At 35.7% G+C, this 121,422-nt stretch overlaps 6 protein-coding genes and 2 long non-coding RNA genes across 21 annotated transcripts; 5 read left to right on the forward strand and 3 right to left on the reverse strand.

The window, feature by feature from the left end:
- Window positions 1–508: 508 nt before the first annotated feature.
- gry (trafficking protein particle complex subunit 11 gry) lies at window positions 509–14,358 on the reverse strand. The gene is made up of 31 exons (XM_090163621.1): window positions 14,332–14,358; window positions 13,695–13,779; window positions 13,419–13,633; window positions 13,103–13,272; window positions 12,554–12,624; window positions 12,353–12,467; window positions 12,185–12,284; window positions 11,840–11,913; window positions 10,966–11,062; window positions 10,729–10,862; window positions 10,439–10,671; window positions 10,283–10,362; window positions 10,121–10,199; window positions 8,182–8,236; window positions 6,696–6,841; window positions 6,547–6,608; window positions 5,526–5,664; window positions 5,335–5,407; window positions 5,145–5,202; window positions 4,934–5,080; window positions 4,677–4,858; window positions 4,416–4,594; window positions 4,255–4,346; window positions 2,841–2,900; window positions 2,616–2,741; window positions 2,429–2,536; window positions 2,305–2,353; window positions 2,121–2,226; window positions 1,526–1,751; window positions 1,274–1,450; window positions 509–621 (listed from the first exon to the last, which is right to left on the reverse strand). Exons 3-31 carry the CDS (start codon window positions 13,623–13,625, stop codon window positions 580–582), a joined length of 3,387 nt encoding a protein of 1,128 aa, XP_090019747.1. The 5' UTR covers window positions 13,626–13,633; window positions 13,695–13,779; window positions 14,332–14,358; the 3' UTR covers window positions 509–579.
- A 10,893-nt stretch (window positions 14,359–25,251) lies between these two features.
- On the forward strand, window positions 25,252–26,003 carry LOC149921879 (uncharacterized). Its single transcript, XM_090162178.1, has 2 exons — window positions 25,252–25,690; window positions 25,819–26,003. The coding sequence occupies exons 1-2, from the start codon at window positions 25,252–25,254 to the stop codon at window positions 26,001–26,003; spliced, it is 624 nt and encodes a 207-aa protein (XP_090018304.1).
- A 2,459-nt stretch (window positions 26,004–28,462) lies between these two features.
- LOC149921880 (uncharacterized) lies at window positions 28,463–28,861 on the forward strand. The gene has a single exon (XM_090162179.1). The coding sequence runs from the start codon at window positions 28,463–28,465 to the stop codon at window positions 28,859–28,861; it is 399 nt and encodes a 132-aa protein (XP_090018305.1).
- A 32,847-nt stretch (window positions 28,862–61,708) lies between these two features.
- RpS17 (ribosomal protein S17) lies at window positions 61,709–63,994 on the forward strand. Its single transcript, XM_090162872.1, has 4 exons — window positions 61,709–61,789; window positions 61,996–62,147; window positions 63,646–63,817; window positions 63,880–63,994. The coding sequence occupies exons 1-4, from the start codon at window positions 61,787–61,789 to the stop codon at window positions 63,949–63,951; spliced, it is 399 nt and encodes a 132-aa protein (XP_090018998.1). The 5' UTR covers window positions 61,709–61,786; the 3' UTR covers window positions 63,952–63,994.
- A 6,690-nt stretch (window positions 63,995–70,684) lies between these two features.
- abo (de-etiolated protein 1 abo) lies at window positions 70,685–72,957 on the forward strand. 2 transcript variants are annotated; one of them, XM_090163346.1, is made up of 3 exons: window positions 70,685–70,887; window positions 71,013–72,488; window positions 72,710–72,957. In XM_090163346.1, the coding sequence occupies exons 1-3, from the start codon at window positions 70,853–70,855 to the stop codon at window positions 72,897–72,899; spliced, it is 1,701 nt and encodes a 566-aa protein (XP_090019472.1). In that variant the 5' UTR covers window positions 70,685–70,852; the 3' UTR covers window positions 72,900–72,957. The 2 variants fall into 2 exon arrangements, with proteins under 2 accessions (XP_090019472.1, XP_090019471.1); XM_090163345.1 differs by having other exon boundaries at window positions 70,820–72,488.
- Window positions 72,958–75,320: 2,363 nt separating this feature from the next.
- On the reverse strand, window positions 75,321–86,771 carry EndoA (SH3 domain containing GRB2 like, endophilin-A). 9 transcript variants are annotated; one of them, XM_090164288.1, is made up of 15 exons: window positions 86,734–86,771; window positions 86,614–86,666; window positions 84,199–84,278; window positions 84,068–84,136; window positions 83,926–83,998; window positions 83,720–83,863; window positions 82,835–82,968; window positions 82,700–82,766; window positions 82,509–82,529; window positions 82,020–82,120; window positions 81,002–81,105; window positions 80,793–80,941; window positions 78,152–78,268; window positions 76,735–76,974; window positions 75,321–76,217 (listed from the first exon to the last, which is right to left on the reverse strand). In XM_090164288.1, exons 3-14 carry the CDS (start codon window positions 84,241–84,243, stop codon window positions 76,739–76,741), a joined length of 1,260 nt encoding a protein of 419 aa, XP_090020414.1. In that variant the 5' UTR covers window positions 84,244–84,278; window positions 86,614–86,666; window positions 86,734–86,771; the 3' UTR covers window positions 75,321–76,217; window positions 76,735–76,738. The 9 variants fall into 9 exon arrangements, with proteins under 9 accessions (XP_090020414.1, XP_090020415.1, XP_090020413.1 ...); XM_090164289.1 differs by having other exon boundaries at window positions 86,614–86,660; window positions 86,734–86,763; XM_090164287.1 differs by having other exon boundaries at window positions 84,199–84,347; window positions 86,614–86,771.
- Window positions 86,772–88,236: 1,465 nt separating this feature from the next.
- On the reverse strand, window positions 88,237–90,270 carry LOC149921884 (uncharacterized). The gene is made up of 3 exons (XR_016477371.1): window positions 90,033–90,270; window positions 88,454–88,543; window positions 88,237–88,357 (listed from the first exon to the last, which is right to left on the reverse strand). It is a non-coding gene; the product is annotated as an uncharacterized LOC149921884 (long non-coding RNA).
- Window positions 90,271–100,908: 10,638 nt separating this feature from the next.
- Window positions 100,909–104,562, forward strand: LOC149921885 (uncharacterized). Of its 5 annotated transcripts, XR_016477221.1 has the most exons (7): window positions 100,909–101,077; window positions 101,146–101,422; window positions 101,483–101,585; window positions 102,644–102,752; window positions 102,824–102,897; window positions 103,510–103,675; window positions 103,745–104,562. It is a non-coding gene; the product is annotated as an uncharacterized LOC149921885 (long non-coding RNA). The 5 variants fall into 5 exon arrangements; XR_016477220.1 differs by having other exon boundaries at window positions 103,510–104,562; XR_016477223.1 differs by having other exon boundaries at window positions 103,515–104,562.
- Window positions 104,563–121,422: the final 16,860 nt, after the last annotated feature.

The following is a 121,422-nucleotide window of genomic DNA, read 5'->3' on the forward strand; positions in this document are numbered from 1 at the left end:
TAATCTTATGTACTATGGCTTATTGAAGTTATTTTTGCTTCTGGCACAATCAAGCTTCTCTGAGAAATCTAGCATGACTTGTCTTGTCAAGAAATACCATTACCAACATACACACTAGTAGTACTAGCTTCCTCTTCAATTTATTTCAGGTAAAGAGAACTGAACCTTCACTTTAAGGATCTGATAAGCTAAATTAACAACAGCACTCAGCCACAATTTTCTTAAGGAACAATGAAAATTTTAAGAACCCCCAATTTTTTAACTTGGTTTCAACTAGCTTTTTTTCCCTGAAGGTATTTTTTGAGCCCTTCCCTGTTTAAAAATATATACGATGGCACTGTGTATATAGATTTCCACATGGAAGAACGCTACTAAGTGGCATCTGCGGGATATCCTAAAACACTCCCCTTGTCCTTACTTTACTTTTGCTCGTATGATTTTGGAGTTAAGTAAAAAATTTGAACTACTAATGGAAAATTAATAATTTATACATTTAGTACACGACATCAAAAGGTGTAAAGAAAATTTTTATTATAACATTTATAAGCTAATATTTAAATTATATTACATCCATTACAATCAAGCTGACCTACCAATTTCTATGGATGTTTTTTCCTGGGGCTATAAAAGAAAATGAACTGAAGGTTAATTGTATTATTAATTAAAAACAAAATGATATAGAAGATTGTACTTTCAATAAACACGAACCAACATTTTAGAAGAATATTATTGGCCAGCATAGTGCTAATGAAAAAAATTTCAAGCTTCGAAGAATGGCCATTTTTATGATCAAGGCTTACCTCCTTATATTTAAATTTGAACATTTTAATATAAATTCTCTTGATTGAACACAGCTAAATTTCATATATTAATCTTACCCACCCTTATTAACATTAATTGAGCGGTTTTCTTAGCTGGTTAACTCTCAAAACCTCAGCAACTTATCATGTTGGCATGTGTGAATAGAACTTAGTAAAATTGTGATACTCTGAATGAGCTGCTGAGGATAAAAATATTAACGAAACAAAATCTTACAAAGTTCTGAAGTAAATTTTCTGCCAAATTCCCAAGATTTCCTTAATGAAAGTAGACTTTAAAATAAGTAAAAACACAACTTATTGCGCAAATAAAAATTTGTTCAAATATTAAGTTGCTTACAAAAACGCATGTGGTTCGAACTATGAATTTTTACATAAATGAAAGTTAAATTCTTTATCATTTTCTTATTCATTCCTGAAGAAATTACGCCATCGAAGTAGTAAAGATTTAGTACCATTATGAACATATGAGATGGAAGCATTGACTGAAGCAAATCATCCAGAGAAATTGCAGTAGATTTCCCAGGATTCAGAAGCAACTTTAATTTTGGTAATTGAACGCAGCCTGATATCAGTGGATACAAGTTATAAACCAATTTGAAATTATTTCTAGGTAGTATCCAAAAATGAAGCTGTATTAAGAAAATTTAAATAGGTAATCAATTCAGTTTCTTCACACTGACCTAAATCACTAACACAAAATGTACCTGTTTATTGCCAGCATACATGAAGGCATCGCTTCCATCTACAACTAAAGACAGTTCTTGGACAGTATTTGAACGATTGTGTAGGGTGTAAGAAATTGTCATAGGAGTCCGGACACATCCATGAGAAGGAGCTTCTAGTTCTGCATACAATGGAACCTTTACAATATTTATTTTTGGTAGTCTAAACTCTTGTTTGACCCATGGAATAGTAGAAGTTGAAGACTTTCTGCAAAAATTGGAATAAACCTTATAATTATAAGTAGTTCCAAGTAGAAAGGTAGTTTTCCCTATAGGCCGTAAAATGTAACAAACTACATAAAAATTTCAAATGTTGGGCAGAAGTCTATAACACTGTTACAATATTTCCTATTCTTCATATGCAAAACTTTTACTGACAGCTTTCCCAACACATACTCTATAACAGGACTCTTATGTAGACAGTACCTTGCAAGAGGGCTATTCTTCCTGGGAGTACATCAGAGTGGATAACTCTGAGTAAAATATTTAACTTAAAGACATACTTATGGAACAATACTATAAACTTATGGATAGGGTTCATTTCGGATGTTGCAGATAAATTAAAACGTATGTTCACCTTTTCCATGTTAATGAGTAAGTTCCTAACAACACCAATTCTTGTGAATCGGAATTTGTTAGTAAACAAAAACAGTCACTTGCAATTTCATCTTTATTTAGTTCCACTAAATAACAAAGTTAAAATATTCAATTGATATACGTCTCAGTAAAAGTAAACAATATATTTTAAAGATAACACTTACATCCTGCTACTTGCGAACTTTCTTCATCTGACATTACAAAATGCTTTGTCTAGAGACAAAGTATACGTATACGAAAATATTCAATTTCAACAAACCTAATGATAATAGTTTAAGAATGTCTTACCAATGCTAGGCTACTGTCTTTTAATTCAATGACCAAATCAGAACACGAAGTGATATCCAAACGAAGTAACAACTGTTCTTCAGCTCTGGCATATTGAACAGGCTGAAACTGTTGAAAATCATATAAATACAATTGGTTTTTAATGTAATAAATCTGATAATTTGTCACGCAATGAGGTCATTCATACTTTTAAATTAAGTAACAGAGGTGTGAAATGAAATGGCTCTTTTACGTTGTAAGTATAACGTTCTTCTTTAACGCACTGACATGACAAAGTTTGTTCATCAATATCCACTTCAGTCATATAACTAAGCTAAAGTAAATTAATGTAATATTAGTCTAATATTAGAAAATGGCTTGCATGGTCAAAAAATAAATAAAGAAAAAAAAGTTTTTCAGTTCATAAGCTCACCTTAAAAACTACATTTCGGGGATGTACGCTTAAAGCTTTCATGTAAAAACACTTTTCAACCTATCAGAAGGTTAGATAATTAATTTATGAGAAATAGAAATTTGCTTAGTTATTAAAAAAAAGCGTCAAGCTTTGGTCATTCATTTAATTTTCTTAAATATTAAGAGATTAATTTGTAAATATAGTTTGCCTCAGAGGTGTAGCCAAAGGGGCACATGACCCCCAGAAACATAAGTTTGTATGTTCAATTTTTTGTTTATAAAAATGTATAACTTTTTTTATAATTCTGCTGCTAAGTACATTTCTTTAAAGCTTAAAAGTAACCAGTTTTGTACTCTAAAATTGAAAAATATCTAAAATTTTATTTGCCACAGAAGCACTTTTAATTTTAACTAACTTCAGTAATTGATAGCAAAGGGCAAAGTTGTCTTCTGTAAATTAGAATATTAGTTTCCACAATCAACACATGTTAGGGTTAATTAGTTAAAATAATTGGTTACTTATAAAATACACTGTGTGTAAAAATATCCTGCCATTAGGTGAAAACTATTCGCAGTCTGGAACTGTTCAATGAGTTTCTGCGCAAAAGTATTCGCTGAAAAAATTTTAAACCGTTCTAACGCCAACTATTTGCTCAACGGAACCAATTCCCTTTTGAAACTGTTTAAGCAGTACCTGCTCGAGAGCAGGTACCATCACGAGCCCAAGGCTGAGCTCTCATAAATTCGTATGCAATAGTTTTTACAGTGTTTTCTATTGAAAGCACTCTGAAACTGACCCAATTTTTTCTCCTGTCATCTCTCTAGATAAGATGTGCTTGAAGGACCAATCTAAATTGCTCCCAATTAAATAATTTTTTAGAGAGCAGCTTATAGTTTACTATCTTCCGAACGTTGAGCAGAAGTGTATGAAGTTCATATTCCATTGGCGATCCAAGTGATATGAAAATTGAACTCAGTCTCGAGAGTATTTCCCCAATGGAAACACGTTATTAGACTAGTGAATGTGTCCAGGACGTTTCACCTTTGTTTGGGGAAAAAGTAGCATCCGCATACAAAAACGTCAAATTATAGCTCATGCTGAGTTATGAAAAACGTAAAAGCACATGTGTTAGGAGGAAAGTAGTTTCTGCATGGAATTCCATTTTTGTTTTAGGTATAATTACAATTACCAATAAACTGTACATATTTTGAAGAAATTTCCTATAGTAATATTTTGAAATATGTTTTTTCTAATAGAAGGTAAATTAATTATTTACTTCTTTAAAATTGTATGCTTTAAACGCATTTTATTTGCATTTGTATTGCTCAACTTTTGAAAATTAAAAAGGTGATAACTGGGAAAGTTTGATGCTTCTTTTAGGGTTTAGGTTCTTATAGACACAAAATTTATGACTTAGTAGATTCTCTATTACCATAGCTCCTGGGGCAAGTTGTTGTAAATCAATACCTATTAATTCTCTACATTTGGGTGTGTTGATATCTGGTAAGTTTTCGTAAAATTCGGCTGAAATGAAATATATTATACCAAAAATTTAAATTTTAAAGAATTTAAAATTATAGATTAAAATTATACTTAAGTCATTTAGATTAGTATTTTCACTTTCTTCATCCAAATGAATGGAAACATTTAATTTATAAACGGAGTTTCTTTCTTCACACATTACAGACAATTGAAGAGGAAATATTTCATCTTTCAATACTGTAATTTCATGTGAAATTTGAATCTGAAGCCTTGGCTCACGTGGAAGAATCCTACAATAATTTAAAATCGGTTATCAAGCAATCATCCATTTTTTCGTCTGACTTTAATATATTTTTGGGCATTGACACTTACAAAGTAGATTTGTCTTCAGTGAGTTCATTGAAATTTAGGTCATCCATACAACAAACATTAATTAACGGGAATTCTTTCCTAATTTCTTCAGATGTAACTACCTGTTCGTGACTAATATCAGGCCACACTAGTATAGCACAAATATATTTTTCAGAACCCAGCTGAAGAGCAATTTGAGTAATCTAATATTAACAAGGACAATCAAAATTTGGAGATAAGCAGATTGGTACATATCTAATGTGACATTAAAAAAATACCTGAATATTACGATTAACATCAGATGAATTAGGTAAAAATTCAAATGTGAATAGCCTTGTCTTATTTGGCAAAAGACTTAAATTGCCGTTTTCTCCAAGCATTTGCTTTTCATTTGGAATTTCGCAAAACATGGGTTTGTTGTACACCTAGTATGATTAAGACATGATTATAGATGGTCTTAATAATAGATCCCGAGGGGAAAATTCTTACAGTATTTCCAAACATAACACTGAGTTTGGTAAATTTCACTACTTGCGGGCAGTTGGTTCTGAATAAAAAAAAGTCTATATTATAACATCATGTCTCATATTAGTAATAATCAATAGTACAGAAATACAAGGGTTGTTAAGTAAGTTTTCTTTTCAAAGATCACTGAAAAATAATTCTTAAAAATACATACCTAAGGTACACTTTCAGAGATATTTTCTCATCTGCATGGAATTGTTTATTTGTAAACATAGCTTTACATTCCACTGAAAGATTTACAAATTTTCGAAAATATATAGTTGTTAATTTCACATCTGTTACAAAAATGCTAATGCCTCATAGAAACTATCTTATAGTTTGGAATAAAATTTATTCGAAACTTACCAAATTGAGTAACATTTGGCATAGGTATGGTGAAAATCAATGGTTGGGATTTTAGAGTGGCCAGGTTTTCAATCCACAGTGCCTCAGAGGAGGAAATTTCTTCTTGAGATAAATTACCCATGGGGAATGGAAGGTTACCCTTAAAAATAGCACCAACATTAAGTCAGATAAATTAATGGGAACTTATTTTCACATACTTAAATATTCAAAAGTCTAACATATTATTTACAAAATTGATGTAGTTACAAAATAAGACTCTGAGAAGGCTTATAGCAAATTCTTTAATTCATATACTTTTCAATGAATTTTTACTACAGTCTTGACCTAAACTTGTTTTTTTTAAGAATTGATTTTAAATAAAATTTTCATATAAAGTTGATGATGCAAATCAAGTTACGAAATTTGCTAATGATAATTAAATAATTCAATTCTACCATTTAGATATTTAAATTTAAAAATATTCAGACTATTAGACCAGTTATTCGACGAATATTCGATAAGGTAGTATTTACATGAAGACTAACTATTTAGTATTTGGTTTGAAAACTACTATTTGTCTCGGTATTCTTTTAGAAAATTTTTAGACATTCAATATTCGTCTCTATAGGCTAAAAGTGCTATTCACCCAGCCTTACATGTTACAATGTTAGCAAAATCAGAGACCTAAAACTGGATCACATGTGTTTTATTTACTTAAATAAAACTACAATTAATTTTGGAGGAATTTTGTTCAGTAGAGATATTCTTCTTATGAGTGCATGCTTTTGGAGTAATTTTGTTCATGATGAATAGATTGTTCTTGAGTACTTTTATATGAATTTTGTTCATTAGAGTGGTATGAATACTTTTGGGGTAATTTTGTGCATTATCAAATAGATTTTGTCTCACAAGTACTTTTGAGAGTACATAAGAGAGTAGATTGGTTCTTATGAGTGCTTTTGAGGGAATTTTGCTTTATAAGGACCTTGGGATAATTTTTTTAATTTTTCTTTTACAGTATGATGAATTAAATATATCTTACCATTATTATATTATGAATATTTGACTGATAATGAATTTTTTCTTCTGCAGTACACAGTATCCCTGTAATATGGGGCTAAGGAAAACTTTCATCAAAATTTGATTCCAACAAAGTTTAGGCAAAATAACAGAAAACCAACAAAAGGATACAATTGCTTATGGCTTCAAGACCCAAGGAAACATATTCCTGTACATTGGCTGATAAGAAAGCACATTTTAGGGCTGTAAGCAAAATGTTTGAAACCAAAGGGCACCATTTTTCAATTCTATAGTGCCATAATACGTGACTAAGTAGCCTGAAAAAGAAAAATGTATGATTTTATTGTAGACTGCCTATGGCAATTTTATGGCCAAACCTTCCCTTACCAAAAAATAAGTGGTCTAAGAACTATTTAAGTTGGTTTTAAGTTTGTATTTGAGACAAATACCAACTAAAAACCTACTTAAAAACAACTTAAAACCAACTTAAAACTTACTTAAAATGTTACTTAATAAAGACCACTTAAAGCCAACTTAAAACTTACTTAAAATGTTACTTAATAAAGACCACTTCAAGCCAACTTAAAACTTACTTAAAATGTTACTTAATAAAGACCACTTAAAGCCAACTTAAAAAATAATATGTAATTTTCTGACCACTAAAAACCAACTAAATACCAACTTAAAGAAAAAGGCATTTTCCCACCAACTTAAAACCAACTTATTACCAACTTAACTAGTTTACTGAAATATGCTCACCACTTAAAACCAACTTCATATCAACTTAAATGTTAATACCAACTAAAAACCAACTTATTTTTTGGTAAGGGTTGGATTAATAATAAAAGCTAACGCTTACTGGATATTTCACTCTCGGTTTTCAGCGTCCACCAAACTTTGGGATTGCTTTCAGCGCCATCTGTCTATTTTTCGCGTTTTGGTGGGACAAGCTTTTTAAGGAGGGCGCACCTGTTTCTCCACGTGGTGGATTATTACCCTATGTTATTCTCTCTTGTATAGAAATTATTATTGTTTTTAGTTTTTAAGTAAGTACCGCATATTATGGTTATTATTATTTACGTAAGTATTAATTATTTATTGTTTAATTAGATATGAGTTTCAGTGGCCGGAATCAACTTTCTGTGACATTGTGAAAACAATGAAAATTTTGGGTATAAACAATGTTTGACTCTTAACATTTTATAACATTATTGTACTGTATTATACCGTTGAATTAATAAGTAATAACAATAGCTTACAATGATTCCACACAAAGCCGAAAACAGGACTCGAATTTCAATCTGACGTTATTTTACTTATTTTTGAAATCTCGTGCACGCGCCGCGAAGCTTGTCCCACTAAATTGTCCCCCCCCCTCGCTACCCACCGTCTTCTCCAAAGTTTGAGAGACGCCCGCGAATGCGTTGACAAAGGTACGTGTGAAATATCCAGTAAGCGTTAGCTTTTATTATTCATCCAAGGTCAAACTGTGCATCCCAAAAAAGTTAATAACTTGTCTTACAAATAAAAATATAACTTTTCTTTTCAATGTTTAACCCTTTATCAATCAGAATATTTTGGATTAAACCTCATGTTTGTTCAAGCAAAACTTAAGTATGCAAGCGAAGAAACGAAATGGAAATTGAAAACAACTTACGCCAAAGCTTTAGAATTTTCTTTACTACAATGATACTCTTGGCCCATTTGTACCACTATGAAATATTACATTGAGTTCAAACTTTGACATACATACATTTTCAACTCAAACACTTGCACAAGATAAAAAATATTAAAATAGGCTAAGGAAAAAATAGTTTCACAGCTTTTTCAATACAAAATTTACACCTCTCTTTTCAATATTTTTTGAGCAGCAAAATTTTTGCTCCTCTCATTTCGCTCTTTTTTGAGCAGTGAAATCTTCGTGGTTTTTTCAGCAGTAAAATTCGTGATCCACTCTTTTATGAGCAGTGAAATTTGTGCTCCTCTCATTTTTGTTTCCCGCTTTTTTAAAACAATATTTTACTACTCAAATTCCCTCAAAATTAATACTGAATTTGATAAGCCTAGTCTGAATAGTATATAACAGTAACTTAGTTTAAATATTACCACAGAATCATTTAAATAACTCTGGAAAAATTTTAGATAGCTCCTTAATTCTCTTCCGTCCATGTGACTCATGCACACCTTCCTGCTTGTCAAAACACTCAAATATGTAGCTTGACCCTCAAAATTCAAATTGTACTTTTAGTACAGGTAAAAGACGCCCAAAAAGGGCTCTCCAACGGCAAAATTCGTCCCTACTTGCAATGTGGCCTAAAAATTCCATTTTGGTGTTTACTTTGAGTAACCAATGAGTCCCCAGCAATGTGGGGTGGACAACATAGTTTTTTGGGGGGGCAAGAGGGGGCTGTGGCCCCCAAAAATGTGTGTTGAATGAATTCGACAGTGTTTGATGTTTTTCAAACATCTTTTCATGTTGCAAACATTTAACAATACTGTAAAAAATAAATTGAAAAATAAGAAAAAAACATTTTCCGACACTGTTGGAGGATTAAATGTAAATTTTCTTATGTAAATTCCGTTATAGCTCGGAAACGATTCAACCTACGGACTTGAGGTTGGTCTCATTCGATTCTGCACTTAATAATACGTACGATCTGAAAGTATGGTCGGTCTTGGCCAAAATCGTGATATAACCTTTCAATATTTCAATATTCGACTCAGCGTGAAAACTACCATTGGGAACAACACAAAACACGCTACGGACTCATCGGATACTCAAAGTAGACACCAAAATGGAATTTTTAGGCCACATTACAAGTTGGGAGGAATTTTGCCGCTGAGCTACCCTCTTATTGAAGCGGCGAAAATTGTGCTTCTCTCTTTTTGCTCTTTTATAAGCGATTAATATTACTCTTCTAATTTGAATTTATCTTTAAATGACAAGAGCCGCTCAAAACGAGAGAAGCATGCCCATCACTAGTTTACTTGAGTACTAAAAAACTTCCTAATTAAGGTAAGCAAAATAGAGTTTCCATTAGGTCTCACTCCTATCGAGAAAAAATTTAATATATTTTGAAGAGTAGATTGAGAGAGATATCGATCAGTTGATCTATTAAAATTGGCAGATAGGTTTTGCGTGATCTCAGAGCACTCAAGAGCAATAAATGAAACACTGGAATAGATCTGAGCGCACAAAGGGAACATCGTAAGTTGATCAAATGGAAAACACTATAAATAATCAACTACTCGACACCTTTTTAAGCTAAGGCTGTAAAATTTTAAAACTTCAAAGACTGCCATTTTGGTCACTCTAAAAAAATACTTGCATTAAGTGACAGCCATTGGCCGACAAATATCTGTTTATCACACAAACAGCTTCTAATACTAAAAAATAATACGGCTGAACTGAGGGGATAATCACTGGTAAAAATTTGATCCTGACTGATGATAACAAATTCAGTGATTTCCATTGATTCCTCACATGAACATTAATTATCTTTAAATAGTAATTTAGATGCAAGTGCTTGATTTTTACTAATGGAAAACACATAAGCATTAAATAATAATACAATATTAGTATAAAGCTATTATACTTAGTTGTCTTTTGAGTCTAGGGCATTTGTACTTCTTAAATTGTGCAACTGCATTCCTTAGATGATTAATTATTAAGTTCTGTCAATATAATATAAACACCATCATTAAATAATCAATCAAATTCATTTGGTTCTATTTTGGAATATACTAAAGCTACATACCGAGTGGTGAACTTGAGTTTCTTTAAATTGAAGAGCAAGATATCCTAGCTTCTCCAAATTTAAATCAGGCGGTTCAATGCCTAAAGCATGGCAAATGTTTTAAAAGCTATGCACATTTTCGCCCTTGTGTACCCAACTTAACTCTTTAACTCTTACTTTGAACACCAGGCCTCCAAGGTCTCTGACCATAAAATTCCATAGATTTTATATTCTCTAAGGGGTCTGGATTTGGATAGCTCACAGATTCTTTGCAGAGTTTCTGGCACTGATGTTTTTGGTTAGCTGCGCAAGCAGCAGCTTGCTGATAGTAAAAACCGGGATGTTGAGTTTGAATGGCAGTTAACCCTTGGTTTACAGCCTCTTCAAAAAGATCACCAAAGTAAGAATATCTAAAATTATGGCAAAATTTAATTGCCATAAGTAAAGAGGCAATCAAAAAACCTCACTGTTTGGCCATCCAGGCACTATGTTCGAATGCAACTTCTTGAGGACCTATTTTACTTCTAAATATATCTACATGTTTGCGAAATTGAGATATCGAATCCAAGGGTTTATTTAACAGGAATGATAAGGCGCATATCTGGAAAAAATTTAGCTTGATTCAACAAACAAATATAGAAATATTGAAACTATACATACCGCATATTCCTTTAAGGGTTTCAATAATGTAATATGTAACTCACCTTATAATTAATGAAACCACCAACGGTTTTAACTTCTAACATGTTTGTATCCGATGCTCTAACTTCCATTAAATAGGCATATGCCTGCTTGTAATTTCTGAAAATAAATTCAAATTGTATTCCTTTCAACTTTGGTACTATGTCAGCTAGTGTTCGTACGGGGACCCCATCCCGAAACTTTCCCCGAAAATCCCCGGCCAAACAATCAAAAATTAAGTCTGGGACGGTGATTTTTAGGGATTAATTTTTGGACTTTGGACAGAATTATTTTGTTTGTTCCGAATAACAACTCAACGTAGTAACAAATGAGCCGACTGTAGACCTCTGACCTATCAAAAATAATAGGTTCCCTCCCTCCTCTCTTAGAAATGAATAACCCTAATAGAATAAGAGTTTTCTTGAACGCATGGGGGAACCCTTCATGCTGAACAACTAAGGCTCTGCTTCTTCCTTAAGCCAAGGTGTAAGGTTTCGTGCTGATGGCTGAATGGTACCGGAGAAGAAAAAATATGGTATCACTAACGATCCCCTCGGGGAACCAGGCGAAACCCTGTTTTAACTAACCTTCCACTCGGGTGGAGCAGGCCTGTAACCAGCCATTAAAACTTGGGGGCATTCAAACTATTTTGCGAGGCACCAATGCCTTGATGCTAAAAATCGTAATTTTTAACTCCCACTCCTGAAATTAGTAAATATGGCAAAATCAGCTTTATTTTGTTATTTTTAAATTATGAATTTCAACACAATGCACGCCGTAAGGCTTGCTAAGAAGGAGGTTCAGTCACCCAACTTTATTTTATCCCCGTACGAACACTAATGTCAGCAAGTATATTTAACTTTTCATGCCTGAAAATAAAGATGTAATTTTACTTACTTTACCGCCTGAAGTAAATCTTGTTTCAACTCATTGAAAAAGGCAATTTTGAACTGATAGCGCACAAAGAGCAGCTACGTTAAATTAAAATATTTTGTAGTAACAACCTTAAGTATAAAAACTAAAATAAAATAAAATACACGACGGATACTTCATGGTTTATACATATTTATTTTATTATTGCGGTTTTTTCAAAGTTTTAAATAAATATGTATAAACCATGAAGTATCCGTCGTGTATTTTATTTTATTTTAGTTTATATACCTTGAACATGCTTAAAAAATTTAATTTGTATAATTGTATAACCTTAAGTATATTTCTCAAATATATCAATAAAATATTTACTTGTTGGGTAGTTTTGTTAAGCATGTCTCTATTGTTTTTAATTCTTTTGGATTCTTGTTGGTAATAATTCTGAGCTAGTTCATAGAATGCACCTTCCATTCTAATAAATTAAAACATTTTTGGTGGCTTGACAAAAAAAGATGACAATTAACAGTTTTAAGCGCATACCTCATAGTGTATCCATGCAAATGATCAGAGTAAGGCAAAGCAAAAAGTGATTTCACAGAAAGTTCGCATATACTACACAACTCTGCTGCCTTTTCAGTAGCTTCTGCATTTTCGCCTTTAGAATAAACACCCATCAACTTGAGTAACTAACTAAATACGTCTTTACAAATTTAATATACAAATTACTCATAAAACACTTACTTCCTGGTAAAGGAATAGTCTTTTGAATTAAAACCATAGCAATCTTTGAATTCCTATCTTTTAAGCTCTCGCTACAAATTTAAAATGCGGTTTTAGACACGTTACTAATAACAAGTAGTAAGTTATTGCAAATTATAAAAGTGCCCAGATTTCCAAATATTTAAAACTATGGGCCTCGTACTAGACACGAATTTATCGTAATCAATTACCAAATTACGTATATACCTGTAATATTCAAACATCTGGGTCATAGCGTTTTCCATTCACATCATCTCGATCTGCATTTTTATATTACATTTTGCCTGCTCAGGTGAGCTACGAGCAATCCATATTAGATGGATCTTTTTTGTATGTTCATTTTTAGTTGTTAGGATCAAGAGAAATTAATGGCATTGGGAAAATAGATTCGTTGCCAATCTCAAGCAGTCCAATGGAAAACGCTATTAGATAATTTTTGTACAAGGTCAATAATAATTTTGATACTTTGTTGTTTTTGCTAGGGCATGTCCCTATAAAATAATAAAATAACCATAGTTAAATTCTACTGACCGAAGTGATGTAATTTTAGTGACAACATCTATAAGTTTGTCTGCCCATGCAGCATCATCCCAATCAAGATCGTAAAATAGAACAGCTACCGCAGGCAGTTGGTACAAATGTTTTGAAAGCCAGTTTGTTTTCAGGATACCTTTAGGCACATGCCATTCAAACGATGACTTCTAAGAAATAAAGAAATTAATAAGCTACCCTTAGCACCACACTAGGCCTAAGTCAACGAGCGACTTTAAATGCCATTATTTTAGGTGGTTGGGTTTTCATAACAGTAACACTAGTAATCCAAATTTAAAACAAAGATTTACCGAACCTTAGGTTTTTTCAAAGGAAAAGAATGATTCTTGTTCATTAATTTCATTAAAAGTGGAGATTTATCAGTTCTCCTTGATGAACTAAAAGAGTCCCAAATGGCATTATGCACAGCATTTGAAGTTACATCCAAGCCAAGGAATCCAATATATGATTGTGGGTGGCCAAGTAACTCAGGCGTTATGTCTCCAACGTCTAGTTTCGCCATTACAATTACTTAAAAACCAACAATTTAATTACTTCATTAGCCGTGGTTTATGGAGTTGCCTACACTTACCAAGAACAAAGAAATTATTTATTGGGAGTAGCCAAACAATCTCAATTTATAAATAATTACTCTCCCAAAAAAATCGGTGCTGTTGCTAAATTTAATCTTCAAAGCACTTATAGAATTGGTGAAATTTTGAACTTCAAAGTGCTTTGAAATCAAGTTAAGAATTGTAAAACACACAATGAAGTAATTTTATTTAAAAACGTCTGTGACATCAACCACATTAATAGCTCTAACAGAATATCATATAGACAATTTAATGAATCTAAACTTTTATTTTACTCGTTTATTTTTATTCATGCTTCTTTATATTTTAAAAGAAAGGGATTCAAGCAATTTTGCATGAGTTTCCAATAAAAAAATTTGTATGCACTCTTTTCATTAACAGTTTATTTTATAGAAACCTCAACCTCTGGCAAAGTTGAGTGCTAGTAAATTTTAAGCTATGCCGCCATCACCACCGTTGAAAAACACATCCTCAACTGGTTACATCAGAGTTATACTGGAACCATAACTAAGAAGTTCATTGATCAAACCACACTTTGCTAAATTGCTTGATAAAGGTAACATATGTGTTTGTTTAGCTTTCACTAGCCACGGTTATGCAACAATGGGCAAAAGTTTAAAAAAAAAGAAAGGATACTTGTTCCTTGTTATTGTCATCTGGGAAAAAATCTTGTATTTTAAAAAAAGCACTACTGTTTTCTGCTTCAATAACACAATTTTTTCCGACAAAACCTCCTTGAAATTGTATAGAAAGCCTCTTTGGTGTAACTGGACGTTGAAATCTCAACACAATAAACTGTGGACTGCCCTAAAAATAGAAATATCTCTTATTAGCAAGTAGGGGTTCTTAACGTATTTGGTAATTTGAAAAGGAATTTTTTTAATTTGAAAATGGATATTGTTAATTGAAAAGTGATTTTATAATTTGAAAACGGATTTTGTAATTTGAAAGCGGATTTTGTAATTTGAAAGCGGATTTTGTAATTTGACAACGGATTTTGTAATTTGAAAAACAGATTTGGTAATTTTAAAAACAGATTTGGTAATTTGAAAAACGGATTTGGTAATTTGAAAAACGGATTTGGTAATTTGAAAAATGGATTTGGTAATTTGAAAACTGGATTTGTTAATTTGAAAACAGATTTGGTAATTTGAAAACAGATTTGGTAATTTGAAAACAGATTTGTTAATTTGAAAACAGATTTGGTAATTTGAAAACAGATTTGGTAATTTGAAAACAGATTTGGTAATTTGAAAACAGATTTGGTAATTTGAAAACAGATTTGGTAATTTGAAAACAGATTTGGTAATTGGAAAACAGATTTGGTAATTGGAAAACAGATTTGGTAATTGGAAAACAGATTTGGTAATTGGAAAACAGATTTGGTAATTGGAAAAAAGATTTGGTAATTGGAAAACGGATTTTGTAATTTGAAAATGGATTTTGTAATTTGAAAATGGATTTTGTAATTTGAAAAAGTTATTCTAAATTATTGCATGTACGTAAGTTATGCTAGTATTTTATTAACAGTAACCTGATTTCAACACATTTTCTTTCGAATTTTTTTGAAATGGAATACTCTCAACTTAAAAATTTTAATTTATTTTAATAGTGCTTTTTATTAGGGAGTCCATTCTATGGCAGGGTGGAAAAGTGCTTAGTACTTTCGCATTGCAGCAAGAGGAGCCCGGGTTCAATCCCAGCTTGTGGCATTGGGTGAAAACCTCAGAACAACTCCTTCTGGATTGAGTTTGCAAGTTCTCTCCCTGTCCATTTAAGTGGTTTTCCTCTGAGTTTCCTCTATCCATAAAAACTTGCAGAGGTTTCAAAGCAATAGTTAGTGTTAATCTATGGCAGGGCTAGCCACAACCCTCCCACGCAGTTTAAATTCCCCTGCATCACTGTGAAAAGGGCCTCAGGCCTGTTGCAATTGGCTAACATAGCATAGGTTAACGGTAATAGTTAGTGTAGGGAGCTGTTGGCTCGCGTGGCATGAAGGACTTGCCACCACCCTCCTTTGTTCTTTAAGAATTTAAAAGAAACGGATTTGTACAGACCTACAGATTTAAATTTATATTATTATAATCCTTTTAATGATAGAATTTGCCTGGCCTTTTATATATTCAACTTTTATCAGGCGTAATTAAATTTACTTCAGTTAATATTTTAGTAGAAACTTTAGATCACCTCATTAATCTTTCATTTTAAATTCCCTGAATTTTTACAAATCCTTGCAATTCCCTGACTCATGGCAACCCTTTATAAGGGATAATAGTACAATAATGTGATTCCAGAAATACATGAAACGAAATTATCAACATCCTATTCCTCTAACACGGGAGGCAAGTTCCCATTCCCCCCTTCTTTTTAGTAAGGAGGAGAAAACCCCCCTCGAAATTCCGCCTCTCCCAATTTCACCAAGGCTACTTGAGTACGCCACCTGGCTATTGATCTTTCCTCTCACTAGATGTCGGAGTAATCTACCCGTGATGCACTAGAATTTTTCCTCTTCCGCGGGCGGGCTGAAATCAGTTCGGTTTTTATTGCCTCCCTCTCCTTGTACTATGGGAAAATGCCCCCCAATAAAAAGGAGGTCGTTGATAATTTCGGTTAATGAATTTCTGGTGATTCTAATATAAAATATTTTAAAATAAAGTGAAATTATTTATTATAGCTCCAAAAGATAAAGTTGGGACCCAATTTTGCCAGAACAATACTAAAATTTAAAAAAAAAATTGGGTTACGGGATGATAGACAAACCAAAAAAAATAGAATAAATGGAATATATACGAAAAAGTTTAGAATTTTCGGATATTTTATCATTATTTTTAAGATAAAACAATACCGGTGATTCTAATGTATAATATTTTACATTATATTATAGTCATATATACTTGATTTTAACGTGGGGTGGCGGAGTGGTTAGCACTTTTGCCTTACGGCAAGAGGAGCCGGGTTCTATACCAGCTTGTGGCACTGAGTAAAAACTAGGAACTACTCGACCCTTCTGTGTGGAGTTTGCAAGTTCTCTCTTCACTGGATGAAGGGGGTTTCCCCCCCCCTCCAGCCGAGTCCTTCGGTTTCCCCTTCCCATAAAAACTTGTAGAGGTTAACGGTAATAGTTAAATTCTATTTTAAAGTTTACAAATGTCATGATTAATTGAATTCCAATTAACCGGCGTTTGGAAAAATTCAACAGGGATTTACCACATGGTAGCAGATACGACCAAACATATTCTGGAAATAAGTGCGGGAAAATGGTTAAATTCAAACGCCAGTGTGTCCCTTTAAAAGTAATGTAACATTTGGGATTTAAGCAGTGTTTAAAAAAGGGGGTTCCTGTCTGTTTGCAAAGGGTGTAAAAGTGTTCTACTTATGGGCAGTAGAAAAGACGAATATACCCTTATAATACTAAAATATTTAATTTTTAATAATTTAATTATTTTCCGCAGTAAGTAATACCATACAATATTCCTATGCCTTTTTTTTTCTAACAAAAAATTGCAGGAGCTATGGTTAAATTTAGCCAAAATGATTATATCTTGCTCCTTCCGTATGGCAAAGCAAGTCTACCTTATCTCCACGCATACTCCACTTTTAACATTTTTAAGATCCTATCCTAAGATTTACAAATAACAAAAAACCTGATCAGAGTTCCAACAGGTATCTTCAAGACCATCAAACATAAATTTGTATCCAAATTGTTTTGTATCTTTTGAGAGAACCGAGCTGACTCTGAAAAAATAGGGTCAATGTCAATATCTTTCAGTCCAACAGTGTATTTCTGAATGGATTCATTCGTTCAGGATTCGTTGAAATGGATAATTTTGGTTAGCTATAGGCAAACAATTTCGGTAAAATTTCAGTCTCAGTAAGTCCCTAGTATACAATTGCCAAATAACTTTCCACTAGAAATGATGTTCATGTTCCAATACATATAATGATATATCTGGCTTATTAAAGCTTACCTGCAAGAAAAATCACATTTTAACAAATCTTCTGACATTTGACCGTAACACAGCCTCACAAATATCGATAAAGCAGAATACTTGGGCTACGCAGCCATAGATATAGGAAACGTATATAAAGGTCTAGATAAAATATTTCAAAGGGAGTGAATGCGAAGGTGACAGCTAGCAGAAACGCGTAATTTTTGCAGGTTATCCTTATAAGGCGCTATCTATCGGTAAGAAAGCTCGTGCTATCGTCGCGAGAGCCATTAGGTGAAAGCTATTCGTGAGTTCTGAACCGTTCAACCAGTCCCCATGCGCACTATTCGGCAAAAAAAATTCTAGAACTGCCCAAATGCAAACTATTCGCAGACAAGAACCTCTTGTTGAACCGTTCGGAACCGTTCTAACGGTACCTGCCCAAGAGCAAGTACTGGCCGGAACTCAAGGTTGAAATCTCTAAAATTCGTCTGCACATCGTCAAATCGTACGATCTTAAATTGAATCACAACTATTCGTACAAAAGTTCTGAACTATCCTGAACTTTTTTTATGACGTTACAGCTCAGTCCTGGGCCGTTCTCTTAACGGTTCAGAACTCACGAATAGTTTTCAGCTATTGTCTCCTGCTTAAAAATTATACTAAAAGTCACCAACAGATGGTGTCTAAAGACTACGGCCTGCGGAAAGGTCAAGTACTTAGTACTAACAAAGATAATCTAGACTACGGGTACTAAAATGCTAAGAGAGCTCGCGCTCTTGGTCACGTGCCTTCCTCGGTTTCTGCTAGGTGTCAATTCCATATTTTATGTTAGGCTAAGACGCCCCGAAATTTATCTAGACCTTAATATACAAATTCTTATATCTATGTACGTACAAAGATAATTTAAACTCGTACCCTAGATTCGAATACTGAGAGCTTTCCCATTGACGGTTTTGTTACGAAGCGTTTACCCTTTTCCGGCACGTGGCCTCAGAAAAATCGGGCTCCATCGGTTGTGTCACGGCTGACTTCGATCACGTTTTGCCGCGGTATATAGCGTGTGATCGAAGTTGGCTGTGGTTGCGGTAAGGCGCAAACCATGGAGCGAATTTTTTCTGAGTTCCGGCGGGAAGTGGGTAAACGCTAACGGCAACGCGCGAGAGAGGGATTTCGAATCTAGGGTACGAGTTTAAATTATCTTTGGCTCAACAGACTCAACGATTGAAAGAGAAGGTTTCTTCATTGTTAAACGGAATCATGACGTCACAGCACACGGGAAGGCTAGCTGCGGACGGAACAGCAGACGATGGTTTATAAAAATTACAACAATCCTAAAAAAGCGTTCAGCAAAAGTCTCAACGGAATTAGGTGAAAAATATTCGCCAGTCCAGAACCGTTCGGACTGTCCCGACGCAGACTATTCACCGGATATAGAATTCTCGAGAAGTTTTGGCGCAGACTATTCGCTCTCGAGAACAGGCTTTCGGATCGTTCGGGACTGTCCGAGCAGTACTTACTAAAAACAAAGATAATTTAAACTCGTACCCTAGATTCGAAATCACTCTCTCGCGCTTTGCCGATAGCGTTTACCCACTTCCTGCTGGAACTGAGAAAAAATTCGCTCCATGGTTTGCACCTTACCGCAACCGATGGACCCCGATTTTTCTGAGGTCACGTTCCGGAAAAGGGTAAACGCTTCGTAACAAAACCGTCAATGGAAAAGCTCTCAGTATTCGAATCTAGGGTACGAGTTTAAATTATCTTTGCTCAAAAGCAGGTATTGGCGAGAACCCAATGGATGCTTCAATAAAAGATACTCCGTTTTTACTCCCCTCTCCTAATTCATCTGGGAAGGAACTATTTCCGGCGGTCGGTTAAACGGTTAGAATGGTTAGCCAAAAAGTCATATTTAAGCCAATTGGAGACGTGTTTTTGCCCTCATGAGAATTTTGCGTCAGATAAGAAATGCGTCGACTTATGTTAATTTTCGATAATATATTTTAAGGTAAAATATATAATGTTACTAAAACTAAATATAAGAAGATAATATTATTATTATTATCATCCTCTTATGGTATAAATAATTCATATGTAACATAATTACTCATAAGTATGCCTCTGTATAACATTTCCATTGGAAAAAATCAATGAGACCTTGTTTCACGCGGAACATACATTAAGCGGACCCTAAAATGCAAAATTGCTTATAATACTTGCGCTATTGAAAAGGTTACCATGGAAATGAAATCATGTGATCGCGAGGTACGAGCTAAACTTGACAAGGGCAAAGCCAGAAAAGCGCGAGGAATTCTCACTAACTTCCGTTTCCAATCAGTAAAGTCAAGGCACAGCCTTGGTAAAGTTGATGACGCTTATTTCGTCACGGAATTGTAAGTGACGTCATTAACGTCATATCCCGTGAACAAGGTTTCATTATCGAAAATGCTTTTATGGCATACTTATGAGTGATTATGTTACATATGATAATTAAAATTATACGGAATATTTTTATATTACCGGGCAATTTTAAGGCTTCTCATGGAGGCAGAGTTAATTAATTTCGTATAAAATTATCTTTCGGAAAAACTAATTCCTTTAGAACTAAACGTATTACTTTTGCAGTACGGTATGCAACAAGTGTTTCCTTTTAACCAGGTAACTTTTTTGGCATGTTAAGGCTTAGCAAAAAACCCATGTTATGTTCATAGAAATTTAAATTAGACTAGAAGCACGATTGGATTGGGCGGGGACGTACCAGCTAGAAGGCTGCCATCAGAGTGGAATCGCGATAGTCGCGCCATCTCATAGAAACAATTTAAACTAAATAAGTAAATATGGTCACGTGGAATAACATAAAACAGATCATAGGCAACGTATTAAAAACTTTTTTTTATTTATCTGACATTATATTAAGTTATTTAAACAGCTTTAGGAAAATCATAAAAATCTCAAGAATCTACTATATCTACCGTGTCACCCTTAAAGTCATACGTTAACTTTGCGCAATCATTGTAAGTCTGAAATACCACAAATCATCACAGTTTAACTAAATTTTAATTATTTCAGTGTGGTTTAAAATATATCTACATGAGATTCCAAAATCTTGGTTTCAGTGTCTTTTAAACTATCATCAGTATTAGTCAAGTCAAATTGAGTGGTTTCCGGTAGTTCACTTTTTCCGTAAGTTTTCTGTAATAACCTCTGAAAAAAAGGGAAACTAAATAACAATTACTAAAATCAATAAATTGGCATACTCTAGAAGATGTAAATATGCTTTGTTCTGGAATAGATATTTTTAGGAGCTCTTTCAAATTCTTGTTTTAATAAAGAAAATATTCATATTTCAGTTAGTTTTTTATTTCAGAATGTATAGGGTAATTTTACTTGTGTAGGTACAGCATTTGCTTTCAAATGGTGCCTTTTATTTTGAAAGTAAATTTCATCCGGCAGAAAATGTTTACTACACACAAAGTCATATGAAGTAATTGAAGATGGAGTCCAATTTTCGCAATTTACGGCTAAAACATATTTTCCTAGTAATTCAGCATTTCTCAGAGGAAATCTTAGTGTAAAAAAATCTCTTATTCCGAGATTATTATAAAATATTTACTATAATATTACATACTTATGAAATGAGAAATTTATTTCTTTCCCAGATCTCTCTTTACAATGTGAACAAGTTGGCAAGCCAAAATATACCTCTCCTCGGAAGTATGGTCCCTAGTGGTATTAATTTCTCGATACGACCCCCAAAGATATCTCCGCAATTCAGAGTTATTTACGAAAAACGTATTCTCGGTTCAAATCCTGCCCGGTATAAATTTTTAATTTTAATTTAAATAATTGAGACGAAACAATCGAGTTTAATTTATTCAGAATATTATAAATTAAGTAGTTACAACAGCGAGTTAGATTCACTAAAACAATGCACAATTGAATTTAACCCTTTTTACAGTACATGTTTATCAGTTGAATATAATACTAAGCAAATTTTTATGAAAGATACATCTACAGATGGTATTTGTATTTTTCTCGCTTACGAAATACTTGCCGCATCTTTAACGCTCATTTTATTTCAACTTCCAGTTGACGTTGTGACACATACCGCATGAAAAAGACCAATGCCGTCCAATTTCCAATATCATATAATGACTCGCACACCCAAGAAATCATTGACTGCGTTAGAAATCGTAGATATCCAAATATCCACACCAAATATATTTACAAGAAGCAAAAACCTTACCATCAACAAAGCACAGAGAGCCACTTGACTAACCGCAAGCTCTTAAAGCAATAAACGTTAAATTATCAACTTTGAATTAACACAACTATATATAGGTCGTTAATAATACCCGTAAATAAATAACAAAAAAAACTAACAAAGTGGACCACCCACAGGGTCTACCCTTTAACCCTCTAATCTCGGCTGACTGCGCTAAAACAAGATTTAACCTTTAAAAAAAACCAGATTAGGCCTTCATAAATTCATTAATAAAAAAGACTTTATTACCTATTATGCTTACGATGCCTGTCTTAATTTCAGTGAATCTAAGCAGCTATCGGTGGTTCTGTGGTAGAGCGCTCGACTGCCAAGCCGAATGGTCTGGGTTCGAAACCTGGGTGGCGCATTTGTTTTTAATCAATAGAGAAACGCTAAATTAGAATTTCTTCGATGCAATAATTTCAATTTCAATTCTATTTCAATTAAACCAAAATTTCGTACTCTATTAAATACGCTTCCGATAAAGCTGAAGGTCTAATTTTCAATAAGGCGTAACAAGTGTCGGTGGTTCTGTGGTAGAACGTCCGCCTGTCAATCAGGAGGTCTCGGGTTCAAATCCCGCCCGATGCGATCGCAAGTTGATACTAAGACGAATACCGTGTACAATTGGTGGAAACCCTGCCATTGGACGTTGAGAGGTAGCATTACACTCAGCACTCGGTCCGTCCCAAAGTCATTAAGAAGAAGCTGGAGAGAAAACGCCCATATAAACACAACAGACTCAACATGCGCCACCATCAGAACACAAACACAACAAATTCAACACTCACAACCTACGCATAAACATTACAAAAACGTAATACACCAAACCGTCACGACGGTGAGCGAAAAAACACCATCCAAACCAAACCGCAAATGCATCCGTTAACGATTACCGTCACACGGTGGTTTTCCAAACGCTTTGAGAAACTGCGTACGCAATGATTACACTTTGCACCGAAAATGCGAATGCGTTCGCAGGCCTGACACACCCACAGAACCACAAACCCACTGACAGACACGCAGGTTGTATAACCCCTCCTAGGGGACTTTGTCCCCTCGGAGAGGTAAAAAGTGCAGTTTTTAACCATATTTTCGGATATGCTTTTAGACGCAAAAATTTAAACACGAAAAAACAACCGCTGCGCACGACGTGATGCGCAGTGGATCGCCTTTTTTTCCCTCTTCGAAATTCGATTCGTAGCCATGGCGACAATGTTTAATGCGTTTGTCAGATGGCGCGTACATCGCGATTCCACCCTTCTATCTCGCCTGCTTCCCTTGGGATTTGGCGGAAAGGGCAGTGCTTCTAGTCTAATTTATATTTCTATGGTTATGTTCGAGAAAAGTTTCCAGCATTCTAATATTTCAACAAGCACTATATAAATAGTAACATAGTAACTCATGAGTTATGGCTGTCGGAAATATTACTTCTTGGCAATTTCTGGGAAGATGTTTTATTTAAGTGCCTATTACAAATGACTGAAAATTCGTCTGCATATTCACGGCCAACTTTGATCACGCGCTGTTCGCGCTACAGCGGCCAACACATTCGTCGAAACTCCGCGAGCAAGGATTTTCCCCCTATAAACTGTACTATAATGTGTAGGAGGTCAGCGCCACGCTCGGTTGTTATATTGACTTCAATGTAAAAACTATACTAAAAATAATAATCCGCTAGGGGCGCTGACGTCATACACATCTTTTGCTCATAGGTTAACACAGAAACTCCAACGAATGAGATGGCCGCTGTAGCGCGAGACATCAAAGTTGGCCGTGGCATATTGCTCTGCGTAGAATCTAGTCTCAGCTAACACTTGTCGCTATGGAAGTTATTTGATGTTATTTAGTATTTTCATACATTGTGGGGACGCCCATTGGGTTTCCTTAGGCCGCGGTAAATATTATTCAATAGTTTTTTACCTCTCCGAGGGGACAAAGTCCCCTAGGAGGGGTTATACAATGACTGTGTCTGTCTGTCTGTGTGTCTGTCCTGCGACCGCGTTCGCATTATTCGTGCAAAGGTTAATCATTGCGTGCGCAGTTTCTCGAAGGGTTGGCAAAACCACCGTGTGACGGTGAGCGTTAATGGATTCATTTGCGGTTTGATTTGGATGGTGTTTTTCGCTCACCGTCGTGACGGTTTGGTGTATTACGTTTTTGTAATGTTTATGCGTAGTTTATAAATGTTGAGTTCGTGTTATGACGGTTGTGAGTGTTGAGTTTGTCGTGTTTGTGTTTTGATGGTTGTGCATGTTGAGTTCGTGTTATGATGTTGAGTCTGTTGTGGGCGTTTTCTCTCCAACTTCTTCTAACTGACTTTGGGACGGACCGAGTGCTGAGTGTAATGCTACCTCTCAACGTCCAATGGCAGGGTTTCCACCAATTGTTCACGGTATCCGTCTTAGTTTTAATTTGCGAATTATTGGCGCCGGCCGGGAATCGAACCCGGGTCTGCCTCGTGCAAGAGATTTACTCTAACCACTCAGCCACCAACGCTTGTTAAGTTACGGTGTTTTTCAAAGTTATAACGTTAGGTACTATAATTTATTCTACATCATTTTAAATATTTATAAATTATATTAATCTTATATTTAATGAAATATTTATAAAATATATTAAGCTTATATTTAATTAAATATTTATAAATTACATTAATCTTATTTTTAATTAAATATTTATAAATTATATTAATATTATATATAATTATACATCTGAGTTAAATGTAAATAAGATATTCTTTTTTATTATTGCTAATCTTGTTTACTATTTTTTAACCTCATATCATCCGCTCAACAGCGTTTATTGTGTCATTATATTCTGTCATTCCATCTTGTACAGTATTCATTATTAATATGTTTTAATTAATAAACGTTTGTTATTTTAATATATTATGACTTCTTACTAGTTCGTCCGTGTAGTGTAGTGTAGGCTTTGCTGTTATCATTGGTATTTAAAAAACTCCAATATGATATGGGCCCAGCACGCTTCCACTGCGCAACAACAAAACTAAAGGACTAGTCTACTGCCTGCTGTAACCGGTATCCTGATCCCAGCTACCATCACCGTATTCAGTGTCCTGGTCAACAGTTCCCGAAAGAAACCATGGATAGTCTACTTCGCCAAGACGATGAAAACCTATCTGGTCCGGAGAATTGGAGGAGTTCGAAATGACAAATAGTCGACATCCTCACCGTACGAGACGTTTACGAGATACTGACTGGGGAATGGGTTGAACCCACGGGGCCGTTATTATCAGCAGCAGAGAAGACAGAGTATGCAACTGTCAAGAAAAAATACCGATTGACATTCAGTACAGTCCGGGGTATCATCTGGTCAGCCTTGTCTAAGAAGGTCCAAAACATGTTTACAAATTGCGAGATACCAAAGGAGATGTGGGATAAGTGGCAGAAGTCGTCCAACCGTCTGCGTAAGCTTCTGGCGCAACTTATGCGAACTACGAAGTCACCAGACGTCGACATGGCCACCCACATTGCCCAGATGTGTTCTCTCTGGACAGACATCTTGTCAACGGCACAGACAGAGAAAAACGTAATATTCGACGACTGCATCCTCATTGCCTGCATCTTCGAGTCTCTACCTCAGGATGAGTATCGAGAATTCGGTATGCTCTGGGACACGCTGCCAACAGAAAACCAGACGGTCGCAGAGTTGGAACGTCTGTTGATTGGCCGTGCAACTCGAGAAGGTAACGCTTTCCAAGATTCCTCTGGTCTGATGGCGAAACGCACTACCGGAAGTCATCACGGTCACTCAACAAACGAGATGAAAGGCATGAGACGTAAGCGAAAATGCACCAATTTCCAAAAGTTCGGTCACGTTGCAGAAGACTGTCGAGGACAAAAAGAGCTCCTAGAAAGACGAGCGTTGACGAAAGTAATCGCACCAGCATTGGGGGTCTGATTGCAGCAAACGGTCTCGTTGCTTGCTCATCATCTGAAGCAGCATGGTATTTTGACTCGGGTGCTACACAGCATATCACGAACGACGCCACAACGTTCCTAAATTGCAGCAAGTTCGCTACTCCAGCGACTCTTCAGATTGGAAACAAGACGCAGATGACAGCGGATGGTGAAGGAGACATAAGGATTTAGTTCCGGATCGGAAAGAAACTCTATCAAGAGGTAGTCCACTATGTCTGGCACATCCGTGACTTTGCCTACAATGTTTTCTCGCTGAAAAGCGCAATGAAGAGAAACAAGAATCTGGAGTTCAAGGTCATAGCAAATTCTTGCGGTCTCTATGAAGTTGTCGGAGGCAAAAGGAACCTTTGTGTACCTGGCAAGGTCGAGAGTCTGTATCGTCTGGATATCAAAGTAGAGCAGCCATCATGCTCCGCTCACATCGCAGCAGATCCGAGGAATGACCGGAAAGCAGATCTCCAAGTCTGGCATGAACGCATGGGTCATCAGGATAAACGGCATGTAGCAGCGACGTTACGGAGGCTCGGATACGAAGTTCTAAACCAGACGTCTGACAAGCTCTGTGAAGGGTGCATCTACGGCAAGATGACTAGGCACAATTTCGGCACTCATTTGGAGAAGGCTACGAAACCAGGTGAAAGGATCCATTCAGCTCTCTGGGGACCATCACCGACACCGTCCATGAAGGGGAAGAAATACTACCTCCTATTCAAAGACGAGTATTCCAGTGTTCGAGCCGTATATTTCCTAACGAAGAAATCCGAAGTCGTCAACTGTTTCAAAGATTTCCTTGCCTTTTGCCGAACCCGCAATCACACAGTACAAGAGCTGGTCACGGACAATGGAACTGAATATGTCAACGAAGAATTCCGTGAATGGACTTCTCAAGAAGCTCTACATCACCGCAAGTCCATGCCATACACGCCCGAACAGAACGGTGTCGCTGAACGAGAAAATCGTACGATCATGGAGTCTGTAAGGGCCATGTTGCATTCCAGATCGGACCTACCACCGAAACTCTGGGCTGAAGCGGTGAACACGGCCGTCTATATCCTGAACTGAACAGCACCTATATGCATTGCTGGGAAGACACCATTCGAATTGTGGACAGGGAAGACAAATCCATCGATCCAGCATCTGCGAGTCTTTGGCACTGAGTGCTTTGTCCACATACCAAAAGAGAAGCGAAAGAAGCTGTCTCGGAAGCGTATAAAGGTTTCCAGGTTGGCTATGAAGACAATGCAGACGGATATCGAGTTTTTGTTCCAGAGCTGAACGATGTCCTAAGATTTCGAGATGTTAAATTCAATCCCGAGACGTGCGTTCCTGATTCCTGGATTCCTGTCTCTGAGGAGTTGCCCAGCCAGGGCGAGCAATTGACCAACGATTTGGTTTGCGAAAACCGGCCAACCAGAGCCACCAACTCATCAAAAGACGGACCGACCAGAGCCACTAATGCACCATCAGGCATGCCAACCAGAGCTGCCGACTACTCAAACGACGAGACAACCAAATCCGTCGGAAGACTTGGCTACCGGACACAATGAGGCAACAGTCTGTGACGAAATGTCAGACAACCGCTCTGAGAAGAGTGGTCCGGTACTCAGAGATCGTTCAACGCTCAAGAGAGTTCAGCTATGCCATACCTGTCATCCAGGAAATAAAGCTTTTGTGATGTGTGGTACCTTACCACAGACTGCAAGAGAAGCACGTTCAAGCAGCGAATCAATAGAAGGGCAGAAGGCAATGTCAGATGAGCTTTCAGCAATGAAGAAACACGATGTCTACGAGATGGTCGATCCTCCGCCAGGTCGGAAAATCGTTAGATTTTTCGTATGAAGAATGATGAAGATGGTACTGTCATCAAATATAAAGCCCGGCTCGTAGCAAAAGGCTACACGCAACGAGAAGGTATCGACTACGACGAGACTTTCGCACCAGTTGCTCGCTTCGAAACGCTAAGAATTTTTCTCAGTCTGGTTGCTAAGGAAAATCTTATTCTAAGACAATTGGACGTAAAGACTGCATTTCTTCATCGAAAATTATTCGAAGAAATCTACCTGCGCCAACCCGAAGGTTTCGACGACGGTAGCGGACGAGTCTTGAAGTTACGGAAAAGTCTTTACGGTCTCAAGCAATCTCCACGATGCTGGAACGAGCGAATCGACAAGTTCCTACGTAACCATGGATTCAAAAGCGCTGATGGAGATCGATGCCTATATATCCTGTCAACCAACGACGCTTTCTTGGTCCTCATCCTCTACGTTGATGATGGTCTGATCGCTGGAAGTACAATCGAAGCGGTAGACGAGTTCCACCTAAATTTCATTGAAGTATTCGAAATCCTCACAGGAAGAGCATCAACCTACCTTGGCCTGAAAATCGATACGTTGGAAGACTGATCCATATTTCTACACCAGAGCGCCTATGTCGAAAATGTCTTAGAGAGGTTCAACATGCAAGACTGCAAACCAGTAAAAACTCCCACCCGCAGTCCAGACACGACCGATCAGAGTCAAGAGAGTTTCGAGTCAACGACCATGTACGCCTCAGCCATTGGAAGTCTCAGATACGCAGCCACAGGAACATGACCTGACATAGAATACGCTGTCAATCGAGCATCTCAAGCCATGGCCAATCCCACAGTCGCTGACTGGAACTGGGTTAAAAGAATCTTTCGATATCTCAGAGGGACCACAACACTTGGTCTCCTATTCAAGGCAGGCGACTCCATGACGACAAACCCTTACAGCGACGCTGACTATGCTGGCTGCGAAAAGACGAGACGTCTGGAGCGTACAACTCCAGTCATTTGGGCGAGCAGGAAGCAACAATCCGTTGCCCTATCAACCACAGAGGCCAAGCTGGTAGCTGCCACCGAAGCAGTGAAGGATGTCGTCTGGATTGAACGGGTTAAGTCATTCCTGGGTGTCGTAGACGATAATGTCCCGACATTACGAGTCGACAACGTCGGAGCCATCAAACTAATAAAAAAATCCAGAGTTTCACCGTCGAACGAAACACATTAGTATTCGCCAATACTACGTTCGTGAACTGGTTGAAGAGGGCATCATCAACGTCATGTATGTCCCAAGTGAAGAACAACTAGCGGACATATTCACCAAGTCTCTGTCCGCAGAAGTCTTCATTCGTATTCGTCAAAAACCCAACCTACGTTACCTTGAAAAAGTCTTCATCGAGGGTGAGTGTTGAAGATAAGAAACGATATCGGCTTTTTCCGGTTCGTTTTTTTTAACAGGTTAAAATGTTAAATGTAAATAAGATATTCTTTTTTAATTATTGCTAATCTTGTTTACTATTTTTAACCTAATATATATATATATATCCGCTCAACAGCGTTTATTGTGTCATTATATTCTGTCATTCCATCTTGTACAGTATTAATTATTAATATGTTTTAATTAATAAACGTTTGTTATTTTAATAAATATATTATGACTTCTTACTAGTTCGTCAGTTTAGTGTAGTGTAGGCTTTGCTGTTATCATTGGTATTTAAAAAACTACAATAACACTCCTACAAGTTTTCTACAGCTGGCTTAACTAGTCTATGTATATCTACTGCAACAAGCATTGTGATATTAATACGTGCCAAAAATTCAATATTTGTTCTAAATTAGACAAGTATATCCTCCAAACAAGGTTTTGAATTTTTAGTTATTGCCTTCAGAAATCCCAACGAAGGTTTGGGAACAATTAGAACATCCCCCTACATGTTTTCTACAACTGGATAAACCCGTGTCTTGTAAATAAGGCAAATAAGTAAGCAACTATGAGGGAATTAAAATGTAAACAAGTTGGCAAGCTTGCCAAAATATACCTCTCCTCGGAAGAATTGTCCCTAGTGGTATTGATTTCTTGAGATGATCGTTAAAGATATATCTCCGCAATTCAGAGCTATTTACTAAAAACGTAATCCCGATTCCATCCCGCCCGGTATAAAATTTTAATTATAATTAAAATAAATGAGACGAAACAACCGATTTTAATTTATTCAAAATATTATAAATTAAGTAGTTACAACAGTGAGTTAGACGTACTAAAACAATGCACAATTGAATTTAACCCTTTTTACAGTACAAGTTTATCAGTTGAATATAATACGAAGCAAATTTTAATGAAAGAAATATCTACCGATCGTATTTGTATTTTTCTCGCTTACGAAATACTTGCCGCATCTTTAACGCTCATTTTATTTCAACACTCGTTGACTTCCAGTTGACGTTGTGACAAATACCGCATGAAAAAGACCAAAACCATCCAATTTCCAATATCATTAATGACTCGCACACCCAGGAAATCATTGACTGCGTTAGAAATCGTAGATATCCAAATATCCACACCAAATGTATTTACAAGAAGCAAAAACCTTACCATCAACAAAGCACAGAAAGCCACTAGACTAACTGACAGCTCTCAAAGTAATAAACGTTAAATTGTCGCCTTTGCATTAACACAACTATATATAGGTCGATAATAAAACCCGTAAATAAATAACAAAAACCTAACAAAGTGAACCACCCACAGGGTCTACCCTTTAACCCTCTTATCTCGGCTGACTGCGCTAAAACAAGATTTGACCTTTAAAATTGCATACGTAAACAAGTTGGCAAGCCAAAATATACCTCTCCTCGGAAGAATTGTCCCTAGTGGTATTAATTTCTCGAGATAACCCTTAAAGATATATCTCCGCAATTTAGAGTTATTTGTTAAAAATATTAACCCATTTCTATCCCGCCCGGTATAAAATTTTTATTATAATTAAAATAATTGAGACGAAACGACCAATTTTAATTTATTCAGAATAATAATCAGCTAGGCTAATACCCAAGGCACCACCTTAGGCCTAAGTCATCGAGCGACTTTTAAAGCCTTTAATTCAGGTAGCCGGGTTACAATGCGTAGGAGGGTGGTGGCAAGCCCTGCATGCCACGCGTTCGAGCCAACAGCTCCCTACACTAACTATTACCGTTAACCTCAACAAGTTTTTGTTTAAGGGGAAACCGAAGAACTCGGGGGAAAACCCCTTAAACCAGTGGGGAGAGAACTTGCAAACTCTACGCATAAGTTAAGTAGTTACAACAGTAAGTTAGACGTACTATAACAATGCACAATTGAATTAAACCCTTTTACAGAACAAGTTTATCAGTTAAATATAATACGAAGCAAATTTTAATGAAATATCTACTGAGGCTTTTTGGAATTACTCGCTTACGAAATACTTGCCGCATCTTTAACGCTCATTTTATTTCAACACTCGCCCTTGATGAAGATACCGTAGATATCTGGTAGTGGACGACTCGTTCACTTCCTGTTGACGTTGTGACGCATACCACATGAAAAAGACCAATGCCGTCCAATTTCCAATATCATATAATGACTCGCACACCCAAGAAATCATTGACTGCGTTAGAAATCGTAGATATCCAAATATCCACACCAAATGTATTTACAAGAAGCAAAAACCTTACCATCAACAAAGCACAGAGAGCCACTTGACTAACCGCCAGCTTTTAAAGCAATTAACGTTAAATTATCTCCTTTGAATTAACAGAACTATATATAGGTCGTTAAGAAAGTGGACCACCCACAGGGTCTACCCTTTAACCCTCTAATCTCGGCTGACTGCGCTAAAACAAGATTTAACCTTTAAAAAATACCAGATTAGGCCTTCATAAATTCATTAATAAAAAAAGACTTTATTACCTATTATGCTTACGATGCCTGTCTTAATTTCAGTGAATCTGAGCAGCTATCGGTGGTTCTGTGGTAGAGCGCTCGACTGCCAAGCCGAATGGTCTGGGTTCGAAACCTGGGTGGCGCATTTGTTTTTAATCAATAGAGAAACGCTAAATTAGAATTTCTTCGATGCAATAATTTCAATTTCAATTCTATTTCAATTAAACCAAAATTTCGTACTCTATTAAATACGCTTCCGATAAAGCTGAAGGTCTAATTTTCAATAAAGTCCCATTTTCATGCTCGCTGGTAGCGGATAAAAATCGTCAAAATTCGCTTCCGCCACTCGCAAGCGTGAAAACAAAGCTAAGATATCTGTTTGAAACAGATCGACGCGGAAAGTAAAAAAGTGTGTAGCTGAAGCGGATTTTGACGATTTTGACCCGCTACCAGCGAGCATGAAAATGGGGCTTGAGGCGTAACAAGTGTCGGTGGTTCTGTGGTAGAACGTCCGCCTGTCAATCAGGAGGTCTCGGGTTCAAATCCCGCCCGATGCGATCGCAAATTGATACTAAGACGAATACCGTGTACAACTGGTGGAAACCCTGCCATTGGACGTTGAGAGGTAGCATTACACTCAGCACTCGGTCCGTCCCAAAGTCATTAAGAAGACGTTGGAGAGAAAACGCCCATATAAACACAACAGACTCAACATGCACATCCATCAGAACACAAACACAACAAATTCAACACTCACAACCTACGCATAAACATTACAAAAACGTAATACACCAAACCGTCACGACGGTGAGCGAAAAAACACCATCCAAACCAAACCGCAAATGCATCCGTTAACGCTCACCGTCACACGGTGGTTTTGCCAACCCTTTGAGAAACTGCGTACGCATTGATTACACTTTGCACCGAAAATGCGAACGCGTTCGCAGTCCTGACAGACAGACACACCCACAGACACACCCACAGACCCACCCACAGACCCACCCACAGACCCACAGACAGACACGGTCGTTGTATAACCCCTCCTAGGGGACTTTGTCCCCTCGGAGAGGTAAAAATGTAGACTTTAACAAGTTGGCAAGCCAAAATATACCTCTCCTCGGAAGAATTGTCCCTAGTGGTATTAATTTCTCGAGATAACCCTTAAAGATATATCTCCACAATTTAGAGTTATTTGTTAAAAATATTAACCCATTTCTATCCCGCCCGGTATAAAATTTTTATTATAATTAAAATAATTGAGACGAAACGACCAATTTTAATTTATTCAGAATATCATAAGTTAAGTAGTTACAACAGTAAGTTAGACGTACTATAACAATGCACAATTGAATTAAACCCTTTTACAGAACAAGTTTATCAGTTAAATATAATACGAAGCAAATTTTAATGAAAGAAATATCTACAGAGGCTTTTTGGAATTACTCGCTTACGAAATACTTGCCGCATCTTTAACGCTCATTTTATTTCAACACTCGCCCTTGATGAAGATACCGTAGATATCTGGTAGTGGACGACTCGTTCACTTCCTGTTGACGTTGTGACGCATACCACATGAAAAAGACCAATGCCGTCCAATTTCCAATATCATATAATGACTCGCACACCCAAGAAATCATTGACTGCGTTAGAAATCGTAGATATCCAAATATCCACACCAAATGTATTTACAAGAAGCAAAAACCTTACCATCAACAAAGCACAGAGAGCCACTTGACTAACCGCCAGCTCTTAAAGCAATTAACGTTAAATTATCTCCTTTGAATTAACAGAACTATATATAGGTCGTTAAGAAAGTGGACCACCCACAGGGTCTACCCTTTAACCCTCTAATCTCGGCTGACTGCGCTAAAACAAGATTTAACCTTTAAAAAATACCAGATTAGGCCTTCATAAATTCATTAATAAAAAAAGACTTTATTACCTATTATGCTTACGATGCCTGTCTTAATTTCAGTGAATCTAAGCAGCTATCGGTGGTTCTGTGGTAGAGCGCTCGACTGCCAAGCCGAATGGTCTGGGTTCGAAACCTGGGTGGCACATTTGTTTTTAATCAATAGAGAAACGCTAAATTAGAATTTCTTCGATGCAATAATTTCAATTTCAATTCTATTTCAATTAAACCAAAATTTCGTACTCTATTAAATACGCTTCCGATAAAGCTGAAGGTCTAATTTTCAATAAGGCGTAACAAGTGTCGGTGGTTCTGTGGTAGAACGTCCGCCTGTCAATCAGGAGGTCTCGGGTTCAAATCCCGCCCGATGCGATCGCAAATTGATACTAAGACGAATACCGTGTACAACTGGTGGAAACCCTGCCATTGTACGTTGAGAGGTAGCATTACACTCAGCACTCGGTCCGTCCCAAAGTCATTAAGAAGAAGTTGGAGAGAAAACGCCCATATAAACACAACAGACTCAACATGCACAACCATCAGAACACAAACACAACAAATTCAACACTCACAACCTACGCATAAACATTACAAAAACGTAATACACCAAACCGTCACGACGGTGAGCGAAAAAACACCATCCAAACCAAACCGCAAATGCATCCGTTAACGCTCACCGTCACACGGTGGTTTTGCCAACCCTTTGAGAAACTGCGTACGCAGTGATTACACTTTGCACCGAAAATGCGAACGCGTTCGCAGTCCTGACAGACAGACAGACCCACCCACAGACCCACAGACAGACACGGTCGTTGTATAACCCCTCCTAGGGGACTTTGTCCCCTCGGAGAGGTAAAAACCATTAATATACCCTTCCGCTAAGCTGAGTTTATAATTTTCAAAGAAGCGTAAAATCTATCGGTGGTTCTGTGGTAGAACATTCGCCTGTCGTGCAGAAGGGCTCGGATTCGAAACCTGGGCGGCGCTTTCTTTTTTAATCAACAGAGAATCAGGCCCGTACATGGGGGGGGCGCCAGGGGATGCTCAGCGCCCCCAAATGAGTACTGAGCATCCCCAATCCGCCCGACCCAAAAAAAATCGATTGCTCAATTACCGAAAGATATGATCTAAAATATTTGTATATTAATCAAAAAGGAAAATTACTTTTACTAACGAGCTAGTATCAGTAGATATTTGAAACCATTTTACTAAAGTTTTTGAAAATTGCTTTCGCGCGTCTCACAGCACCAGAAAAACTTTTCAATTGTAGAAATATTGAACCAGCTTATCAAAAATGTTTTGACGGATATTTTAGGGCTACAACCAGGTACACGAAAAAGAGAAAAGTGATTAGACTCAAGGCATTGGCACCCCCAAAATGAATTTGAGCGCCCTCGAGTTTTGGCAGCTGTGTACGCGCCTGCAGAGAATACGCTTAGAGGTCGGTGACGGTTAATCATTATCCATGATTAAATTGATTTTTTCGGGGAAAAAATGTAAACAAAGAAATTTACCGGTTAATATTTCGGAAAATGATTAAAAAACATGTATTATTCGTAAAATTTGAGCTTTTTATCGAAAAAAACGTCGTTTTTCCGTTTAATTTTACAAATTTATCAAAAAATTCATCGGATAATACAGAAATATAAATTACTTGATCAAAACGTTTTACGAATAATTTTGAGAGCTTTATCTATTGAATAAAAGTTAACCATCCCCGACCTCTACGCTACAGTAGAATTACTTCGATGCAATAATTTAAATGGAACATGAAATTTCGTTCTATTTAATAACAACCAAAATTTAATACTCTGTTAATTTGTAATAAACATGTTCGTGGTGATCTGGACAATTGCTGTAAATCGCAACACATTCAAATCATGATTTAATTTGTAATGATAACTTTTTAGAACGGGATATACAAATTGTAAATGGCAAAAGGTGGTGTTTGATGCTCATGTTGGAATCGATCTTCATCATTAAGAAAGTTATTAATTTATATTGCAAGCTCAGACTCCATAAATTAGCGAAGGACAAAAATCTAGAAATGAAGGGTCAAGCCATCAGACTTAAATTGTCAAAGCTAATTTTATTTCAAGGACAATAGCTACATACCTTTAGTAGAATCATTATTAATCCAAGGTAGAATCATCCTTTTCAACAAAATTCCATTTACTTTTGTTTACAATTTAGAATCTCAGAATATTCCCATAACAAGCCATAACCACAACAAACCGGATAGTTACTTAAGCCTTTGACAAAATATCATTTCGCAATTAGAATTTTTTGTTTTTAATTATAAGATCATCTGCTGCTTTTTATTTGGGTTTTGAAAGAATTAATTGACTTATTTAAAAATTATAATAAAAATTTACCTTATTTTAAATTCTCACATCCAAAATATTCGCGAATCACGTCAGAGTACCTAAAAGATTACAAACACGAACATGTGTGACGTGTCACGTGATGTTTTTGTATTTTCTCGCCTAATCGACAGGCGTCGCTTAAACGTGGTACCACAGGAATACGGAACAAATACCGGTTGTCTGCTAGTCGTCGCCTCCGTATTTACCCCCTGTAGAATCTTGGGTCTATTTCTTTATTATGTCTATGGTGGAAACCCTGCCATTTGGACGTTGAGACGTTTATCGTAACCGTCAGCACTCGGTCCGTTCCAAAAGTCAATAACAAGAAGTTAGAGAGAAAACGCCCATACATACAAAATGCAAACACAACACACTGAACACCCACAAGTTGTGGGTGACAAACTCAACATTCCCACATTACGCATAAACATAACAATAACATAATTTCCAATGAAACTGAGTTGAAACCGTCACGACGGTGAGCGTTAACGAAAAAACAACCATACCAAACCGCACCAACCGCAATTTAATAAAACGAATTTACGGTTATACTAGTTTTATTGTTTTTCCTTTGCTCAAGGTTTGTTTTAAAATATAACCTTGACCATCTTGTTGATATGTTGCCTCCCCGCTTCAGCTGTGGATCCGTTTTCTTTCCCACTAAAGAGTTTATGAACTCATTTTTAGGGATTGGCTGAACTATTCCAGGGCAACATTTCAACAAGTTGGGCAAGCGTAAAGACATTTTATAAAATCAACTATTAGAGTAAAGAGTTCACTAAAATCCCCTGAAATTTTAACATTTATCAATAGAGCAGTGTTGCCCATCTGTGGGATAAATTCCTATTTTTCGAGATTTTTTAGGCTGCGTGGGATAAAAGAATTTTTAAGCGAAAATCATTGATTTTGTGGGATTTTTGACCTTAAAAGTTTTCTTAATTTTTTTTGAAAAACCGCTATTTCCGAAAACATTATCTAGCTTATCTTTTTGTGAATTAAATTGAATTAAAAAATGTGTATATTTTATTTGTTTTTTTAATTAAATTTTTTCCCCGTGCTAGTCTACGAAACCATAAAAATATTTGGCATGTTTTCTGCTGAGTTTTGGGAGGGGGCATGGCAAAAAACGTTTTCGGGGTTTGGCTGAAAATTTTGTAACTTGACTGTGGGGTTTTCGCTCCTCAAACATTGGCAACATTGCAATAGAGGGGTCTGCATCAATATTTATAGGTCTCAAATATATTTGTATTTCTTATTTAAATAGTAAACATAACCCAAGATATTAGGTAAATCTGATATCTGTTCAAACCGTCCCTTTAAGCCTTCTTTATCTTCTGGCTAACAAATTATACGTCAATGCAGACCTATTATCAGAAAATGTATTGAGTCTTTTTAAATGATGTTATGTTGAATCTGTCTGAAGTTTCATGGAATGATACACTCCAATGTCCAACAAACCAGAGGAATACTAATAGATGTTTATCTGGTGACAACACTAGTCTTCCACTCCCTATAATTATGTTATAATTTTAAATAAACCATTACAATATTAAGTCATTAAATGTTTAGAGGCATCCCTGTAAAAAGTTCAGACTGATGCTCTGAGCTACCAAATTTCCTGACTTAGCTCTTCCTAAATGATAGGCCTAACTCTAAACATTGATTAACAATTAAACTATCATAATTCATTATACCATATGTAACATAATTACTCATAAGTATGCCACTGTACCTTTATTCCATTCAAAAATCTTCACTAACTGTTTGTTTCACCACGAACCAGTAAAAAGGTGGACTACGTTAGATTTTAACCTTTTTATTCATCCTAGTAATTTTGGGAGTCACACTATTGGCTACTAACATATGTATTTAAGCCAATGGAAAACCTCTAAATTGAGAAATAATTTTTTGCGTCGGAATTTTAGTCAGCCCCAAGGTTCATAAATCAAAGATAATATAACTACGTACCCTAGATTGGAAATCAAGCTCCTTGAACGTAACGCAGGCTCTTACTGAGTTCCCGGCGGAAGTCGGAAAAAATGGCCTCCATGGAGCTGGCTGGGCTACCGACATATAGTTAAATCGTAGAGTTTTAGTGAAAATTACGCCGTCGTTTTTGACTCGTGGTTTTCAAGATACCAGATATTTTGGCATTATATGGTTTTAAAACAATAATGGATCATGCCTGTAGCTCTAAAAATGTTTCTAAACGAAAGAAAACTAAAGGTGAGTAATATAATCTTGGGTTATCTCTTGAAATTCCTTATTTCCCACCCTGCTATGGAGCCCGATTTTTCCGAACTTCCGGCGCGAACTCAGTAAGAGCCTCAACAGAAAACGCGCTATCGAGAAACGCCGTGATTTCGAATCTAGGGTACGTAGTTATATATTATCTTTGGCCCAATGTAGCTATATTGAATTTTATAAACTCGCTCGGTTTGTGCGGATGTAGTTAAATTATAATTAATTTAGAAAAATAAAAGGTTGGGGAAAATGACCAATAAGTGATAGCTTTCCGAAAATGGAACAAGTCCTCGAAGTGGGATATTCCAATTTCCACCAGCGTTATTAAAACCCATATTAAGCTTAGAAGAGTTAGGCCTAGCCTAGGCTCAAAAGAATCTGCAAAGTCTCCAACTTTATACTTGGAGGAATAAAACAAGTATACAGGAGTTGCGGAGAGCTGCGAAATCGGTTTCGTCAGTGACCGTGAACACGCGCGAGACGGAGGGGTTCAAACGCGACTAGCGCCAACTGCATTCGGAATTTTGCAACTATTCTCATTTTATAGCATTGTTTTCGCGTCGTCTGGTTTGTTTTATTCCTCCAAACAAATATGAGTCATTTTGGAAAAAGGCGCAAAGAATTTAGAAATGTTTCAAAACAAATCAGACGACGCGAAAACAATGATATAAAATGTGAAGAGTTGCAAAATTCCGAATGCAGTTGGCGCTAGTCGCGTTTGAACCCCTCCGTCTCGCGCGAGTTCACGGTCACTGACGAAACCGATTTCGCAGCTCTCCGCAACTCCTGTATACTTGTTTTATTCCTCCAAGCTTTATAGATGTGCCAGAAAAGCTCAACCTGAATTTCATCTATTTTTTCCAATAAACCTGCTTCTTTTATTTGACAATGCAAATTTTTTTTAGAACGTAAGTCTCCGAGAACTTCATTAATTTGCAAATTAATTATATTAACAGAACTTAACACTATATTGTAGTTCATTTTAGCTACTAAGCCTTGGTTGTTCAAACCGGTTTGTTTCCAAAAAAAATAGCCGTCGGTTTATCAGACGTAGAGCTAATTGTTCGACGGCGTAATCGGCATTTGAGATTCGATGATGTCAAATATGACATCAAATATTACGTAGGGTACAGATGACGCAATATCTGTGAAACAAACCGTTAGTGAAGAAATAGAGCTAGTGGCATACTTATGAGTAATTATGTTACATATGATTATACTCATTCGGAAATTTTGTGCCGTACTTTTTTTTGAGATAAGCAATAATGGCATCAGGTCACTGGAGACCCATAGATGCCCGTTATACTATAGTAGGGCCAGAACTTACGAGACGTTCAGTTAAGGAGAAGGTTAAGCAGTTTGAACGAATAAACAGCCAGCACCCGCCAGAGTGGCAGACGCTGTCGGGGGGGAGAGCCATATACGCCAGGGAATAGCTAGCCGGGGGAAGCCGTCGTAATAAAGCCCACTGGGGACAGTGGAACATATAGTGAGAAAGATCTCCCAGGACGGTACACGTCCTACATAGAGGGGTAGAGGACCGCCGGAGTGGGGAAACGATCAACGTAGGCGCAGGCTCCAGAGGGCCGGATAGCAAGGGGTAGGACGAACGGAATATAGGAAACGACCCGCCAAGAGCGAATCCCAGTGGGGCTTCCAAGACGAAAGAAGGGCAGTAGCAAGTATCCTTCACCACTGAAGGCCGTCAGCGAGGGAGAAAACATAGGGAACCATTGGAGAAACCACCGCGGCACGGGCAGCACGATCCGCCAACTCATTCCCGGGTATAACGGGTATCCCGATATGCGCCGGTACCCACAGGAAAGTGAAAATAGCCTGGGGGAAAGCACGCAGTCGACCCAACAGAGGATATAACAGTGGGTTGGATTGATCTGGGTGACTGAGTAACGCTAAAGCCGACCGGGAATCAGAGCAAATTACAGCTTCCAGGATCTGATGATCTAGAAGCCAAAGAAGGGCCTGCACAATGGTCAACTTCGCCAGATACAATAGTTCCTCTATTTCTTTTCTATCTCTATGGGTTAGACTATTGGTGATCTAGTCCCGAACTCTCCGGGAAATTTTGCTGACGTCAGAGCTCAGTCCTGAACAGTTCTTTGAGCATTCCCGGACTGGCGAATAGTTTTCACCTAATAACGCAAACGTGAGACCGTTAAGCTTCACCGAAGATAATTTAAACTCGTACCCTAGATTCGAATACTGAGAGCTTTCCCATTGACGGTTTTGTTAAGAAGCGTTTACCCTTTTCCGGCACGTGATCTCAGAAAAATCGGGCTCCATCGGTTGCGGTAAGGCGCAAACCATGGAGCGAATTTTTTTCTGAGTTCCAGCGGGAAGTGGGTAAACGCTATCGGCAACACGCGAGAGAGTGATTTCGAATCTAGACTAGGGTACGAGTTTAATTTATCTTTGGCTTCACTGAACGTCTGAACGTAAGCAGACACCTAATAAACTCACCGACGTCAGCGTTGCCAGACGTACCATAATTATTGTCCGCGTTCAGTAACAGCAAACGGTTGGACCATTGAATGCGCATTCGCTACTGTACGACTTTTTTCACTTCCGGGATTGACGTCAAGTTTACAAACGGAGAGTCAACGAAATAAGCGCCTGGAAGAGCCGGTTATCTTGTTGATAAACGCAATCGTGACGTCACAGCACGCGGGAAGGCTAGTTGCAGTAAAATTCAATAATTCTAGCTACGAATTTTGGTCGTAACATAATTTTACCTGTGTGCCATATAGTACGCCTTTTGGCAATAATTTTAACAGGCCATACCATATTTCCATAATTCGGATAGGACACATCTTTTTTTTTCAATAATTTTCAAAAACACTAACATTTTTATCTCATATGTAACGCGCAAAAAAAATCTTGATGTTGATAACGACGTTTTTTGGTCCACTGCAAACTTTGATCACGCGCTGTTCGCGCCCAGCGGCCAACCCATTAATTGAGGTTTCTATGTTAACCTATGAGCAAAAGATACGTGTATGGTTTCAGCGCTCCTAGCGGCATATTAGTTTTCGAATAGTTTCTGCATTGAAGCCAATATAAAAACATAGAAATAGAAATGAGACTAGAACCACGATCGGATTGGGGGATATGTACCTGCTAGAACGACGCCATTAGAGTGGAATAGCGCACATCCACGCCATCTAATAAACAAATTGAAACTAAATATGATCGATCGGTTTTCGACTTATCCATGCCACGGCCCCCTGCACGCGCTCACGCTGCTCGCGACGATAGCGGCCCCGGCAAAGAATTTCCTCCCCATGTATTTTCGCGACAGCGATTTTCCGTCGCTTGGAACGCTGGTGTAACAACCGGAATCTATCAAAGAGGCGGGAAGTTTAACATACGTTTCAATGGCGATGAATTTGCATTAGTGAAGTTTTTTTCCAACTGTTTTATTGAATTTGGAGAAATTTGTAACAAACAATTAGTAATTACACTTTTTAAGTATGTAAGTTTTCATTTCAAAAAATTTTTTTTAATAAATATTTCAATATTTTGAGTGGTAACATTTTATTGCTAAGCCTAACCATAAATGGTTTAAGTTTTGTATTGGCAATGAGTTTTCAAGTTATTAAAAACTGTATTTTGTAGTTATTTAAGACTATAATTATGATAACTGCTCATAATTTTTGTCATATTCACCAAACTTTGTTCTTTATAATTTGCATAAGATAAAACATTAATATTTTCTCAAATCCCATTACCCTGGCTGCGTTACATCCTGTTTTTTTAATAAGTGAAAATTACCGCGAGGGGCAGGTCACTTCCATTTTGGGTGCGTCTTAATCATAGTAAAATTATTAAATCAAGGTAATCGTGATTAAATCAGCGTAATTAAAATTAAAAAAATTGTTGAAGTTTTCAACAGCAACACTGCAACGGGTCGGCCGACACCGACAGATGTCGCCCGCCTCGTTGCAGTCTCTCTCCTTTCATATTTTTTACGACACGAAAAACAAACGTACCTTGGTCACGTGTGACAAATTAGTTTTTTACTTTTGTTTTTCAATATAAAAACCTGAGTCCGGCCAATCTAAAGAGAGAGAGGACAATTTTTCCCTGCCTTTGAGAATGATAAAAAGTGAACAATTAGAAGTAGATGGCCTGGACTACATTGTAAGTTTTCTCTCTGTTTAAATTTTTGTTAATTGCCACGAATAAAAATAATTATTCCATTCAATCCATTGTCATTGCTTGCGGTATGCCTAACAATAGATTTTAAGGGTCTAAACTATAACTGTAACCGTTGGCTTCGTTTATCCGTTTAAATATTTGTAAATAAAGGGTAGAAGCCGGTTACAACACGGAGCAGAGCGCAGATACCGAAATAAATCCAGTGACATCAGCTACAAGTAATGAACGGTTTATTTTCGACTTGGTTAAAATATGTATAACATAGCAATTAATGAAACGATGGTAGTACAACAGAAAACTGACTAGTAAGAACGGACTAGTACTGTTGAATGACTTTGTTACAAAATATCTTCATTGTTTTTTATTTCTTCAACAAAAATTAATCAAGATTAGAAAATCTAACCACGTTTTAAACGAGATTTAATCATTCTAATCAGGATCTAATCTTTTTAATCAGGATTTAATCATTTTAATCAGATTTAAACATTTTAATTAGATTTAATCATTTTAATCACGATTTAAACATTTTAATCACGATTTAAACTTAATCATGATTTAAACATTTTAATCACGATTTAATCAATATAATCGGTCGAATCGAGATTTTATCGAGCGCGGTAAATACGAAATAATAATTCTAATCACTTATTAAATTATTCTAATAAGCTCGATAAAATCACGCACAATTATAATCATTCCAATCACCAATATAATCATTCTGATTCTTGTTCTAATTTCTAATCGCGATTTAATCATACTAATCACGATTTAATCGTTTCAATCAGATTTAATTGTTTCAATCAGATTTAATTGTTTCAATCAGATTTAATCATTTATATCAGATTTAATCATTTATATCAGATTTAATCATTTATATCAGATTTAATCATTTAATCATGATTAAATAGATTTAAAGATTATATTAATTAATTAAACATGATTTAATCAACATAATCGTGATTAAATTGAATTTAATCAAAATAATAACGATTTAATCTTTTGAGAGGTGCGTCGTTAATCAAGGAAGTGACCTGCCCCTCCAAATTACCCATTTAAAAAATACCAGCATATTTCTGTTCCATTGTGTTCATCTACTTTTAAGAAGACCAAAGTGTCATTTCATCAGTTACCCGCTGATGAAAATTTATGCAAACTGTGGATTAAGAGCATCTCTAGGAATGATTTTGTAGTCAACGAAGCATACACTTCACATGGAAGATTGGTTTGTGGTTTGCATTTTAAGGAACTTCAGTTAATGATAGTCTGTTGTGAGGCTAATGCGTAATCGTAGGATTTGGAACCAGATGTACGTCACTACCTATTACTTAATTGGTGGCATTACATATGAGCCAATATACGATTAGGTCTCAAATTCGAATATAACTACCATCAGAAACGAAAAGAATGTTTATCCACATCATCCAGCATATTTCAACCTCATCCAGCATATTCCTACATCATCCAGCATGTTCCTACATCATCCAGCATGTTCCTACATCATCCAGCATGTTCCTACATCATCCAGCATGTTCCTACATCATCCAGTAATTTTAATTGAATCTTGATGAATTTTACTTGAAAAAAGCTGATTACTTTAATGTGAGCGTGGGACTACTAAGTTATCGAGATTCTTAAAAGCAATTAACAAAAACCAATTTTAACTTAAATTATGGTAAAAAAAATGGGAATCTCTACATTTAGACCTAAACCATATTGTGAACTGTGAGTGAGACTAGTGAGTCTGTGATTTAGAATGCTTACATGTCTCATACATAGATTTTCAGCAATCTTCAACATTGTCTGACTTTGTTAACTGTAAAAATAATATTCTAGTTTTATAATCTGCATTACATTTACTACTTATTTACTTAAATTGAAGTTAACTTTGTAAATATTAAAACAACTTACTATCAAAGAACTGTAAGAATAAAATCGAAAAACAACAGCTGATAAGCGGACACATGACTAGTTCTTTTGTTTACATTATTAACGTCGACAGCGTCTTCTTTGTCTGGTTTTCTCGGCGCGTATTTTGATTTAAAAAATATCCAAACGTATTTTACTTATTTATTAATAAGTAATTTAAAGATTACGGAAAGAAATTATAACCCTAAAATTACACAATTAGTAATAATTAATGAAACTCTAAAAATTGGAACGTTTTCGCCATATACTCCAGCCATTTCTTAGTTGTTACGTCAGCGCCAAAGGTCGATGTAGGAAAAAAGTTAACTAATTTCACTTTCGCAATTTTCAGTCGATCGCCGGGGCCGCTATCGTCGCGAGCAGCGTGAGCGCGTGCAGGGGGCCGTGTCCATGCAAAGATATTCGTATTGAATTACCATTTAGTTCATATTTACATTACTTGTAAAAATTAATTATTTTATTTTAAATTATATTATTATTATAATTTATTACACTCCAATCTAATTTAATTTATAAACTTCCTTGTTAGAGTTCTTCTGTTACTGACCAAGTCTTCCTGTTCATCTAAGACTTGGATTCCCTTACAATTTCTCGTGATTTTTTTAATTATTAAAAATATTGGAGTTTTTATTATTGAAATATTGTAATTAGTAATTTTTTTGTACTTACATTTCTAATGATATCCACGATTTTTTTTTAAAGAATTCAAAATAACAATTGAAGAAAAAGTTATTGCAGCTGTTTTGTTTTTATTTATAATTGATTTTATTCCGTGGCGCCATCGAACGTCTAAGACTAACATAAAGGATCGTCTGCTTCTTCTAGGCGCTCGCGCTTCAAAAACGTACGACAAAATTTTAACATTGCAGGAATAGGAAGAGGCGCCTCTCTATAGCGAAGCGACTTTACCCTCTCTGATATATTCTTCCAAATGGCTCCAAATGTTCCTTATTTATACATATTTTAAAAAAATAATAAACTTGGTATATTTCCCGTTATAATCGACCATATTCCTATTTACGCCAAGCGGTGAAACGGGGGAAGCTCATCGGGGGACAATGGAGTTTTTGTGCGGGCCGGGAGTAGTGGCTCACTCCTGTAATCCCAGGCGTCCGGGAGGCAGAGTTTGTGGATGGCCGTGTGAGGACGACCACTAATCCCCCAACGGGTGGTTGTCATACTTCCGCCACGGGTGTACCAACCCTATCCCCTTGTTTACCCCCGTTGGCGTGGCCGTAACACATATCTCGCACCTGATAAATCAAATGGACGAGCGGATTGTATTGTCCCACCCGTCACAATGGCTCATAACGAGCTTCTAAAAAAAAAAGTTTTTGTGCGGGCCTAATAGGTTCAGAGGGCTCTGACCGATTATTGAGTAGTGCGGAGCCTACGTTATTAACAAGGCCTGTGCACGCGTAGTAGCGAGAGGGTGACACAAGCCAGCGGATTACGCGATATAGACCGATAGGTGGCGCTCTTCCTTGTTGATTATTTTTGAATTATTTCGAATTTTCGCGCGCTTGAGAGTTTCATGTTTTATTTCCCGACACTTTTTAAACCGAGAAAAATAGCTTTCAACACAAGTTATAAGATAAATTTTGAATTAACAAATAAATTAATGAAGAAAAATAGGTACTAAAATAATTTTTATTAAAAAATGAGATCTTAATATCACAGTCTAGAAGGTTTGGGCACAGTTTGGACTGTTTGGTTATTTAAAGCACTGGACATTTAAATATTTAACTTCACTTTAAGGTTATTATGAGCAAAATAAAATTACTTAAACTTTAGGATTTATGAGCAGATAAAAATTATTTAACTTCTTTTACTATCACAGTTAAATTAGTAAGAATTTAGGATATTACTATCACAGTTAAATTAGTGAAATTGCAGGCTACTACTATCACAGTTAAATTAGTGAAATTGCAATGATATTACTATCACAGTTAAATTAGTGAACTTAAGACCATTACTATCACAGTTAAATTAGTGAACTTTAAGAACATTACTATCACAGTTAAATTAGTGAACTTTAAGAACATTACTATCACAGTTAAACTTTTAAAACCTTTCTTGACAAAGGTTTGATACTAATTTTTTTTCTAACTTCATTTCTATCGGAGGCATCAATAGCGTTATTACACAATATTGGTCGTAGAAATTTTTTCTAGCAAGATTTTAGGGAGACAATTTTCTCCACAATCACACGCTAGAGGTTTTGAAAAATATGGTAAAATTTCCATAACATATGATTCTAGAACCTGATTTCTTGGGCACAAATGGAGGGATGATTTAACAAAGTCAAGAACCAAACTGAGTAAGCAAATTAAGAACCGGCTTGGGAATTTTAACCCTCCATTGTCCTGCTCTGCTATGAGAGCATGTAGTGGTGCTTGCGATTGCGGCACAGACAATTTCTCAAGACAACGGGTGCAATTTGTTCTCTCTTCAGCCACTCTAACTAAATAACCTCCCACCATCGCTATGCTGCAGTTTTTAATAGAGGTATGGCAGTTGTCTAAATAGAAAATCTTAGTATTAGAAAATTAGTTTTGGTTTTTTCAAAAATTAAAAATTGTACCATTTATAGTAAGTTTTTCCATTTCATTAAGTAGTGTTTGTAGGAATGGGGTTAATTTAATAGTCTTTGGCGGTTGATTCTCAGGTTTCGTGACTGGTGTCCATTTCTGTAGCTGTTTATTGCCATTATCTGAAAGCTCTAAAAAATATAATGCATCTTTAGAACACCTCTACCAACAAAAAAATTATCAGCATCTTACTAATAACTTCCGACTTATTTCCCCTATTTGCATTGGAATCTCCCGAGGCTTTCATGATGCCTACTTTTAAGGTGTGTTCAATACTCAGGGTACAAGACCGTACATCTAACGTGTCATTATACCCAGATGATCCCCTTAAATGAGAAAACGCCTCTTCCACAGCGTCGCTTGATAACTTTCTAGTTAAGACGAAGTGATATCCATTTCCCAGCAAGTCCTTTACCACAGCAAGTGTAGATTTAGTTGTTATATTAATGGCTTCGAAAGTTTCATCAGTTAATTTTTCAATTGGACTAGTTGCATTTCCTTGAATAACTTCCAGGAAGGGTAAAAATTCTTCTAGAAGCCAATCTAGTCGAGCATCATTTATATCATAGAATGGTATTTTGTTTTCATTTCGTGTATAAAAACCATTTGTAGTATTGCATATGTCATGGATTTCCCACCACGTACGCACCATTTCCATAAAATAAATCGAGCATTCCAAATTGTCCCTTTCATCAGGATCACACATATTCAGTCTTAGCATAGTTCTTAGAGCTGCGGTGACTGGTTGGGAAAATAATGTGACAGCACGTAGCACATTCATTTTTTCGAAGTTGGTAGGAAAGAGAACTTTTCTCGTCAAATTCCTCACTGGCTTGATAAGGCAGTGTTTTTGCAAATTATATAATTTGGTTATAAAAACAGAATCTATACGAAGGCCAATGTAAATAAGGAATCGAGCTAGGAAGATATTTCTCAAATTCTTAATTAGGTGACTTTGGTCAAATGCGATGTGTAGTATGCGATCTGAATCTAAAGGATGAGGGATTTGGTGTCTTAATGTACCATCTCCTAATTTCCTGAAGGCTGCCGTGTTGGTTTTAGCGTTGTCTGAAACAATTCTTACCACTTTAAACCCGCATTCCTCAACAGCTTTCATTACCTCTAGCATAATTTTGTGAAGTTGGTCTGAATCAAGTTTTGAGGTCTAAAAATAAGCAACAGGCAAACGAAAGTTAGTTGAGAGTCCTTGAAAGACGAAGCATAGCAAATGTGTTGCTAATTTTTCCCCAATTGTATGATTTGTTTCCCTAGCAGAAAGAGTGGTATCACCGAAAAATCTGTTCATATTACGGTCATACTCAAGCCTGGCTCTGATTGCCATTTCGTCTGGAATTAAAGAACCAAGTTTCTGATGATTACTCGTTAGCTTGGTAGCTTCGGAAATAAGTCTTTGCCTAACTAAAGCTGTCACCCCGTCCTCTCCAGATGCTCCTCCTAGGTATCGTTTGAGTGTGGTCCTGTGAGGCAAATGTAGAATTTCCATCTCTTGCATGAAACAATATGCGCTTGGAGACTTCTTAAATATCATACAACATAATTTAAGAGTTGCCTCTTGATAAGGAGGACTTTTTTTTCCCAAACGCCATAACTTGCTCTATAAGGAAATTGGCCTTGGTATCAGAGGTTGCACAGGCATCAATCACTCTATTTAATTGAATAACTTCTTTTCTCTTTGCTTCCATTTTGTATATCCTTAGCGAAGCTTTTTGACAACTAATTTTCATTTGAAGTACTTCAATTTTCTTTCTCAACTTGTAATTGTTTTTTCGTAATTTACGAGTCGTTGCATAGCTATTTAGAGAAGTTATTTTCCTTACGCAAGGAGTAGCCTGGGTTGAAGCATCTCTGGTTGTTGTATTTTGTGAACTGTGACCCAAAGTTGGTTCTTGTGGTTTTAGAGTTGATGTGCACATAGGTTCTTCTCGGGGTTTTGGAGTTGATATGTATATATGTTCAGTTGATGATGCATTTTGAATAAAACTAATACTGTTAGTTGACTCTGAGACAGTATCGGTGTCAAATAAGTTCTTCTAATAACTTTTGATGAATCCATTTTTTTCCCATAGGCTGATATTTATTATCAAAAGAGATTTTAGTAGGTGTATCAGCCATAATAGCCTTATTTGAAAGTACAGGTAATACAGGACCTTTAAGTGACTGGATTTCTCTGACTAGCGATCGAGTTGAGGCTATTGTTCAAGTTTTGCCGAGCGTTATTTAACAGTGTGTTAGTTATTGGAGATAATGAATCTCTTAATGGTGATTTTAAGGAATCTCTTGTTTTTGATTTCTTATTGGGATTAGAGATTACGTTCTCACTGTTGTCTTCTTCGGGTACAAATGGTACTGCGTTGGGCAGTAAACGCTTAACATTTTGGCATGAAATACTGAAATCTTCAGCTCTAAAATGTTTACTGCAAACTTTAGGCTCACTTTTAGCATTCACTAAACTGTCTACATCACTAATGTCTTCTTTAATATCTCTCCTATATATTGCACAAATCCATATTCTTCTTGTAGAACTTTCTCTAGGAACTGCATGGAAAGAGAGGCATTCTTGCCCTTCACTTGTGTCCCTTTTCTTACCTTTTCGCACTCTGTTGCTTTCATTACAGGATGGAACAAGGCAGACTACCATTTTGTAACCTAAAATTAAAAATTAAAATTTAAGACCAATTTAAAACGATTTACTGAAAAAATATATATAAACATAGGACTTGGCTGAATTTTATAAAAATTCCTTTTGGAAGTTCATAGGTTTATAAAACAATGATATATTTAAAACTAATTAAAGAATAGTAAAATTTCTTACACGGTAAATATTTTAAATAATATCTTACCTTTTATAAAAATTAACAACACCACTAATCCATCCACACACTGAGGCGCCCGGCTAGCCTGTTGACTAATGCTAAAATCAACCTGCAACGTTGGCTTGCCCGCCAAAACACCCGCGAAATTCCGAGAGTTCAAATCCCGTGACAACGAAGAGCACCTCTAGTGGTAAATACTGGCGAACTAAAAACGTCGAAAATAAAAATAGGAAACGACGCGTGCACAGGCCTTGTTAATAACGTAGGCTCCGAGTAGTGAATAGTCTCTGATCGTAGATTGTTAAAATGGCGGCGTAGTTACACTCAACGTTTGTTTTGACAGTTTTTTCGACTGTTTCCATTACAAATTTTTGTCGTACGATAAAGATAAGTTATTTATTTTATTCTTTTATACTTGAACTTTACTTGGAAAAAATTCTAGAGTCAAATTTGATTTCTATCGTTTTTTCTCCGAGATATTTCCCCTAAGCCTTGGCGTATAATGCATGAAATAGAATTATTAAAGCCACTATAAAACCCTTTTCGTTTTATTCAAAATCGCACATTAAGTTTTTTTTAAACTTTGGGCTTAAGATCTTTGAAATATTTAAATCTTAAGATATTTTGCTGAATAGTTAAAGTATGCTGTGTAACAAAATTATTAAATTTATTTCAGTTTCTAAGTGATGATGATGTTAGGATGAAATCGGCAAAAGCTGTTAAAAAACAGTCTTATGATATAAAGAAAAATATATATAAAAACCATAAAGTGGACCTCTAAGGCCCTTACCGACAACATGAAAAATGATAAACCCCCTCAATCACCCCAGAGCTGCTCAGCGTTGCCAGAAGCATTAAAATGAATTATCGTACAAACTTTGTAAAAATATCGTACAAAATGAAAAATTATCGTACACTAGGTATATCGCGTAGCTCGCAACCGAAACGGTTCAAGGTGGCGCTGCGGCGCTCAAGGTTTCATATCACATCTTGGGTGTGTAGCGTCTGCTAGAATGGAAAATGCGTATATCGGGTAGTCAATGCTTTTCTTTATTGTATTGTAATAATAAAGTAAGTAATTTCAACGGATAAAAATATATTTTCATATATTTCCGCGAAAGTTTTAAAACTTTGATTATCAGTAACGTCCAAGGGCGTTTGGGGGTTGAACCCCCCCCCCCTTCCCCGAAATGCTGATGACTGGGGGCGTGGTGCCTAATAAAAATCAGTGAAACCTCCGTCAGCACCCCCCACCCCTTGAAATTTTTCCCTCAAAACTCCCCCCCTGAAATAAAATCCTGGATACGCCCTTGGTAACGTCTGCTTATATGCTACCTCTTACTGTAGCTAAAAGAGGGCGTATGCGTAGTAAAATCGTGCAGGCCAGGGTGAGAAATATCGATTTTTTTAAAACTGGACCTGTGGCCAGTTACCCTAGGTAGTTTAATTAAAAAACTGGCCACTTACCACTTTTAACCTTGCAAAATCAGGCTTTCATAATTTATGGTCAAATTACCTATTCTTGACAATATGTGCTACAGACCCGACCCGAACAAGCCTACTGAGAGATAGACTGTTTATATTTCTTTTTGCTAACTGCTAAATTCGCTTCTTCTATAATGTAGAGGAGACAGACTCCCCTAGTCACCCACCCATACACACAATTGACACAAGGCCAAGCACACCGCATAGAAGCAAAGACCAAACAATTTTAGGGATTGATATAACATTTTTTTAATGAACTAAAATCTTGAAGGGAAAAAACTTTGAATTAATTTAGTGGTCACCAGGGCGATTGGCCTGTGATAGTGCCTTATTTCTCACACTGGTGCAGGCACCCACCGGTGTTTGAAAAATTCACCCAGAAAATCAGGTAGCAGACGAAGTGTCAAAGCTTCCCTATGTCCGTAATTCGCGAGAAACTGACGAAATTCAAACGCCGGTGGAGCCCTTTAAGCTTGGCCTATTCGAAAGAGTCCCAATTAATTTTATAGTGTGAACTGGGCTTTAAATTAACCTATAATATGTGGTCGACGTTCAACATTGTTAAAAGGAAAGGCACCATCAGGAGTTTCAATTGGTGCTCTAAGTGCTCAAAGAGGCTGGCCACGTTGACGCCACTCCATAGGTTTGCCCATGCAGGACCATCATGACTGTATTCTTTTTCATTAAGAAAAAGTAATCGCTACGTTCTCTGACGACCTCATGCCAAGTAAAAATTACGGAAAAATTTTATAAGAGGTTCTCTCTCGAAAATTAGATTTAATAGAACTGGAGTTTCGATTCCCTCTAGACCAGATTTGTATGAAAGTTTCAAACTCACGACCAGTGAAATTATACGAAAAAAAATTGAAAATAAGTAGGTGCGAAATTTTTGGTGCGACATTTGGGGTGAAATTTTTAAATTTTTCATTCGCCCAACTAATCGGATCGTGTAAAAACGGTACAATTGTTCATAGCTTAAAATGTCTATAGAAACAGACAAAGGGAAGTTACCATAGACATAATAAAGAAATAGACCCAAGATTCTACGGAGGGTTAATACGGGAGCGATAGCTAGCAGACAACCGGTATTTGTTCCGTATTCCTGTGGTACCACGTTTAAGCGACGCCTGTCGATTAGGCGAGAAAATAAAAAATCATCACGTGACACGTCACACATGTTCGTGTTTGTAATCTTTTAGGTACTCTGACGTGATTCGCGAATATTTTGGCTGTGAGAATTTAAAATAAGGTAAATGTTTATTATAATTTTTAAATAAGTCAATTAATTCTTTCAAAACCCAAAAAAAAGCAGCAGATGACCTTATAATTAAAAACAAAAAATTCTAATTGCGAAATGATATTTTGTCAAAGGCTTAAGTAACTCCTGTATCAGGCTTGTTGTGGTTATGGCTTATGGGAATATTCTGAGATTCTAAATTGTAAACAAAAGTAAATGGAATTTTGATGAAATGGATGATTCTACCTTGGATTAATAATGATTCTACTAAAGGTATGTAGCTATTGTCCTTGAAATAAAATAAGTTTTGACAATTTAAGTCTGATGGCTTGACCCTTCATTTCTAGATTTTTTTCCCTCGCTAATTTGTGGAGTCAGAGCTTGCAATATAGATTAATAACTTTCTTAATGATGATGTTCGATTCCAACTTCAGCATCAAACATGTTCGTGGTGATCTGGTAAGAGGTCCATGCCAATAATATTTCGTAATACAGTTCTAGTTCTTAGACTACATTTCTTTTATAGAGAGAGGAATATCTCTTCATAACAATTAAACAAAATTGGCTAAAAACCAAGGAGATCTTACTCAAATTATAATAACATAATTAAACCTACATGAAATGATCCTTGTTCAAAATTGAAAGGTGAGAAGTTAGCATCACCGGTTTTTTCTATTTCACTTTCAACTGGATGTAATTTCTTTAAATTAAATAAAAAAATTATTTTGACTATTTTTACTTGTTTTAATTTTATGGAAACCAAACCAGAGTTGGAATGGCTTTTGGTGTGACCCACCTTTTTCCATTTACAATTTGTATATCCTGTTCTAAAAAGTGATCATTACAAATTAAATCATGATTTGAATGTGTCGCGATTTACAGCAATTGTCCATTGAGAAAGTATTGTAGGTTTCGTTATAAAAAGATTTTAAATAAGAATGGATATTCATCGAAATAATATGATAATTTAATCCTACATATGGAATGAAACCTTTTCCGGTATTGTTTTACTTGTTATTGCAATGCGTAAAAACACTAAAATTAACCTTTTTTTACCAAATAAAAACAAGATTTTTAGTAGAAAACACTTTTTCTATAACAAACGAATTATGAAACATGTTAGCTAACATAAAAGTACTACCCGTTTATCAAATTCACCACTAAAGTTTTTGCGTCTGATTTTTAACCGGATAAATATTCCTATGCGTTAGGCACTACATGGCCTAGGCCAAGCGCTCACTGATCCTCGTAACGTCTCTGTCCTGGCTTCCACAAGCCTTTGCTTCGTAACGGAGACAATGCCTTGTGGAAGCCAGGGCGGATACGAAACGGAGAGCCAGTGGGCGCCTAGTCTAAAGCGCCACTTAAATTTAGTGGCGCTTTATAAGTAGGATTAAATTATCATATTATTTCGATGAATATTCATTCTTATTTAATCTTTTTATAACTATAGGTTTCTTTTATCTAAACCTACAATACTTTCTCAATGGACAATTGCTGTAAATCGCGACACATTCAAATCATGATTTAATTTGTAATGATCACTTTTTAGAACAGGATATACAAATTGTAAATGGAAAAAGGTGGGTCACACCAAAAGCCATTCCAACTCTGGTTTGGTTTCCATAAAATTAAAACAAGTAAAAATAGTCAAAATAATTTTTTTATTTAATTTAAAGAAATTACATCCAGTTGAAAGTGAAATAGAAAAAACCGGTGATGCTAACTTCTCACCTTTAAATTTTGAACAAGGATCATTTCATGTAGGTTTAATTATGTTATTATAATTTGAGTAAGATCTCCTTGGTTTTTAGCCAATTTTGTTTAATTGTTATGAAGAGATATTCCTCTCTCTATAAAAGAAATGTAGTCTAAGAACTAGAACTGTATTACGAAATATTATTGGCATGGACCTCTTACCAGATCACCACGAACATGTTTGATGCTGAAGTTGGAATCGAACATCATCATTAAGAAAGTTATTAATCTATATTGCAAGCTCTGACTCCACAAATTAGCGAGGGAAAAAAATCTAGAAATGAAGGGTCAAGCCATCAGACTTAAATTGTCAAAACTTATTTTATTTCAAGGACAATAGCTACATACCTTTAGTAGAATCATTATTAATCCAAGGTAGAATCATCCATTTCATCAAAATTCCATTTACTTTTGTTTACAATTTAGAATCTCAGAATATTCCCATAAGCCATAACCACAACAAGCCTGATACAGGAGTTACTTAAGCCTTTGACAAAATATCATTTCGCAATTAGAATTTTTTGTTTTTAATTATAAGGTCATCTGCTGCTTTTTTTTGGGTTTTGAAAGAATTAATTGACTTATTTAAAAATTATAATAAACATTTACCTTATTTTAAATTCTCACAGCCAAAATATTCGCGAATCACGTCAGAGTACCTAAAAGATTACAAACACGAACATGTGTGACGTGTCACGTGATGATTTTTTATTTTCTTGCCTAATCGACAGGCGTCGCTTAAACGTGGTACCACAGGAATACGGAACAAATACCGGTTGTCTGCTAGCTATCGCTCCCGTATATTTTTGGCAAATCAAACTCCGCGTAAGGTGTCTATTTCTTTATTATGTCTATGGAAGTTACACGCTTTTAGACATTTCAAATAAATAATTAATGTGTCCGTGGTTCTGTGGTAGAATGCTCACCTGACGTGCAGGAGGCTCGGGTTCGAATCCCGCCCGGTGCTAACGCAACTTGAAAAATATTTATAATACACCCAATGACAAGTTGGCAAGCCAAAATATACCTCTCCTCGGAAGAGTTTTTAATTTTCAATGATGCGTAACTGTATCCGTGGTTCCGCGGTAGAACACTCACCTGTCGTGCAAAAGGGCTCGGGTTCGAATCCCGGCCGATTAAAAAATTATATTACACCCAATGACAAAAAGAGGGCGCTTTTGGAAAAACCTTTTCCCTGATTCTAAGAAACTGCGTACGCAGTGATTACCCTTTGCCCCGAAAATGCGAACGCGTTCGCAGGCCTGACAGACAGACCCACAGACAGACACGGTGGTTGTATAACCCCTCCTAGGGTACAAAGTCCCCTCGGAGAGGTAAAAACATTACACCAAAAATTCTACATGTGACTTTGAAGGGGCGGTTTGGAAAGCTATTTTTTACAAGTTATATTGAGTAAAAACAAGTACAACATAAATTTAAAAAACATTGTATATAATGTTTTATTTTTGGTGTGATAAAATACACTGTATTTTATCACACAAAAAATAAAACTTTCTAGTTTCTACCTCTCAAGGTAACTTGCATGTGGCCTAGCGAAAAGTAAAGCCGGCACTAGAAGCCTCCTAAGTTCTAACGTTGCATTGCAAGTGTATATTTTAATGTTATTGTTGAAATAACTAATAATATACCGTTTATCTTATTGGTATAATTATCTAAATAAATGTTTTACTTCTTAAACGGCTTCTATGAACTTATATATGATTAATGTAAAATTGGTCCTTACCGTTGCTCAAATAAAATAGTCCGGGTAAAGATCCAAGTACGGAAGTGGGGAAATTTGGCGGGGCGATGTGTAAGCCAAAACATTACCCATAAGCCTTTGGTAGCCGGTAGGCGCGTGTAAGTGGCGCCACGTTTCGGAAATATCCGTACATTACCGTTTCATAGGGGTCAGCTAAAGCGCTAGATATTCTGGGAGTTCTTCGGAAGTCGGCTTCTAGATGGGGGAAAGAGCCTCCGTAAAGAGTTCACTATAGAGGTATGGAATTTTCCCCTCCAGGCTCCATCCTTCACTGCGCGCGTAGAAAATAACGGCAACGGCAGAAGAAACACGATTAACTGCCCAAGCCTTTTCTAGTCCTATTTTTATTATATGTGGTGTTGTAACAGTCTAAAAATAATTTGGAAAATATAGACAAAATTATCGTACTTTCGCGTACGATAATACATTTTACATCGTACATCGTGCCTGAAACGAAATTCGCGTACGTGTACGATAATTATCGTACGTCTGGCATCACTGGAGCTGCTTCCCCCATTCGGGGAGAAGAGGATGGGATGGTAGTTCGCCGCCGCGGAGGGTTAAATTCGCGCATTTTTACACAAGGTACATGCGTTAGTTGGCAAAATTTAAATAGTTCCAAAAAATCTCAAACGTTTTCGTTGTGAAATTTCCAAAGTGATAGATTCAAATTGATTTTTTAAACATGAGTGAAAATATTAACGGAAAACCATTAGATTTAGTGGCGTTAATAGAAAATTACGAAAATGAAGACTTTTTTATCATTGATAAATCCGGAACCTTAAAAAGACTCTGGAATGTTTTAAAAGGCAACTGCTCTTCTGTTCTTTTCCGTGGCATTTCAAATGCAAAAGAAAAATATCCCTAAATTGAAATGAATTAGATGATTACATTGATGAAATTTGATTTTATAACCTAATTGAAAATTAAATAAATAAAATTCAAAACAAACCTAGAAAACGATGTAGCTTATCGGGCCTTTGCATCAAAGGAAAATAAAGTATTTCCACGGGATCCCATAATCCGTAAATCTAGAAACCGTGGTATTTCCAAAGCAGACGGTGCAGACGGTTTTTTTATATTTGTTCCCAGCAGAGCTGCTAGTATCGCGATTCTCGTGAAACTATTTTCCGACATCGCGTGACGTAGAACGATGACGTATAGTAGCTCTAAGGCGATTGGTTTTGGAATAAAGAGGGAGAATGACACCCCCAGTCGTTTCTCATTTTACAAGGCTATTGTAGTGGAAGGTAGCGAAGGGCCGTAGAGGTCCACTTTATGGTTTTTATATATATTTTTGATATAAAGAGCTACGAAATAGTTTGTTTGATACATTTTGAAGAAAACTCGTGTTTGAGATCATTTGGTGTTATAAAGATACCCATTCTGAAACCCTATGCTACACTACCGATAATTCCCTGGTCAACTGAAAATACTGAAACTGAGCAACATTCAGACCACTATATTTTACAAACAGGCAGTAGTGATGATCAGGAAACATTTCTATCAAGGACTTGTAGTATTGGATCTGACTATAGTACTATATCACTGGCAACTTAAAGTACCAATTTGTTTTTCAAACTGAAGCGAAAAGGGGAAATTGACTTAAAATAAATTTCTATGCAGCGATAAAACAATTACATTTTATACTGGATATCCATCCTATGAACAATTTTGTGCTTTCTACCAATTTTGTTACCCGAGGCAGCCTCCGTATCATACATTGGCCAGGAGGGTAAAACTAAAGAAGTGCTTGATGAGCTAGCGAATGTTAAACGTGGTCCAACAAGATAACTCCTATGGAGGAATTTTTCATTGTAATAGTGCACCTCTGTAAAGTTATTATTAAAGTAAATATACATTTGGAAAACTAAATATTTTATTTTGCTTCATTTTGTACATGTTGTTGTATGGCTACATTATCACGCTTCTGCCCATTTCATTCTAACATCTTCATTAGTTGGAAACTGAAAGAAATAATGATTTCGTGGACTGGTCGCTATGACATCCTACCACACAGCATAATTTAACCATTCTGCAACATTGCAAAATACCTTAGACTTAAATATTAAAAGATCTTAAGCCAAAAACAGTTAAGTTTTAAAAAAATCTAAGTTTGCAATTTTTAATAAGACAAAAATGGTTTTATAATAATAGTAGTCCTATTATTAATCCAAGCTTAAATAACCCTATAGTTCTAAGTTCATGCAATATTTGCCTAGGCTTAAGGAAAATACCTTGGGGGGGGGAAACCGATAGAAATCGAATTTCACCCTAGAATCTTATTCCAAGTAAAGTGCAAGTATAAAAGAATAAAATAAATAACTTATCTTTATCGTACGACAAAAATTTGTAATGGAAACAGTCGAAAAAAACTGTCAAAACAAACGTCGAGTGTAACTACGCCGCCATTTTAACAATCTACGATAGCTGAAAACTATTCGTGAGTTCTGAACCGTTCAACCAGTCCCCATGTGCACTATTCGGCAAAAAAAATTCTAGAACTACCCAAATGCAAACTATTCGCAGACAAGAACCTCTTGTTGAACCGTTCGGAACCGTTCTAAATGGTACCTGCTCAAGAGCAAGTACTGGCCGGAACTCAAGGTTGAAATCTCTAAAATTCGTCTGCACATCGGGCTGCGTACGTCAAATCGTACGAATCAAAACTATTCGTCCAAACGTTCTGAACTATCCAGAACTTTTGCGTGACGTCACAGCTTAGTCCTAAGCCGTTCTCTTAACGGTTCAGAACTCACGAATAGTTTTCAGCTGATGTAATACCCATTGAGTTGGGAATATTAATCTAGAAATCCAATCAAATCTGCTCCCCGCGAAACAAGTTTTTGAAAAATACGAATGTGCCGTCTGCTCTAAAATGACGAGCAAACGTTATCATATGACCCGTGGCGCCATCCATTATTTTGAAGAAAAAAAATATTTTTGCTTGAATGACCATTGAGAGATAGACGGCGCCACGGGTAGAATGATAACGTTTTCTCGTTATTTGGGACGCCGATGGGAGCAGACGACAGTATTCTTATTTTTAAAAACTTGTTTCGCGAAATACTGAAATCCGACGTTTTGATTGGACCTCTAGATTAATATTCCCAACTCAATGGTAATACCAGAGATCCTGGCAGTTATAGAGATGCGAAACTCCCTATACCCTAAGCAAACCAGTTTTTTTCAAATTTTTGCCGATCGCAGCGACGCCTGTACCTAAGGAGTAATCGCAGAGATCCTAGGATTGTTACCGTTATTTACAATTTTTGAAACCGGCGCTTCCTTCCGGCCGAAGGGCGGCGCTGATGCTTGCATTTTTTGGTCAGGTTTTCGACGGAGTTTCGCATCTCTATAACTGCCAGGATCTCTGATTTAATACTGCATTTAACCCTGTGATATTAAGATTTGTATTGTAATATAGCAGGTATCTGTAGTAGTGCATTTTAATCCTGTGATTTAGCGTTTAATTTGGATGCACTTCAGTATTTTACTAGTTTCTAGTCTCGATACCCCCTTACCTATAACTATTGCATTGTATTTCACTTCATTACTATTGTATTCCGTTGTTATATTTCATTATTATACTTCACTCTTATACTTGAGTATTACTTGCATTATTTTTAACTAGTACATAACTTTGCTAATATAAGGTCTGTCTGTTTTTTACCAAATTTGTATTTTACCAAATCTGTTTTAAATGATACTATTCCATGTATTTTAAATTTGTTTTGCTGGGCTCTTTGTGAGCCGCCCTGTTACAAAAGGGTGTCGAAGACGGCAACAATAAAACCTTAAAACCTTAACGATCAGAGACTGCTCAATAATCGGTCAGAGCCCTCTGAACCTATTAGGCCCGCACAAAAACTCCATTGTCCCCCGATGAGCTTCCCCCTTTTCACCGCTTGGCGTAAATAGGAATATGGTCGATTGCGTTATTTTCCAAAATGATTATGATCTCAAAATCAAAAAAACCCAGCATAATCCTATGGGAATTTCCCGAGCTTGGCTATCAAAAGCATCGTCTGCAGCTTTCATATTTTTCCACCGAGATATGACGCGTCGGGCGTAGCGTAATCACTCTATCGCTACTCATTGGCTGAATGACCCCTGGTGAACAGGTGACAGGCTCAGCCATAGCAGGCAGCATTCAAGATACCTATGAGATTTCTATGTACACTAAATAATTTAGAACGAAATATGCATGGCAGAACCATAGAAATCTCATAGGTAACTAGAATGCTGCCGTGTAACTGGCAAATGGACCAAACGCCGTGGCAGACGATAGCCAGATCTCAGCCAATCAGAGCTCAAAGAGTGGTTCTGCCAAGAATTTAATGTCACCAGCGAGAATGACGTCACCCATCTCCCACTATAGTAGCAGAATCAAGAAGGATTATTATCCTCCTTGGCGGAACCACTCTACGGCCTCTCATTGGCTGAAGGTTCAAAATGAACTGGCGTCAAGCTCGGCCGTAGGCGGCAGCATTCTAGTTACCTATGAGATTTCTATGGGCAGAACTGTTAAAATATACTGGTACCAGCTATGGTACCAGCAAGAGATATAGATGAAAAAGAGTCTGGCAGTCTGCCTCGACGCTGCCTCCGTGTGCCATCTGCCATGAAGATTTTCAACTTCTCCGTCATGTTCTTTCCAACCTTGCGCATGATAATATTTGACGGACGTAGCAATTTGAAAATGCGGTATTCGTGAGTTCACATGAATTCTTACTAGTGTTGGGGATACTACTTAAAAAATATTTTAATTTGAGCAATATGATTGGCTTGCTGGTAAGAGGTAGAAGCTAGGGGAGGGCTATCGAGGTAGACTCTTTTTATTCTATGTCTCTTGGTACAAGAAATAACATTATCGCTGGCTACACGAAGCTTTGTTGTCATGAGTCTGATACAAGACCATGGACCAAAAATCTAAGAGGACTTCCTGTTCAAGCTTTAAAAAGCTCGGCAAAATTATTTTACTGGACATTTTTGTACTATTATACATGGCAAAAATATAATTTGTACATAGTTAAATAAATAAATACTGGTTAATTTTTCGTATTTAACTGTGAATTTTAGAATTTTATTATGAATTATTAATACAAATGATATTTTTGTCATTGTCGTGAAATCGTGTAAAAATAATATTTATTGTCAAAGGCTTAGTTTACAATGTTCGTGGCATTATCGTAAGCCGCTATCTTTAGAAGAATCTTTTTACATTTGGCGCATTTTAGTGAGTTCTCACGCGGAGAAAAATTATCACGTAGAACTCTTCTCAAGTGAAGAATTCCTTCTCAGAATTTTGACGCGCCCCTGAACGCTCAGAGAAGCTAGCGCCCTAAGACTATATATACGCTTCACTTACTAGACAGGCGTCATCATACAAAAAACCTGTTAACACTTTCGAAACACGGGAGAAGCCTTTGACCAGCTGTTAGAGGCGCCACTAGTAGCACTGCTGAAGCACGGAAAAATTTTGACCAGCGTCTGCTGTCGTGTGCAATTTGAGCCATTGAACACGCCAGTCTATTTAGAGACGCACATATATAGTCTTTGCTAGCGCCGCTACACCACCTCGTATCCGTGGCGAATAGCTGAGCGAATAGCTATTACAATTATCGCTAAAATAAAACCAAAAAAAAGAGAACGGGCCCGTTTATCGTGCGTTTTCCTTTTTGGAAAAATACCAAGAAACATGTTTAGGTTTTATGTTTGAAAAAATTTTGAAAATATACTTCGCAGGATGAGCGCACTATTTGGTCCTACGCCTTCTTAATAAATAAATAAATGAAATATTATGTTATGTCGAAAGCTGTATTTTGATTGCTATCTAAGGATATTTCCCAAAGACTATACGATATTTCGAAGTTCGGAACCAATTCTTTGATTGGGCATTCTTTAGTTCGTGGTCTTCCCAAACGAATTTGGACGTGTGAGACATCGTTTTAAGCACTCGACATGGTATGTATCAATCCATTATAATCGAATTTTTAATATAGTAATAATATTTATTTGTTAATTTGATCCCTCTTTTTAAACTTTAATTGCATTTTTAACATTAAAATTTGCATCTTTTATAATTGTGGACGACCCTTAAACAGTATCAATTGTTTTCGGTTATAACCAAGGCTTACTTTCAATTCACAATGTAAATGGTTTTGTTACAGGGTCGTGTTAGAACGAAAACTGTCAAGAAAGCGTCTAGAGTTATTATTGAAAAATATTACACCAGGTTAACGTTGGATTTTCACACCAATAAAAGAATATGCGAAGAAATAGCCGTAATTCCAAGCAAAAAGCTTAGGAACAAAATTGCTGGGTAAGTCCACCGCCCACCTTAAAGCTACCAGCATAAGTGTAATATTGTTTCAGTTCACATCTTGGATATTTACTAGCGAAATATTATTATTTGGCAAAATTTCAGGTTTACTATTCACATTGATGAATTGAATCTTTATTAATATTCTAGAATACCAAATGATGAATTTGATTGAGTATTCTATTTTTTAATTTTGACTATTTGATATTGTCAAATTTGAAACAAATTTACTTGACTATTTGGTCAAGAGAGGATGCTTAGTTGTTAAAATGCGCTAAACGTTTCTAACTAAGAATGAAGTATAAAAAGGACAAACTAACTTTAAATATAAGTAATAACATGTTGTGGAAGAGTACCATTTCTCTATAGAGTAATGGCAGTGCTAGGTCACCCGACGTCACCCATGCTTTTTCCTATTCATAAAAAATTCGCGCCCACAATGGCGGCCATGGCCAAAGCTACAGAGTGCTACTACTCTATAGTAATTTTGTGACATAAATTTTCATAGTTTTTCGTATATCTAAAAACTATTCTTGGGTCAGTGACTTAGTACAGAAGTTAATTTGTGATATATGGTGAGAAGTTAATAATGAATATCTTATTATTAGCCAATCTTAAGTTTTCAAATATGTTTTTTGATTGATACATTTAATAATTTTTACACCTATATTAAGTAGAAAACACGTTTTCTTAATTGATAGAATCTCCATCACATAAAATCTTGATATTTGGTAGAATTTACAGAAATTTCTATTTAATTATAATTTTTGAACCTCGTGGTATTTGGTCATTTAAAATTCCATTTGACTGTTGGTTTTCAAATTCTTGAATTTTATATTTTGCAATTACCTATAAAAATGTTTCGCCCAGCCCTAATTTTTATTAAGAATTATTCCCCACACACTTCAGGTACTTCATGGTACCTGGAAAAGTCAGCAATTTTGAAGACGAGTAATAGCGTTTTCCATTTGATTTCTCGAGATTCACTCCGAATCTGTCTCTGACGTCATAGATCTCGCCCCAATCAACTAGAGCAAAACCGCAAATGGAAAATAACATTAACATATTCCCGTGCTGTGTTGTTTTTCATCTGCTAGTAATATTAATTTTCGCGTCTTGGTCTGTCATTTTCCCAACAAAACTAAAAGGAACACGCAAAAATTTTCTCCTTTCTCGATCTCGATCCGTTGATCTGTGAAAATCGGCAGATCAGTTTTGGGCGATCTTGGAGCACCCGAGAGCGGGAAATGGAACACGCGAAACTTGATCGGAGCAGATCCGAGCACGCAAATGGAACATAAAATGTTAATCAGATCGATCTAGAGCGCTCGAGAGCAGTCAAATGTAAAACGCTATGAAAGTTTGGGATTTTTTACCTTAGTGCGCTAGAGGGAGATTTTATTCTTATAATGATGTCATAGTAAATTATTTTACAATGACACTTACTTATGGAGCAGTATTATAGATTAATGACTTTAAATTTCATTAAAACATTAAGGTTCGTTACTCACTTAATGAAACGCATCCAACGAGGTCCCGTTCGTGGCATTTCCATCAAGCTACAAGAAGAGGAAAGAGAAAGGAGGGATAACTACGTTCCTGATGTCTCTGCAATTGATATGGATGTTATTGAGGTGGACCCTGATACCTCAGAAATGTTGAAACTCATGGTATACTTACTGTTGTAATTATTTTAATTTTGAATAATCAAATTTGTTTAATTTTTATTTAGGATATGGCGAGTATTCCAGTTCAAGTTGCACCTTTGATGCCATACCGAGGTGGTGGACCACGAATGAACTAATCTTGTATTAAATAAAATAACTGAAGCTTTCCTGCCTCTAAAACTTAATACTTATTTTAAGTTCATAAAAAATACAATTAAGATAACTATATATGACATTTCTAAATGTAATATTTCCTAAATTGAAAATTCTCAGCTGTCACTCACTTAGCATTGTTGTTAACTTAATTTAGGAAGTCTTTTGGAGATTGCTAACTTGAAATGAGGTCTGGAGCACCTGGCTTTTCAACATACCTATGAACTCATTGCTTAAATGCACACAATTTCAAAAACTTGATTATCAATATTTATTTAATTTATTACCAGGAGTTTAATGCCTAATATATAGATTCTTTTATGCGCGTATTTCATGTGAGCCCATTACCGAACTGCAAGCCATAGAATAGGTTCTGGGGGAAGACATTTCTACAGAAGAGCTATGTGCAGTAGGTCTATGGTGGCTGCCTGTGGAGGAAATCGTGGGAGGGGATCCTTGATTGTGGGAAAAGTGTGTAAAAGAGTGTATAAATTTGAAAATAACAGGAAGTTAATTTTTTTGCTGTACTATGTCAGAAATACATTAACCGAAATTATAAGCGACCTATTCCTCTAACCACTACCAACTAAATTATCAAGACCCATGCGCCCATCGAAACCGAATTTTGTTTCTGGCAATTTTAGTTCGCTACCAATAGCCGCAAGAGGCGCTTATTCGTCGAAAACTGCGGCTAGCTTGTGTTTGTGAAGCGTCATCTGCTTCGCGACGATACAAGCTTGGAGGAATTAAACAAGTATACAGGAGTTGCGGAGAGCTGCGAAATCGGTTTCGTCAGTGACCTTGAACTCGTGCGAGACGGAGGGGTTCAAACACGACTAGCGCCAACTGCATATGGAATTTTGCAACTATTATCGTTTTATATCATTGTTTTCGCGTTGTCTGGTTTGTTTTATTCCTCCAAACAAATACGAGTCATTTTGGAAAAAAGCGCAAAGAATTTAGAAATGTTTCAAAACAAACCAGACGACGTGAAAACAATGCTGTAAAATGATAATAGTTGCAAAATTCCGTATGCAGTTGGCGCTAGTCGCGTTTGAACCCCTCCGTCTCGCGCGAGTTCACGGTAACTGACGTAACCGATTTCGCAACTCCTGTATACTTGTTTAATTCCTCCAAGATACAAGTACGTAAAATCGTTCAGGCACTGCCGCTCTTACAAGTACATGTGGATGTACTACTTCTTATTTGTAAGTAAAATTTATTAAATCTATTTTTTTTGGCCTAAAAATTAAAGTAACTAGGTAAATTTAATTAAAACTAATAAGGTGATAAAAGGTTTTTTCTTGCACCAGAAAAAAGTATATTGTAAAGTCTAAATAATAATGAGATACAAGTCTACCTCACTTTTTATAGTTCAACTCATTTTTTAAATTAAGTAATATTGCTGTGATGTTTTAAAAATGTAGAAATATTAATGAGATACAAGTCTACCTCACTTTTTATAGCTCTACTCATATTAAGTAATATTGCTGTGATGTTTTAAAAAAGCTTAGGTGATAAAGTGTAAAAAATATTCTTTACCAAAAAGAAATTGTGATATTTTGTAAGAATATAGCTTTCTTTGACAAGAAAGTATTACTATGGGAACTGTGATTGATCAGTTGCAATAAAAATAAGATCCTAAACTTTAGATGATTAATTTTTTGTAAATTGTTGTAGGCCTAAAGGTTTTTATTCTTTGTTGTTTTCCCTTATTATGGAATGTTATGGTCACTTTACACGGAAATATACTTTCTTCAAGCAATATCGTCTTGAAAATTGAAAGAAAGCCCATTTGAAAGCAATTTGAATATTATCATAGTGAACTGCCCCTTACTTTGCGATTTTACGAATAACCCCTAAAGAATTAGACTTAAGATCGCCATCTAACGGGAAAATACGCGTAATCCTTCAGTCAAAGTACCCCCCTTCGGATAGAGCGCGCACGGGCCTTGATAATTTAGTCGGTAGTGCTCTAACGCTAGAGCCAAATTCTCTGTTTCCCCCTTCTTAAACGCAGTATGTCATCCCGCCCTCCTCAAAAAACGAGAATCTCCGTCTCCGGGGTGAGCGTTTCAATACGCCACCTGGTGTTGCTAAGGTAAACTTTTGAGTTAACACAAACTAAAAAGGTGCTTCGCGTGCATCATTTTTAGTCTGTGTAAAAATTTAAAACCACGATAATTTTATCTTTATAAATTGTTAAAATTTAATACGAAAACCTTCAACTTGTCGAGTATAGATGCTTTTACACAGTGCTTTTTTCTTACAAAACAAGCCGAAGTTAAGAGATAAATCGGTACTTTGCAATATAATTAAACGACTAGAAATGCCAACGGCATTGAGTATACTTCAGAAGCTTTAACAGATATTTTAATATTTACATACATTTTCAGACTTTAAAGGGACTTTCAAGAGAGGCCTAGTCGATTTGAAATACGTCATTCAGTCGTTACTCTGACTTCACAACGAACGGCGACCGAATGACGTATTTCAAATTGACGAGTGTGGTCTCTTGAAGGTCCCTTTAACAATAGAAAAATAACTCTTCTTTCCAAAAGAAACGGACGCGTAAGGTTTCCCAAATAACGAATTAATTTTCGTACGTTTTCCATTATTATTAACTAACAGACGTTTAGCTTACATACCCTAAGCCTCGGTTGACAGACGACGTTTCGCGTAGTTTTTTCTAAGAAAAACGATACATTTTACCTCACTAGATGGCGAACTAGTTACCCGTGGTGCACTCGGATATATTCCCCGCGGTCGGGCGGGACGAAATAAACTAAGGTAAATTTTCTACCCTCCCCCTGGCGTGCAAAGAAAACGTATCCCCCGAAAAAAGCGCACGCTGATAATTTCGATTCATGTATTTCTGACCATGTGAAAGATAATTTATTGGTATTTTACAAACTTAAGAAGTTTTGTCCCTACAATAACCTCTTAAACCATGAATTGTTTGTAATTTATTAACTCTTAATTAGTGCAATTTCTGTTACTTTCTGTAATAGAACCTATACTCTTTTCAACCAACCCCACTATTTGTGTTATTTACACATAATTTTATCTATTTATTTTTGATTTCATTTGTTTGAAGTTTATGTTTCGGTGTACCCATAGAAATCAAATTCAAGGAAATGTGGGTTATTTCTTAAAATCTAGCCGTTTGTAATTCCATTTATGCTATAGCCTAGTTTTGGTGCTGTGGCTTTATAAAGCGTTTTTGAATCAGTCATGCCCTAAGGTAAATAATATTACCTTAAATTTACTTATGGTAATTGCTAATCCCCGCAGTGATTTCTCGGGCATTGTTTCCTGGCAGTTCTAAAAACTTTTGAAATCGCGGATTATAAAGCAACCTGGGCAAAGTGCCTGGGGTCTACGATTCCATATAATAGGATATACGAAGGTCCGTAAAGACGATAAATGAGATATTTTTGCCCAAGGCTTACTGAAGGGTAATAACGGCCTTGCGCGGATAGTTATTTGATTTATTTGGTCATTAGTGATATTCATAATCTAATGAAAATTTGTGTTGGATGAATAGTAAGTGCCATACTTAGCAAGTTAGCACTATTATTATTGTTATTATTAAGCAAAGATAATATAACTACGTAGTTATATTATATTTGCTTTAAGTTACTTATGCGACCAGGTATGAATTTTAATTTTTATAGAAAATGTTCAAAAATCATTGTTTATTAATTTTGCCACTGGTCGCTAAAGACAAGCTAGTTTATTTAATCACAAAAAGTACAAGTTACCAAGAGTACGTCAAGTTGATAAGATTTCTTGTGATCTCGCGAACTTGACGGTTTTCAAAACCGGAAGTAAGAGCGATTGACGTCAGAGATTTTACAAGATTAGTAAGATCCCTTTAGCGGCTTTAGAGGTAAAGGGGCTCCAAAGTTCGGTGGCAAAAACAAGAAAATTGAGCATGCTTTTCATTCTCCCAACCTCACATTCGGCCTTGGCAGAGGCGGGCAGAGTCAACCGTAAATTTCGCACTTTACTGACTTTACACACATTTTGCTACCGAACTTTGGAGCCCCTTTAAATAAGAATTCAAGATGGCGGTGAATTATTTAACATAAACCTCAAAGACGATGATACGGGAGTAATTTATAAATTTAAAGTTCCTGCCGAAGAATTTAAGCGAATTTAGAATGGTAAATATATCTTAATTGTTCTTCGAGGCTTTTATAATATGAAAGCAACATTTCGGCGTACTATTTATGAAATATCATTTGATGACAAGGCTTAATTAATTGCTTTCTAGATCCATGCTCTGACCATAGATATAAGAAATGTATATAAAGGTCTAGATAAATTTCGGGGCGTCTAAGCCTAACATAAAATACGGAATTGACACCTAGCAGACACCGAGGAAGGCACGTGACCAAGAGCGCGAGCTCTCTTAACATTTTAGTACTATGTGCTTGACCTTTCCGCAGACCGTAGTCTTTAGACACCATCTGTTGGTGACTTTTAGTATAATTTTTAAGCAGGAGACAATAGCTCTCGCGACGATAGCACGAGCTTTCTTACCGATAGATAGCGCCTTATAAGGATAGCCTGCAGAAATTACGCGTTTCTGCTAGCTGTCACCTCCGTATTCACTCCCTTTGAAATATTTTATCTAGACCTTTATATACGTTTCCTATTTCTATGGCTCTGACCAAAGATAATATACCTAAACGAAAGAAAACTAAAGGTGAGTAATATAATCTTGGGTTATCTATTGAAATTCCTTATTTCTCACCCTGCTATGAAGCTCGATTTTTCGGACTTCCGGCGTGAACTCAGTAAAGCCTCTCGAGAAAAAGCGCTGTCGAGAAACACCGTGATTTCGAATCTAGGTTACGTAGTTATATTATCTTTGCTCTGACACAACCACCATTTTGTTTGGGACTTCGCGGCCTTTTCAACTTGACGCAAAACCGCAAAATCTTATAATAATAATTTTTCTTGCTAGACGGTATAGGATCACTTGGAAACTCGTGGGACGATAGCCCAGCAACGTTTTTCCTATTCGTCGACTTACGAAATGTTACACAGCAAACCTTAATCATTTCAAATAATGTTTTGAAAAGTTTAATAATAATAAAACGTAATAATTAAAGTAAGAACATAATAACTTAAGTAAAAAATAGAACCAAAGATGTATTTACGGATATTTTATTTTGTGTTCTTAGTTTTACATTTTTAAATCTCGTGCCGCGCAAGATGACGCCGAAGCTTATTTTCGATACGGAGCATAGAAATCGGGTAACAAACTAGAACGATTTTTACAATTTTGTCGCTTGTTCCGATTAGAACTTTTAAAAAACCCTGCCTTTGGCCCATGCTTTTCGTTTGGCTGGCAACGAAAGTTACGCCATCTGCGCCACACTGGTGAACTAACACTATTTCGCCTAAGATTAAATGGCCGACTTTAGCTCGATGCTAACGCGGTTTTTTTACATCTTTAAAGCGACTTATGTTTAATTAAAGTTGAAGAATGGCTCAAAATTGCGTAATTAAATCATGGAAGAGTAAATACACAAAAGAAAACATATCTTTTCACATGTTAGTGTTAGAAATAGATTTCTTTTTACCATAATTTCCAATCGCTAAGAACGCACCATAGAAATCGGATAACAAACTAGAATGATTTTTGAAATTTGGTCGTGGGGCTATACGCTAATAAAGTTTGCCTACTTAGCGGGGTTTTCATTTTGCCGTCGTCTGCTCTTCGGTCCTCTACGCCAGCTATGACGCCAGTGGGAAGCCTAAAGACCTGATGCAACTTTTACTGTGTGTCGACATTGCTTTCTTAAATGTTTTTTAAAGCATCGTTTTCAATTAAAATTACCTTTACATATGCTAATAAATAAACTGAATAGTCTGTTATATGATTTGCACTATCTAAAGAACAAATGCTCTGAAGTTTTCCATATTTAAAGGTGGTTAAAGAGGAAGGTCCATTTTGGTTTTTGGGAAAACTCATTGACCCAACTTATGATTAAAGATAACTTGTGATAGTTCTTACAACTCTTGAATTGGCAAAATTTTCCCATAATTAATTTACACCTTGCTAAAATAAAATAAACCTTAGTTTAATATTATATCTGGTTAATGTAACTTAAAACAAATACCTTTGAAATCCAATCAGTAAAATAAAGAAAATTTACGCTTCAAATCAAACTTGGTCGAACCATGGATATGTATTAATACATATCCATGGTCGAACCCTCGGGGCTCGGGCCTTGTCCTCCAGTCCTGATTTTTTTGTTTAGACTGCCAGCAGCCAGCACCGACCGCGAATACGAGATTTAAAACTGAACCGAACTGAATTTTTCAGACTTTTTACCCCCTCGCTATATCCTTGCCCCCCGCAACTAGGGAATCGCGTGGTTAGACGGGAGCCCGTAGGAGCATGACTAATTAATGTATACATTAATTAGTCCATGGTAGGAGTCTCGCCGCATTTCCAATCTAGGGTACGTAGTCTAGATTAGAAGGAAGTGAATACGGAGGCGACAGCTAGCAGAAACGCGTAATTTCTGCAAGCTATAATTATAACGCGCTATCTATCGGTAAGAAAGCTCGTGCTATCGTCGCGAGAGCCATTATCTCCTGCTTAAAAATTATACTAAAAGTCACCAACAGATGTTGTCTAATGACTTCCGCCTGCGGAAAGGTCAGGCACTTAGTACTAAAATGCTAAGAGAGCTCGCGCTCTTGGTCACGTGCCTTCCTCGGTGTCTGCTTAGTGTCAATTCCGTATTTATCTAGACCTTTATATACATTTCTTATATCTATGGAGATGGCCGCTGTAGCGCGAGAGATCAAAGTTGGCCGTGGTTCAAGCAAGTTGGTTTGAACTTGGTTCAAGTTGGCAGAATGACTGTATGTCTTCCTGAGAATTTTATACACAGGTCTGTCCAATGCTTCCCACAGAAAATATTAGTAGTAGGAAAGTGGTTGTTAAACTTAAAGCTTCTGAGACTTCTAAAACCTTTAACTTGACAAATTCTTCAGAAGCCAAACCTTTTACTTCTAGATCTACGGATGGAATAAAATACCGTTCGATACCTCCCCAAAATATTGTCCTTAGGTTAATAAGGCGAGAGACATACCCACCAAGACCCAATGTGTCACGTTATCACGCATCAAGGGAATTTCATCAGAATGTATTCCCAAATTTCACGGTGGTAAATGTAGAAAAACCAGCCTGCTTTCTACGCAAATTTTGCCCTAATGGACAATACTTTGTAGCGTTTAGTTCGGATCAAACATCGATTGAAATATATGAATATCAAGGATCAGCTGCCGCTGCAGAGCTAATAAAGGATGTGACTGGAGAGCAGACTAATAATGTATCGGATAAAGAAACTATGAAAATACGGAGCAGAATATTTGACAAGTTTTTCAAACTGCTACATGTTGTAAACGTTGCTACAAATGGAGAACAGTTAAATCGTGAATGTAGTTTGTTTACAGATAATAGCAAATATGTCATTGTTGGATCTGCGGCTTTTTTACCTGAAGATTCTCACCCACCTTTTTTCGATATCTACCAAAACAATGAATCAGTTTCACCCAATCCACGATCATTTTTGGAAGATTACTCATTACATTTGATTGACTTAGTTCATGGGAAGCTTTGCGATAAAAAGTCATTCAAAACTGATAAAATATTTCTGTCCCACAATCAAGGTCTATATCTATATAAGGATACCCTAGCAGTTTTATCGGTTCAACACCAAACAATACACATATTTAAAGTTTCTGAAGATGGTTTTTTTGTTAATGTTCGTGTCATAGGCAGATTTTGCTACGAGGATGATGACTTTTTAGTTTCATCTGTGTTATGTAAAGAGAAAAATGGGCTTCCTAATCGTGGTATTACAAGACCATATCGTGAGGCTAATATTAACTCATTAAAGCACCGTCTCTTAGTTTTCTTATATGAAAAAGCAGTCGCGGATGGCTGTAACGAAAACAGCCCTAGACCATTACGAAAATTTTACCAACACTTCAATCAGTTTTGTAATTTGCGCATTTGGAAAATGCAACTGCTAGATCAAGATCATATCCTGATGAAATATGCAAGTGAAGATGCAATAACGCTTCGTCTTAATGATCCAAATTCTCAGCCATGTTTCTTTGTTATTTATAATATTATAAGTACCAAAGTTATTGCAGTTTTTGAAAACACTTCGGAGGAGTTACTAGAGCTTTTTGAGAATTTCTGCGATCTCTTTCGAAATACTGCCTTAACATCCGAATCCCAACTAACATGCTCACCATCAAATAACACTTATTCTAGACTCATTCAACAACGATTTAAACAAACTATAATTAACGCTAAAAATGGGGGTCATACGGAAGCGACCAAAAGACTTCTGACTCAGTTGCCGATAAGCTCTCAATCTTACAGTAGCAGCCCATATTTGGATCTATCCCTTTTTAGTTATGATGATAAATGGGTTTCTGTTATGGAGAGACCAAAAACCTGCGGAGATCACCCTATAAGGTTGGTTAATAATAATAATCAGCTAGGCTAATACCCAAGGCACCTCCATAGTCCTAAGTCAGCAAGTAACTTTTAAAGCCATTAATTCAGGTGGCTGGGTTACAATGTGCAGGAGGGTAGTGGCAAGCCCTGCATGCCGACAGCTTCCTACACTAACTATTACCGTTATTGCAAAATTACCCAATTCCAATAAATATACAAATTAAATAAAAAAATTTCAGATTTTATGCCAGAGATTCCGGATTGTTGAAGTTTAAAATCTATGCTGGAGTTCAAGGAAGGAGTGCTCCTCCCGGCTCAAGGCGACTAGTGGCATTTACATTCCACCCCTTCGATCCATTTGCAATTAGCGTTCAAAGAACTAACACAGAATATGTTGTTAATTTCCACATTAGGCATTGTCCTACATAGAAAACTAAGAACTATTTTCATATTTAATTATTTAAAGTAATAAAAATTTTGCTTTTTATCATCAATCTCTTTTATTACCCAAATTGATAGTTTACGTGGCACTGTGTTCAAACCCTTTTTAAGTTCAACCTCATCTGTTAGTGTTTTTGTACAAAGTTCTTAAGTTTACCTTATTCAAAAAGAATTTAATGGTAATTGTAAGCATAGGTTCTCAGTGGGATGAAAATCAGTCAAGAGAGCCACAAACTATTATTGGTGAACATAAAAGTGAAGTAGTTTAGCTGTTTTATTGACGACAAAATTAACCTGATCCTATTTAGCCTCTGCGAGGATGTAGCCAAGGTGTTAATAATAATAATTAGGGCGATTTTCCCAGATATGACAGCCAGAGATGTTGCCCAAATGAAAAATTGACTTTGTAATAAGACCTTAAAATAAACTGATTTGAAAAGCTTCAACAGTTAAATAGTAAATAACTACACATACATGAAAGGAATGGATAATCTAATTAGCTAAGGGAGATGCAAAAATTTAAATAACATGGGTCATATATTTTGGATGTAAATTACCATCATTTTGATAGTTGCTATTTTCAAGAGAAATATTGGTTTTCTCATATTTGATTTTCCTTTAAATATTTTTTGGTAACTGGAAAAAAGTTGCCAATCAGTTTTACTCCTCAAAATTATAAGCTACACCCCATTTAGCATATGCTGAAAAGAGGGTGGGTAGGAAGCCTGAATCACAGGATGGAAGGAGATGAGCTACCTGCTCTTTTGCTCCAATTTTTCAAACAATACCATCACAAATTTCAGTTTATAACAGCCACTTTATAACCAGTGAGAACGAATAAAAAAAATGAGTTATATTAGAATGATAGTTTGCAGTTCCTAATCTGAATTAAAGCAAAGTTTGAACTTTAATCAATAATTTTATTTTAGAACCATCAAAACAATTGTTTTAATACTTCATATTTTATTTCTTAATCAGTCGACGGAATTTATCACAAAATATTCCTACAAGGTGCAAGAACAACAAACCCTTATTTATTGCTCCAATAAACCTATTATTGTTATATTCTAAGTGGCATTTTCCAGACAAAATTATATAGAGCTAGGAGGTTATTTTATCTCACTCGTAACAACAGACTGTTGACAATTGTTACTCAGCGTAATTCCAATGGATCTTGTTTTGGTAATATGTTAAAAGCGAGAGATAATAACTCTTAATTTCAATTCATTTTCAGCTTTTCAAGATTAAATGATAAATGTTTAAGAATACCGTCATTATGCTTTGGTCTTTTTATATCTAGATTTTTTTAAGCTGTGGTTTGGTGCTTTTCCACTATTTGAATCAAAAAGCAATTTTTAAAAGGACATTGTTTTGCTATACATTGAAAACCCAATACTCATAGATATTTTTAGTGATGAACGATTTCATTAGAATTTCTAATAACAGGAATAGCAATTTTAACTGTGATAGAGGGATCCATGAAAATTTGTGGGTCACAACACATCTAAATTTATTATTGTCAACAATTTTGAAACCATGATAGTGCAGTTAGCGGGCACAATTTCTTTCAAATAATTTTGTTTTACAATCGGTTAAAGCAGCACGGGACAATCACCATCTACACTGGAATTATCTTTTGAAACACCGGAAGAAAAAATTTGGTACTACAGTTAGAAAGAGAAATTTCGTACAACTCAGATGGATATTTTTTAAAGATTCAAAACAGTTAGTTTGTGTAAAGTTTTAATGGACATTTAACCTACGAGACAGACAAGACATAAAAAGGTTCTTGTATCTTCCGTTCCTTTTTGGCAGGCAAAATTTGCCTAACCAAATGAGGGAAAAAGCTAGGTAACTTGATTACGAATCGGGGTTATGGAGTAGAGGAATAAAAATTACCTTAGTTGCTTTAGTTTTCTAATAAAACTGATAAATGCCAGTTGGTATAATTTTACTTAGTTTTTTTTTAAATAATTCATTTGCAAAGCTACGTCAATGTTACAGAATATTTTGAAAGCATGTTATTTAAGTTTAAATTAATTTTGGAATTTTTACGTCAAAGCATAAACTGGAAATTGTGGGGCAAAATTGACAGAGGTTTCATTAGTATAAGGTAATGACTATCAGGTCTATGAGTTTGAAATAAAGCACCTATTATTTCAATTGTTGGCACCTTGTGCGAGCAATATGGATTCCTCTAACCAACCAATTGCGATATACGGGTTAGAAAGAAGTTAATGCCAAATTTACTCCCATCAACAAACAGGCTTTTTCGTTTTTAAGTACATTTCTTTGTAAGAAAAATAAGCATTCCTCCTAACCCTATGGCACTTAAAATTTACAGCTGTGACTGTATATCTTAGTCGCAACGTCTTCGATAATTTTTATGAATGAAAATATACATTTTAAACGCACAAGGCATTTCTATTTAACGCGCGTCTAATCTGAAAATTAGATTTGAAATTGGTTAGAGTAAATTTTGCACAGTGCCCAAAAAATCGGCACAAATTTTACGTACATTTTACTTTGCTAGGAAGAAAATACTTAAATTCTACGCATGATTTACACATATTTGACTAGTTTTATTTTTTCTTACTTTACATGGTTTGAAAGTATTAAGTTAACTGCGTTAGGGATTTTAAACCTAGTGCATTAAACGTTAATAAAAAGGCAGTGAAATGAAAATATTGCACAAACACCAATTGCCCAACAAAAAAACTGGTAATAAACTGTCAACTTTTGATTTTAGCTAAGCTAAGTGCAAAAATTATAATTTTAAGTAATAAAGTACGTGATTCATTAGCATAAAACCAAATGCCAGATCCTTAAATTAAGAATTTGAAAATGGAAATAATTTTGTAAAAGGAGCGGGCGATTGATTAATCGTCACCCAATATGTTGATGGGAGGGCGAAGATTGTTTTTTTTTTAATAACCCTACAAAAATTCAATTCTATCTTGTAAATCATTGTATATTAATTATACGTATTATGTTATTAACAAATGTACATTTTTTTGTCCTCTGCCTATACATAATTAAATAAAACTCTGTAAATTATCTTTCGTTGCTCAACTAAAAAACCAAACTCAATAAGTGTAAATGATCTTGGAGGTATGTAGAGCTCTCCTTAATAAAAACCCACGGGGCAAACAGGGGGGGGGGGGGAATCATCCGCAAGATAAATTCTTTGGCAACAGAAAAATCAGTTATTTGGGCCAAACTTTTAAATAATTGAGCAAAAAAAGTCTTTGCCCTTGCGGTTTTTAGGAAGCTGGTCCATGTTACGTTTCTGACGAGCTTTTTCTCCTTTTGCAATTGATTTTAAATAAAGAAAACAAAATTAAAATTATAAACTTTAATCTGGCTCCAATATTTTCACAATGGCTTCAATGACTGTCAAAAATCCAAAAACAATAGGTTTGATTTTCAGTTTTGATAGCCTTAATATTATATTTTATAAGAGCCCCACGTAGCTCATTACAGCTTCCCTTTCATTAATTTTTCACAAAGTAACAAGTTAAGATTTTGATGCACTTTTACTTTCTAAATGTTTCATGTAAATATTTGAGGTTTAGCGTGTAAATTTTTTTTTGGTTTTGCCCTAAACTTTTTTGTCATATCTGGAGCCAGAACGTAAATATTCCTTTAAGATTGTTAGAAAGTAGAAAAGAATGTTAGTTGTTAATGTCATTGTCCCATGCTATTAAACCACAATTTTTCTAGAACAACGTGAATCAGCACTGTACCGTACCGTAACAAGCCTAAAATTTTCTTTCCTACGTTTTAACAGTTTAAAGTAAGAGTTAGATTGTTTGAAACTCACCTATTTAAGGTAAGGGAACAAGAACTTGGACATAGCTGACTGGAAATAGTCCAGTTTTCCCGTTTACAGTTCCCTCGTACCAGTTGTCGTCGATGCGATTAATAAGATTTATGACATCGCTCTCCTTAAATCCTAGTTCCCCTTCGTTCTCAGGATCAAAGTCATAGAGAGCCTGGCAGCAAGGTTGCTGGCGCATTGGAGTTCTGGCTGGGGATCGAACAGGAGAAGGAAGTGGAGAAGCTGAGCGGACCAAGGGCAAACGCAACAACCCATTTTTTAACCATTTCACTCTTGGGTTAAGTTTTCTATTCCATATTCTGACTAGCTTAGAACTTTAAATAACACGAACTCAGTGTATCATTACCGCGGAGACAAATTCTTAAAAGCCTTTAAGATTTAAGGTGTTTGAATTGAAAACAACAAAACTGTCCTTTTTATTCTTACCAATTTTTAAAAATGTCTATGTGGAAATATGTACAGTATTACTAATTTTAAACTTTTTGTGGAGTACAACAAACCAGAACTTAGTTTATGGTCCAAGTAGTAACTATAAAAGTGGTAGCTTGACACTTTTTGTATGAAATATAAAAAGTGGGAATTTAAAATATCAGAAATTGTTAAAAAAAATTGAATTATTTTTCCTATATAAACGTTTACTATACCCCAATGATTAAGTTCAAGGGATTGATTTCTCTTCCTATACATTTTTGTTTCCAATAATTCCTACATATTTTTGACTTTAGTAACAAAATATTTCTATTAAATTTTGCATAAACTCTTAAAATTAAAGGCTTCATGAACTATTGAATTTCATCAGTAATATTGATAGTAGCTATCAATTGAACAATACTGTTCATCATGCCGTATTAAATCTAAGCAAGCCAACGAAAACATATGGTACTAAATACCCATTCTAGCATGTCAATACAGATTATTGGATAAAAATATCTTTATCCAATAATTTATATCATGAAACAATATAAATATACACTTGGAATGTTGAAGGCTCCATTGCTACCATTGTACCTGAAGAAGTGGGCTTAACTACAAAGAATATAAGACGGAGCATGCTTTTGCAGCATAAAAAAAATTGAAGGTTAACTTGGAAAATAAACTTACCAGAAAATAGATTTAGGAAACCCCAATTGGTTCTCACACTGACGTTGTTGGAGAATTTATGTTTCATAAGTTATTTTATAGTTAGATGGTTACGAAAGAGTAAATGAGATCAGTAAAATTCAAGGTACCAATGTTCAAGTAAAAATCTCTGCTACAAAACAACCCTGTTTTATGGGAACCATAGCAGCCACCAGAGTCTTCCTTAAACATTCCATGTGTATACATATAATTTCCTGTTTATATCTAATAGAAAGATTAAAATATCTAAAGATAAAGAAAAGACTAGGAACGTTAGTACCGTTAGGGGAGCGAGCTGGTGAAACGCCACCTCCCTGATTTGGATTGTTGAAGTTGCTGCTCAGAAACAATGGTTCAATTGGACGAGGGTTGACAGGTGAAGAAGCGGGAGAGCGAGCTGGAGAGACCCAGTAACCAAATACTCATGTTAGAATGAGACAGACAGACTATTAACAAGCGAAAGCTACAAGAAATAATGCTTCCAAGTTTCATGCGAGCATTAGTTAAAGGAATGGTGAAAAGTCAGAAGTAAACAAAAAGTTATCAAATAACCTCCAATTTATCATTGTTCCTAATATAAATAGGGGGGCTCAAATTCTAGAACCAGCTCAATTCTCCTATCTGAAAAATCTGCGAGAGGAGGAATTATGGTACGACCCCTCTAATTAGAAAGAGGGAAACATTACTGCTTGAGGGTAGGCTCAAAAGTAAGTGGTTCATTGAAATAAACCAGATTATTCATTATAATTATTCATTCAAAATTCTCATTTAGACCACTGCAGAGAAGGGAGAAGATGCTTATCAGATAGCCTAAAGCTATTAAAAAATACATAACTTATTTAAATCTGTGAACGCATAAGCAACTAACTACCAATTTACACAATAAAATATGCAGATTAATTATATTCACAGTTCTTATTTTTTAAATGGAGTTTTAGAATAATTTAAGCAAAAGTACGCTTAACTGTTGCACACAGCATAAATAGAATATACAAGGGCCATTATCATCGCTGATTGTTTACAAGACCAATTTAGTCCATGGATTTTCTTCATGATCAAATTGTTGGACATAAATTACAGCATTTGGCTCAATTAAAAACTAAGTTTCAGCTATTAGGAAATTTTTACTTTACTTTACTTTCTCCCAAAATAAGATTCAATTAATAATTTTATTTAATAGATTAAAAACTGTGAACAATTTTTTGCATTTATTTTTCATGAATAAGTTGATAGGAATTAATGTTGTTTAAGCACTTCACCATCCCATTAAAGTATTTAGAGAACAAGTTTGAGCAATATTATAAATGTTTAGCTTTGTTCAAGAATCTTAAAAGTATTAGGATAAAATTTTAACTTAGATTAATGATATACACAAGTTTTAAACAGCAGCGCATTTAAATAAGTTAATTATTTAGGCTTAAGATGTGCGAATGAAGATAAATATAAATATTTTACAAGAAATTTTTATAAGTATTTAACTACATTTGGTTTGAGGTATTATTAACAGTAATTAATTTGAATTTAGTTAAAGGGGCTATAAACCATGTTTACACATTAAATCATTGCCAAATAATGAAATTCCTTTATAAGTCACAATGAACTTACCCTGTGGTTTACTACCAGGTAACTGATGAAGGAAATAATTGATACCTCTTAAAAATTAAAATTCTTTTAAAAGTAAAAATAATGCTTACATTGCTAATATTATATAAATTATAAAATTGGAACATAAAAACAAATATTATAAACATTAGCTTTGTTTCTGAAGGTACTTATTTTGAAAAACGCATTATGGCTGATATTTATAACATTTGAGCGTTCAATTAACAAAATTTTTAGCTTATCCTAAGCGGTTGAAGTCAAATATAGACAAAGTTTAGAGCCCCTTTAAGCTTTTGTTTAAAAATGATTAAGTTTGAGTAGAGATAAATATTTAATCATTAAAGCATCATGCAGCCCTTATTTGATTATGCCTGTTCTTGAAATGTGAATAAAATGGGAATACTGAGAACGAAGCAAATCAAAAAGAGTGCTGATTCACTAACAACATTAAATAAAAACCATGCACAAAATATGGTAATCGTTAAGTGTTAAATATTATATTTGAATTTAGTATTAACTTACCACCCAATTAAAGTAAATTGTCGGTTGATATTCAATGGTGTTTTATTAACCCAAGAGTGGCGGAAGAATTATCGCTTAAAACCTTTTAATCTTACACCTGACACGTTGAGCTAATTCACTATATTTGGGCTTTATCAACTACTTAAACTTCAATTGTAAAATAAAGCTAAGTTCAAAATAATAAAATAAATGAAATAGTAAAACGTTTATATATCCAATAAAATTCTAATCTTAATCTATCTTACTAATTATTTCATGTTTTAAACTAATTTAAAAAAAATTCCTAATATTGTAGCAATTATTTGTCCTATAAAAATAAAAGATCCAGGTATAAATATTCAAAGAAACCACGAAACATGTCATATTTTGGCATGGGAACAGGAAAGCTTGATATCAAACAACTTTTAAATTTGGAAGGATACAGATTTAAGGGGATTTGTCCCCATTTAATCCTAGTGGTTTAAGCCAGACTTCCAACTCTGCCTTCAAATTTATGCTTAATACTGTGTTTAGCCCTACACTGCTACTAACAATGTGAGTGAGCGCAATGGCTTAAAAAGAAGTTGGTTAAGCCCAAATAAAGCTTTGGAAATGAATTTTTTTTTAAATAAACCAAATTTAAGAATAAACAAGCTTATCAGGAATTCAAATATAAAGCAAATGTTTGTTTAAATTTAAACTTAACTGCTTTCACTACGACTATGCTTCGAACTTATGTAACAAAACATTTATGCATCAGGTGTAAGATTGTAAATAAAAACATGCAAAACAAACCAAAAAAAGGCCATGCAATCTACCTGGATACATAGTGGAAAGTGACCCGTTAAATTTAGCACCTGATTCGATTCCGGGCGAGATATCATCGTGCATCATGGAAGGTATGTTTAACTCATTTAGTGATTTCGGTTGGTAGGGTTCCCGTGGTTTCTCCATAGCTTCACTTTTCCTATGATAATATAGTTAAGACCCATTGATAGACAAATGATAAAAATTAAATTGACGCAACTGTTCATTAAGTCGCTCTTGTAATGTCTGTAGAATTTCAGCACACTGTTGATGATATTCAGTCAATCCTTCAACAAATGCAGCGAGTTGAGATATCTGTTCCACCTGAGGAAATTTTTTAAAAGCGTTTAAGGAAAAACTTAGGCTTAGAATCGGCTGAAGTTAAACCAAAATCTAGGCACAAACAAAACCAAGTACTAAAGGATCTTAGCAATAATTAAAGCAAATGTCAATCACCCAAATTTTCATGAAGTTACTCATTTCATGATCGACATTTATACTGAATTAGTTCCATATATGAGAAGTAATAAAGTCAATAATTTAATAAGAAAAACTTATTGATTTAAATTTGACTCTTCAGAACCCTCTCTTAAATTTCCCAGATTTTCACAAAAATATTGAAATTTCCTGGACTTTTCTGTCGCCAATTTAAATCGCTGATATTTCGTGGATTTTCAGGTCTGTATGAACTCTGAATTTTTTTTTAATGAAAGCTATTTGCAACACTATAGCAGGCCTTTTTGCCGTTTCACATTCTAACACATAAGTAAACTTGGACGGCGCCTTACATTTTCTTTCCCTAACAAACATCAGTAAAACATTTCCTAAAGAGACATACTTATGGAATCAACTTAAAACTATGGTTTCAATGACTAACAAAACCTAAAATATAAATAGAGATGCACCAATATTGGTTCAGCCAATATATCAGCCCATAAAAGGTGGCACTGGTAAATATTTTCAGCCACATATCGAAAAGCATTATTTTGAATAAAAATAACGCGCAGAACATTTTTGAATTAAATCTTTGAAACACCCACAGACTGTCAAAAGGTCTACAGTCTGCCTATGATTGGCCTGACATGTAAGCAAACATTTTTCCTTTTTAAAGGGAAATGTAAGGTTGTGAGAACAAAACAAAATGGTAGAGATTTTTGGCTTATACAGGCCAATATCGATATCATGAAAATAGGCCGATATATCGGTGCATCCCTAAATAATAACTTATGAATCCTTACTTCATTTTCCAGCAAATTGTGCATTCCCATAGAGGCCAAGTTGAAAGATTCCTCAAATTTATCCTCGGCAAGTTTAATCTCGTCCTCGGTGATATGCGTACCTTGGTTAATCACAATATGAGCAACAACATAAGATTGGGAGCTACAATGATAATATCCTAGCATATATTCTGGACAGAAAAGGCCTTCCATTTTATCACTAAACTGGCTAACAAATAAAAAAGTAAAAGTTAAAAATAAATAATTTCTATATTAAAAAATATATAGCTTGTACAAACAGAAAGCTAAGCTAAACTAATGCTCAAAATATGTTTATTATTTAAATGGTTAATATTAGTTGAAACCAAAAGCTTTGGCTTAAAAACTATAGTTTCAAAATTAGTTTTGACTAAAATACTACGAAACCAAATGATTTATCAACAATTAATATTAATATGTTACATTAGGTTTTCTAAGTGTGTGTGGAGTAGGTGCAAAATAAGAACATACCACGCGGTTTCGATGTTGACTCTTGGGCAGATCCGGAACATGCAGGACAATCAGATTACGTACATTGAAAAGAAAAAACAACGCAACGTAGCAAATCAGGGATCAAGAGCAGAACACCATGCACAATGGACAACATTAAGTGCTGGTTAAGCTAAAAATTATTTTTAATAACAATTAAATCAACACCTCACCTTTAGCCAGTTTTCGTTTCTTGCAATCATAGTCAAGGCGCCGGCCTTGCAGTTTTTTTCGGTGATGCTATTGGTTAATACAATAATCCAATAGAATTAATTTTAATAATTGAAAATTGTAGTTACTGAAAGTACCATAACATCCTTTAAGTCTTTAGTTTGTAAATGGTGAAGCGGTTCCAAGAAATTCTGTTTAACATTGTCCTCTAAGGCATATTTTACTTCCGCCATTTGCCTCATTGCCTCACCAGCTTCAACTAATGAATTTGCTTAATAGGCAAATAAAATATTACATATATGAAATGTCAATATATGGTTAAATATGCTGCTCAACCTCATTGACAACCGCAACAAAAAGTCAAAGTCAATGTTTCACATCAAGCCTTGGCTTAAAGGCTTTTTGGAGAGGTAAAATCTAGGAGCAACAAACACAAAAAGAACGCAGCTAGCCTTTAAACACGCTAAGGCAGTGTTGTGTACAAATTTCATTGGACGAGCCTTTACGCTGGACGTTTTACGGGCGGGGGGAAGACAATTTCCAAATTTCCCAATTCCAACGGCAGCAGGCGTTAAAGCGTCTAACCAATAAAAATTGTACACAAGAAAATCCACGACTTTTGACAGGTGCATTATCCTTATGTGGGGTGCTATGTTTGTTGCTCCTAGGTGAAATTAACTTTGGTCAATTTGAAACAAGTGAGGGGTGCTGGTGAAATCTTTTCAGAGTTGATAACGCTGGTGGAACGTTGGCAAACTTCTTTAAGTTAATAAAATTTCACTTAATAAGTTCACCCCGGACTTGAAGTCAGTGAAACTACTCCTAAACATTGGCTCAATTAAAACTTTTCGCATACATATCTATAAAATGAACTGTCAAATTTAAAATTCGCATGATTTCCCAACCAAATTACTTTTAATAAAAATTATGCCAAAGGTTTTCTACCTTAAACTTACTTTCACTCATGCCATTGCCTTAAGGATCGAACAAAAGCATACACAGTGTATATCAAAAATGATTACAATACAAACCAAATACAGAGTCATCCCCAAGATCTTTTCCAAATTTAACCATGGAATCACCTAGAATACCTTCAGGTTGTTGATAAGCGTGTACTTTTGGACCCGTCCTTAACTTATTGCTCATCATTAACTTAGTTCGGGTAGCTAAAAAATTTGAAAATGCTTTACAACATTCATCCAAAATTGGGAAATTAAAACAAATTGACCTGGATTGGGTTGAAGGTATTCTTTGGTTTTTAATATTAAGTCCTCGACCAGTTCATTGGTTAAGTCGGTTCTCTGAAAATATTCAAGAGTTTGATACCTATACAGCAAGAAAATTTGCTTTATGGAAAATTTCAAACATACCCTTTCCATTTCACAAAAATCTTCCGTAAATTTTGTGCCTTCAGCACCACCAATTTTTTCACTAACATACTGAAATAAAATTTAAACCGTCTAACCACTTCTTTCGATTTGCAATATGTTCTAATAATTACCTGATTAGCTTTATTAATCTGTTTTTTTAAGCCAGCGAACGCCATTTTTAATCCACAAGTGAAAGATTAAGTCAAATTGCCTGTTAAAAATTTGTCTTATTTGTATAAAGGTACAATTTTAACTCCACAGCAGTTTATTTGAGATCAGTCTAAAAAATATTGAGTTTGACTGGTCCAAAAAGCCTTTTATGAAACATGGAAATTTAACTAGTAAAATATTCATGTCACCCCATCCCTTGTCTACACCACTGAATGGACCTGATCTAATTAAACACAATTTCAGTTAATATTTAAATTCAGTAAATTTATATTACTTCCCCTGGCAAGTTCGTCTTATTCTTAGTAATTAATTTTTGCACAGGTCAGGGGTGAAAGTGGGCTCACGCCCCGTAAAATTAATAGCGGAAGAAAAACCATTTGTTAGTGACTTTTGTAGTTAATTGTGTGCCTATACCAACCAAATATCTTGGCCATTGCACTTTTCTCTAGGTAATTAATTTTCATAAAGTACAATGATTGACTTTGCATATTCAGCAACTTTATCGATATCAAATTGATATATTGCTAACCAAGGGCTTCCTTCAACCAGTTTATTCCTTAAAATAAAATTTAATAAAAATAAAATAAAATATAATAAAAATAAAATAAAATTTAATAAAAATTAAAATATAATAAAATAAAATTTAATAAAAATAAAATAAAATAAAATAAAATAAAATAAAAATAAAATATAATAAAAATAAAATATAATAAAAATAAAATATAATAAAAATAAAATAAATATTTAATAAAAATAAAATAAAATTTAATAAAAATAAAATAAAATTTAATAAAAATAATAAAATAAAATAAAATTTAATAAAAATAAAATAAAATTTAATAAAAATAAAATAAAATTTAATAAAAATAAAATAAAATAAAATAAAATTTAATAAAAATAAAATAAAATTTAATAAAAATAAAATAAAATAAAATAAAAAATAAAATAAAATTTAATAAAAATAAAATAAAATTTAATAAAAATAAAATAAAATAAAATAAAAAATAAAATAAAATTTAATAAAAATAAAATAAAATAAAATTTAATAAAAATAAAATGAAGTAAAATAACAAAATTTTATAACCATAAACTTTTTGAAATAATAAGCTTAATTGTAGATCTCGGAGCCAATTGCAATTATTTAAACTGGCCTAAAATTGATATATCTCGGCTCCAAAATATGAAGTTTTTTACCTTGACGTGTAAAAAAACAGGTGCTTTACATGTATTAAGAAGAGATCTTTAAGCAAATATTGAAACAAATGTTTGTAGATCTTATATTACCAAAATGTGCTTAAACTCTGCACAGTAGTATGTAGACAAGCGAATGAATAGCGAAAAAAGAAATTGTTCTGTGCCTTTTCCATCTTTTCTAATTCAAGACACGAGGGATCATCTGGAGCTTTGCCAAATTCCATTTACAACTAGAGTTTCACGTTTAAACCTTCATTTCTTAGGCAATTAGGTATTTATGAAAGAGCTTAATTTAAAAGTGAAACTGTTGCTCATAATTCAGGAAAAATAATACTAAGCATGTGATGAAGAGGACTAGCTATAATTTGGTATCTAAATCCAAAAAGAAAGTAATACTTGTACATGAATATACTTAATTAAAAACCATAATACGCTATAAATAAAAAATTGTCTTATCTAAGAACTAATCAACAAATGAAAGTTTTAAAAATTAAATTCCAAGCCAATTTTACTTCAAATCTCATTGGTTTGGAATTCAAGTCATGGGACAAAAAAGTCATTAGATGTGTCCACAATAATGAAGACTTTGTAATATTTTATGTTATCATATGAAATCAAAAAATGACTCTACACTATGTAATTGAGTTGGTTTGGCTTTCAAAACTTATTGAAATAAATTGGTTTTACTCACAAGAAATAATGGCATAAATAAATAAATTGTTCTGTCTAGTGCCCTAAACCGAGCTGGGCGTCTCAAACAACTTATTGGTTTTGTCTCAATTGAGCCCATTTTAGGACCAAGATACTAAAATCGTGTTTATACTCTAAACATTGGGTCCAAGCAAAAAATAGTAAAATGAAGTGTGCAATGTGGATCAACACAAATATGGTATTCTACATTAGGCCTAGCCATAAGAGATAAAACGTATATAAATATTCATTGTTTAAATGAATAAATGTATATTAAGTATCTCGATTTAGAGCTTTGCTGTGAATAAATGGAATCTAACATTACACTAATGCACGATTCGGTAAAATACTAAACTATAATAAAATTTTTTGTGGCCTATCCCTTCAATGTTGGCTCCACAGCAATGACGTTTCTATTAATAGGCCAATCGGGCCTTGGGCTAAAACCACACTATTAAACTACTTTCATCGAATAAAATAAACAAAATTACCTTTTTATGACTGATGTAATTAATCCAGCCGATGCTCAAAAATTAGACTTACCCTAAATAAAAAAGACTACTATATAAGCATCGATAATAATTCTACTGGAAAGTGCAAAATTCCCTAACCCAGTCTCACAGCCGTCGAGCAGAGCTCTTACTGACAAGGATTTTATCTCCCTCCCCACTAACCTTGTCCATAGACATAATAAATAGGATAGACCCCCGGCGCTTGGGTTGGCATTTGGCAAACCTTTATTACACGCCAATAAGAAAAAGCAGACGCGGGGGAAACGGCCGACAATTCGCCATCTGCCGGTCGCAATTTTTTTTTATCACAAGAGCTTTGCGCCACCTATTGGTTACTGAAATTGATATCAAGCGCGAAGTTCAAGTTAAGCTAACCTAGGAGAATTGAAATACTGGAGGGGAAATATAGCTCTCGCGTTGCCGAAGCTAAAACAGTGAGTCCGTGATGGTGGAATACAAATTTATGTTCCAGGTACGCAGTATTATATTCCTAGGCCTAACTAGACGCAAAAAGTTTATGGTTACTTTTACGCGAAATGTTATTATTTTTTCAAAATGGTTAAAAGTTATAAATTAACCACCACAAATCGGAGCACAAATGTTTCTTTCCATAGGTTGTAACAATTTGTAATTATTTATATTAAATGTAGGCCTATAATTGTTTTAAACTATAGGTTTCCTTTCTCTAAACCTGAAACGCTTTCAAAGTGGATAAAAGCTGTATCATTTTTTGGCCAAAAATATTCAGATTTTAAATGGCAAACACAAACTTTTACAAGACACCATTCCAACTGAGAATTTAGTAGAAATTGAAAAAAGTGACACATTATTTGATCACGAATCTGTTCGTGTAGGTTTAAGCGTAAAAACTTTTAACTATGGAGCAGAAAGCCCTCTGTTTTTAGGACATTTACTAGTATTTTACTAGAGAAAGAAAGATATTCTGCTCCATGGTTTAAGCAATAACAGGGTTGCCACAAAATTTTGAGATTCAAATTCCCTGACTATTCCCTGAACATTTTAAGAGATTTTCCCTGACTTTTTAAGGTCAAATTTTTATTTTATATTTGACTTTTATCAGAAGTTAATAAATTTAAATGGACTTATATTTAAGTAAAAAGGTTATTGCAATGTTGAAAAAATTAGCCAAACTTTCAACGAAATAAATGATAATCATAGAACTTTTCATAGATCTGGTCTAAAAAATAACCTTAAAAAAGTGCCAAAATAAAATTTAATTCCCTGACTTTTTACAAATTTGTTTCATGCGAATGATTCTTCCCTGTAAGTGCCTGCGCAAAAGCCGTTTCGGCTTGGTAGGCCAAGTTCCTATTAGTGAAATAAATAAATAAATACAAAAAAACAGAATTAAACAGTGCCAAATAATTTACGCATCCAAGGAAACTGGAGCTCTTTTTTATCCTTCGGTCGACTCATATCTGTTATTGCTTGTACTTTCGCCGGATCTGGTTTGATCCATGGACTAATTAATGTATACATTAATTAGTCCATGTTTGATCCCTGTTGCTGGTATAATATAATATTGTGACGTCGGATTTAGTTTACAAGTTATTTATTTACAATTCATTATGTACATGGAAATAGTTAGGCGCGACTCTACGGCGGTTCAAGTAACAGCTCCGTCGGCGGCGGCTTCTCGGCTGCTTGGTCGGCAGGTCCTGGACGTTGACGTAGGGCGGCTCCGTGAGCGACGCGTCTACGTCTGAGACAGGTTTTAGTGCAGCGTTGCCAGAAGCATTAAAATGAATTATCGTACAAACTTTGTAAAAATATCGTACAAAATGAAAAATTATCGTACACTAGGTATATCGCGTAGCTCGCAACCGAAACGGTTCAAGGTGGCGCTGCGGCGCTCAAGGTTTCATATCACATCTTGGGTGTGTAGCGTCTGCTAGAATGGAAAATGCGTATATCGGGTAGTCAATGCTTTTCTTTATTGTATTGTAATAATAAAGTAAGTAATTTCAACGGATAAAAATATATTTTCATATATTTCCGCGAAAGTTTTAAAACTTTGATTATCAGTAACGTCCAAGGGCGTTTGGGGGTTGAACCCCCCCCCTTCCCCGAAATGCTGATGACTGGGGGCGTGGTGCCTAATAAAAATCAGTGAAACCTCCGTCAGCACCCCCCACCCCTTGAAATTTTTCCCTCAAAACTCCCCCCCTGAAATAAAATCCTGGATACGCCCTTGGTAACGTCTGCTTATATGCTACCTCTTACTGTAGCTAAAAGAGGGCGTATGCGTAGTAAAATCGTGCAGGCCAGGGTGAGAAATATCGATTTTTTTAAAACTGGACCTGTGGCCAGTTACCCTAGGTAGTTTAATTAAAAAACTGGCCACTTACCACTTTTAACCTTGCAAAATCAGGCTTTCATAATTTATGGTCAAATTACCTATTCTTGACAATATGTGCTACAGACCCGACCCGAACAAGCCTACTGAGAGATAGACTGTTTATATTTCTTTTTGCTAACTGCTAAATTCGCTTCTTCTATAATGTAGAGGAGACAGACTCCCCTAGTCACCCACCCATACACACAATTGACACAAGGCCAAGCACACCGCATAGAAGCAAAGACCAAACAATTTTAGGGATTGATATAACATTTTTTTAATGAACTAAAATCTTGAAGGGAAAAAACTTTGAATTAATTTAGTGGTCACCAGGGCGATTGGCCTGTGATAGTGCCTTATTTCTCACACTGGTGCAGGCACCCACCGGTGTTTGAAAAATTCACCCAGAAAATCAGGTAGCAGACGAAGTGTCAAAGCTTCCCTATGTCCGTAATTCGCGAGAAACTGACGAAATTCAAACGCCGGTGGAGCCCTTTAAGCTTGGCCTATTCGAAAGAGTCCCAATTAATTTTATAGTGTGAACTGGGCTTTAAATTAACCTATAATATGTGGTCGACGTTCAACATTGTTAAAAGGAAAGGCACCATCAGGAGTTTCAATTGGTGCTCTAAGTGCTCAAAGAGGCTGGCCACGTTGACGCCACTCCATAGGTTTGCCCATGCAGGACCATCATGACTGTATTCTTTTTCATTAAGAAAAAGTAATCGCTACGTTCTCTGACGACCTCATGCCAAGTAAAAATTACGGAAAAATTTTATAAGAGGTTCTCTCTCGAAAATTAGATTTAATAGAACTGGAGTTTCGATTCCCTCTAGACCAGATTTGTATGAAAGTTTCAAACTCACGACCAGTGAAATTATACGAAAAAAAATTGAAAATAAGTAGGTGCGAAATTTTTGGTGCGACATTTGGGGTGAAATTTTTAAATTTTTCATTCGCCCAACTAATCGGATCGTGTAAAAACGGTACAATTGTTCATAGCTTAAAATGTCTATAGAAACAGACAAAGGGAAGTTACCATAGACATAATAAAGAAATAGACCCAAGATTCTACGGAGGGTTAATACGGGAGCGATAGCTAGCAGACAACCAGTATTTGTTCCGTATTCCTGTGGTACCACGTTTAAGCGACGCCTGTCGATTAGGCGAGAAAATAAAAAATCATCACGTGACACGTCACACATGTTCGTGTTTGTAATCTTTTAGGTACTCTGACGTGATTCGCGAATATTTTGGCTGTGAGAATTTAAAATAAGGTAAATGTTTATTATAATTTTTAAATAAGTCAATTAATTCTTTCAAAACCCAAAAAAAAGCAGCAGATGACCTTATAATTAAAAACAAAAAATTCTAATTGCGAAATGATATTTTGTCAAAGGCTTAAGTAACTCCTGTATCAGGCTTGTTGTGGTTATGGCTTATGGGAATATTCTGAGATTCTAAATTGTAAACAAAAGTAAATGGAATTTTGATGAAATGGATGATTCTACCTTGGATTAATAATGATTCTACTAAAGGTATGTAGCTATTGTCCTTGAAATAAAATAAGTTTTGACAATTTAAGTCTGATGGCTTGACCCTTCATTTCTAGATTTTTTTCCCTCGCTAATTTGTGGAGTCAGAGCTTGCAATATAGATTAATAACTTTCTTAATGATGATGTTCGATTCCAACTTCAGCATCAAACATGTTCGTGGTGATCTGGTAAGAGGTCCATGCCAATAATATTTCGTAATACAGTTCTAGTTCTTAGACTACATTTCTTTTATAGAGAGAGGAATATCTCTTCATAACAATTAAACAAAATTGGCTAAAAACCAAGGAGATCTTACTCAAATTATAATAACATAATTAAACCTACATGAAATGATCCTTGTTCAAAATTTAAAGGTGAGAAGTTAGCATCACCGGTTTTTTCTATTTCACTTTCAACTGGATGTAATTTCTTTAAATTAAATAAAAAAATTATTTTGACTATTTTTACTTGTTTTAATTTTATGGAAACCAAACCAGAGTTGGAATGGCTTTTGGTGTGACCCACCTTTTTCCATTTACAATTTGTATATCCTGTTCTAAAAAGTGATCATTACAAATTAAATCATGATTTGAATGTGTCGCGATTTACAGCAATTGTCCATTGAGAAAGTATTGTAGGTTTCGTTATAAAAAGATTTTAAATAAGAATGGATATTCATCGAAATAATATGATAATTTAATCCTACATATGGAATGAAACCTTTTCCGGTATTGTTTTACTTGTTATTGCAATGCGTAAAAACACTAAAATTAACCTTTTTTTACCAAATAAAAACAAGATTTTTAGTAGAAAACACTTTTTCTATAACAAACGAATTATGAAACATGTTAGCTAACATAAAAGTACTACCCGTTTATCAAATTCACCACTAAAGTTTTTGCGTCTGATTTTTAACCGGATAAATATTCCTATGCGTTAGGCACTACATGGCCTAGGCCAAGCGCTCACTGATCCTCGTAACGTCTCTGTCCTGGCTTCCACAAGCCTTTGCTTCGTAACGGAGACAATGCCTTGTGGAAGCCAGGACGGATACGAAACGGAGAGCCAGTGGGCGCCTAGTCTAAAGCGCCACTTAAATTTAGTGGCGCTTTATAAGTAGGATTAAATTATCATATTATTTCGATGAATATTCATTCTTATTTAATCTTTTTATAACTATAGGTTTCTTTTATCTAAACCTACAATACTTTCTCAATGGACAATTGCTGTAAATCGCGACACATTCAAATCATGATTTAATTTGTAATGATCACTTTTTAGAACAGGATATACAAATTGTAAATGGAAAAAGGTGGGTCACACCAAAAGCCATTCCAACTCTGGTTTGGTTTCCATAAAATTAAAACAAGTAAAAATAGTCAAAATAATTTTTTTATTTAATTTAAAGAAATTACATCCAGTTGAAAGTGAAATAGAAAAAACCGGTGATGCTAACTTCTCACCTTTAAATTTTGAACAAGGATCATTTCATGTAGGTTTAATTATGTTATTATAATTTGAGTAAGATCTCCTTGGTTTTTAGCCAATTTTGTTTAATTGTTATGAAGAGATATTCCTCTCTCTATAAAAGAAATGTAGTCTAAGAACTAGAACTGTATTACGAAATATTATTGGCATGGACCTCTTACCAGATCACCACGAACATGTTTGATGCTGAAGTTGGAATCGAACATCATCATTAAGAAAGTTATTAATCTATATTGCAAGCTCTGACTCCACAAATTAGCGAGGGAAAAAAATCTAGAAATGAAGGGTCAAGCCATCAGACTTAAATTGTCAAAACTTATTTTATTTCAAGGACAATAGCTACATACCTTTAGTAGAATCATTATTAATCCAAGGTAGAATCATCCATTTCATCAAAATTCCATTTACTTTTGTTTACAATTTAGAATCTCAGAATATTCCCATAAGCCATAACCACAACAAGCCTGATACAGGAGTTACTTAAGCCTTTGACAAAATATCATTTCGCAATTAGAATTTTTTGTTTTTAATTATAAGGTCATCTGCTGCTTTTTTTTGGGTTTTGAAAGAATTAATTGACTTATTTAAAAATTATAATAAACATTTACCTTATTTTAAATTCTCACAGCCAAAATATTCGCGAATCACGTCAGAGTACCTAAAAGATTACAAACACGAACATGTGTGACGTGTCACGTGATGATTTTTTATTTTCTTGCCTAATCGACAGGCGTCGCTTAAACGTGGTACCACAGGAATACGGAACAAATACCGGTTGTCTGCTAGCTATCGCTCCCGTATATTTTTGGCAAATCAAACTCCGCGTAAGGTGTCTATTTCTTTATTATGTCTATGGAAGTTACACGCTTTTAGACATTTCAAATAAATAATTAATGTGTCCGTGGTTCTGTGGTAGAATGCTCACCTGACGTGCAGGAGGCTCGGGTTCGAATCCCGCCCGGTGCTAACGCAACTTGAAAAATATTTATAATACACCCAATGACAAGTTGGCAAGCCAAAATATACCTCTCCTCGGAAGAGTTTTTAATTTTCAATGATGCGTAACTGTATCCGTGGTTCCGCGGTAGAACACTCACCTGTCGTGCAAAAGGGCTCGGGTTCGAATCCCGGCCGATTAAAAAATTATATTACACCCAATGACAAAAAGAGGGCGCTTTTGGAAAAACCTTTTCCCTGATTCTAAGAAACTGCGTACGCAGTGATTACCCTTTGCCCCGAAAATGCGAACGCGTTCGCAGGCCTGACAGACAGACCCACAGACAGACACGGTGGTTGTATAACCCCTCCTAGGGTACAAAGTCCCCTCGGAGAGGTAAAAACATTACACCAAAAATTCTACATGTGACTTTGAAGGGGCGGTTTGGAAAGCTATTTTTTACAAGTTATATTGAGTAAAAACAAGTACAACATAAATTTAAAAAACATTGTATATAATGTTTTATTTTTGGTGTGATAAAATACACTGTATTTTATCACACAAAAAATAAAACTTTCTAGTTTCTACCTCTCAAGGTAACTTGCATGTGGCCTAGCGAAAAGTAAAGCCGGCACTAGAAGCCTCCTAAGTTCTAACGTTGCATTGCAAGTGTATATTTTAATGTTATTGTTGAAATAACTAATAATATACCGTTTATCTTATTGGTATAATTATCTAAATAAATGTTTTACTTCTTAAACGGCTTCTATGAACTTATATATGATTAATGTAAAATTGGTCCTTACCGTTGCTCAAATAAAATAGTCCGGGTAAAGATCCAAGTACGGAAGTGGGGAAATTTGGCGGGGCGATGTGTAAGCCAAAACATTACCCATAAGCCTTTGGTAGCCGGTAGGCGCGTGTAAGTGGCGCCACGTTTCGGAAATATCCGTACATTACCGTTTCATAGGGGTCAGCTAAAGCGCTAGATATTCTGGGAGTTCTTCGGAAGTCGGCTTCTAGATGGGGGAAAGAGCCTTCGTAAAGAGTTCACTATAGAGGTATGGAATTTTCCCCTCCAGGCTCCATCCTTCACTGCGCGCGTAGAAAATAACGGCAACGGCAGAAGAAACACGATTAACTGCCCAAGCCTTTTCTAGTCCTATTTTTATTATATGTGGTGTTGTAACAGTCTAAAAATAATTTGGAAAATATAGACAAAATTATCGTACTTTCGCGTACGATAATACATTTTACATCGTACATCGTGCCTGAAACGAAATTCGCGTACGTGTACGATAATTATCGTACGTCTGGCATCACTGTTTTAGTGTCTCTCGGCTGCAGCAGCTCTTCTATTTCTATCCAGAGCGCGGACCTCGTAGAGAGGAGTGTCGCGCAATATCCTCTCTCCGTTTGCGGATCTGGATGGTTGTGATGTGTTCCTTTGTTGGACCTTGGACGAATTCGTCCAAGTTTCGACCAAGTTTGATTTGAGGCGTAAATTTTCTTTATTTTATTTATTTATTTATTTAGAAAGGAACTTTGCCAACGAAGCCGAATCCGGCTTATGCGCAGGCATTGACAGAAAGAAACAGTATAGTAAATTACCAATAAAGTAACAAAATAAAAAAGAAAATACATACAATTATATAAAAAATGAAATAATTAAAAAAAAATTACAGGTACGTTGGCCACGGCCAACTTTGATCACGCGCTGTTCGCGCTACTACGGCCAACACATTCGTCGAAATTCCGCGAGCAAGGATTTTCCCCTATAAACTGTACTATAATGTGTAGGAGGTCAGCGCCACGCTCGGTGGTTATATTGTCTTCAATGTAAAAACTATACTAAAAATAATAATCCGCTAGGGGCGCTGACGTCATACACATCTTTTGCTCATAGGTTAACACAGAAACGTCAACGAATGAGATGGCCGCTGTAGCGCGTGAGATGCGCGAGAAATCAAAGTTGGCCGTGGTTAGACATACAGACTAGGGATGGGATGCGAGGTGGTCTGTTACAGCAGTTCTAAATTTATGATAGTCGTTTATTGCAACAATATCCTGCGGGAGCTTATTCCAATCGTTAATTACTGAGTGGGAAAAACAATTAAGGCGTAAAGCCGTGTTGGCACGAGGTTTCTTAAGTTTAAGGGAATGACCTCTAGTGCGGTTATCTGTGTCTAGCGAAAAATAATCGGAGAAACCTAGATCTAATTTGTTGTAAAAAAATGTATGGAGCAGACACAGATTATTAAGTTTGTGACGCGCTGAAACAGGTTGTAATTTAAGGGCTTTTAATCGGGCAGGAGCAGGTCGCGTTGAAAATTTTGTAGCTAATTTAGTGATTGGAATTTTATTTTACCAAGGTGTAAACTAAATATGGGAAAATCTTGCCAATTCAAGAGTTGTAATAACTATCACAAATCATCTTTACTTATAAGTTGGGTTAAATTGAAATTTTAGCGAAGTTTATTAATAACGTTGGTGCCTTCAATTGTAAATATGGACAACTAAGCCTAATGGAATGCTTCATTTGTCATCATTTTTATTGGATTTGCCTTAATTAGAGATCGGCGTTTGAATAAGAAATTATCCAATTATTTATTTTTATTCATAACCGCAAATTATCCAAAACATTACGAAAAATCGATTATTTTTGCATGTTAAATCGTTGTTTATTCGTATAAAATGTTCATTAAAAACAGTTAACCAAACGTTTTATGGTTTTTTTTTATTCAAGGAAGAAAGGCCTGATTGAGTCTGAGAAGACCGCGAGCCCGGCGAGACACCATCTGATTAATCAGGGTGAGATATGGGGACAGGGGTGGGGACACCCGTGGCGGAAGTATTCCGACCACCAGTTCGGGAATTGGTAGTCGTCCTCACACGACCATCCACAAACTCTGCCTCCCGGACGCCTGGGATTACAGGAGTGAGCCATGGACTAATTAATGTATACACAGGGACGGTCCGCACAACGCCACTCTCTCATAAAATCGGCGACTAAGTCTTGTTAATGCTGTTCCCTCTTTTCCTCCCCCCTTGAGCAAAAGTTAGCCGAGTCAAAACGTCATCAAACGGAAAAACGATGCTGCCCTCTATCTGCAAGTCTTGGAGTCTATCGATGTTGGCGTCTGCTTATGATTTGAAAAACAAACGTTTTTTTTTCGTTCATTTGAATAAGGTGTATGATTTAAGAGCTTTAATTTATTTAAGTAGTTTTACAAATTAATTATGAGTAAAAAGCTGTGTGTTTACCCTTCGTGTAAAAGTGATTCGAAGTATTGTCATAAAGAACACACGAAAGATTTCTTTATACCTTTCCTGTTCATCTTTTTCTAAGCCTTTTCCAAAAAAATCTTTGATTTACCATTATCGGAATCACTTGAATCCACTTTTTTAATTTTCTTTTTGTCTGGACAAATTGAGAATAACGTCTCGAATGTATGGGCCGAAAAATTAATATCAATCAATTTAATTGTTAATATAAATGAATTCATTTACCAAACGCACGTGGAGCTTACAACATCGCCGGCAAGGCGACTGCTTTTTTTTGTACCCTTAAACCTTTCCTCCCGTTTCCATCCCCCTTGACTCAGTTTGTCGTTAGTTCGTACAATCGCCGCTCGAGGGCACATTTAGCAGTCGCTAGCCGCTAAATTTCCTATGCGGACCGTCCCTGTGTATACATTAATTAGTCCATGAGTGAGCCACTACTCCCGGCAACGTTTTATGGTTAATCGAAATTTTGGCGGTTAATTTATTCGTTCCGCCGACCTCAAGCCTTAATTTTTTTCTAAGCAAAGCTGTTTAAAAATATAGAAAAACATTTGAAAATATGCATTTAAAACTTATTTATACAAAAGGTAAATCAGGAGATTCAATCTCTTCATTGGCCAAGATAATAATTTTGAAGCATTTTTTAAAGTTTACCCCTGAGATTATATTTAAAACAAACAATTTATGACTACATCGATGATAATTAAAATTGTAGTACTAACCATTCGGCTTTTTAGATTTGGGTAGTTTATTTTGACAATAAGCGTGATCCCTTTTTAGCCCGAGGCCCGAACGAGGACACGAGGTCCATATATCCAAGGAAGATCTAGATCTTCCTTGATATATAGAGGAAGATCTAGATCTTCCTTGATATATCGAAGCAGACGAACCCGCTGAAACTTTTCAGACTAAACTTCCACCCCCACCTCTCCCACTAGGGAATCGCATGAGACAACGCATTTCGCGTACGTTTTTTACCCCCTGTTCTGATATTGCCAACCGCATTCTATGTTCATTCAGAACCAAATGTGCGTCTTCTGCCTTCCATAGCAGTTTCTTCAAGTTCGCATCGTGATCTGCGTGATATTCTTCGGGTGTCGCGCCTCGACCAATGACTACTATATCATCTGCAACCCCGGGAAGGCCTTCCAACACCTCCAAAATTTGACGTTGAAACTCCTCGGGAGTCAAAGAAATTCCGAAAGGCAATCGTTTATAAAAATACCTGCCAAAAGGAGTACCAAACGTGGTTAAGTGTTGACTTTCTTTTGCTAATTTGACTTGGTGAAAACCATCCTTTGCGTCCAAAATTGAAAAAATCTTTGCTCCTTGTAATTTATGCGAGATCGTATCAAACGTTGGAGTAATTCCATGACAAATGGTCACAGCATGTCAACCCTACCTCAACCGATTTGGTTAAAAATTTTATAGGGGGTTTCCAATACCATAATAAATGAATTCTCGATTAATTTTGAAATCGGATCAGCGGTTTCGGAGATACGGCAGGTCGAAATCTTTCAAAATGACCTTGACCCTTAACGTTGAGTAAGATATAAAATGACGAGTTTTCAACCGATTTTCAAATTCCCTACGCCATTTTCAAGCTAATGAAACGTTCTTTTTACATCATTAAACCAAAAAAATATTTGTCAAATTTTAATGGTCAATATTAAAGGTCAAACATTTTGACCTTTGACCTTTGGCTTTAACAGAACTTTTATTTTAAAAATAATGGTCATTTTCGAATTCCCTGCCCGTGATTTACCTAAAAATGTCAAAATCCCAAAGTAATATTTCTAGATCTCGAGATATTTAATTATGAATTTAACACCAGAAAATAAGAATTTAATATAAATTTAATTTAATTGGCTACAACTGTGGGAATACCGTAGGTATTGCCGTTTTTTCCAGCGTTCGTAATTTAAGACCTTTACGGTAATCTGTTTCACAAAAATGTAAACTACATACAACGCTCAATTCTGATCTGTCATTTATTTGAAAATTATCCCAAGAGATATTTTCTAGCCACATGCCTCTCAACGCCCCATCAGAAGGAAACTCGTGGAAAGAAACTCCAGGTGTTTTGCCTTTTACAGATGGGTCATAGGGAACGCAACTCGAAGGCATTTTTGGGTAATTTATACAAAAATTATTGATATGTAACAACTTAAAATAATAATTGAAAAATGAAATAAATATCTTTTTACATAAATCTAATATCATTCAGCATTAAGTAATTATCAAGTGTTCGAATTTCCCGCCGCGAAAATTGTTTTAAAAGACAACAAATCTAAAATCCAACAAGGCTTAACTATTCATACAAACTATTTAAAAATTACCTAAGTAATGAAGTATTTGAGGGGTTATATATGGAAATTGAACTTTTAAGTTATAACCTAAGTATAAAATAAATACAATTTTCTGATATTTAAATAATTTCCAGTACTATGGACCCATTATGGTCAAGTTTCGCGCCATAGAAAACCATGTTATTTATATCGTAAAATTAGCCGACTTTAAGGTCCGGAAGTAGCGCTCCCGACGGCCGTCGAAGACACTAAAAACCAAACTTTTATTTCGCGCCAATACATGGATTTGAAATTCTTTGGGTAGACCGCCTGGTGCGAGCGTAGTGAGCGCGCGAAGTTGGCCATGGCCAGACTAACACCTTTTTATTTTTAATTACGCGCATGCGCTTACGGCCCAATGTTTCTTAGAAGCAGACGACGCCATCTCTCCGTATGGTAACCATGGATAACGAATGTTCAGTGAAACTTATAATAAAACGTTGAAAGTGTTATAACAAATTTAGGAATTAAATTTAAATGAAAAAAGTGATTATATTACTGAATTTAAGAAAAAAAGAGCGAACACGAGAAAATATTACATGTAAGTGGTAACAGGTACGGTTTGCCGGACTTAGATCATGATGAAAATCTAGGCCTTGACGCAAACGTGGATGTTGCTCGGCCGGCCTTGACTAAAAAGCACAAGCGCACACCGTTCACAAGCGCACACCGCTTCTTCCTTCAATATGCTTCGCTAAAAAGCACAAAACGCACACCGCGCACACCATTCACAACTTTTTGATTTCTCTCTCTTTCGATTTCCTTCCCCTTTTCGACTTATTCGCACAACAAGTCAGCAACATCACCGCTCTTTGCACGCCCCCGCTTCCATCGAAGCTCTGTCTCTGTCGTTTGGACGGCAATTCGGACAAAGTTGTGCCCCGCAAAACTAGCGGTGTGCGCCGTCAAGTAAACGGCACAACTTTGCGTAAGTACCGTGAAGCTGTTAAATTTGATGGAGGCGCCTAGGCTTATCGCTCTAGATTGAAGGATAATCAAAGTACTTATATTTTTAAAATTCTTTTAAATTTTCCAAAACTATTAAAGTGTATTTTTGTGTCTTAAATAAAACCTATTTTTTCGTGAAGCTTACAGTATAATATATCTTAAGAACAATTCATTTATTATTTTGTGACCGTAATTAATTTTTAATTCGCATTAGGAAGTTGGCATTTAAGCAGACGACGCGATTCACTTCAAAACGGGAAAACGCTAGCGGTCGATTTAAAAAAGTTGTGCCCCGCAAAACTAGCGGTGTGCGCCGTCAAGTAAACGGCACAACTTTACGTCGACTAGGCCTATACGTTAGATTTCTTTCATGACTAAAAAGCACAAAACGCACACCGCACACCGTTCACAACTTTTTTAGATCGACGTTCTCGCTTCGACGGCAATTTAAAAAAGTTGTGCCCCGCAAAACTAGCGGTGTGCGCCGTGACAGGAAAAAGCACAACTTTGCGTAAGTACCGTGAAGCTTTTAAATTTGACGGAGGCGCCTAGGCTTATCGCTCTAGATGGTAGGATTTTCAAAGTTCTTAATATATTTTTAAAATTATTTTAAATTTTCCAAAACTATTAAAGTGTATTTTTGTGTCTTATCAGTTGAACAAAATTGAAAAAAAAAACCTTAATTTAATCTTGGATTAACTAGTTAATCCAAGATTTAATGATGTATTAAAACATTAAAGTTTAAAGGTTACATTTAATTAAAAATAAAACCTATTTTTTCGTGAAGCTTACAGTATAATATATCTTAAGAACAATTCATTTATTATTTTGTGACCGTAATTAATTTTTAATTCGCATTACAAAGTTGACATTTAAGCAGACGACGCGATTCACTTCAAAACGGGAAAACGCTAGCCGTCAATTTAAAAAAGTTGTGCCCCGCAAAACTAGCGGTGTGCGCCGTCAAGTAAACGGCACAACTTTACGTCGACTAGGCCTACAAGGTAAAATTCTTCCTTGACTAAGAAGCACAAAACGCACACCGTTCACAACTTTTTTAGATCGACGTACTCCCATCGACGGCAATTTAAAAAAGTTGTGCCCCGCAAAACTAGCGGTGAGCGCCGGTATTCCAATTCAAAGCCGTTAAGAAAGTTTTAAAGACAGAAATTTAATGGATATCCCAAAGATTAAAGTTCCGTAAATGAAAGCAACTATTTGTGTCTTATCGGTCGAAGGAAATAGTAAAGACGGTAACTTAATGATGTCCTAAAACATTAAAGTTTCGCTAATGGTAAGCAAGTACTTGTGTCTTAACAATGTTTTTTTTTTAATCAATGTAGGAATTTAGATTGTTAATAGCGCACGTCGTGGCTTTCAATGACAGAAAATGTTAAAATTCATTGTTTTCAATAGAAATTTAAACTTAATGGACTTCATGGTTATTAATGAAAAACACGATGGACCTCATGTTTTTATCAATGTTAAAGTTCATTATTCTTCAAGTTAATTGTTGATTATGCCAGGAATTCGAAGTATGAGGTAAGAAGAAATTAACACAATTGTTTAAATATCATTTTTTACACTAAACAATTCGTTATACATTCTAGGTCGTGGTGGTTCGAGGAGCTCAGATCGAATCCATACCCTGGAAACAACAATGGTGATTACATTTTTATTGAGTCTGATGATGCTTTGGCTGCTTCAAGTGGTTCGCAAATCACGGCTGCTGGTAGTCCTTCGCTAAGTTAGGGCCTGTTGCAAAAGCCCTAGCCAAAGTGCTAGCCCATTGAATTTAACATGTGCGATTCTAGCAAAGCAGACTTTTGCAACAGGCCCTAATACTTCCAGCTCGGGAATGAGAGATCTGTCACGACTACCTCCAAAGTAACTTAAGACTTTCTCTTTATGACAAGAAAACCATTGACAATAATTGTACAATTTCAGAAATTTTCCTATAAATCAACCAAGGAATTCAAATCTGGGACCTAATTTGAGTCATTATGATGGAAGAAGATTCAGTCTTAGATTGCCCAGAGGCAGCGCTCCCGTAAGTCGTATAGGAAATGCAGCTTCGAGAACTTAAAGTGGTATAGCTTCGCCATCTTCAATAAAACCTCCAACTACACCTACTCAGTATCAGTAACATAGCTGGCAAAATAGTGGATCTAACTGGGTACCTCCAGCCAGCCAAAGAGCAAACTCGTTGAGATGAAACTCTTTAATAGTCATTCAAACTAATATGGAATAATTTACCAATAGCAATAGTACCGTAGTAGTAATATTTTAGAATTCCTAGAGGTAGCTGTTAAATTTAATTCTACTATTAAGCGGGGGCTTCGATTCAGTAACCCATTCCTATTGGAATATTCTTTTGAAACTTTTTTCACTCTGCGAATTGCGATGTGGCTATCATTTTTAGAAACCCCCTAGTGGAAGTGGTGCCAAACATTCAGTAGGGGTGACCTCTGGAGCCAAAACCGTCACTCTAAACAAAGCAGTTTCAATTAAAAATCTATCAATTGATACTCATCCTCAACCTTTACAACAAAAACAATGATCTTTAAATATTCCTTCGTCTTCCGAGGAATCTACAGAGAAAACTTGTGTAAGTCGCAGGAGCTCAGTGTCTGGCTCCACAAAACCTAGTGTCACGTCTCAACCCCAATCTGGCACTGGCCGAGGTTCTAGGAGAGGCGTTGGTCATACCCCAGTGGGAAGAGGAAAGGGGAGAAACGCTACTAGCTCCTCTGTTCAGAAATCTGAGTCTTTTAGTAATAGTGAACATCTTTTAACATATGAACATAGTTCCCTGTAATATACCTATTGTTATTTTTTTGTAATACTATTTAGTTTATACCTACTATATTGTCTAAATGTACTTACCGCTACATATAAGCTATCCTAACTTCGTGGTTTTTTTATTGCAAATAAATAAATAAATTATTCCAGACAGTTCTTTAATCGGTAGAAAATGGTTGGTGTATATTTTGAGCCATGTATCTGAATTAGTTGAAGATGTTGTTTATCCTATCATACATTATTATAATTTTATTGAAACAACAGAATATTTCGCAGAAGTTAATAAACGAATTATTGAACTTTCAGAAATGAAAAATTTCACAATCGATTAAAGTCCAATTGAAAGTCAAACAAGTAAATGGATGGATTCTAACGTTAACTCTTTGGTGCCAGAGGTAAAAAGAAATGAGTAAAAGTATGACTAATTAATGTACCACTATATAAAAGTATGATTAAAATACCAATACATTTGATTTCTATATACAGAATTTGGTGGACTAAAAACATTTGTCATCACGAAAAGAAACACTAACGGCAAAAATTTTCAATAAACCAGCAAAGTAAGTGTTTTATAATATTTGAAAAATTCATATTTATGGAAAAGTCATAACAAGCTGGTGGGACCGTGGGATAAATCAATTACTCTTAAAACAATTAAATTTACTGAGTTCCTTTCTCTGTTTTTTCGTTAGTTTTTTTTAAAGTGTTTTGTCATATCTTTACCCTGTTAAGTTATTATTTTTTTCCCCAGTCAGTTTAAATCTAGATTTAATTTAGTGCACATTATCTCTTGTGATATTTAGGTTAGGTTATTAGAAAATGTGCATTTTAACAATTAGAAATTTATTAAACCTCATAGTAGAGTAAATAAATTAAAAACTTACGCAAAATAGTATGGTGAAAATCTCCCAAACTGTAAAAAAAATTATTTTACACCATAAATCATTAGGTAATAACCAGAAATGCACATTTCAAGTTGTATTACTTTGTTAGTGTGCTTCTTATTTTTTAATTGTGTGCTTTTTTAATGATGAATATTAACAGGGCTAGATATTTTCATGATTTTAGCAGTTATTGTTCTTATTATTTTGTAATTAATTCAACATGTATCATATTTTGTTAATCACGCAAATTTTAATTGTGAATATTTATAAAGCCACCTATGTATTAAGTTTAGTCGTGATCTTAACAAGACCGGCAATTGGACTGATTAGGACCCAAGTTGGAAAGATCAAAATTATGTGAATACATCTTCAATTTCTTTGCAAGCTGCATTTTCCTATCACTCTTTCATTTTGTAAAGTCGCTGGACCTCAGAAATGATTCAAAGTTGATAAGGTAATTCTTCACTTTCTAGTCTCAAACTTTCCAACAATTAGTTGAATTAACTTTTTATTTTATTTTAAGGGAAGTTTTTGAAGGGAACTTGTATTCTGGTTAGTTGACTGTTTCAAGTGCTGAATTAAGCAAAAAGACCTCACTTAAATTTCTACAAAGGATGAAAAAAGAAAGCCAACCGAAAACTTTATCTGAAGCCGATTCAAATTATTCTTTCAATCAAAAGAAGCTAAATTACTGAAATCTATTAACAGGATGCAAATAATAATTGCATTAAAATCACCATAAGACTGATTGTTATAAATAATGGAACTATAGAAATTTCTTGAGTCAACAACATCTACCAGTATTAAATAATTACATCCATGTTTCACAAATATTTATGGATTTCTAATGCGATATTGTCATTAATATTATACAGTATTTTTCATTACACAGCAAAGACTCAAAATATCAGTAACATATTTTGTGTTGTGCGTGGTTGGACAGTAGCTTTAAAATAACTCAAAATCAATTATTGAATTTAATGGAACTGACATATAAGACTTTAATTCTTAGCAGTTTAAACTTAACATTTGTTAATATTCAAATTTTTACTCAAAAATATCAACCAAAGTAATAGTACGGTGAAATGTTTCTGTGTTGTATCTTTAAACGATTTAAATTGGGCACGAGATTTTAGAAATAACTCGCAAAAAGCAGGCATAAGCTCGTGAACTTGTAGAAAGAGATTTTAGTTTGGAAAATAAATATTTGGCCTTAACGGCTGTATGTATTTTATATCTAAAACTAGTTATGCATAACATTGCGAAACATTAAATACAGTGTATTATATTCCGTAATGAAGAGCTGAATAAAGCTATCCACCACATTTTTTTCAAATCATATAAGGCGTGACAGCTACCAAAGTCATATGCAAAAAGCTTAATACCATTACTGATTATACAACGTTTTAAGTGGTAGCTATAATACTCTGAAAATATTTAACATTTATCTTTTAAACAGTACAAAACAATGATTGAAGTGGTGTGATGTTTTACTTCATGACTGCATTCAAAACATGTTCACTAGAATATCAATTATAAATGCAAAAATTGTGATATTTAAAAAGATATTTCAGCGAGTTAATTTCATATTGAACATCTATTTCTACTTCCAATCAGCACACTAACTTAATAATAATCTTTTTCAATATGAAGCAGTTTTAAAATTAGGTGTAAAAATACTATTACATATTGGAATTTAAATCACACAATCAACTTTAAGAAATGTAAATTTTACCATATGTAAAATTTAAAAACCCTTTGTAAATTTTTAAAACAATGATTTAAAGTTTATCACATCATTTTTCATTAATTTTATTGTACAGTAATATAATAGTTGTTATATAATTTTCGTGCATTTGGAAATGGTTTGTATTAATAGTTAATTATTAAATTTTTAGAAATAATGATTTTGTTTTGACAAAAAATAATTTAAATAACTCTATAATTTTAAAATAATTATTTAAATAACTCTATAATTTTAAAATAATTATTTAAATAACTATAATTTTAAAATAATTATTTAAATAACTATAATTTTAAAATAATTATTTAAATAACTATAATTTTAAAATAATTATTTAAATAACTATAATTTTAAAATAATTATTTAAATAACTATAATTTTAAAATAATTATTTAAATAACTATAATTTTAAAATAATTATTTAAATAACTATAATTTTAAAATAATTATTTAAATAACTCTACAATTTAAAGGTTTTTTTTGGTATATATTGATAACCCTCTGCAATGCCATCACGTTTCCTATTGAAAACCATAAGGTCCACAATGTTTTCCATTGAAAAACGTGAAGTCGATTGTGTTTTCTATTGAAAAAAAATTAAGATTAACATTTTCTGCCACGACGTGCGCTATTAACAATCTAAATTCCTACATTGATTAAAAAAAAACATTGTTAAGACACAAGTACTTGCTTACAATTAGCGAAACTTTATTGTTTTAGGACATCATTAAGTTACCGTCTTTACTATTTCCTTCGACCGATAAGACACAAATAGTTGCTTTCATTTACGGAATTTTAATCTTTGGGATATCCATTAAATTTCTGTCTTTAAAACTTTCTTAACGGCTTTGAATTGGAATACCGGCGCTCACCGCTAGTTTTGCGGGGCACAACTTTTTTAAATTGCCGTCGATGGGAGTACGTCGATCTACAAAAGTTGTGAACGGTGTGCGGTGTGCGGTGTGCGTTTTGTGCTTTTTAGTCATGAAAGAATTTTACCTTATAGGCCTAGTCGACGTAAAGTTGTGCCGTTTACTTGACGGCGCACACCGCTAGTTTTGCGGGGCACAACTTTTTTAAATCGACCGCTAGCGTTTTCCCGTTTTGAAGTGAATCGCGTCGTCTGCTTAAATGTCAACTTTGTAATGCGAATTAAAAATTAATTACGGTCACAAAATAATAAATGAATTGTTCTTAAGATATATTATACTGTAAGCTTCACGAAAAAATAGGTTTTATTTTTAATTAAATGTAACCTTTAAACTTTAATGTTTTAATACATCATTAAATCTTGGATTAACTAGGGTTTTTTTTTTCAATTTTGTTCAACTGATAAGACACAAAAATACACTTTAATAGTTTTGGAAAATTTAAAATAATTTTAAAAATATATTAAGAACTTTGAAAATCCTACCATCTAGAGCGATAAGCCTAGGCGCCTCCGTCAAATTTAAAAGCTTCACGGTACTTACGCAAAGTTGTGCTTTTTCCTGTCACGGCGCACACCGCTAGTTTTGCGGGGCACAACTTTTTTAAATTGCCGTCGAAGCGAGAACGTCGATCTAAAAAAGTTGTGAACGGTGTGCGGTGTGCGCTTTGTGCTTTTTAGTCATGAAAGAAATCTAACGTATAGGCCTAGTCGACGTAAAGTTGTGCCGTTTACTTGACGGCGCACACCGCTAGTTTTGCGGGGCACAACTTTTTTAAATCGACCGCTAGCGTTTTCCCGTTTTGAAGTGAATCGCGTCGTCTGCTTAAATGTCAACTTTCTAATGCGAATTAAAAATTAATTACGGTCACAAAATAATAAATGAATTGTTCTTAAGATATATTATACTGTAAGCTTCACGAAAAAATAGGTTTTATTTTTAATTAAATGTAACCTTTAAACTTTAATGTTTTAACACATCATTAAATCTTGGATTAACTAGTTAATCCAAGATTAAATTAAGGGTTTTTTTTTCAATTTTGTTCAACTGATAAGACACAAAAATACACTTTAATTGTTTTGGAAAATTTAAAAGAATTTTAAAAATATAAGTACTTTGATTATCCTTCAATCTAGAGCGATAAGCCTAGGCGCCTCCATCAAATTTAACAGCTTCACGGTACTTACGCAAAGTTGTGCTTGACGGCGCACACCGCTAGTTTTGCGGGGCACAACTTTGTCCGAATTGCCGTCCAAACGACAGAGACAGAGCTTCGATGGAAGCGGGGGCGTGCAAAGAGCGGTGATGTTGCTGACTTGTTGTGCGAATAAGTCGAAAAGGGGAAGGAAATCGAAAGAGAGAGAAATCAAAAAGTTGTGAATGGTGTGCGCGGTGTGCGTTTTGTGCTTTTTAGCGAAGCATATTGAAGGAAGAAGCGGTGTGCGCTTGTGCTTTTTAGTCAAGGCCGCTCGGCCTTCTATTTCTACAGAAGTTGGAAAGCAGTAGCACATTAAACTATTTAGTATTTTGTTAAAATTTGAGGAAGCTCTACAATTTTTGTGTGGTGAGTTGATAGTGATATCGATTAATTTATTCCTGCTTTAATTCGTGACTAATTTTTCATTCTAAATAAATAAATTAATGGGCAGTTTCTTTACATCAAATCAAGATGTTACCCATCTATGAGATCCGTCCAGTTACCTTGTGGTTACAGAGATGGGCGACGCACAGTGCGAAAACCGAAAGAGCGAAAAATCGGTCGCTCTTTCGCTCTCGCTCACACGTGAAGCGCTCCCTCTTAAAGAGCGTATTTCCCCCTCTTTCGGCGCTCTCTCTCTCGGCGCTCTCGCTCTGGAGGAAGAGCGTCAGAAAAAAGGGCGGTGATTTCGCTCCCCTCTTGCACTTGCTATTGTGGGCTCTACGCGAAGAGCGTATTTTCCCCTCTTTCGTCAAGTCGCCCTTCTAAAAGTGCGACGCTCTCGTCCCTCTCGATTCCGCTCTTTTCATTTCCGTGGCGCACTTCGAAAGGGCGCGAATTTCGAATTTCAATATTTTTTCACCCTTTAATGGATTCGAAATCAGAATTTATATTTATTATAAACGTCCAAAAATTAATAATTGGGAAAATATTTAAATGTAGTTTATTTTTGTGTGATTAATTGTTCGAGTTTCAAGATATGAAGTCATACTTAACAACCTACGCTTCGTATTGTGGTGTGCCAAATTTGTGTTTTATTTTAAGCTGATTTATTTTTATTGTAAGAGAACTTCCTTAACTATTTAATGTAAGATTTTTTAAATGTAAGCTTATTGCAGAGTTTTCGTCCATGTATAGCAAGTAAGCCTATTTAAAGGTTTTCGTCCTGTGTAGAAAGTAAGCATATTTCAATGTTTTCGGCCAAGATATTTTAATACTACGGTAAATTTTAGTGGCTAATTTAGAAATTGTGATTTTTCGACGCATTTTACTGGTCTCTCATTAATTAATATATCTACTATCCTGCCCCACACACAAATACCCTGGTACTTTAGTACTGACGCCCATATATTTCAGAAGTTTATTTCAATTTTTATCGTCCTAAGTTTTAAATGTAAGCTGATTTAAATGTCTCTTGCAAGTTTTACACGTAAGCTTATTTAAATGTTCCTCGTCCTAAGTTCTAAACGTAGGCTGATTTAAATGTTTCTTACAAGTTTTAAACGTAAGCTGATTTAAATGTCTCTTGCAAGTTTTAAACGTAAGCTTATTTAAATGTTCCTCGCACTAAGATTTCAACGTAAGCCTATTTCAATTTTTACCTCTCCGAGGGAACAAAGTCCCCTAGGAGGGGTTATACAACGACCGTGTCTGTCTGTGGGTCTGTGGGTGGGTCTGTGGGTGGGTCTGTCTGTCTGTCAGGACTGCGAACGCGTTCGCATTTTCGGTGCAAAGTGTAATCACTGCGTACGCAGTTTCTCAAAGGGTTGGCAAAACCACCGTGTGACGGTGAGCGTTAACGGATGCATTTGCGGTTTGGTTTGGATGGTGTTTTTTCGCTCACCGTCGTGACGGTTTGGTGTATTACGTTTTTGTAATGTTTATGCGTAGGTTGTGAGTGTTGAATTTGTTGTGTTTGTGTTCTGATGGATGTGCATGTTGAGTCTGTTGTGTTTATATGGGCGTTTTCTCTCCAACTTCTTCTTAATGACTTTGGGACGGACCGAGTGCTGAGTGTAATGCTACCTCTCAACGTCCAATGGCAGGGTTTCCACCAGTGGTACACGGTATTCGTCTTAGTATCAATTTGCGATCGCATCGGGCGGGATTTGAACCCGAGACCTCCTGATTGACAGGCGGACGTTCTACCACAGAACCACCGACACTTGTTACGCCTTATTGAAAATTAGACCTTCAGCTTTATCGGAAGCGTATTTAATAGAGTACGAAATTTTGGTTTAATTGAAATAGAATTGAAATTGAAATTATTGCATCGAAGAAATTCTAATTTAGCGTTTCTCTATTGATTAAAAACAAATGCGCCACTCAGGTTTCGAACCCAGACCATTCGACTTGGCAGTCGAGCGCTCTACCACAGAACCACCGATAGCTGCTTAGATTCACTGAAATTAAGACAGGCATCGTAAGCATAATAGGTAATAAAGTCTTTTTTTATTAATGAATTTATGAAGGCCTAATCTGGTATTTTTTAAAGGTTAAATCTTGTTTTAGCGCAGTCAGCCGAGATTAGAGGGTTAAAGGGTAGACCCTGTGGGTGGTCCACTTTCTTAACGACCTATATATAGTTCTGTTAATTCAAAGGAGATAATTTAACGTTAATTGCTTTAAGAGCTGGCGGTTTGTCAAGTGGCTCTCTGTGCTTTGTTGATGGTAAGGTTTTTGCTTCTTGTAAATACATTTGGTGTGGATATTTGGATATCTACGATTTCTAACGCAGTCAATGATTTCTTGGGTGTGCGAGTCATTATATGATATTGGAAATTGGACGGCATTGGTCTTTTTCATGTGGTATGCGTCACAACGTCAACAGGAAGTGAACGAGTCGTCCACTACCAGATATCTACGGTATCTTCATCAAGGGCGAGTGTTGAAATAAAATGAGCGTTAAAGATGCGGCAAGTATTTCGTAAGCGAGTAATTCCAAAAAGCCTCTGTAGATATTTCTTTCATTAAAATTTGCTTCGTATTATATTTAACTGATAAACTTGTTCTGTAAAAGGGTTTAATTCAATTGTGCATTGCTATAGTACGTCTAACTTACTGTTGTAACTACTTAACTTATGATATTCTGAATAAATTAAAATTGGTCGTTTCGTCTCAATTATTTTAAGTATAATAAAAATTTTATACCGGGCGGGATAGAAATGGGTTAATATTTTTAACAAATAACTCTAAATTGCGGAGATATATCTTTAAGGGATATCTCGAGAAATTAATACCACTAGGGACAATTCTTCCGAGGAGAGGTATATTTTGGCTTGCCAACTTGTTCTTACAAGTTTTAAACGTAACCTTGTTTAAATGTTTCTCTTTCTAAGTGAATTTATCAAAAAGGGATGTTTTGAATAAAAAAGCACTATTTAAGCGAAAACCACTTAAAAAGCGATGTTTCGATTAAAAATAGCATTATTTAAAGCGAAAACCACTGAAAAGGTTTTTTCTTATATTAAATGAGTTCAATACATTATTAAGTATCTTTCACCAAAATGAGAGTGCCCCCCCCCCCCGAATTTCTTGACCTAAAAAGGTTCATGAATAAATTTCCATTTAGCTACATTAGAAACGTACTTTTTATTTTCATGTATTGGTGCAATAACTATTTCTATTAAAAAATCAAATAATATAAAATTTTACACGTTTTTGCCCAGGACACTCAAGTTTTGCCCCCTGCTGAACAAATCTGCAATGACGGCTCTGGGTTTATTTTGATTAGTATGAAAGTTATGAAAAATTCTTATAACTTATCTATTAGTTTATTTAGTAATCAAGTTAATTTAAATTAAGGCAAGCTATTCAAAAATAATATAATTTTTTTTCACTAACTATAACCATAAGTAACATAATAACCTATAAGTATGGCAATTAACGAGATGTACCACGAAACTGATTTTCATAGTTATTGACGAATCTTAAAATTACGTTTTTGCGCGTGACACCTCATCTACATCATGATATATAATAGGCCAGGAAACTATATATGTATACACTTTCAGTAGGTCAAAGGTAAAGGAGGAAACGGCCGAAATCTCGCTCGTCGAAAGCGATTTTTACCAGAGGTGGGCAAAAATAGTGAGCACTCGTTTTTGAAAATCCTGCAGTAATGAGCGAGCGCTTCAAATTCGAATTCCAGCTGCTCTTGTTCAACGAGAGGGCTAAATTGAGCAGCCTCTGGGCGAGCGCCGAATAGTTCGCTCCGGCGTTGATGGCTGACGGCGCGCTGAGGGAGATTCCCCCCTCAACGGGTTAGTTCCCTCACTTTTAAGCGCTCACCGCGCGCTGAGCGAGATCTCCCGATCTTCGGAATAGCCCCCTCACTTTAAAGCGACGCGTTAGTACCCTCAGTAGAAAGCGCTGACGCAGCGTTGAGGGAAAATAACCGAGAGAAGGAATAGTTCGCTCAGATTTGAGCGCGGATTTTGATCACGGTGAGCGACGGTAAAGTTCGTTTACGCAAATCGCTCACAGCGCGGCGAGCAAAAATTTCAAAAATCAAACATTAAACTATTACTCGGCTATGGGTTTATTATATACTTTTTTTATTAATAAAATGAAGGGTACTCTAAACGTCGGGAGTTAATGATATCTTCGATTGAATAAAATTCAAAGGTTCTTCCTAATTTATCCAACGATAAACTAGACTGCAAATATTCCGTTTAGTGTTAAAAGAGCTTTATTAAATATTAAAAGCCACAAATTATAACAATAGGCGCTAGTATACAATCTTTTGGTCTTGACAAACTTGGCAGGTGAAATGGGCTACGCGGTACGCGTTTCTTCATTTTTAGGGGATTGTGGCTCGCGCTACTTTAATCGAAAATATTAATTAATGATCGGTACCATAAAAACAAGTGGACATTTACTAACCCCTAATCGAACTCATTTGTAAATCTCCAGAATTTAATAGACAGTTTTAGCAACTACCTACAGGGGCGGTGCCAGAAGATTCTTAGGTGTAGGCTAATAATGTTTATCATTTGTGGGCCCCCTGTTCCTCAATATTGGGCCCCTCTATGTATTGACTTAAAATTCAATTTTGCAAATTCAGGTAATTTATTTATTATTTGATATTAGTGCGGTTTTTAAAATTTTACAGTATTAACTATCATCACATATTTTATTTGAATTTAAAAATCGACTTGATGTGGCCCCGTCAGATCGATTTGTGGGCCCCTATTTAAACACAAAAGTAGGTTATAGCTCTAGTTGCCTACCCCTATAACGCCGCTCCTGACTACCTACACCGGGATTTTAATCACAGTGAACGACGACAGAGTTCGTTTACGGTAAATCGCGAAGAGCAAACATTTCAAAAATTAAACTTCACATTTGACGGTATGAATAAGTTAATAATAAGATTATTTTTAATGTATATGTAAAATATAATACAATATCTGTGCATATAACCATCTTCGATTTTGTCCATTGTTTATGACATCGACAAAAATAACCATATCATCCAATGATCAAGCTAATTGCGAAGATTCACGGTTTTTAAATAATAATTTTTTTCAGGAAAAAAGGGAGGGGTTGGAATTAATATAATGGCCAGCCTGTGCCAATATTAAAACTGTTTTAGTTCCAAATTGAGGTAACTCGATTTACGCGAATTTTCTTTTTTGCCGTTTTTCAAACTTCTTTTACACTAAAAATATAAATATTACAAATAGCGGCCAATGTATAGTTACAAAGTTATCGATTATTTTCCATTTTTAAAAAGAATTACGTTATAAATTTTTATCAAATTTAAATAATATTTTTTAGATACCTGGTTTTGAAACTAATAGCGTTCTTTTCGTTTTTATTTCACACCGAATTTTAGTAATAATAAAAATGTTTGAATAATTCTAATGTCTAGTTTGTGCGGGTAACAAAAATCAACAGTGAAGAAGCTGTCAACGATCACCGTCAAGCTCAGCGTGTGGGAAGTGGGGACCCGCTGGCTGCCGGTGAGTATGAACAAGGAGGGAGGGGGGTGGCATTACCAAGGTAACCTATTTAAAGTTACTATAGACAATAGGCTATAATCACTATGCTGTAAACATTTGTGTCGCGCGAAAGCGATCCAAATCTAACGACTGACGATTATGATAAAAATTACATCATTCTTCCGAACTTCAAAAGGCCGTTATTTTATTTCTGGGGGGGGGGGGGGGATTTCTATTTGAACTTGTAATAACTTACACACAAATATTTTCTTTACATTTTTCTGTTTTTATTGCTTACGATGTTACATTTTATATACAATATTGGAAATATTTCAATAATTATTTAAATCTTCGCTCTTGCTTGATACCTACAAAGATTCTCAAAAACATTGTGTGGAGCGTGTCATTTTCGCCTAATTTGGTTTGACAACAATGAAACGAAACCAAAATTAGTTACCGCCATACGCCAAACGAGGAGGCAATGAACACCGCTAATGCCCCACAATGGAACATTTTGAAAAAAAGGATCCACCGTGGAACTTCGGATGTCATTAGAAAGTGTTCATCTTGTAAAATACGGAAGCGAACTTAAAGCCTGAAACTGAATAAAAAAACTCAAGCCACAGTCGAAGTACTATAACTCCAAAACTATGGACTCGAAAAAATTAAACTTCGAAGGCGAGAAAAATTATGAACAGCTAAAGCAAAAAACACGAAAAAATTAAACTAAGGAAGGACCGAAATACGAATCGAAAGACGCAGACTTGAGAAAAGTCGACAAGAAACTGTAACGAAATGAGAAAGGAACCTACTATTTATACTATTATTGTAGAAAGGATTACGAAGCGAGGTATAAGTATAGGAAACTTCGAAATTGCCCTAGCATTGGCTATCTTAAACGGCTAAGACCCAAGGGAGGGGCGACTCATTGGCGTCAGTTCGGAATTCTGGCGTTGACCCCGTCATATGACGTTAAGAAGTACACGCTATTGTTGAAATTGAAAACTGCGAGAATGAAGAAAATGGGTTCGATGCAAAATAGAAAAAAACCTCCATCGACTGTCCCCCTATTTTAATATTTTTGTCAGGTGCAGTAACGAGTAAGTGGCGCCCTTGCTGTCTGGAATGGGCAGTGTTGGAAAAAAAAGCCCAAAGTGGGAAAAAAGGTTTGCAGAGCCAAATAGATTCTTTTACGGAGAATATTCGTGGGGGAATCCATAGCTTGACTACATGGGGAGGGGACCGTTAGGGGAAAAAATTCAATAGTGGAGGCAGAGGTAGTACGGCGGTGGCGGCCGCCACATGGGAGATTGTAAAGGGGGGTCGATACGCTCGTAAAAGAGTGTATAGGATTTTATGAATCGGGCCAAGCCGCCAATTCAATGCTTTTGAATTAACTAATATTATTCTAATGTCTGAATATGTCGGCTATAGATTCCAAGGTTCAATAATATCTAATCGGCCCGATTAGTCGCAACTTAGTAAATAGTAACACAGAATAAATAAACATTGTAAATAAATGTAGTAAAAATAGCTAATAATACCATTAGTTAATAATATTGTTACATAAGTATGACACGTCTTATTCTTTATATGCAAAACGTTTACTGATAACTAGCCACAAGAGACACTCTATATAGAGGGCTTCTCGTGTATGACGTGCCCTTTATCAGCATCTCGCTAGGGGTGATTTTTTACCGTGATGACGTCACTCTGTAAATAGGTTTTAGTGAATTATTTCCATTAAATTATGGATTTATGATATTACGTAGTATTTTTATTTTTATTGATTAACGTTTTCATGTTAGTCTATCCGTAGTCCAGAAAAATATACTTTGGAGCTAACGTTCCGTAGACGCGACCCGAATATACATGGTTTTCTCCGTTTTCCTATATGGTATTTTATTATAGAATACTTATTTCGGTTTCAGAAGGGCTAGTTTTGATCTAGTCTATGAAGCTATACGACTCATTTTTAGGGGGAGTTCAGTTTAGCGAAAAGTATATTTATATATGTATATTATAAGTCAAGCCTAAATTAGCGAGTGAATGCCTATTTCGGGGAAATATTTGGTTAGTCATGTCCCGCTGCGACGAAGAGACGTTTCCTATGAGTGGTCAACCTTTCCCTTTTCGTTAAGATGCCGAAAGAGACGCCTTCGTGTCTGGACTCCACCTGCGGGTCCCAAAATTGAAACGATTGGGATAGTTTGGAAAGGGGTTGAGGTTCCACCCCCCCCCCTCTTTTCAAGCTTCAAGTTGAAAGCCGATCGCTAAAACGTAAATACAGCAAATTAGTTTTACCTATAGTTATTATTATTGTTACTAATTATTGATAATTTTTGTTTTTTTATATTTTAGGACGATTTACAGAAAAATATTTTGATATTTTCTGTAACGAACAAGAACTTGACCAAAGGCCAGATGAGCTGATGAATGCCAAGTTAAAGAACGGGGCAATGGAATTTGAACTCCAGTTGTATAAGGAGCAGTTGGACAATGCCAACAAAGCCCCCGAAGTGGCTGTAGCTGGTTGTTCTTGCGTAAAGGTCTCAAAAATTCAAAAACCAGAAGAAGCCAAATAATTGGCTAAAACCAAAACGGTCCTTTTCAGGACCACCTTCGTTTGGTCTAAAGGCCATTAGGCTGTGTGATTCTAAAATGCTGAACTATTGAACCTAAAATATATTCGCTGTTTTAATTGTTCCGTATTTTACAAGATGAACACTTTCTAATGACATCCGAAGTTCCACGGTGGATCCTTTTTTATTTCCAAATGTTCCATTGTGGGGCATTAGCGGTGTTCATTGCCTCCTCGTTTGGCGTATGGCGGTAACTAATTTTGGTTTCGTTTCATTGTTGTCAAACCAAATTAGGCGAAAATGACACGCTCCACACAATGTTTTTGAGAATCTTTGTAGGTATCAAGCAAGAGCGAAGATTTAAATAATTATTGAAATATTTCCAATATTGTATATAAAATGTAACATCGTAAGCAATAAAAACAGAAAAATGTAAAGAAAATATTTGTGTGTAAGTTATTACAAGTTCAAATAGAAATCCCCCCCCCCCCAGAAATAAAATAACGGCCTTTTGAAGTTCGGAAGAATGATGTAATTTTTATCATAATCGTCAGTCGTTAGATTTGGATCGCTTTCGCGCGACACAAATGTTTACAGCATAGTGATTATAGCCTATTGTCTATAGTAACTTTAAATAGGTTACCTTGGTAATGCCACCCCCCTCCCTCCTTGTTCATACTCACCGGCAGCCAGCGGGTCCCCACTTCCCACACGCTGAGCTTGACGGTGATCGTTGACAGCTTCTTCACTGTTGATTTTTGTTACCCGCACAAACTAGACATTAGAATTATTCGAACATTTTTATTATTACTAAAATTCGGTGTGAAATAAAAACGAAAAGAACGCTATTAGTTTCAAAACCAGGTATCTAAAAAATATTATTTAAATTGGAAAAAAAATTATAACGTAATGCTTTTTAAAAATGGAAAATAATCGATAACTTTGTAACTATACATTGGCCGCTATTTGTAATATTTATATTTTTAGTGTAAAGGAAGTTTGAAAAACGGCAAAAAAGAAAATTCGCGTAAATCGAGTTACCTCAATTTGGAACTAAAACAGTTTTAATATTGGCACAGGCTGGCCATTATATTAATTCCAACCCCTCCCTTTTTTTCTGAAAAAAATTATTATTTAAAAACCGTGAATCTTCGCAATTAATTAATTAATTATTTAAAAATAATCTTATTATTAACTTGTTCATACCGTCAAATGTGAAGTTTAATTTTTGAAATGTTTGCTCTTCGCGATTTACCGTAAACGAACTCTGTCGTCGTTCACTGTGAATAAAATCCCAGTGTAGGTAGTCAGGAGCGGCGTTAGGGGTAGGCAACACGAGCTATAGCCTACTTTTGTGTTCATATAGGGGCCCACAAATCGATCTGACGGGGCCACATCAAGTCGATTTTTAAATTCAAATAAAATATGTGATGATACTTAATACTGTAAAATTTTAAAAACCGCACTAATATCAAATAATAAATAAATTACCTGAATTTGCAAAATTGAATTATAAGTCCAATATTGAGGAACAGGGGGCCCACAAATGATAAACATTATTAGCCTACACCTAAGAATCTTCTGGCACCACCCCTGTAGGTAGTTGCTAAAACTGTCTATTAAATTCTGGAGATTTACAAATGAGTTGGATTAGGGGTTAGTAAATGTCCACTTGTTTTTATGGTACCGATCATTAATTTAAGTTGAGAGCGCGCTAATATTTTCCTTTAAAGTAGTGCGAGCCACAATCCCCTAAAAATGAAGAAACGCGTACCGCGTAGCCCATTTCACCTGCCAAGTTTGTCAAGACCAAAAGAATGTATACCAGCGCCTATTGTTATAATTTGTGGCTTTTAATATTTAATAAAGCTCTTTTAACACTAAACGGAATATTTGCAGTCTAGTTTATCGTTGGATAAATTCGGAAGAACCTTTGAATTTTATTCAATCGGAGATATCATTAACTCCCGACGTTTAGAGTACCCTTCATTTTATTAATAAAAAAAGTAAATAATAAACCCATAGCCGAGTAATAGTTTAATGTTTGATTTTTGAAATTTTTGCTCGCCGCGCTGTGAGCGATTTGCGTAAACGAACTTTACCGTCGCTCACCGTGATCAAAATCCGCGCGTAGCTAGCGCTCAAATCTGAGCGAACTATTCCTTCTCTCGGTAATTTTCCCTCAACGCTGCGTCAGCGCTTTCTACTGAGGGTACTAACGCGTCGCTTAAAAGTGAGGGGGCTATTCCGACGATCGGGAGATCTCGCTCAGCGCGCGGTGAGCGCTTAAAAGTGAGGGAACTAACCCGTCGAGGGGGGAATCTCCCTCAGCGCGCCGTCAGCCATCAACGCCGGAGCGAACTATTCGGCGCTCGCCCAGAGGCTGCTCAATTAGAGATAGAGAAAATAAACTCGTTTGCCTTGAGTACTCGCTCACTTGAGCAAGCCGTGTTTAAAACTCTATATGCTCATTTTTCCGAACGCTCGCAACTTTTTGCCCACCTCTGATTTTTACACACAATAGGGATTTGTGTGTGGGTCATTTCATGACAAAACGCCTGAAGCAGAACACCCGACCCCTTTCGATTTCGACCAAAATTTGCATACAGTTTTTTTTGGCTTGGAAGTTTCATAATATCTAGCATAATATGACAAATATCAGACTTTGAAATAGTGATATTTTTACCCGGCACTCGTAGGGCCCCCGACCCACCTTGAGTTTTATTTATTGAGGGACAGCGATATAGGAGAAAACATTTAGGGGGTCAAGGGGTACTTTTGAAAAAAAAAACCCCTTATGCTGTATTCGACACTGGTCGAATGTGTGTTTATCGCTTTCAACGTATGACCAGAAGTAACAAATAAGTTTGACAGAGTGAAACTACGCTATGTAAGCTTATTTCAACTATTAGAGTAAAAGTACTCTTTTGACCAATACATAATAAGTGAAACCTTATTGCGTTTCAAAAGGAGAGTGGCCCTGAAAAGGGCCGTTTTTATATTTTGATTAATCTGATGATTAATCAAAGCCAATTAATTGACGCCTTCCGTCTTTGGTGCATTTCTGCAAGAACAGCCCGTTAAGACTTTTCTTAAAATTCTGTTCGCTTCATTTAGCTCCTTCTTATAACTCTTGAGTTTATCTTGCAATTGGCTCTTCTCTACCGAAGCCTCAATTAATTTGGCGTCCTTGCTCCCAATTTCCCTTTCCATGCGGGCAAATTTCGACGAATAGCACAGTTCTGCCTCTTCGAGTCGTCCTGCAATTTCAAATTACGAAATAAATAAACCTAAACCTATAATATTAATACTAATTAATGAGTTGTCCATACGTTTCAGAGAACAGTTTTCCGATTGAAGACGAAGCCCTTCCATCAAACGGTCATGACGGTCGGTTTCAGATTCAGAATCGTTACGCTCTATAATAATAATAATAAAAACATGGTACGATCACGATACAGCGGTTGTCCATTCCTGTGTGACAATTAAAAAATGTAAGAGATTAATAATAGTACCTGGAGGTTGGCGCTTGACGGGCGAAATGACCGGATGACCAGCCGCAATCTGCGCTGCGTCGCACAATTTTTGCGTGTCATCCAGGTCATACCCTGGCCAATCTTGAGATTCTGGAAACGGAATTGGCTCGTCCATCAACAAAAACTCTTGGCTGTCTGGGAGAGAGCTCATGTCGAAACAGTCGAAACCAAATCGTAAAAAGAAATGAAGAAGACTTCTCCGGATTTACCAAGTCGAGACGGGAGGGGTTTTCAGACCGGGATACTATATGGGATTTACTGGCACTGATTACCCCCCCCCCCCATAATTTGGCCGGGTTGAGAACGGGATAAGAAGTTAAGAACAGGGGCCGTGTGGATAGGGCTTAAGAAAAGCGAAAGTTTCGGCCACAGGTGATAGCCAGACTTGGCGTCTCCAAGCGCATTACCAATAAGAAAGGGGCAACTCGGCTTTGGGATGGGTTTTTCTATTATTGTTAATATCTCGATATTTGCTATCTCGAGACTAGCGCAACCCCCTTCCTCCCTCCGTAACTTTGGACGCGTTAATTTTTGCATTCAAAACCCGGCATCGGATTGTCGCCACTCAGTCGCCGGGTCAAAAAAATTTACCTCCGCGCGCCTTCCACCGTGTGTTTGGTCAAGCTAAAATGACAAGATAGACTATGTTTTCATGGAGGTAGGAAATACGGATTTCCTCAATCCGTATTTCTAAATCCGTGCTACACTGAATGAAAACGCTCGTATTTGAGAAAATACGTATTTTCTGAAATACGGGAAACGCACCCGTATTTCCTTGGTAAATTCGGATTTTCTACGAATGAAAACGCACGAACACGTGTTTGACACACTGGGGGTTTATTTAGTTGGAAATGTAGTAACTAATAAGTAGTGCTCGGACTTTGTTTTTTTTTATTCGCGAATAAATACTTTTAGCCTTAATTTATATAGTAATATTTTAAGATGAAATAGCTGAATAAACGAAAGTGGATACACCTAAAACTTAATAAAAACAATTATTTATTTGAATAAGTTGAATGAGTAGTAGATTAACGAAATCGTTGGTTACATAAGAAGTTTATTTCTTCACAAAAATGACGAAAAAAAATATCGCAATTTATGAAAATGAATAAATAATTCCGAGCACTACTAAAAAGTTGTGGTTTCACATGTTTTAACCTAGGTTTTAACGACACTTTTTTAAAATAAAAAATAAATGTAAGCGTAAATATAAAGATATAAACAATACATTTAATTGTTGACGTGATTAAATTAGTAAATTTTGCAAATAGGTTTTTTGTAATCGTACGCGAACAATTCAATTTTTACATTTTTAATTTTTATATAAAATAACCGAAGAAGCCGCGGAAGAGGGGGTGGTAACCTGGTAAATTCCCAGTGACGTAAACTACAGATAAGAACTCTAAAGTAGGATTGGGCTCATTTGAAGAAGTTAGTGGAACCGAATTCTGAATATAGCTTAATTTTAGTAATGGCCAACGAAACAATTCTTCTCCTTCTTAGGATTGAATTTGTTGCTCGTTGACATATTAATTTTCCTAAGCTAATAAATTGGGAAATTAAAGCTAAAGCGGTTTTTAGCATTAAACTGGCATCCATTTGCTTGGAGTTTACACTAATCACGCGTTACTGCAAAATGAAACGACCGGCCAGCTGCCCTTAACCGAAGGAAGTCGAGAGAGTAGTCAGAACATTCCAAGTGTAGAGGTTTCTGGGGGGTTTAAACCCGATTGAAAGTCGAGAGTGGACTTCCATGAAAACGTCCAAATACGAGTTTCTTAAAAAGCTCCCCGCTGAGAACAAAATCGGGATTTAATCAAATCCGCATTTCCTACCTCCATGAAAACATAGTCATAGAGAAACAGGCCTACAGTAGGCTGTCTTTTTGGATATTTTCCGAAGCCGGATTAAAAACACTAAGCAGCGGAGGGGAAATTATTTTCGCGCTTCCGAAACGATTTTGAAAGTTGGGAAATACGAATCGGAAGCTGGCTGAAACACGGAAACTACGCTGTAATATACATAGAGCTCGGCGTTTGGATTTATTATGAAGATAAACTACAATTATCCGACAAAATATAAAATATTTTTTGCATATTAAATCGCTGTTTATCTAATGGATAATATCATATGTAACATAATTACCCATAAGTATGTCATCAATCAAATTAGTAGGCTTAAGGGGATCAGATAGTCTAACTTCCAATCAGAAATTATATTTTCCAAAGCCCTACTCGACGGCTGAGTGCACGCTATTCGTCGCCTGA

This window comes from Leiobunum rupestre, chromosome 11, assembly GCF_980474605.1.
Source record: "Leiobunum rupestre chromosome 11, qqLeiRupe1.1.hap1, whole genome shotgun sequence".
Classification (NCBI taxonomy): domain Eukaryota; kingdom Metazoa; phylum Arthropoda; class Arachnida; order Opiliones; family Sclerosomatidae; genus Leiobunum; species Leiobunum rupestre.

What these genes read in the sequence shown, in the direction of transcription:
- gry (XM_090163621.1), bottom strand. Translation starts at nt 13,625, where the DNA reads ATGGCGAAACTAGACGTTGGAGACATAACGCCTGAGTTACTTGGCCAC. An exon ending in TTAACAAAACTACCCAACAA is followed by an intron (nt 11,914 to 12,184) that starts GTAAATATTTTA and finishes AATTTAACGTAG; the next exon opens with CTGCTCTTTGTGCGCTATCA. An exon ending in ACTGAAGACAAATCTACTTT is followed by an intron (nt 4,595 to 4,676) that starts GTAAGTGTCAAT and finishes AAATTATTGTAG; the next exon opens with GATTCTTCCACGTGAGCCAA.
- LOC149921879 (XM_090162178.1), top strand. Translation starts at nt 25,252, where the DNA reads ATGTTTACAAATTGCGAGATACCAAAGGAGATGTGGGATAAGTGGCAG. An exon ending in CGAGATGAAAGGCATGAGAC is followed by an intron (nt 25,691 to 25,818) that starts GTAAGCGAAAAT and finishes GTCTGATTGCAG; the next exon opens with CAAACGGTCTCGTTGCTTGC.
- LOC149921880 (XM_090162179.1), top strand. Translation starts at nt 28,463, where the DNA reads ATGGCCAATCCCACAGTCGCTGACTGGAACTGGGTTAAAAGAATCTTT.
- RpS17 (XM_090162872.1), top strand. An exon ending in CTTAGGAACAAAATTGCTGG is followed by an intron (nt 62,148 to 63,645) that starts GTAAGTCCACCG and finishes TAAAACATTAAG; the next exon opens with GTTCGTTACTCACTTAATGA. An exon ending in CAGAAATGTTGAAACTCATG is followed by an intron (nt 63,818 to 63,879) that starts GTATACTTACTG and finishes ATTTTTATTTAG; the next exon opens with GATATGGCGAGTATTCCAGT.
- abo (XM_090163345.1), top strand. Translation starts at nt 70,897, where the DNA reads ATGCTTCCCACAGAAAATATTAGTAGTAGGAAAGTGGTTGTTAAACTT. An exon ending in TGCGGAGATCACCCTATAAG is followed by an intron (nt 72,489 to 72,709) that starts GTTGGTTAATAA and finishes AAAAAATTTCAG; the next exon opens with ATTTTATGCCAGAGATTCCG.
- EndoA (XM_090164288.1), bottom strand. Translation starts at nt 84,243, where the DNA reads ATGGCGTTCGCTGGCTTAAAAAAACAGATTAATAAAGCTAATCAG. An exon ending in AAGACTTAAAGGATGTTATG is followed by an intron (nt 82,767 to 82,834) that starts GTACTTTCAGTA and finishes ATTAACCAATAG; the next exon opens with CATCACCGAAAAAAACTGCA. An exon ending in ACAATTTGCTGGAAAATGAA is followed by an intron (nt 81,106 to 82,019) that starts GTAAGGATTCAT and finishes AAATTTCCTCAG; the next exon opens with GTGGAACAGATATCTCAACT.